This window comes from Anopheles coustani, chromosome 2 (genome assembly GCF_943734705.1).
Source record: "Anopheles coustani chromosome 2, idAnoCousDA_361_x.2, whole genome shotgun sequence".
NCBI classification, from domain to species: Eukaryota; Metazoa; Arthropoda; class Insecta; order Diptera; family Culicidae; genus Anopheles; species Anopheles coustani.
In genome coordinates, this window is record NC_071289.1 from 39,604,198 (window position 1) to 39,740,213 (window position 136,016).

General features: G+C 42.5%; 21 protein-coding genes across 24 annotated transcripts in view; 11 read left to right on the forward strand and 10 right to left on the reverse strand.

Annotated features, from left to right (window-relative positions):
• Nucleotides 1-1,315: 1,315 nt before the first annotated feature.
• On the reverse strand, nt 1,316-3,928 carry LOC131261915 (GATA zinc finger domain-containing protein 10-like). Its single transcript, XM_058263772.1, has one exon. The coding sequence runs from the start codon at nt 3,716-3,718 to the stop codon at nt 2,045-2,047; it is 1,674 nt and encodes a 557-aa protein (XP_058119755.1). The 5' UTR covers nt 3,719-3,928; the 3' UTR covers nt 1,316-2,044.
• A 634-nt stretch (nt 3,929-4,562) lies between these two features.
• On the forward strand, nt 4,563-5,413 carry LOC131267138 (DNA-directed RNA polymerases I, II, and III subunit RPABC1). Its single transcript, XM_058269915.1, has 2 exons — nt 4,563-4,800; nt 4,867-5,413. Exons 1-2 carry the CDS (start codon nt 4,655-4,657, stop codon nt 5,351-5,353), a joined length of 633 nt encoding a protein of 210 aa, XP_058125898.1. The 5' UTR covers nt 4,563-4,654; the 3' UTR covers nt 5,354-5,413.
• A 9-nt stretch (nt 5,414-5,422) lies between these two features.
• On the reverse strand, nt 5,423-6,588 carry LOC131267139 (large ribosomal subunit protein uL11). Its single transcript, XM_058269916.1, has 4 exons — nt 6,433-6,588; nt 6,119-6,192; nt 5,848-6,028; nt 5,423-5,733 (listed from the first exon to the last, which is right to left on the reverse strand). Exons 1-4 carry the CDS (start codon nt 6,467-6,469, stop codon nt 5,528-5,530), a joined length of 498 nt encoding a protein of 165 aa, XP_058125899.1. The 5' UTR covers nt 6,470-6,588; the 3' UTR covers nt 5,423-5,527.
• Nucleotides 6,589-6,949: 361 nt separating this feature from the next.
• On the forward strand, nt 6,950-17,130 carry LOC131267244 (protein-L-isoaspartate(D-aspartate) O-methyltransferase-like). Its single transcript, XM_058270064.1, has 7 exons — nt 6,950-7,113; nt 7,235-7,310; nt 16,091-16,181; nt 16,258-16,400; nt 16,472-16,709; nt 16,772-16,857; nt 16,933-17,130. Exons 2-7 carry the CDS (start codon nt 7,260-7,262, stop codon nt 17,092-17,094), a joined length of 771 nt encoding a protein of 256 aa, XP_058126047.1. The 5' UTR covers nt 6,950-7,113; nt 7,235-7,259; the 3' UTR covers nt 17,095-17,130.
• Nucleotides 17,131-28,373: 11,243 nt separating this feature from the next.
• Nucleotides 28,374-29,040, forward strand: LOC131262692 (iron-sulfur cluster assembly 2 homolog, mitochondrial). The gene is made up of 2 exons (XM_058264751.1): nt 28,374-28,514; nt 28,580-29,040. The coding sequence occupies exons 1-2, from the start codon at nt 28,489-28,491 to the stop codon at nt 28,980-28,982; spliced, it is 429 nt and encodes a 142-aa protein (XP_058120734.1). The 5' UTR covers nt 28,374-28,488; the 3' UTR covers nt 28,983-29,040.
• Nucleotides 29,017-30,614, reverse strand: LOC131262691 (4'-phosphopantetheine phosphatase). Its single transcript, XM_058264750.1, has 5 exons — nt 30,235-30,614; nt 29,965-30,170; nt 29,748-29,890; nt 29,387-29,678; nt 29,017-29,315 (listed from the first exon to the last, which is right to left on the reverse strand). Exons 1-5 carry the CDS (start codon nt 30,498-30,500, stop codon nt 29,125-29,127), a joined length of 1,098 nt encoding a protein of 365 aa, XP_058120733.1. The 5' UTR covers nt 30,501-30,614; the 3' UTR covers nt 29,017-29,124.
• Nucleotides 30,615-31,167: 553 nt separating this feature from the next.
• Nucleotides 31,168-32,555, reverse strand: LOC131263556 (peroxisomal membrane protein PEX13). The gene is made up of 4 exons (XM_058265769.1): nt 32,127-32,555; nt 31,817-32,047; nt 31,542-31,750; nt 31,168-31,476 (listed from the first exon to the last, which is right to left on the reverse strand). The coding sequence occupies exons 1-4, from the start codon at nt 32,444-32,446 to the stop codon at nt 31,226-31,228; spliced, it is 1,011 nt and encodes a 336-aa protein (XP_058121752.1). The 5' UTR covers nt 32,447-32,555; the 3' UTR covers nt 31,168-31,225.
• A 15,635-nt stretch (nt 32,556-48,190) lies between these two features.
• On the forward strand, nt 48,191-50,807 carry LOC131262699 (U4/U6.U5 small nuclear ribonucleoprotein 27 kDa protein). The gene is made up of 4 exons (XM_058264757.1): nt 48,191-48,280; nt 48,370-48,480; nt 48,912-49,013; nt 49,200-50,807. Exons 2-4 carry the CDS (start codon nt 48,386-48,388, stop codon nt 49,474-49,476), a joined length of 474 nt encoding a protein of 157 aa, XP_058120740.1. The 5' UTR covers nt 48,191-48,280; nt 48,370-48,385; the 3' UTR covers nt 49,477-50,807.
• A 1,645-nt stretch (nt 50,808-52,452) lies between these two features.
• Nucleotides 52,453-56,691, reverse strand: LOC131263351 (homer protein homolog 2). Its single transcript, XM_058265537.1, has 8 exons — nt 56,578-56,691; nt 56,203-56,359; nt 55,946-56,077; nt 55,679-55,870; nt 55,433-55,611; nt 54,914-54,992; nt 54,554-54,838; nt 52,453-54,468 (listed from the first exon to the last, which is right to left on the reverse strand). The coding sequence occupies exons 1-8, from the start codon at nt 56,580-56,582 to the stop codon at nt 54,358-54,360; spliced, it is 1,140 nt and encodes a 379-aa protein (XP_058121520.1). The 5' UTR covers nt 56,583-56,691; the 3' UTR covers nt 52,453-54,357.
• A 5,298-nt stretch (nt 56,692-61,989) lies between these two features.
• Nucleotides 61,990-66,677, forward strand: LOC131263087 (neural proliferation differentiation and control protein 1). Its single transcript, XM_058265235.1, has 6 exons — nt 61,990-62,083; nt 63,575-63,622; nt 63,701-64,379; nt 64,445-64,718; nt 65,339-65,497; nt 65,567-66,677. Exons 1-6 carry the CDS (start codon nt 61,990-61,992, stop codon nt 65,573-65,575), a joined length of 1,263 nt encoding a protein of 420 aa, XP_058121218.1. The 3' UTR covers nt 65,576-66,677.
• Nucleotides 66,678-70,514: 3,837 nt separating this feature from the next.
• On the forward strand, nt 70,515-72,545 carry LOC131261937 (probable cytochrome P450 303a1). The gene is made up of 3 exons (XM_058263809.1): nt 70,515-71,581; nt 72,034-72,151; nt 72,228-72,545. Exons 1-3 carry the CDS (start codon nt 70,515-70,517, stop codon nt 72,543-72,545), a joined length of 1,503 nt encoding a protein of 500 aa, XP_058119792.1.
• Nucleotides 72,546-72,908: 363 nt separating this feature from the next.
• On the reverse strand, nt 72,909-75,356 carry LOC131263106 (polypeptide N-acetylgalactosaminyltransferase 2). Of its 2 annotated transcripts, XM_058265259.1 has the most exons (2): nt 75,200-75,356; nt 72,909-75,103 (listed from the first exon to the last, which is right to left on the reverse strand). In XM_058265259.1, exons 1-2 carry the CDS (start codon nt 75,334-75,336, stop codon nt 73,489-73,491), a joined length of 1,752 nt encoding a protein of 583 aa, XP_058121242.1. In that variant the 5' UTR covers nt 75,337-75,356; the 3' UTR covers nt 72,909-73,488. The 2 variants fall into 2 exon arrangements, with proteins under 2 accessions (XP_058121242.1, XP_058121241.1); XM_058265258.1 differs by having other exon boundaries at nt 72,909-75,356.
• Nucleotides 75,357-80,449: 5,093 nt separating this feature from the next.
• Nucleotides 80,450-83,353, forward strand: LOC131262749 (ubiquitin carboxyl-terminal hydrolase 35). Its single transcript, XM_058264814.1, has 4 exons — nt 80,450-81,161; nt 81,234-81,371; nt 81,431-81,588; nt 81,670-83,353. The coding sequence occupies exons 1-4, from the start codon at nt 80,625-80,627 to the stop codon at nt 82,943-82,945; spliced, it is 2,109 nt and encodes a 702-aa protein (XP_058120797.1). The 5' UTR covers nt 80,450-80,624; the 3' UTR covers nt 82,946-83,353.
• Nucleotides 83,354-83,635: 282 nt separating this feature from the next.
• On the forward strand, nt 83,636-85,093 carry LOC131263613 (polyhomeotic-like protein 3). The gene is made up of 3 exons (XM_058265843.1): nt 83,636-84,054; nt 84,139-84,828; nt 84,889-85,093. The coding sequence occupies exons 1-3, from the start codon at nt 83,974-83,976 to the stop codon at nt 85,042-85,044; spliced, it is 927 nt and encodes a 308-aa protein (XP_058121826.1). The 5' UTR covers nt 83,636-83,973; the 3' UTR covers nt 85,045-85,093.
• A 2,703-nt stretch (nt 85,094-87,796) lies between these two features.
• Nucleotides 87,797-89,512, forward strand: LOC131263833 (uncharacterized). Of its 2 annotated transcripts, none has more exons than XM_058266094.1 (3): nt 87,797-88,129; nt 88,202-88,299; nt 88,379-89,512. In XM_058266094.1, exons 2-3 carry the CDS (start codon nt 88,236-88,238, stop codon nt 88,525-88,527), a joined length of 213 nt encoding a protein of 70 aa, XP_058122077.1. In that variant the 5' UTR covers nt 87,797-88,129; nt 88,202-88,235; the 3' UTR covers nt 88,528-89,512. The 2 variants fall into 2 exon arrangements, with proteins under 2 accessions (XP_058122077.1, XP_058122078.1); XM_058266095.1 differs by having other exon boundaries at nt 87,797-88,119; nt 88,198-88,299.
• A 774-nt stretch (nt 89,513-90,286) lies between these two features.
• On the reverse strand, nt 90,287-92,459 carry LOC131264380 (cytokine receptor-like). Its single transcript, XM_058266683.1, has 4 exons — nt 92,414-92,459; nt 92,174-92,331; nt 91,174-92,081; nt 90,287-91,067 (listed from the first exon to the last, which is right to left on the reverse strand). The coding sequence occupies exons 1-4, from the start codon at nt 92,457-92,459 to the stop codon at nt 90,287-90,289; spliced, it is 1,893 nt and encodes a 630-aa protein (XP_058122666.1).
• Nucleotides 92,460-96,476: 4,017 nt separating this feature from the next.
• Nucleotides 96,477-107,648, reverse strand: LOC131263521 (cytokine receptor-like). Its single transcript, XM_058265729.1, has 9 exons — nt 107,170-107,648; nt 102,457-102,538; nt 102,217-102,374; nt 101,217-102,124; nt 100,365-101,110; nt 98,349-99,520; nt 98,038-98,277; nt 97,840-97,969; nt 96,477-97,758 (listed from the first exon to the last, which is right to left on the reverse strand). The coding sequence occupies exons 2-9, from the start codon at nt 102,527-102,529 to the stop codon at nt 97,709-97,711; spliced, it is 3,477 nt and encodes a 1,158-aa protein (XP_058121712.1). The 5' UTR covers nt 102,530-102,538; nt 107,170-107,648; the 3' UTR covers nt 96,477-97,708.
• A 511-nt stretch (nt 107,649-108,159) lies between these two features.
• Nucleotides 108,160-109,088, reverse strand: LOC131265512 (uncharacterized). The gene is made up of 3 exons (XM_058267786.1): nt 108,948-109,088; nt 108,825-108,869; nt 108,160-108,759 (listed from the first exon to the last, which is right to left on the reverse strand). The coding sequence occupies exons 1-3, from the start codon at nt 108,958-108,960 to the stop codon at nt 108,614-108,616; spliced, it is 204 nt and encodes a 67-aa protein (XP_058123769.1). The 5' UTR covers nt 108,961-109,088; the 3' UTR covers nt 108,160-108,613.
• Nucleotides 109,089-109,362: 274 nt separating this feature from the next.
• Nucleotides 109,363-111,475, reverse strand: LOC131263213 (probable arginine--tRNA ligase, mitochondrial). Its single transcript, XM_058265379.1, has 3 exons — nt 111,367-111,475; nt 109,764-111,280; nt 109,363-109,703 (listed from the first exon to the last, which is right to left on the reverse strand). Exons 1-3 carry the CDS (start codon nt 111,406-111,408, stop codon nt 109,550-109,552), a joined length of 1,713 nt encoding a protein of 570 aa, XP_058121362.1. The 5' UTR covers nt 111,409-111,475; the 3' UTR covers nt 109,363-109,549.
• A 393-nt stretch (nt 111,476-111,868) lies between these two features.
• On the forward strand, nt 111,869-118,294 carry LOC131267717 (phosphatidylinositol-binding clathrin assembly protein LAP). The gene is made up of 14 exons (XM_058270658.1): nt 111,869-112,643; nt 113,389-113,531; nt 113,604-113,679; nt 113,972-113,992; nt 114,420-114,644; nt 114,765-114,958; nt 115,025-115,161; nt 115,261-115,429; nt 115,504-115,780; nt 115,845-115,973; nt 116,046-116,163; nt 116,233-116,335; nt 117,270-117,359; nt 117,915-118,294. The coding sequence occupies exons 1-14, from the start codon at nt 112,514-112,516 to the stop codon at nt 118,137-118,139; spliced, it is 2,037 nt and encodes a 678-aa protein (XP_058126641.1). The 5' UTR covers nt 111,869-112,513; the 3' UTR covers nt 118,140-118,294.
• A 3,311-nt stretch (nt 118,295-121,605) lies between these two features.
• Nucleotides 121,606-136,016, forward strand: part of LOC131267670 (probable ubiquitin carboxyl-terminal hydrolase FAF) — a 16,905-nt gene continuing 2,494 nt past the window's right edge. The window contains exons 1-16 of one of the 2 annotated variants that reach the window (XM_058270601.1): nt 121,606-121,641; nt 123,793-123,998; nt 124,087-124,256; nt 124,336-129,656; nt 130,537-130,965; nt 131,048-131,187; nt 131,272-131,587; nt 131,673-131,826; nt 131,925-132,072; nt 132,160-132,534; nt 132,618-132,741; nt 133,550-133,656; nt 133,735-134,086; nt 134,168-134,430; nt 134,512-134,741; nt 134,825-135,174. In XM_058270601.1, the coding sequence (XP_058126584.1) occupies nt 123,874-123,998; nt 124,087-124,256; nt 124,336-129,656; nt 130,537-130,965; nt 131,048-131,187; nt 131,272-131,587; nt 131,673-131,826; nt 131,925-132,072; nt 132,160-132,534; nt 132,618-132,741; nt 133,550-133,656; nt 133,735-134,086; nt 134,168-134,430; nt 134,512-134,741; nt 134,825-135,174 (8,604 nt within the window). In that variant the 5' untranslated portion in view covers nt 121,606-121,641; nt 123,793-123,873. Of the gene's footprint in view, nt 121,642-122,573; nt 122,754-123,792; nt 123,999-124,086; nt 124,257-124,335; nt 129,657-130,536; nt 130,966-131,047; nt 131,188-131,271; nt 131,588-131,672; nt 131,827-131,924; nt 132,073-132,159; nt 132,535-132,617; nt 132,742-133,549; nt 133,657-133,734; nt 134,087-134,167; nt 134,431-134,511; nt 134,742-134,824; nt 135,175-136,016 lie in introns of those variants that run through there. The other variant, XM_058270600.1, reaches the window with a different exon arrangement.

The following is a 136,016-nucleotide window of genomic DNA, read 5'->3' on the forward strand; positions in this document are numbered from 1 at the left end:
AATGTTTTCTTCGATATCATTTATCCTCACTATCGTAAGCGTATCGTTTTGTTCCCGTTTTCCACCTTCTTGAGCAAACGGGGTGCGTCTTTCCCTACCATGAACATGTTTCGCCAAAAACATTGCAATCTCTTTGATGTACGGTTCGAGTATGTCGAATGCTTCGGCAGTGTTTAGCTTAAAGGCGTACAGTGTAGATACCATTTTGCTTGATGTGAGCCAACTATCAGCTTTTTCACGCACATGCTCGAGAGAAGTACACTGCTCGTCCGTGAGGCACTGCTGGAAAATTTCATGCGCCAAAGTTCCGATGTGCATCTACGACGGTGAAGAATTCAAAATGATGTATGCTTCTTTAACACACCGTTTCCACAAAAACTGACCAGCTGATTAGCCTCATCAACTGCACGAAACATTTCCTGCAGGACCCCACGACGCCGGCAAAACATCGCTCCTAGTACTGTTGTTCCTGATATGAGCTGGTCTGGATTGGTGACGAAAAACCCATCGGTGCTGTTGACGATAAAATGACCGGAATTAGATTCGTCCTTAACGGTCTGCACGGAAACGGTAAGATCCGGCGTAATGTGTTCTAGCGTGTTCCTGAAGCAAAGATAACTCCGGTTTCAGTCGTAGTCTTCAGTCAAATCATTTGTTGCAATGTACAGTTGGAACAATGTGAACTTACCATGGAGAAGCAAGAAAACATTTCGCCTTTTCCTTTGATCTTTTATGCTCCAAAAGTACTAGCAATTTGTGATTTGCGCACCGTTCTACGGTCAACACTTTGCACCGTTGCCATTTAGTTAGGTCTAATGTGTATTGCTGACATTCCTAAAACGTAAGCCACTCAATACTAGTTAGATATCCGTTTCACGGGCGTCCTTTTGCTTACTCACGTCCTCAAACTGGTCGCAGAAATTGGGCCACTCATCAAAATCAGATATCAAATCGGCGTCTACAGCGTTTTCGATTGACATGGTTAGCGCGGAATCCTGGTCAATATTTTTACTGGCCTCACATACACCCTGCCTGGATGTTTTGCTGCAGTTTTAGTCGAGTCATCCATCGTAAATAACAAATGGTTTTTAAGTTAACACATAACTAGAATTGAACGTACTACGTTAACTATAATTCAAGCCCGCCAAAAGCATCCGTCAAATACAACATATTTTCATTTTTTTCATAAACATTGAATATTTTTTTTTTGGGGGTCGTTATACACAGAAAAATACGATTGCAGGAAAAAGGAAAAGGTTTTCTCCAATTCACGACATAACAAAGAAATGTAGCATGATTAGAACTGTTTATCACGAACACACATTTTTAATCTTCAGTTTATTCAACTATAGTATTTGTATAATATTCGCAGGAAACAATCTGGTTTAAAACTATTTTCTTACTCAAGTGCTAAATGTTCGTGAGATATTACTGCAATCTTTCGTCTATACAATTATTCAATTTATTTTTCTTTTATGTGACAAACGCAATCGCTTGTAAATATCTTATGGCTAACTTTTCCGTTTGTTAAAATTATGTTGGGTTTCAAAAACATACTCATGGGAGTTGCTGAACTGAACGAGACGTTCTACAAGGGTTCTTTTTTTGTGTATACATTTCAATGTACTTTAGTGTTCAGTTACAAAATTTTGAGAATTATAAATCTTTTACAGTCGCATATGTAAGGATGGTGTAGCGTTTTTTTTTAGCGTCGTGCACTAGCTTTACTGTACCTTGGTATGATCTACCTCTGTCTTCCCTAACAAAATATAATTTTATTTTTTTATGCTAATGCGAAAATTACCTAATTCTAAGACATTGTTGTTTGTTTTTCGTCACATACTCAGGCGTAAAAATAAAAACACAATACATAAACACCCAAGAGACTACAGTAAACGCGCGGAATAAACGTTTCAGTTGCGAATTTTAAATTGCGTTTGAATTCATTGAATTCAAAAATGTATAATGATAACGTGACCATGTTGCCGTTGAAGATTTGCTCTTACGCGGCGTCCTGATGTTGCGTTGCCGAAAGCAGCACACCTCAACCATGCTTCAACTTCATGTGCCGCTTAAGGTTGGCCGTGCGCGACAGTACCGCACCGCAGATATTACACTTGGTGCGGCCACTGTGGATGTGACGGTGCATGGCCAACGATTTCCAGGTAGCAAAGCTCTTTTCGCACTGTTTGCACTTGTACTTTTTCACCACGTCCTTCATGGCCCGCGCGCTGCTTTCGAGAATTTCCGCCTTCGAGTCCTGCTGCTGCTGCTGCTGCTGCTGCTGCTGCGGCTGTTGCTGCTGCTCATTGGTATCTTCCGGAAACATGCCATTCACGTCCATATCGACAATCTCCATCTCGAAGCTGTTCTGTCCCATATGCTCGTCAGTGTCCTGTCGGTCGGATATGTTTTCGTCGACCAGCTCAAACCCTTCCTGTTGCGTGTAGGTGCCGCTATCACCGCTGGTCGGATTGATCGGTTCCCCTACGTTGATGTACTCTGTCATTTGCAGTTTCACGTCGTTGTTCTCCGCGTTGACCGAATCCCCGTAAACCGCTACCTGCTCGTGTTCCTGCTGCGTCTGCCCGTACAGTCCCATACCGTTGTCCGACTGAACGGAAGTGTTGGCCGAGTTCAGGGTGGTGTAGTTTGTGGTCGATTTGTCACTGGTGCTGCTACCTTCCTCCGATGGCTGCTTGGTTGGCGTTTTGGTTATCTTTACGATGCGCTTCGGTTTTGGCTTAGGACGGGCTGCTGAGACGACACTTTCCACCAGTTCCTGCAACGCATTAGCCGACTGGTTCGCTTGATTCGCAGTGGTCTGACTCTGCACGGTTCGCTGGACTATGGTTCCCGCTACAGGTTGCACAGGTTTTATCATGATCTTTTGCGAATGCACAACTTGCTGCTGCTGTTGCTGCTGTTGTTGTTGCTGTTGCTGTTGCTGTTGTTGTTGCTGTTGTTGTTGCTGTTGCTGCTGTTGCTGTTGCTGTTGCGTTTGCTGCACTTGCACATGCTGTACCTGTTGAACTTGCTGCACCTGCTGTAGCTGCTGCCCTTGTAGCGTTTGCTGCCCGAGCGGTACGGAAAGGGCACTGGCCAGATCAGCGGGTTTCAGGGTAATTTTGTTGATGAACTTGAAATCTTGTGGTCCTGACTGAATAGTGGTACCGGGCTGCTGTGATTCCACCTTTATCTGCGGCACGATAGACGAGTTGGAGGGAAGAGTAAAGTACACCGGTTCTGTCGTGATCGTAGCAGTTGGGGCCAATGTTTGCGCCTGCGTTTGCAGTATCTGCTGCGCTAGCGAGGACGTCGGTTGATCCGGAATGGCGGTATGCTGCTGGTCGTTGTTAGTATCGGCTAGGCCACGTATGGACAGCAACTCTGCCGTGTGCAGAAACGAAGGTAAAGCTTCCTGCGATACGCTTACCTCGCCCTGGTACATGAACTCCACCAGCGAAAGCAGGTCGGCATACTTTACATTCTTAAATATGATAACGGGATGTTGACAAGGGTTTTCCTTGAAGATGTCCTTAAAGTAGGAACTGCAGGCAGAAAGCAGCACCTTGTGGGCGCGTATTTTGCGCCCCTCACAAAACAGTGTCACATCTACAAGATCTTCCTCGTAGCGCAGCGCATCGAACGCACCCGTAATGTATGTGGTATAATCGTTCCATCTTAGCGAATATTGCTGTTGGCTCGACATCTTCATTTGTCTCCACTAAGAGCACATACAGCTAAGGACGCACTTCGCGGCAAGTGCGCGATTTACTTCGGTAATAATTATGTTCCCAGGACGAATGTAATGCCTCAGCGCACGGCAGACGCGGATCTGTTTGCTGCGAGCTATTAAAATGAAAATACCACAGGTACCGTCCGTCGAAGGCGCGAATTTGTTCACTTTCAATCAGCAAACCATCAAAAACAAACAGCGTTTCGAAGGACTGAAGAATCAAGCTGAAAGGTGCAGGGCTGACAAGTAATGGAAAAAAATTGACAACTTCTTCGGTATGGACTATTGTACAACCCTACGCTATGCTTATTATTTATTTCGGCTGAACCAGGACGTTGAACACGTTTATATTGACAAACCGGAATTATTGAATCTGTAAAGAAACAAAAATCAGTATTATTATGTTAAAATGGGTATGCATCTACAACAACAATAATATTAAAAATCATGTGATTTAAAAAATCTTTCCTGGCAACACTGCCTGTCTAGGGTCGACTTAATTTTACACTAGTGGTGGGAAAACCAAATCCCTGAGGGATTGGAATATTTCGATTCAAATCCGTTCTGAGTTTCCGATCTCCGAATCCGAATCCCGCACGGTCATATCACACGTGTACTTCGTATTAAGCTGATTTTGGCGAAGTCAAAATCGAATTGAATCTAGTCCTAAACGAACCAAATCTGATTCATGTCCCATTCCGATCTTATCCCATTCCGAATAAACGAAATACAATTGATTAGAATCCGTCATCGGTCGACCCTTCCGAATCTACCGAATCGCAATTCTGCCAACACTGTTTTACACGTTCTGTCAATACAACAAAGCGCTTTATTATTTTGGAAGCCGCTGAGAAGACAAACGTGACTGAATTAATTTAAAAGTTTTGTAAAGAAATACTTATAGAATTCCTAAACATGGATGATGATGCGGAAACCTACAAACTTTGGCGCATTCGCAAGACCGTGATGCAGCTTAGTCACGACCGGGGCTACCTCGTAACGCAAGATGAACTGGATCAAACGTTGGAACAGTTTAAGGAACAATTTGGTGATAAACCTAGGTAGGTTCTCCACAATAAAAGAATGTTGGATCTGGGTTTGAGTTTTAAACGCACTTTTACTTGCAGCGAAAAGCGACCAGCACGCTCTGACCTTATCGTCCTGGTGGCACACAACGATGATCCTACGGATCAGATGTTCGTGTTCTTTCCGGATGAACCGAAGATTGGAATCAAAACAATCAAAACATACTGTACCCGCATGCAAGAGGAAAACATTCACCGGGCCATCGTAGTGGTACAGGCCGGCATGACACCGTCGGCAAAGCAATCTTTAGTGGACATGGCTCCGAAGTATATTTTGGAACAATTCCTCGAGTCTGAGCTGCTCATCAACATTACCGAGCACGAACTTGTGCCGGAGCATGTGGTTATGACACCGGAAGAGAAACAGGAACTACTTGCAAGATACAAACTGAAGGAGAACATGTTGATGAGGATACAGGCTGGCGATCCGGTGGCACGCTACTTCGGATTGAAACGTGGACAGGTGGTAAAAATCATTCGACCCTCGGAAACTGCTGGACGATACATCTCCTACCGGCTTGTGTGTTGATAAATCAAGTGTATCATTCTAATAAAACGGGCAACATTATGCCAAACCACGAAAACAACGGACACCGTGTGTTATTAGCGTTCTTTACAGCAATGTTTATTTAATACGTTCGCCTTTAGATGTAACGAGGAAACGAACATTGCTCGGCACCGCAGCCGATGGGGTTGTTCTGGCTTATTCCGACGGGACTTCAATGGCTCCGCTCGAGATATCTTCGATGACCTCGTGGGGTGCTCGTCCATCAATGGTGCATCCGACGCTGTGCGCCGTACCAAGCACCTCCTTGCAGGTTCCAGCCAGCTCGCGGGCCATGGATCGGGGTCGCATAACACGCGCAATGCTGATCACTTCGTCGAAGGTGATGTTACCATTGTGCTTAACTGTAGCAAAAACGATGGATAAACAGACACACACAGTACACAGTGAGTTAATAACATTCATCACTCTCGGATACACCCTGCTGCTGCGGTTGCTTGCTGCAACTAATCACTTACTGTTCTTCACCTTCTTGCGGTCTCGTGGCGGTTCCTTGAGGGCTTTCACGATCAGGGATGCTGCTGACGGTACAACCGAGATAGTGGCCTGTCGGTTCTGGATCGTCAGGCAGACAGTGATCTTCAGGCCCTTCCAGTCGCCGGTAGCCTTGGCAATATCATCACCAACCTTCTTCGGAGACTGTAAATGATGGAGAGAGTAATGAAATCAATGCTGGTTCCTTTTGTTTACATGCCCATTGCACAAATGAGCATTCGTATGCGCACTTACCAGACCGAGGGGACCGATCTTCGGGGCGAGGGAAGAGGTAGCACCGACTTCACCACCGACGCATCGCAGGTACACTGCAAACAAACAGAAACGGAATAACATTAATGTAAAACTAACTGCATAGCACATGTTCACATGTTTCAACGTCGATCTTTTTCATAAATTCCCATAAATGCATGATAAACGGACATGCCCGGGACGGAATCTACAAATACGTGGAACTGCACTGAAGGGCCAACAGTGGTGCAAAACACGACTTTGAACGGCCCGTGTGGATTGTTTTACGCCACAAATTTTCACTCCAGGAAACCTACCCTGCTTAACCTCGTTCGGGTCGAACTTTGGCGGCATTTTGGAAAGTTCTAAGACGCGTCGGAATCAAAATTATTGAACACTATCAAAAGTGTGTTCACACTCGGGCGTAAAGATGCCGGAAAGAGAGAGCAGAAGACAGAAGCATTGACAGTTGCCGGAAATGATGGAGGGTAGTGTTGGACGTTGCTATGTGCACCCAATGGGTTCGGGAGTTAACGCTGATTCCCAGTGGCGTTCTTATCGAATCCAGGGCAAAAGCTACAGATACACGTTACATTGTTTCCTCTTCACTTATTATAATTACATTAAAAGATAAAAATTTAACAACATATCTCATTGAACGATTTTTAAGATTTACTCCATCTAATTTAATTTTAATGGCCTTGAGTACGGCTCCAATGCCAGTTCCTCGTAAAATAGTTCCGCAAAATCGGATCCAATCGCACCCCTAGCCAAATTGACAGTTCGGACGATACTTCCGGCAGAATTGTAGGTGGCTCATTCGGTTGAACGGTTAAATCTGTTTGTTTTATTACATTTGTGATAAAAAGTAAGAAAAACTATTAGTATTATATACTAAAACTGATGAACTACAGTCCGAAAAGAAAAAAGTATCGTTTTTGGTACAATTACTACGGATTCAACATCGAACTACAAGTTCCATGAAATGAAACTCTCTGGTATGTTTGTTTTTTATTTTGTTGTTTGTGTCTTTTGCTGCCTAAAGCTGTTCACGTAACATTATTTTACTAGTATTCCACGTTCCAAATCTTTTTGCTCTTTCTGTTTCATGTAGGCTAGAAATATTGTCCAAAGTAAGCTGCACATGCTGACGAATGGAACACGGTTCTTTTCGGGTACTACAGAAAAGTTGAAGGTTTGTATCAAGGGCCAAATACAAAGCGCCACCTGTTACAAGAAATAACAATACGATATTTGTTATAATTTCGTACAAATGACTTTGCATCTCATGAACAAATGCCATATATAGTAGTATATGTGGAAGGTCTTATTTGGAATTTCTGTTTACGAAATCAAAACTTCAGCTTACCTTGTAAGTCGGAAGGAATTTTACTTGGACTTCGTTCAATGACTCTTTAACGGTTTTTGATTCTAATAAACTCATGCTAAAGTAAAATGCCGTCATTGCCATCGGTGTATAGCTAATTTGCTCCGTCAAGGCCTGCGAGTTTAAATGTAGAAACAAATTGAGCTACGCGTATCAGTTGGAGTTCCTATGGATTGAATCGAAAATTACCTTCGCAATGGCTGATCGCAAATCTTGTCTTGGCCACATGATGGAGGCAACGCGAATCCAACAATATAGCGAAGGTGCAACTATGAATCCACCGTAAACGAGGAATCTGCAACATTTTTTCCAGTCGATTTCGTCTGTACAGTTTAAACATAACGGAAACATGTGAATAAATGATTTAAAAAACCGGAGTCACTTTGAACTCACTCATCTTTTTGCCGGCAAGTTTCTGCTGTATGAAACATCCCGTCGGCCATAGAAGACTATACGTAATCATGCCCCTTACAACGGGATATCGTTTTATCCATTGCAGTGAACGAGATATCATTTGAACTTTAATTTGAACCGCACTGGAAGACTATCTACTTCCGCTTACTGTACGCAACACAGAGACTTCGTTCTCGCTTTCTTTCTGTGATTCAAACTATCAGATAAAACGTCCTGGTATTCTTCCCGCGCGTGTCCAAATGCAACAAACGACAGACGAAACCGTACTACACGAGCAGCAAAATCGCTATGTTCTTGAACGTAGACATTGAAAATTACGTTTTTGGCACGACATCGATCATGCGAGCGAAGAACCACTAACAGGATCTCCCACCACACACAGGTGCAAAAGTAAAAACACTGGTGAAGTCGTTTCGTTGTAGCGGTAAGGTTTTTCACAAAACATCCCAAGAAAGCGTTGCCTACCCGACTGCTACGATTGATAATTTCATTGATGCGGCAAATGAACGCATTTCACATTGATTAGCTTTGCACAGGTCGTCGTCTGCACGAACGGATGTTGGTTTTGTATGAATGAATTCGTCCTCGACCCCTGCTAGGCGAAATCGATGACGTCGACGACGGAAACACATGCGAGTTAAAAATAAGCGTTAACATAAGCTCGTGTGACTCGTGTGAAAACGGTGTACCGTGTTTTCCACGCGCGCATCTTTTTCACAGCTGATCGCAAACACGCCGTACAGTGCCGGAACAATTTCAGCGCCTCACTGTATTTAACATGAAGCCGAAGCAAATCTCAATTTTAATATTTTCATTACATTACATTCAAAAAAATGTAATTTCGACTCTTGAACCAGAATATTTTCATTTGAATATGTAGAATCGCATTAAATATAAAATTTAGTTTGAACATACAACATGCACACTAGTAAATGTTAGTATTATACATCAGGGACAAAAATAGAAAAGCAGGATTAATTGTATACTAAAGATTGTTTTTAAATCGAATGTCGAATGGTCAGTCTGAGTTACAAAATGTTATAATGTACCTCAGTTTCAGTTTTCAAAAGACTAACAGATCTGAAGGGAAACGGTTTGTTGTAGGATCAGAAACGAATCAGCAAAAAGCGTATTTTTTTTTAATTGAAAAGCAATATATGTACAAAATTGGGGCATGAGCGCCGGGGCTCGCCACCTCGACGACGTGGGTTCGAATCCCAACCAAGACCGGACCCTCCCCTGTATGAGAGGACTGACTATCCACTTACACACAGAGTAAAAGTCTCGTAAGCCCTTATTGGGGCAGGCCTGACCAACAAGGTCGTTACGCCAAGGAGAAGAAGAAGAAGAACCTTCTAATGACGCAGTGTTCTTTTCATTTGACTTTCAATTCATTCAAATCAACGAACCCTGTTTGAAAAAAATAATAAGAATATGTGACACGATAGCATTTTCCAGGTGATTTTTTTTATTATTCTCAACAAGTTTAAAGCAGTAGTAGGATGTCATAATTGTAATAGTCTAAATTTTCTGTTTTAACTTAGAAAACTTGGAGTCAAGAAGAAACTTCCTAGTTCTTTACACACATGAATATATACAAATACAACAATTTATACACGTATATATTCATGTGCGTATAAATATTCTTTGATAGATAAATACTCTAGCTTGATTTTGCTGGTACTTAAATAAACTTCTGTTTGATTTGATCACTCTACTGAACTTAACTTAGCATTAACTTCCTGCTTCGGGCACATGACGCCCGATGGAGTACAGTTAAACGACTGTGTTTTTCTGATTTATTCATTTCGTAGAAAATAAATCCTAAACCTATTAAAAATGATAGTTTCCATCGATTGAGTGCTTGGGGTAGGCGGTCTTGAAAGGACATAAAGTCATTTTCCTGTTGATTTATTTTTTACTTTTTATTGTTTGTGATAATAACCTTTTCCAAATAGCGTGTGTATGTGTATTTCACAGCAGCAGATTCTTACCATTGGTCAACTGGAAGTATGCATGCTTACACATGCCACCATTACAAGATATTTCCTAATAATAAAAGTATTTTCCCTTAAGCAGCCTGCATTACTTCTTCGTTCATTAAATTCCAGCTTCTCATTCTAAAACATATTCTTGATGGACGTCAAACGTAGTTTTCAAAGCACCGAAGGGAACAAAAGAAATAAAACAATTAAAACTTCTTGCTGTTAGCAATAATGTTTGCTATGAAAATTGATTCGCTTTTCGTTATCATTTGGTTTGAATCTTGGTGTGCATAAACATTATTTTACGATGTACAAGCAAGTTTGTAGTGTTTCTTTTTTGTTTCTTTATCACAATTGTTAAATGTTTTATTATTACGCATTTGCATAGATTTAAACCCTCTTACATCAGAGAATGGTTATAAAATTTGAAATGGCATGTAACTAGATGCTTCACTTAGTTTGGTTTTAATTTTGTTAGTGATTTCTTTTAAATATTATTGGTATTATTATTTCACTTTCTAGCAGTAACTTATGTTTCCTCTCACTTTTACTCCCATTACATGAAAATGAGCTTTCCTCGCTCCGCTATCGTGTTTATTTTTTTGTTCCACTGTACGCGAAGACAGGCCAGTAGCTGCTAACGAAAATATATCCTAATGATGATTCACGCAATATTTGCCTTGCCCTATCTCCTAACTGAGTGTAGCGTGAGTAAATAAAACCTATGCTATCTAGAGACAAGCTAACTATCCTTCAGCCGCACATACTCAAAACATTAGTAAATTAGTTTAAAATGTTCTGATTTTCCGTAAAGCCTTTCGCTGAAAGAGCTTTCTAAAGATATTTTTTCTGCTTTTAGCGCTGTTCAGTTACAATACATTTGGTTTCAGTATTTCTTTATTTCGCTCTATCAATTTTCATTTTTGGTTTCTCAAACGTGTTCGAACACTTCGAATTGCTACGATTGGTGTCGTTAGTTTTGTTTTGCTTATTTGCCTCTACTGCTAATATGTTTGCTAATTTTTATGTTTTCTAGCGTTTGCTTCCGTGCTCGCTAGCGTCCCGAATTAGGATTGTGATTTTTTTTTTGCAGCAGTATATATATCTTATATGTTTTGCATCCACCGTATCGCAAACTGGCCTTCCGGTTGCCTTACCCCTAATGCCTCCTTTAACTTAAAAGGACACGGATGTCTTGTGGTTCTTATTATATTTGAGTTTTGACGATTGAACTTTGAAAACGATAACAAATTGCAAGTCGCAATCGTGGTTTAGCTTGATTTGAGTATTATTTGCTTTCTTCTTGAAATTACCAAATACTAGTGAATCATTCATAAGAGAGATGAATTTTCATCGTTTATTGTTTACTTGTTTGTTTTCATACGCCGCTAGTCCGCCATACGTCTGTGTAAATGTGTGCTGCTTAAGGTATCTACTAGAGTATTTCTTTTTTCTTTTTTTTTGTTTGTTTTTGGTTTCATTTGTAAGTACGAGCATTTTTTGTTTTTTGTTCTGCTATGCAACATTGCTTCGATTTTGTAGGTTCGGTACTAAGAACGTTCGCTTCTACCGCGTCTTCGTTCACAATGCAATATGTTCCTTTGGTTTGATTTGATTTATATTTATTCTAAAAGATGCACTTTTGGCAGAGCAGAAGATAGTAAATTATTGTTTGTTTGCTTAAATGTTGTTTCCATGTGTATATGTTACCCAGCTGAATGCGGCTTTGTCGTGTCGCAGCAGACGAGCGTTTGCTGGTTTACGAAATATCGAAGACGAGGGAAAACTTGAAACTTAACCGTACTACATTGCTGTAAGATTGATATTGCTAAATTATCTACATGCCCGCCGAAGGCGCCCTTCGATTCGTACAATACATTTGTTTGTCACGCTCAACGTACGAGATTGTAGTATTTTTTCGCTTTTCTCTTTCTAGTAGTTTAAACGTTTTTAGAGACGGCAAATGCTACGTTGGTAGCTGTGAGCGTTTTGCTTCTTTAATGTTGTTTTTGAGTTTTTCGTTTGTTGTTGTTGTTGTTGTTTTTTTGTGGTTGTACTTGAGTACTTTGCTTCCGTTACGTTAAGGTGTGATGCCGCCGTGCCGACGTTTCCATTAAATGTCTACATGAATTATTCAAATATAATAAAAATTTCAGGTGCACTTTCTATGAACAGTGAAGAGATTGCATCCGCGGGGCGCTACCGTGGACCCGCCGATTTGAACGAGCAAAATGCTCGCTGAGGATGGAATAGTTTTTCAATTTTATGTTTCAAGTTAACGAATGCTTTTTCTTTTTTTGCTTATTCATTTGCCTGCACTTTCGTGCACATCCATTCAAGAGCGTTCGTTTTCTTCGTTGCAGGTTGCAGGAAAGATTCTGAAAATAGGCTTGCTCGAAAATAGTTGAAATGCAGCCATTTTTCACCGCCCTGCTCCAGTTGCAACCTGGCTTCGACTCCAACTGTGGTCCACATCCGTGCCTTACGAACGGGGCGTTAGCACGTTTGCGCCCCTTTTTGGCGTACACCGTTTTACCTTTCTACCATTACAAAGTGTTCCACGTCAATCGGCGCTTCAAGGTGGCCAAAATATGTTTTACTTTTATTCCACTCTCACTTTAACCCTTTGTGCTCTACGTGTCCAATTCCTTCCGACAAAAATAAGTGTCTTAACAATAATGGCAATGATTGCAACGGGTAACGTTCGCGAAGAAGAGAACGTTCAAGAGAACTAAGTAAGACGATCAAAATTAGTAAATCAACGCAACGATTAGTATCACCAGCATGTTTCATTTCCTAGCGCCTTACCCCTTAAATGTCCATCGTTACCTAACTAATCGGTAATATATCTATATATATATATATGTATGTATATATATGTAGGTTAGCTTGATGCTGGTAAAAATCACTTGAGGCTGCTCGGCTAATCCGATTGGCAAAACGGTTTCGATTTCGTTTAATGTTTGATTCTGTGTTTCTATTAGCTGTTATCACCGCCAGTTGCTGGTAAGTGTGCTTACCCGTTATAAACGTTTAAATCTTTTTTTTTCGTTTTTCGATTTTTTGCTTCAAGTTTCCGCAAGCATAGTGTAGAGTTATAGAGATTAGCGATCCATGAGCTTAACTTGAGTTGTGTTACTTCTCCTGCCCGTAGGTACACAACAATATCATCGCGTGCCATTGTTTGCTTGTTTGTAGGGGTCGAGTGAGTTATGTTTTATCCACACCCACACGCACACACATTCACCCCACTGGCATGTGGGTCGCTGCACGCCATCGATAAGTTTGTGTTCCTTAAAGTCTCCTCTCAATTCAACCCCGATCCGCTTATGATCTCCTTGCGAACAATCGAGTTGTGAAACTCAACCACTAACGGTTCTAAAGAAGTAAATAAACTATGCAAATATAGTTTCCAATAAATTGCTATGATAAAAACGTCTTCGCTGACGAACGGGAAGCCGGGGGGGCCCGAACCCAGACCGTTTCCATCCCCGTTGCCATCTCCACCTAGCTATTGATGATATGCTGCGCACTTTAAATTGCTTTGAATAGTTTTACTAGTTGAAAAATAGAAAGTTTATACGCCATTCTCTTCACCGCCCCGATCGCGATCTGAGTGATTGTGGTTAGTGTATTGGCTAGACTTTAAACCTAGGTATTTTATTTTTAATACGCATCTTTATTGGTTTGGTTTTTTGTGGTGCTCTTGAAATCCCGAAAGAGAAAGAGAGCTGCCGAAGAGCGCCTGTGTTTTATTTGTTTCTTGCTTGTTTCACCATAGTTATGCTTTAATTGTGTAGTTTTAATATACATACATTTTTTTTGTTATCAATCACGAGCCTTTCGTAGCAGAACCAGAAGCGAAGTAGAGTAGCGGTACGTCGAGTGTTTTTTTTTTTGTTCTGTGAGATAGTTACCGCTTTGCACCGAGTATAATTGTTGCTTAAGAGTTACGTAGAAACTTGTTTTTTTTTTGTTTGGAAAGGTGTCTCTGTTCATAAAAATTATGACTGTATATTGCGTGTTCGCTACTTGATTTGCGCTACCGGTTGCGTTTGTATAAACGGTCTCTCTTGGCCAATACAAGAAACTCTTCCCTTCCCGATGGGAGGACGGCAAAACTAACATAAGATTGATACTTGTTGCTACTGTAAGACCGCTATAAATGCCAATCGTTTCACTGTGAAGCATTTGACGCTGACGGTTTGGTGATAACGTTGGTCAGAGCTTTTGAAGCAGAAAAGTGGCAGAACAGATGCAAAACGGAATTATTTCTAACGGAAACGGTTCGTTCTGTTCCGCAACAGGGTTTTGCTACGTTTCCCATTGCTTTCAAGGATTGAGCCAGTCACATCGGGGGTGGAGATTACCTTGTGACAGTTGGATTCACGCATCGACCACTTCCACGGCACTCTGATTCGCCGCCAACGGCACGCTGTCCCCGCTGTCGTTCATCAGCGGCTTCCGGTTCAGCAGCATGCGGAAGCCATGGTGGGGCTTCTGCTCTTGAACTTCCTGATTCTGCTGCTGTTTCTGCTGCTGCGACTGCGGCTGCTGCTGCGGCTGCTGACCAGCGGAGCTCGGTTTAGCAGAGCTCGCCACGGTCAGCGGTTTGGCCGGTGCCACACCGTTGGTCGTTCCTTTGCCGCGCAGAAAGTTAAACAGCGACTTGCAGTTGCTGTCGAACGCCCGGAAACTGCAGGAAATCCTATATCTAAACTTCTTCTCGCCCAACAGCGTGGTGTCAATTGACTTCAGACAGTTCACTAATTGCTGTGCCTGGATCTCGCCACCGGTGCCGGGTTGGGGAGGGTTCGCCAGCCCGCTGGTGGTGCTGACTGTGCTGCTCGTCGACTGGAGCGTACCGGTTGCCGTGGCGGAATTGTTAAATTTGCTATCTAAAGCTGCCTGCTCGAACAGCAGACTTTCCAAGCTGACGCTCAGCGACTTGAGATGCAGCAGGTTCGGTTGCAACATGCCTCGACGCGATTGCTTCTGCTGCTTGCACGGCTTAGAGTGTGCATTCTTCAGCTTCACCAGCTGCTTGTGCTGCTGCTGCTGCTGCTGTTGCTGCTGCTGTTGGGGCTGAGCCTGACCAGCTGGATACGACGGTTGCTGTTTCTGCTGTCTCTGCTGCTGATGCTGCTGCTGCTGTTGCTTGTGCTGCTTCTGATGCTGCGACGGCGTTTGCAAGCAGCCGTGCAGCGCTAGTGCTGAGCCACGTTCCGTAACACTAGTGGCGACGTTTACAAATTGGTTACTGGTTACTAAATTCTCGTTTTGTCACTGAATTTCGCAGAAGCTAATCTTTTGCGATTCTTTCTGCTCCTCACCCATGCTGATGTCTTCCTCCTTGGGTGATTCTGCCCCACAAGGCACTCCGCTTTCGCTAAGAGGCCCCGGAGGGCAGGCTGATTGTCACCGTAGGGCAAGTGTGGATATCGGCGGTGGACGCACTGGTTTGTTTTCGAGGATACGCTCTATTTCCAGCATCACACCGGTCGATAACCGTGGCAGTAGCTGGAAGAACATGAACCAAAAAACGGACGTGAATATCTAAACTTACTTACACATGAAAAAGATAAATTTTACAGATTTATCGAAAGCCATTTTTCAACCACAAATATTTTCACTCTTAACGAGTGAATAAAGTACAAACAAATTCTTAAATTATATCTTATTCGCACAAAACCCAAGACTCGCAAACAGTAATATTTTAAGAGGATGAAAACAATTGACTGGAAAGAATATTTGATGACCCAAGAGTCCCAGAAGCGAAGTTTTTAAACGAGCTCTTAAATAAGATATTCAAGTACTACTTTCTAAAACGCTTTAAGCGTACTAAGATTACTTTAGAAGTTATAGGTAAAAAAGCATGTATAATAAGTTTTGTTTGCTTAAGTTTTACCCAGACCAGAAAAAAACAGGTAAACTGGGTGATTATATCATGAAACCCGAATTTATTTGCCTTTGGAGCCAAACTTCTCCAAAACAACATTTCTCAAAAACAAATATTTTCCGAACTAATAAGTCTAGCAGACTAAAGACAATTTATGTCCCAAATACTAGAATTGTTTGCATTTCTGCAAGTTTTAAATTTTAATAATTACAAAGTAGCCATGGCTTGTTTAACAGAAAAGCAAGCTTAGAGTGTCTAACGTTTTGAAACTTATATTGTGCAATCTATAGTGTGCTAACCATCGGATCCTTCAATTATATGGAAACATGGCTTGGAGATCGCAAGGAGTGAATAACGCTGACCTCATTAGACAACTTCAAGGTACATTGGTTTTCTTCTACACAGGAGATTTTCGATTTCTGAATTTTAATTTACAGGGCACTCTTTACGTTAATAGAAAATAGGTTTATCAGATCCAAGTTGGTGGCTCAAGCAATGAAGAAAACTGATCGCAAATATTACGTTCCGGAGCGCTCGAAGGCGTATCTGGATTCGCCACAACTCATTGGCTATGGCGCTACTATTAGTGCACCGCACATGGTATGTGAAAGTGTAGAAAATCTGCGTTCTTTTCAATCGTTTCACTATATGTTTCCCAATATCGCCCAAAGCATGCCTATGCAATGGAACTTCTCCGACTGAATTTGACCCCGAATAGTAAAGTATTGGATGTGGGCTCCGGGTCCGGTTACCTCACCGCTTGCATGGCACGATACATTCATCAAAAGCCAGCCGCTACTGGATTCGTGGTCGGTATCGAACACCATCCACGTTTGGTGGAGCTGGGACGCAAGAATATTGGAAAAGATGATCAATCGTTGATCGAAACCGGGAAGGTGATTCTCGTCGGTAGGTCGGGCGATAATAGTCGATTTTGCTTGTTTACTAAATTTGTGTGTTCTCCTGCGCAGAAGGCGACGGTCGTCAGGGATACCAACAGCACGCACCGTACGACTGCATCCACGTTGGAGCGGCTGCACCCGAAACACCACAAGAGGTCAGTAAGGCTGCAGTTTAACATCAATTGGTATCTTCAGTACGGGCAAGTCCTTTTCTTCTGGGTAATTTTCAGCTTATCAATCAGCTGAAACCAGGCGGAAGACTTATTGTCCCGGTTTGTGTCGATGACGGAAAGCAACAGTTGATGCAGTACGATAAGGGATCGGATGGAACTATATTCCAAACTAAACTGATGGATGTCAACTACATCCCCTTGACGGATCTTCAACATTGAAACGAACGACATGAGTTGTCCTCCATTATAAGCTTCCGTAACAATATACTCGTTTTTCATCATAATATCGTTAATCTCGTCGTAGAGTTCTTTTTCAAAATTTCCGAGTTTTAATATTAGTCAATGTCTACTATTTTCCTACATGGGACACATACCTGCAGCGCCTGCAAGCTTTGATGCAGCTGTTCTGGAGACGTTGCACCGAGCAGCAGACACTGGACTGGTTCATGCTTGAGGGACCATGCAATAGACAGCTGGATCGTGTTGCAGCCTAACTTTTCCGCCAGATTGCTAATGTCCCGTGCTTTGTCATACAACCGACGCACTTCATCCTGCGGAGTAATAATGTTCCAGTAGTAGAGTGAAGGGAATTAATATATACGGCACAGCTGCAACGCAATCGCGCATCTACTGGACTCACCTCTCGGGTTACTTCATCCTCGATCCAGGAGTAGGACTGACTTTTACTCTTCAGCGAACCCTTCGGAATCCAGAGCTTGTCGCCGCCTTGCGCATCGCCCAGGCACATCGACAATGGTCCCCAAGCCATGAAGCCGACGCCGATTTTGTTGTACATCTCCGGCAGATACAGCTCGGCCTTCTCGCGGCAGAACATATGGTACTCCGACTGCTCCACGATCGGTGTGACGCAGTTGAACTGGCGACAGTTGGTGTAGGCCTCCATAATCTGGCTCAGGGCCAATAAAACGAGCGTCCATGGTTAGTTGAAATAGTGGAGCATTGAGTAAAACAGACAACTCACCTCAACTGGCGACCACCTGGCTGTTCCCCAATACATCGACCATCCTTGCGATATGACGTAGTTCATTGCTCGGACAATTTCTGCAAGTAAGATGAGAAGCGTTCTTGTAGTGTGATAAATACTTTCGTTGGGGAGGGATATTTTCCAAACTGAAACAATTGTGGAAGACATCAGATTGGAATGTCATATTATAGTTGACTTTAATTTCGTATTTATCCCACAATAAATACCTTGTCGTCAAAATTACCACAATTAAAAATAATTTTAATAAACCAATGCTTTTGAACCTCTCAAACATTTATGGTTAAGGCTTATAAACCCGGCAACAACACATGCTTTGTAATCGCAGATCAATTGTTGCATAAGAAAAATGTGTAACATATTGATGTTGAACAGCTTACCTTCCATCGGACACATCGAGTCCGCCTTGTGTACCAGTATGACGTCGATGTACGGCAGCTGCAACCGCTGAAGGCTCGCTTGGACACTTTCGATGATGTGTTTTCTCGATAATCCGCGCTCCTCGGACCTGGCGGCAAGAGTGTAACGGGTGGCGAAAAACATTAAAAATAGATCTCCATGCACGCAACCATCTGCAGCGCGGTATTCGCGGCCCCACGGTTGCACGGTTCGCTTACTTGGTGCTCCAATATATTTTTGTTGTTATGACGAAGCTGGTTCGCTTCCATCCGGCCTTCTGAATGATCTTCCCCAGCTCGATTTCCGCCCGCGTGCCTGCAACGAATGGATGGGGAATGGAGGTAGAAAGGCGGTTAGCTCGTGTCTGGTTTTTGTCTCTGCCCCAGGGCCCAACTCACGGCACCTACCTGAATGCGCTTCGGAGAGATCAAACAGGTTGATGCCGCTGTCCACCGCTAACCGGAGGATCGCCTCAGCCTGCTCCTCCGAAACGCCCGGCGAGAAGATGGGCCATGTGCCAAGGCCAACGTTGGACACACGTAGCCCACTCTTGCCGAGGTTCTTGTAACGCAGCCCGGGCGTCGTGGTGGCATGGGTGCGTATCTGAATGCCTGGATTCGACCCGAGGCTCGTGGAGCGACCTGAAACCGGATGAGCAAGCAACATATTCATTCTCGGTGTATCGGTAAAACAATCGACAGATCCGAAGGAAGTAGAGTAATTTAGTTCCCACCTGATGGTAGAACAAAGGTCAAACTTTTCTTTAAATTCCGATACAATTTTGTTACATAATCATATTTACACCAACGTGGTTCCAAAAAAAAAACACTCACGCCGTCCAAGTGCTTACGAAACTTCCATCAACCCCAGGGAGGTGGTAGGAGAGTTTTTCGGGTCAGACTACTTACCGAAATCAAGTTGAGCGGTCGTACCACTGAATTCCTCCATGCAATCCAGAGAAGCTATGGGAGCACGGCACCTTGGGAATAAGAGCGGGCGGCAAAGAGGAATCCAATTAATTACTGCCACTGGTCATATAATTAAGTGAGGTACGGTGAGAGCACACCAAGATCGTAATAAAAGTGCGAATGGATGGAAAAAGCCCAGTGCCAACTGGCGGCAAACATCTACAGACTGCGCTGGCCAGCGGCTGACCTACAAATGTAGTCCAGATTGGACACGCCGATCGATTTTTGATTATGAAAACACTAAATCATGCTGTTCCCGTTTGCAAGTGGCGGATGTGTTTGTTCGCAAGCCTTCAGGAGATCGTGCGCGAGGTGCATCGAACACACAGAGGAAAATCAAAGCCAGCGTTGTGTAACGTTTTTTGTTTTTTTTTTAAACATCATGAACGACTTTGTCAAGTGGATTTCTATCAGTGAATTTAATATCGTTTACACATGCAAAAATTTATGATTTTTTCCCACTTCAACACATTCTTTTTGAAGAGCTCATAAAGTTTTTAAACTTGCTGCGCAAGTGCCGTTACACTTTCAAAAATAAAATATCCTGGCAGAAATAAACAATAAGAATGGCACTAGCTTTCCTGGCCCTTTCAAACTTTATCGTTTCAATGTTAGCTCCATCTTCAAGAAATACCTCAAACTCGGGTGGTCAGTATCGATTGAAACATCGACGCTTCTGGTTCACCAACGAACAACAATGTTGCCAACCAATGTGCGGTTCGTTCGAAGCATTGAAAAACGGAAAGAAACCCAACGGCTTCTTGCACCGGCTAATATTAACCATACCGATGCCATTCGCGTGCGGTGCCGTGCCGTGCCGGGCTAGGAAGGTCTAATTATAACACCGAAGGTAGCACAAATGATGAGCATTCAACCCCAAAAACTGTTTGTCAACGCGGAGAATTGTCGTCAACGAACACACAACAATCGTGCTTGATGAGAAAAAAAAGAATTCTAACCTAAATGGATCCCAAATAGAAGGAGAATATCATGGCTCTTTAATTTTGGGCTTATTTCAAACACTTCAATTTATTTTATTTATTTCGTTTGTTTCTGAAGAAATTACGAGTGACGTATTTTTCCCATCAGAGCCTATTGATGAATTTGCACTTGACCCACACTATCTATTTCCGTCTGAAATAAACGCGATATGTAAAACGTGGCATTGCTGGAAGAGTTGGTTCCCGCAGCACCACATCGGACATCCATTCCGTCGGAGTTTGTACCTGTAGATCGTAACCGGATTGGAATCTTCACTAATATTGTCATTGTTAACGTTATTGTCGTTATTAGTTTTTGAAGCAACATTACATAACACGATCGACATACCGGAAACGTCCTTTTTATGGGCTACTCAATTCCTGTTTCACCACTTCTTTTCGTTATTTTTTTTTTGTTAGCACTATCCGGAGGTGTTCACTAGGAAGAGGAAAATGTATAAATATCTATGACTACAGTGTCGTTGTTGTTGTTGTGATAAAAGTGTAGTTTTTCGAGCACCCGTCGCCTTTAAGGAAATATTCAAACTGTCCACTTATCCACTGTGCTCAATTAGAATAAAAAAAAAATAACAAAACACCTTTAATCACATGAACACATACACATGTGTGTGAAACCGAGCACTCTGACGCGGGCACTGATCTATCGGATCTGCTCGCATGCTGGATAGGAGTAGTTCCCAGGAGCAGGAGCATCACTGCAGGACCGCCGGGGTGGAGACCCGAAATGTCGCATACGAGTAAAACTGCACTACTTTCCGAACCGCGGCAAACGGTTCCGCTTGGAACCGAGAACCGATCCCAGACCGCATGCTTGCTGTATAGTTGTTGGACCGCGCTATAGGAGCAAGAGTGTGACACACTTAGTGCACTACACTACACTGCGTGCACGGACGTGAGACGATGCTGAGAGAGAGAGAGCGAATACAATTCGGACAAACAAGTCAAAAATTAAAAAAAATGGACGCTGCTGTGCGGAGAGAATTGTGCGAGTTGTGAATGCGATGAAAGGTTGAAGAGAAAAGTATAACAACAAACACAAGAGGAAAAGGAAAAAGGAGTTGGCAGAGGAAATAGATCAAAGAGAGTCAAACAGTATCGTGAGAGATAATAACACTGACATAATGGAGGAATACAAGGAATGGAAACGAGATAAAGGAGTTGAAAAACGGAAGACGAAGGAAGCGAAAGGGATGCAGATAAGTGGGAGCGAGTAGTAAAAGGCACGTTTTAGTGTATCTTGACAGGACAGCACACTGGTGGATAAAGTGAGACAAAGAGTGGGCCAGGTGTGAAACGTGGTATGCTTTTGTGATAAGTACATTATTCCGTTGTCATTCAGAAATATTTTCTTTTTCATCGTTTTCCCTTCCCTCGATTCTGCGGCAATATTGGACACAAGATTTTTGTTCTTTTGCATTTCTTACGGCAGCTACACTAGAAAAGAGCTGCAAACACTTTAGACAATATTTCCGATCTACTTAGCCATGACACGAGGGTTTTTTTGTGTTGTATTGTGTTATTATCCAATGTGCCACACTTTTTTCAAACGGTTGAACATTTTCTTGTGCACTTTATTTTATTGGCCTAATGATAGTACGAACCACGAGCGTTCACTGCGCAAACGACACTCTGGAAAAAAAGTTTGTTTTTTCTCTTGTTAATTTCGCACTGCGCCAGTGACAAAGGAAGTCTGAACTTTTTTAAACTAGTCCCGGGAAGTGCGAAAACCACCGCATCGTATCACGCAGCCCACACCGTACCGATTCCCACGCGTAGGTGTCTCACTCTGGCGATGATTAATGAATAATAACTCGATGTAATTATGCTTATGTAACAACAAAGGATAATAGCTGGCGGAGGTGTTCGATATTCCTTTCGATCGCTAGCATTCCCGTTTTACATCACACCGTACGCCAATGTATTGGCCACATTTTCCTTTTCTGCCTCTCGGTACATGCCACTACATTATCACATAGACATTTCGAGATACACACGCTTGCACTACACCAGAACAAGGACGTATCCAGGACGATGTTATTTTCTTATTCTTCCGCACACACTTGACTCGATCGGGAACCGTGCTTCTTGTACCGGGGCCAGAAACACCGTGTTCGCACGTGTACAGCACTGTTCGCACGATTTAATTGACGACTAGACACCAAACCGGAACGGAACAAATGATAAATTAAAGCTTTACATAACACACTGTGAAGACGGAAGCGAACACGCGAAAGTTGCGGCAGTACGGACGGCTGCAAACGCATTGACTTTTTAGCGGCTCCATCATGTTTATTCCACCCTCGGTATTTTTCGCTCCCGCTCTCTAGCTCTCGCCATGGTCGGGTGTCCTGCGGGTAGCGTCCAGTGCCACTGGAGACCTTCTGGAGAGCGCCGGAAAAGTGCTGCCGTTTTGCCGAAAGCAAACAAAGAGCAAGAACCGATCCGAGGACATCGCTCGGGCGAGCGCCGAGAATGTAGCGAGTTTTCCACTGAAAATCACAACTAATGCACGGTTCCAAAACGTCAGTTTGCGTTGGAGCTTTTCTGGCGAGAGAAAATGTCCCGAAACTCCGGTAAAACAATAAAGAGAGATAGAGAGAAAGAGATAGGAAAGCGGGAAAGGAAAACGTGTCGTTGATGTGCAAGAAAGCAAGGAAGAATTGATTGAAATGAACACCTTAAGGCGCACAGCAGGGAAATTATTAAATTTAAAGCTGTTAAATTAAAACAAACAAAACACATACAAAAATTCCGCACTGAGAAGAACATTTAAATTGAACCATGAACATTCAGACGCCAATTTAGCCAAAAGAATTCTTTTAGCAATATTTCCTTAATCACAAAGATCTTGGGGCTTAGTTTTCAAATGAACCTCCCAAGATCCAATACTTGGTTTTGATAATCGTGGCTCATACTTTCCATTCGACACTTTTAAACCCGATTAATACGATATTGAAAATGTTCACCGGTGCAAAATGTATGTAAAACTTTGAACCTACAGCATTTTATGGCAGGCGTCCGACTGGGACTGGGAGTATATTGTCGATATTTCGCTTTCCGTTGAGTCTTGTCGTCCCTTGGGAAATTCTTGCAACCGTGTCGCTTCTTGAAAGCCTTTTTCCTGCTGCACTTTATGCAATGCAGCTGCCGCCAAGCAAGCGATACGTTGCTCTTCCTGAAAGAACACAAAAAAAGGTACAAAATTGAAGGTAGTTTTTTCGGCTCTGAGGATTAGATGGGTGAAATGCCCAGATTGGCGGTTCAATCCAATAATTTAGCTAGGATGATTGTTCTGAGTATAATGTTGTAGTTATGATACAGTTTAGTTTTCTCATTTCTACTATTCTTTGCCTTAAGCTACACCTTCCATTGTATTAGCTTTGTTTTTAGATTTTTACCTGAAGATGCTGGATAGAAATTCTACACACACTTCATTCGTTCAAAACTTTAAAATTAAACTATAGATATTTAACATATAATAATATTATTTGCACTTATAGCTTAAAATCCCTCGTTTTGATACTAATGTTCCGTTTCTTGGTGCACTGTCCACCTTCAACTATTTGTATCACCTGTTTGCGTACAACATCTTTATGCCCAACTCCTATGTCTCATCCCACTTCCCAATAGAGCGCGGGATGCGATTTGTTTGTCCTTCTGTTGTTAATTATGACATAAGTTAATATAAAATAAATGTGTACTGCAATGCACAATGAAAAGTAAAACCTTTCGATAAAATTTTTAGTAAAATAGTAGCAGTAGTTTGCTGGGTGTCAGTGTTCGTATATGTTAACCAATAATTCAAACAGTTTTCTATATTTTATATGTAAACTCCGACTGTATTGTTATTTAGTTTATACAAACAAATGGTAGTTTTTAGATCGAAGCGTTTGCTTCATGACCAAAAATGAATTGTTCCCCTAGACACAAAAGCTGCCTGATGGAGGCGCCTGGTGCCTCTCATGGAAACCTCTAAAATACCATTATTTTTCCTTAAACGAATTCAAATCGTATACTTTTTAGTAACTGTGCATTTCAAATTTACCAAGACACTTTGTTTTTTGTATCTGAACCTTGTATATTAAATACTTCAAATTGGCAGCTGTAACTTAAATTCATAAGCATACTGAAAAGCTTACAAGATTTTTTTAAAGTTAAAACTAACAGGATTTGGCTGCATTTCAAGTATAAAAAGTATTTACAAATAACGGAAAAGTTATGCAATGATTGTGTTCAAAGCATTAAACATTTTCCGATTAATTTTGATGATAAAAAATTAGACTAGTATGCAGATATGGGAAGGTATTTAAAATAAAAAGGAACGTATGAAAATAAAACAAACATTGTTTTATTTTAGTGTTTGTCAAGAGGTCCTTTGCTAATGTAAATCGATAGCAAAACATGAAGCCGTACCAACCGTACGATACATAAGTGCTTAACAAAACCTCTAGTACAACTCTTGCTTTCACTTTGCTGTGCGCCATCCGAAACGCCACCACTGGAATCCATAATTGAGCATCGGTCTGGCAGGCTGCCCACTTTAAGCAAACATGCGGTCTACTCCATCAACATGCAGTACACTCATTCACAATGGATAGCGTGGACTAAAACAGCTCCTCACCAGCCGACTGGCTGCGTACTGTATGCCCACCAGGACACTCGACTGCCGGAATGTGTCGTGAGTAGGCAATGGAACAGGTTAGTCAAGGTGTAATTTATACAAACGACGGTCAGACAATCGATTCCAAGTGTGTTCCTGCAAAGTATGGTATGCAGAACTGGCATTCAGCATACCAGGGGTGAAACTCCGCGGTCAGAACTTCCGTACAGGACGACCTTGCAACCCGTATACCAACAGGTGTGCATGTGCACCTGTAGGAGCGCAGCGATATTTACGACACGGCGTCCCCCATCATTTACCTCCTTCGGTGTAACCGCCGTGCTGCAGTGTAAGTTTTCCGTCAGCGTCAGCGTCTGCCCACCGAACACCGTCTCCTCTAGTAGCGGCGACTTGCCACCGATGACCAGCGGTGATTTTTCCTCCGTACTGCTTGTGCTCGGTGGCATCCGCCCTGGGATCGTTACGGTGCTGCCATCGGAGTAGTAAGAATCGCCAGTTTGTCGCAACGTCCGTTCACTCGAGCTGCTTGAGGGCGGTGGTGAGGTGGCTAGGACCGTCACGGCGGACGTTGTAGCCGCTAGGGCGGCGGCCTGTCGTTCCGACCCGAGCTGGGCCTGACGTTCCCTCTCCTGGGCCCGCCGCTGGTTCAGCAGCTCGTTATCAAGCTGCCTTATTTCCCTTGCTTCACGCTGCAGGGAGAACGAGAAAGAAAGAGGGCAACAGGAGAACGAGGAAAAGCGGTCAAAAATGGTAGACCAAGGCAGCACCTTGCTACCGTTGCAAACCTTGCAATTGGCGGCGTCGAGCTTCTGTTGCTTGTGGTGTTGCTCTCGATCGGAGGACTCATTTTTCGCCCGTTCTTTCTGCTTCTCCTCATCGGCTTGCCCTGCTTGCAAAGTGTCCCAAAATGGTACACATGAGGGAGAAAATGTTGTTTCAGAAGAAAAACAAATGTAGCCAGTTAGTTTCTATCTTGGGTTTTTCACGTGTTTCATTCGACGGGAAAGTTGCCGTGCTAGATTTGTTGCAAATCCGGCCAAAACCGGGTAGGCTGCGAAAGAACTTACTTGAAGAACTTCCACCAGCAGCCCCTGGTGGCGGAAAGGAGAACCAAAACTGATGCGCCAGCTTGATATCTTTGCTGTAACGATACGAGAAAAGTGGGCTTGTTATGTTTTTTCTGCATCGTATTTTAGTTTTCCAAACACAGAATTTCATTAACGAAACGATTCGCAAGCGAAACCAAACGACACATTTGTGCACTTTATGCAAAATATCACGGTTATCAGTCGCACGAAAAATAATGGATTTTGGCGATGAATCAGAGTGTCAGAACTGATACTAACACCGTACCAACCGTGCAGAGGAAACGCACAAAAGTGAGAGACTTTGTGAAATGTCAAAAGACTGTTGATATGGTGGGGGTTTTATCACGTTTCAGCCCGTGTTGCAGCATTAATTATTTGCATCTGGCACACTCGCACCTGCAACAGTTGAAAATATATGCAACAAGGCGTTCCAGCGTCAACCGATCGCATTTTGCCGAGCCCTGATGGCCAGCACACTCGAACGACGGACAGAGAGAGGAAGAGACGTAGAAGAAGGAGCGGCAAAAAAAAACACCAATTACCAGCAGCAAACAATGATCAACGGGGACCAGCCTTTTCCGATGGTGACTCTGCACCCGCGGGTACGGTGAACGACGGTCCAATCTGGGGCTGAAGGCAGCCCCGAAACATGTACCAGATCAACAACTGTCCGCCACCAAACGCGGCCAATGTCAACGAATTTACCTACGGCAGCGCAACAGTTTACGGTATGGGTGGGTTTTTTTAGCGGACAAAACTTACATAACTTTGTTACTGGTCAAAATAAACGAGCGAAATTTTCTAACAATCCCGAACCACCGACCGACCACCGGAATGTCTCTAGTGACCTAAGTTTACGGAGGGACTCGGGATCGGTGCGCATGCGTCACCAAACCGTTACTTTATAAATATAACTGCTATGTACAAGGGCCGGATCGGTGTCGTTTTTTTGGATGTGGAAGAACATTTAAGGCAGTTTTGATCGGCTTGTCGTACCAGCACTGATTGCCGCCTACCGCGGGCGGCTAGTAACGGACCAATTGATTTTGCCGTTATTTCACATTAGTTGTCCTAAAATTACACATTTTTTGCATCGTAGCTATCCTTGCCACCAAAATAATTATTGATCACAGTGATCTCATGTATTACCTTACCATTGCACATTTCAAGCATTTTAAATAATCGTTTATCATCCATATAAAAATTACACTGACTAAGGACGGCGATGAGTATTGATGGAGACGCCAGGTGCCTTTTAAATGTAACGCCTCAGGAAACCTAACGTTTTTTTTAGGAAGTAACAGATCTAACGTATCGCACTTTTATTGATTATCAACTTCAAAAGGTATTTCAATCCAAAGCAATAATTAATTTTTCTAACTCTCTACAGCAGGGATCGGCATACATTTCTTAAAAAGGGACAGATGATTAATACAAAACCGATACCACGGGCCGGCTACCTTAAACAATGACTTAATGTTTTTAAAGTAGTACCCTTGTTTATGGAGTATCATCTTTCTAAATAGTAAAGTTACATAAAAAGTGGTAAGATAACATATTTGAAATTTTATCATTAAACTTTTTTAAACATTTTCATTCTTATTTTCGTTGCATTTTGATGTGTTTTCAACATATAACAGGACCACCTCGTTGAAAAATATCAATCTTCATTTTTTGGAAAACAAACCTGACATCGTGGACAAATCTTATAAAATTTTTAGATTATTAGGTTAGAGTTTTTGAATGAAACACTAAAATTTTATTACGGACCGGACTTTACCTACCCCTGCTCTATTGTAAGCACTTTTTGTTCGACTTCGTAAAGATTTGGCAGGTTGATAACATATTAAGATTTTTGTAAAAAAGAACTGGAATTTTTGATTATACGAAACACCAGGTATGCGTGTTTTCGTTTTCGTTAACATTTTTTAATAAAATTATTGCACTTATCCGACAGTGTATTGCATAGAAACAGCTAATTCGCGGAGAAGAATGGTGCATTATTTTACTTCCTACTGCTACACCATTGCTGATGTTAAGCAGATGGTAGGTTTTGATAAAGAAGGAACCAACTCCTTCTGTAAACAAAAAAATTGAATTGCAATACAAATTGGCTTGCAGTCGACAAGGCATGAAAATTTGTACTGGAGGCTGCTTAAGCGCGCTGCACGGTTCCCATGGTATGCTTTATTTGCTTGTTTGTGTTCAATTGGGTCAGCTCTATTCCAAGTTTTCTATTATATTACAAACCATTTGCATGTTTTTCACAATCCAATTATTCTAATATAACGGAAATGAAAAAAATGATGAAAGAACCGGCTGTGAACAATAAATCTAAGGTTTGACAATCGACTTCGACAACAAGTTATAACCAAGCCTTATGTTAACAGACCTTGACTTCTGTCATAACACAATTGCGGCGTAGTAAACAATAATCGGTGCACTTGCCGAATTGGCCAACTTATGCAATTTTGCCATGATATGATCTAAAATTGTTAGTTTTATCCCGTGATCATTGTCGAATAGTCGAAGCATGATGAACGCTCTAGCACAGCGGTGGTATGTACAGAAATGACAACAAACGCTACGGCAATAGCAACAGAATAACTTTTTCTTTTCTCTAGCCTAGGTACATTTGTCGCGAGGCAAGGCTTTCGGCGAATGTTTTCAAGTAAAGCCGCTGAAGCTGCAGCCATAGCCAATCAAATACAGCTTAGCAACACCTGCATCAGCCGTTTAAAGGAAATCTGCAAAAATGATGCGTTTCTGCGGGTGTCGGTCGAAGGAGGCGGATGTTCGGGATTTCAATACAAATTCTCAATTGATAAGCAACTTACCGAAGACGACACCGTTCTACGGCGGGATGGGGTACAGGTGGCTATCGATAACGCATCGATCGATTTTCTGAGCGGTGCAACGATCGATTATCATACGGAGCTCATACGTTCCGGATTTCGGGTGATCAATAATCCAAAGGCAGAACAAGGCTGTTCTTGTGGTGCTTCGTTTGCAGTTAAGTTGGACTAGACCTGTTTGAAAATGTAGCTTTAAAATATGCAAGTTAAAATATAAACAACGTGTCTAATATTTATTTATAGTTTGTTCTGAATTTCTTATGTTACAGCGTAGCTATTCTGTTATCTATTTAGTTTACTTCGGGGAACCGTTATTACCTTTCGTATTTACAAACAACTGAAAATGTTTCTCCACCCAATCGTTTGGCCAACCATTCGTTTTTCACAACGGCTAATTTCAATGCCTCACACGTAAACTTTGCGTAGAGATTGGTATGCAGCGCACGGGCCATCCCAACAATGATCAAAAGGTCTACGTTATTCTGCTGTATTGCGTCGTACAAATCTAGAATTATAAAATGAATCAAGTTTTACTTTCCACTCAAAACCGATTTTTAGCCCATGTATTTGGCTCACCTCTCGAGAGCATCCGGAAGTCCAAGCACGGTCCAATCTGGTCGTTACCAAGTAGTAACAACCGCTGTTCCACATGGTAAGCCTTTCGCAGAATATCACACTGCTTACAGCAGTCCTCGATAGCGGTGAATAATTCGGCGTAGGTGATATCGTTTATTGCAGGATTAACTGTGGCACACAGCAGCACTTTAGTGTTTCTCTTCAAAAGCTCCCGAACCAGTGGCACAATGCCTAGCACAAAGTCTATACCAGCGTTATCGGTAAAAATGATAGCACACTGATGTGGCGCATTCTAAAATGGTAAAACAAGATAAACATTGAACATAGGCTTCACTTTTAAAATGCAAAATCGACTACACACTTCTATTCTTTTTAGCCACAAGTCCAAATCATCTATAAGCCACGGTCTTTTCTGTATTCGTTCCAGTGCCTGCTGTAGTCCAAAGCCATTGTTCGTTTCTAAAATCTTTGTCACAGCCTGGGCACCCCAATCGAACATATTTCCTGGAAATAAATGCGAAAAGTATGGTAAAATACATTAAGTTTACATCATAGCTCAGAAAAATTTATCGATTTACCAGCTAGAACTCCTCGGACGACCTCAATCCATTTTTCCCGATCGTTGGATATGGTATCTAGCTGCAATAGTCGTTGCTTTAGCAAACCAACCGATGCCTTGTTCTCAATCGTCTTTTGCTCTTTCCACGGATCATCGAATCCATACCTTCGCAAAGAGCTTTCCATCACTTCCAAAAGATTTCTGATTCCTAACGAGGTGGACCCACTGAAAACGAAGTATGATTTCTTCATTGATTGGATTTGCCGTAGGATAGGAGACTTGTTATCACCTTTGGTTATTTTGCAGTTGGTGAAATTCATCGATGCAACTTTCCCGGAAAGCCTGTGCACGCTCTTTAGCGGTGTTATCCTTGGGTTGGCTAGCCAATGCTTGTCGTTCAAACTTCATTACCATGTTGGTGAAACACCCGAACCAGTAGTGCTTTGCTTCAAGATCCTGATTAAGATCCAGCGTATCCGGATGGTACTTGTCGGCACTTGCTAGCAGTGAACACAGTGTAAAGCCTTCGGCCGTTGCATTAGTTTGCATGGACATCTTCTAGTTCACCGTACGATTAGCGATTCCGTTTTCAATCCCCGTGTCACTTTTCTCTGATAAGTTGAGTAGTTTTACAAAAAAATCATTAAAATAACGCGTTAACCATCCTAGCAATCTCTGCCTTACGGAACGGTAAATATATAATAACATTGATAAAATAGTGCCGTCTCTGTTTAGCTTGCACTCTATACGAATAAACTTTCTCTCTCTCTCGCTTTACCAGCGGTTACTGTCACATTTGTCGACTTTTTTTTGCGAACCAGTGTTGCCAAAAGTACCAAATTATTCTAGCAACGATAAACACAAAAATGTCCCAAATAAAGCCTTTGCAACTTTTGAGAAGAAAATGTTCGACGAAGATTTAAAAACAACTCACGTGCCCGTGCCTTTTACTGGCTTTAGGAAACAATTTGTTTAATTAAGATAAAACTACACTTCCACTCGACAAACTTTGCAAATGACAATGACGACTGTGTCTAATAAATTTATCCTGTATCTGATAAGCGCGTCTGATGTTGGGTTTGCAGATAACACGCTGGATCGGTAATTAAGTCAATTTTTAACCATCCCTTGAGGATAGCTCTGAATGTAGATAAAGCGGAATGATTCCATCAGAATTGTTTAACCTAACAAATTCATCAAATTTACAAGAAGGATATGTAGATTACTTTTGTCGTTTATTTTTACCCATAAAATTATACCGAACCAACAGGATATGGAGGTTATTGTGTTTCTAAAGGTTGTTTTATAGCCTGCACATAGTTTAGTGGAATGATTCCGGATGTTTTTCGATCCATCGTTGCCGCCAACACCCAGCCGGTATTCAGAAGTTGCTTATCTGTCTGTATTTGCTTAGGTGCCAGGAGGACCATTTGTCCAGCTCGGATCGACAATTCCTGTGCATTGGACGCTTCGAAGTTGTGTAGCACCTGCACCTCCAGTGGGTTACTCCACAAGCTGGCGTTTGCTAATTCTAATGAAAGAGAAAGAACCTATAGCAAAGGGATTTCAATGTTGGCCTACGCCATCGTGTCTTACCTTTGTCTTCTTTCAATTTAGGAGCGAAAAGCTTGATTAACATATAAGGAACTGATAGCATGAAACCCATGAAAAGTGCAGCTACCAGCGATGATGAACGTTTTCCACTAGAAATGGCTGCAGGATCATTACTGCTTGATAGGTGGAAAGCCTCCTTGAAAGCTTCCATTGTTGGGTCTGTTTTAGTTATCCGTAATTTATACAGCAATCTATAAAAAAATGTGGTAGCTTATAAACATCCAAAAGAAAAAATAAACATATTTCGTTATACTTACTTTTTGTACAACCACACAGCTGCTCGTACAATTGCCAGAGAAGACCAGAATTGTGCAAATGTGCCTTTCAGGTGCGCCAAGTTAGCTGCAACGCTCAAAATAGCACGGAACGAGCTGGTTACGGCAAAGAACGTTGAATCTAGCATCGTGGCTACATTTCCAACTGCACCAACCAACGACTCGAGAATTTGGAATGCTGGTCGAGAACTTTCTTCAGCTAGTTGAATAAATCTGCAAAAGCAATTATGGATTGGTTTTCAAAAACGAAAAACATCAAACACTTTTTTTCAAACATAAACATCGTGCATACCTCTGCTCGGGATACGGAAACCCTCCCGGATTTCCGTAGCCACCATAGCCCTGTCCCATGTATCCTCCGTAGCCTCTGTGCCCATAATAGTCCATAGAAGAATATCCACCGTAGGGACTGTATCCCTGATATCCGGATGTTCCAGCGAAGCCGTACCGATTGCCAAACATGGTATCACCCCCACCACCGAGGAACTGTGGTCTAGGTGGTAAGGGTGGTGGATGGCTCGTCGGAATCATACCTGATGGTGTACTTATCATATTGGGATTGCCAAATATCCTTTCCTCGTTGAGTGTTGGGTTGCGGAAATTGGAAACCATGGTCACGGCTTTCCCAAGATCTGGGTTGTCTAAAAAGTCACACAAATCCCTCAATTTCCTACGATGTTTTGCTGCACAATTATTGAACCCCTATATTTTCACTTGAACTTTGTACGCTAGATACGCTTTGACAAATCACGACATTACCCAAGATTCATATAGGAGTAGTGTGCAAACAAACACAATAACTAACAACCTTGAACTTGGTTGTCATAGACTTTTCAAAATTACAAAATCATTACATTAATGAAAAAGGGAATTGAAAGAAGTGTAGAAAAAGCGCAAGGTGTATAAATATAGAAGGTGACTTTATGTCGCTTTAGAAGGGGTGCCATATTTGAGAAGAGTTATGTCAAAAGCCCAATCCTTTTCCGATACCCCCCTCAAAATCCATATGAATACCCCAGAAGTGTTATGTCAAGTCATGAAATGTCATTTTACACTGGACGACTTCACCTTCTAATTTATACACCTTGGAAAAAGCGTATAAAAAGAATTATTTATCGGAGGTATAGTTATTTATCAACAGTTCAACTTCACTTCTGAAGTTTAGTTAACTGTCAATATCTAACGTCAGCTGGAAAAAATGAATCCGCCTGGATAACTGTCATAAAGTTTGAATTAGTGATGGAAAAACTGAATCCCTGTGGGATTCGAATCTTTCGATTCAAATCCATTCTGAGATCCGGATCTTCGAATCCGAGTCCCAATCCATCATATCATGCGTGCCTACCAATTTTACCGATTTTTCATATGATGTGTTACTTTAACAATTGTACAATCAATGGTTGAATTGATCCAAAGGCTAAATCGAGCTTGTGAATGGTCCCCAGGACCATCTGGATCGCTATCACTATCCGCTCCCAGGGGGAGCTGTTTCATTTCAGTTCCGAAGAAACTACTCACCACTATGCGCACAATTTGAGAGAGAAAAGAGCATTGAAAATGCTCTCGCAACATCGCCAAATCTCTCTTTCGAAGAGAGAGATTGCGCATCGGGACCTTTCGAACTCTGTTTTCCTGGGATTGCAAACTTGTTGGTCTGCAAAAGACCTTTCGTTTGAGGGGTCTGTCGTAAAAATCGGTCAACAGAATCAAAAGTTATTGGCACATTGGCTGTTTTCGGCCATTTTCCCATACAAAATCATTTCGCAAAAACTAAGTAGTCTGGAAAATCTAACTATCGTTAAAGTTGTGTGTCTTGAGCAGACCTTTCATTTGAGGGGTCAATCGTGAAAACCGGTACAAAGAATCAAAAGTTATTAACAATTTGGCAATTTTTTGCCTAAATGACTATTCGAAGTATTGAGTACCTTGTTCCACCGGAACCGATAGATTTCCGAAGCTTTTCGAAAAATAAATATTCTCAAAAACTAGAAAATATAGAGTGATCTATTGTTACACAAAGTTGCGTGTCTTGAGCAGACCTTTCTTTTAAGGGGTCACATGTACAAATCGGTTCAGCAGTTGTAAAGTTATTAACAAATTTGTTATTTCAGCAGAAAATACGAACCAAGGTATCTAGGTACCTTCGTCCCATTCAAAAGTTTATTTCAAAAACCTCGTTTCTTCAAAGGTGGAATCTTTGTTGATACAAGATGTTTGTCTTTGCAAGACCTTTCATTTGAGGGGTCAATTGTTAAAATCGGTTCAAAAACTAGCAAGTTATGCGAGAATTTGCAATTATGGACAGTGCCACAAGGCGGAAACATTTTGTTGCGTGGCAATGACAAATTTCGAAATATTTCAGCTTTCTTCAACGAATTTTCAGTTTCCACGCACACACTCTCACCGAGTATGAAACTTTCCTCCACCGACTTTTTTTTCAAACAAATGCTTGCATTATTACACCGAAACGGTGTTTCCGGTATACATTTGTTGCTGTTTGATAGAACAACAATTTGTTGAAAAACGATTGCGTCACCGTGCCTTTTTAAGTTTAAAGTTAAAGTTAATTGGATCAATCCCGGTTGGTGTCCTTTTGCGTAGCACCTTCACGGAGGAGTGAGAGTTTACTTATTGTGTTTATTATTGTTTTTAGATAATGTCCCGAGAAAAAATTAAAAAGTTCACTATCCAGTCGGAGGCAGAGGGGATTCATACGGTAAGCAGTTTGCTTGTGGCAGCTCCCGAGGAGCAATCCCTGGGACCCGAGGTCCTTTTGCCCGTGATGATGGCAAGCGTGATGAGTTTGTGAAATTTCGTTCGTTCGTTTGTGAATGAAAGTACAGTGAGTCCACATAGTATCCCTGTAGAGGAAAATTTATTTTGCATGGAATTGACCTAATTTGCCGTACCGGTGGGTTGTATTCTGTTCCATTCTTCTTGCATTGCGTGTTTTAATTCATCCTTGTTAGAGATTGTCCGTTTACGAATAGAATCATCTCCGCAAATCGAGTTGTGAATCTTTCTTCAAGTACGAAATTCTTAGAGCCTTTTTTGCCATTGTCTTTCAAAATTTGAATGTAATGAAGTGCAACTGCCCCAATGCTGCTGCACTCATGCACCTCCACACCAAATCAGAACCATCACCATATTTCATCGCTGGAGCCAAGTTCTTTGTTTGCATTACAGTTTTACAATTTTTATATGGTTAAAGTTCGTGGCCGACTTTTTCGTTACTTATTGTCGAATGTTTTTGATCGATCAATTGTCGATTGAGCTTTAAAACGAGGTCTGGTCACAAGTTTTGCTATCTCATTGGTAGACTTGCATACATCATGCAATCGAACGATTCGTTTTTCTCTTCAAAGGTTGTCTCTAACGCCTTTCGATCTATGATGTGAACTAACTGGACATTCCGAGTTAACACATTAAGCGCTCCGTTCATTTTCACTACTTTCCGTTAAGTCGTTAATTCGTCATAGACCATCGACGGTAGATAGTGAGCAGTGCTTGCATGTTCAAACATTCCTTGTTTCCGTTTTCCAGAACAATGCAAAAAAGTGGTAAAATAATGCCTTTTTTTGTCAATTTTTTGTTCATGTCCCGACGCCTCCTTAACAAAAGTACTGTCGGTCCCATTGGGACCTGGTTTCCCAACAAAAACGGCTCTGTCGGTTCCGCTATTTCCCGTGGGCCGTGGTATACTAGATTTCATTCAAATTGAAATATGTCACATGTGCAATCTGCCATCAATTAGATTCAGAAAAGTCCAAAGGAAGGCGGTAAATTTAGATGAATACTTTTGTGCTAGTAAAATATCAACTTATTAGTTTTTAATTTGTTTTATTATTAAGTTTTTCTATTTTTTTATTTTTATCGAACACTTTTATTCGGCACTTTCCAACAAATACTCGTCTATGAAGAATATTAAAATTGCGAGAGTAGTCCAACTTATCTGCATTGAATAAATTGAATTGATGAAGATTGATGCACTAACTTGAATTTATGAGGAAATTGATTCTCTTGGAAAGGTATTGATGGTTTCGCATGCAATAAGGCTTTGAAAATCGCGCATTAAGGAAAATTGTAGTTTAATTTAAGTTTGATTTCTCATTGAAAATGGTGGTTTACATTAAGTTTAATTTGTTTTTCTTTTTTTATCAGGAACAGCATCAACAAACACAACAGCAGCAACAAAAGCAACAGAAGCAACTGCAATGACATCAATTGCATAAGCAGCAACTCGAACAACAACCGCAGACCTAGCGCAGTCCGCTCGCTGCGCTCGATGCGGGCGCGCCGCCGTTTCAAACTCATTTTTGCGGCCAAACTCATTGGTTCATGCTGCCCATCCTGTGTAGTATAATTTACAAGGTACCTTAATATATAACATTATATTAACCAGCATTAAATATCTACTGTATGATTATATTATTGTTATATTTTGCAATGAAAAGCATGCTGTGATTAATGACATTTTATAAATTTAAGTCAAAAGTTTTAACATTTTCTTTCTATCATCAAAGGACAGATTCTATATAATATTTAAATGGTTTCTTAGCCCGGTGTAATGTTAGAGATTTTACATTATCACAAATGACATAGAATGTATTAATTACAAATTCCTAATTGATAGAAAATTTGTGTTCGTCTCGCTTACGCACACGATTTTTTTCTGAAATAACTGAACTATAAGATGAATCATTAGCTGTTACTCCTACATTTGCAAAATCTGCGGGAAAACTCTGGATGAACACTGATCCTTGCAATAGCTCACATTCAACTGTTTGAGGCGTCTTGCTTGTAGCATTTATTTTCTGAAGCAGCGTGTTCCAAATTACGGCCATTAAAACAACCTCATATTTATTCATTTGATGGAGAAGCGTGTTTGTTTCATCTATTGTTATTGCTTTTTCATCTTTAGCGTTACAAATTTTAAGCAATGCATTTTTGATTTCTCCAAACCCGGGTTTTAAAGCTAAGACCGCGTCGACTCTAGTTGACCACCGACGAGACAAATCGTGGAAGTCGTTTGTAAGTACTAAACCGAGAAACGAATTAGTTAAATTCGTATACTAAAGAGTTTTTCTGTGGTAAATAAGGTTCTCCGTTTGTTTTTTTTTCATTTTTAACATTTTAGGGCCGATTTGCACCAACTAAAGTGTGAAAAACCTTTTTAAGTTTTATGGTGATGTCAGGTTCCTTATTCTGTATCGGATCAATAACCATATTTGGTCAATTTATAAAGGTTTTATCACAGCTTTTAATAAGAATGTTTACTCTTAAAATTATACTAAGTGATTCGGCATCTTTAGAACCATGATAAAACATAAAAATTACTTGGGTACATAATATTTTTAAATTCATTCTTTGGGTAGTATGAGGGAAAAATGGAATGAAAACCCCTCGAGATGAATAATTTAGTGAAATGAGCTATAAGCCTACGTTAGTGTTGTTAAAAACTTCTACACACTCATTAACACTTACTGACTATTAATCTGGATGTGGTAATGCTTCCTTAATTTTTTTCATAAATCTGTTAAGCCCCCGAGGTTGCTTCATCTTAAAATTTATCTTGTTAAATTTACGTTTTGACACTTTGCGGATTTCTGATGATGTTTTTTACTTTTCAGAAAATATGTCTCCACAAATTCCCAATGTACAGCAGAAGCGAGTGCCCACTTCGGCCGCACAAGGGGCTTCGCCTACTAAAAAGCAGCAGCTTCACTGCCTCACTAAAGAAGAACAGCAGTAGAAACAAATAAAAATGATAGAGAAACAACTTTCTGAAAAGGAGAAACAAATGGAAATACTGCAGCAGAAACTTTTGGAAGAGCAAAAGGCTCATCGGCTGACAAAACAAGAGCTGCTGCAACAAGTTGCTCAAAAACAACACCAAATTGAACAACTACTCCAAGAACGCAGCATCCAGTAGAAGGCTCATACGCTACTATGGCAGCAGATTCAGCAACAACAGCAGCAAATAGAAGAGCAAACCCAGCGACTGTTGCAAGCACACCAGGAGCAACAAGAGCAGGACCAACAACCGTTGCAGGCACAGCAGGTATGTTCTTCGTGGGTGTCATGATATCCACGGATTATTTCTCTATATATGATTATGTGGAGTTCGTTTGGTTGGAACCATTGCTTTATTAATCCAACTTAAAGCTACTTCAATATATAATCCATAAGTAATTATAGCCAGTGTTTAAAATGTGCTCCTTATAAGAAATCATAAGTCGTTCACAGCTAAAACAAACCGTTCTTTTTATGTGGAGCTTTTTGACCAGTAGCTATTTTTAGCTGAGAATATCTCCTTACTCTAGGTCCCACCGGGGAGTTAGAAGGTATTGTTAAATTATTTTTTGTTGATTGTTCAATTGTTTGAAATGCAATTGCACATACGTTTACAACTATTCCAAAGGATCTACAATCTTCCGCTAGGGAGGAGTTTGGAGACGCGATACTGAACTTTTCGGTCATAAGTTTATCGCATTTGACCCAGTCTATCTTTTATGTTAGGCCGAGAGTCATTAGTGTCGGATTGGTTGGATGGGAAGCCTTCGGCATTGCAATCTTAAATGACCTCCAAATTCGCTGCCGAATTGGTCTTGGAGACCTTCAATTGAGTGTCCAGGGCATACGGATATACCTAGGGCACTACCTGGAACCGTGGGTGATGTTGTTCTCGTATGTTCCCCGGTTTTGAGCATGGATAGTCTGAACTTATCACACAGGTCATGATGATTGAGACGTTTAAATCGCCTAAGATATAAAAGGGTGTTTGTAGTCTAGTACAAAGATTTTCGAGGTCGTTTTTGATCTTTGCAGTATCAAAGTTAGGTCTCGGAGAGATATATATTATGATTTATGAACGAGGAATTCAATTAAAAACAAAAGATAATAATCTTTATTTCTTACTTGACTACGTCCTATCTCAGGAGTTGCTTAAACTGAACTACTTATTCCCTAACTGGCCCTGGCAACCCGTGGTGCGCGTCCCGGTGGTTCCGCTGAGTCGGCGTCTTCTATCTGCGCGTGGTGCCTGCCGGTGGTACACGTGGCGTCTGATGGTGTCATATGGCATGTGTGCAGAGGCGGATTCAGTGTTCTAGAGGCCTCAAGCAGCTACAAGTTGAAGGCCCCACAAGCAAACATTGCATTCACCATTCAACATTATATTTCAACTACATTACAAACTAACATTTTCCTCAATATTATCCCATGTTTTAAATGCTAAAAGCCTTGTTTTCAAAATCATATTTCACGCCAAACCATATTTGCGAACTATCCAAGAGAATCATTTTTCACAAATAGTATTTTCTATTAACAAAATTGATGAATAATTTAATGTGTTACATTTTAATCTAATTAGTTATTGAGTCTTTTGAATACCGAATATTTTTATCAAAAAATTCGTAAAATAACAGCTTAGTGCAATGCAAAGTATTATAACTATGTTTGGGGCAGGGCATTACTTTTGCTAGCCCATGTGCATTATCTGCAAACTATTTTGAGGATTATCCTCTTTTGCAAAATGATCTTTACACTGTTCGCTTTTATATATGTTAGTTCATCAGTATTTTTTATCTTCTTCGACAGGGGAGGGTCCGGTCTCGGTTGGGATTCGAACCCACGCCGTCGAGGTGGTGAGCCTCGGCGCTCATGGGCCGATTTTCTAACCGGCGCTACCGCTCGGCTGTCGCGGACCCCCCGTATTTTTTATGTTAACTTTAAAAAACTCAAAAATGCGACGTTTGATCACCTTTTCGTAATCAAAGCCCAATTCATTCGCAAATTCATCACACATTTGATAAGACATGCAACTTTTTTTGAAAAATAATAAAATTATTTCAACATTAAAATTTAAGAAAAATAAGGTGGGTAAATGATGGGGCCCTCGATAACTCGGGGCCCTAAGCAGCTGCTTAGTTTGCTTACCCTATGATCCGCCTCTGCATGTGTGCCTCACGTAATTATATATTTAACGTGTTCTTCAAAGTTAAAATTCAACATTATTTCTCTCGATTTGAGGTGACGCACATTTATGTAAATCGTGCAGTGCTGTACGAAATTGTAAGGCTGGAACATATACTTCTTCTTTTTCTTCTGTTTTGCGCTTTCGGGGTATATCCTCTTACGTTGATTCGAACACTATGTTCACTTTCACGTATTCAGAGGCGTATCGACTCTGTCCGAACTCCTATATAGAGGTTCGTCCTTTGGGAGATATATAGTAGTAGTTAGTTGGTCTGTTTTGATGGTAGTAGAGTGACAGTAGTAGTTAGTTTGTCGGTTTTGGATTAGAAATAAGGTTGGTATGTGTTTCCATACATAATTTTTCTAGTGATAGGAAGGTGTTATATGTGAGGGGGCAACAGTATTATTTTCCAGAGTTTTTTACCCGGTAGAATGCTCAAGTGGTAACCTGGCGACACTCGTTTTTGCAGAAGCTGCATTTGAATGCTGGAGTTAATTGGTGAGATAATTTTCTTTGCATTTGGAGCATTTGGCAGATTTGGCTTGGTTTAGATTGTAGCTACACCTATTCTGCAACGAAAGGTATACAATGCAATCTAAAGGTATACAATGGGTGATATAAATACCGTTATGTGAATTGTTCGTATTAGGTGTCGTGTCAAACTTTTATCGATGAAAGAATAAATGAGACCCCTGCCTTCGTTTTCTTGTGCGATGATATACCTAAATTTATGCAATTGGTGATATATTAGTTCGGCAACGCAATCAACCTAGTGGTGCGGTATGAGGGGACCCCCCAACGGAGGGGGGCCCCTCCGTTTCAAACTCATTTTTGCGGCCAAACTCATTGGTTCATGCTGCCCATCCTGTGTAGTATAATTTACAAGGTACCTTAATATATAACATTATGTTAACCAGCATTAAATATCTACTGTATGATTATATTATTGTTATATTTTGCAATGAAAAGCATGCTGTGATTAATGACATTTTATAAATTTAAGTCAAAAGTTTTAACATTTTCTTTCTGTCATCAAAGGACAGATTCTATATAATATTTAAATGGTTTCTTAGCCCGGTGTAATGTTAGAGATTTTACATTATCACAAATGACATAGAATGTATTAATTACAAATTCCTAATTGATAGAAAATTTGTGTTTGTCTCGCTTACGCACACGATTTTTTTCTGAAATAACTGAACTATAAGATGAATCATTAGCTGTTACTCCTACATTTGCAAAATCTGCGGGAAAACTCTGGATGAACACTGATCCTTGCAATAGCTCACATTCAACTGTTTGAGGCGTCTTGCTTGTAGCATTTATTTTCTGAAGCAGCGTGTTCCAAATTACGGCCATTAAAACAACCTCATATTTATTCATTTGATGGAGAAGCGTGTTTGTTTCATCTATTGTTATTGCTTTTTCATCTTTAGCGTTACAAATTTTAAGCAATGCATTTTTGATTTCTCCAAACCCGGGTTTTAAAGCTAAGACCGCGTCGACTCTAGTTGACCACCGAGTCATTGAATGATTGTTTTCCTTTTTCATTTTTTTTTGTTACAATTTTCCAAGGATGGGTTGAAGAGGTAAAAATGCGTTTTAGCTGAAAAAATTGCACTGCTGCCTTATAATTTGTAGCTGTAAAATTAAAAATTGAATTTTATGAGTGATTTGCACATGGTATATTCCACTCATAGTACCTGCACTGTTCCGCTTAATGCTTGCGCGAAGGCTCAAGTATTTAGCAGACATATTGCAACGTCAAATGACTGTGCTCTACAGTTTGCAATATCCATAATTATTGTGTTTTTACTTCTTGTTTCCAGTTTTTTATAAGATCTTAGTACTTCTCTCCAATAATTGTGTTTCTTTCCTCTTTCATTTATTAACTTTGTGTCTTTAGTTTGGGTTACCGTTTTTTATCGAATATAGTGTGCATTTTTTCTCAAATAAAATCAAATACTATCTGCGCACTATATTCGGAAGTTACCCATTAGCAAGTAACCAAGATGAACTTCTCAATACTTTTGTTTTAGTTTAGGTGCGCACTATACTCGTCTGCGCACCATACTCGATAAAATACGGTATACTAAACCTTTAGTACAAGTTACAAATAGATGTGATGTGTTCTTTTGATCCATGGGTAATAATTAACACCTTTGGTAGTTTCCGAAAATAACAACCAAGTGCTTTCTTCTGATGCTCCGTTGGTTTTTTCGTCAAAAATGTTCTATATTGAACTTTCTGCAGTAAACGTCATCCCCATCTTTACAAAGAGGTTTTAGAACTCTCGATATTGCCATAATCTGCAGGTTTTTTTCATTACGTGGTCAATGAAAACATCGGAAAAGATTAGTTTTCATGTTGCAACAGTTTCCAAATCAAAATTTGAAATTGAAACAATTATTTCAGTTTTATGTTGGTTTTAAGACATGGTAGTTGTTTCTGGCTCCAGGATCTCCGGTGCTCCTAGAGACGGTTGAGGAGTCTGCATTTTCATTGTCAAACAAGTTCGAACCATTTTAATTCTTATAAATTGACCCAAACCATTTTCTTGAAAATGAATAAATTCTTCTTCTTTTTTAATTTTCAACGGTTTACTGCTCCACTTTCAACAATTAACCACTATAAAATTACGCAAAACAAGTCGCTTGTTTTGCGTAATTTTATAGTGGTTAATTAACTTGTATGTCGCTAATAATTACCAAACTGTACGTAGTAATATGGTAATTTCTAGTAAGAATTGCAAGAATTCTTCACTTCTATCGGTCGTTTGCACACACGATCTTGGTTAACTCTCAATTATGTAGTATGTTTAAAGGGGTTCTCTGACCGGCGAGGCCCCTAGCGGCCGCCAACTCCACCCATAGGATAATCTGCCACTGCGAATGATTTATTGTAGAAATTTGCGCACGATGCGCTCCCAGGTGGCACTTCCATCGACGTAGGAGCTAAGAGGTGAGTTGTCGCTTGTAGATTACTAACTTTATTTTTCGTTCGATACGCTTTTTTACAAAATATAAACCTGTAACTAGGTTACTTTCTTGTTTATCGGTGTTTGCCCGGGTAACTGCTTCGCTTCGTCGGCGGCTTTTTTCGATCCCTACTGACCGACCTACTGGCGCTGCGCCTCGTCTACGGCTTCGCTTCCTTCGACGACAATTATCATACTTAAAATTGTTCATGGCTTAACGCTTGGTTGACGGGCGCTTTCCGTTAAAAACAACGTTACGCCAAGCTACCCCGAGAGTGCACGGGCCCCGTCACCAAAATGTTAAGGCCTATAACTTGGCTTACGTTGTTTTTAACATTATAATATCGTTTGTGTCCCTCAGGTTAATGGACAATCGTCGGTAATTCAACATCGGCCGCATCTGTCCCACATGCGGTTCGTGGAGCTGGCGGCTCGTCTTTATCCGAAAACATTTTTAAGCTATCTGAAGATGTCGCCATCTGTGTTCGCCTTGCTGTGCAATCTTTGCGCGCCTTATATTCCACGAAAAACATCAGGTGGAATACAGTTATCCACACAGGAACAATACGCAGCTACTTTGCGTTATCTAATAACCGGGCGAACGGTACCGGACTTGGTGACAAACGGCCCTTATGAACAAATTTCTGCGCGTAAGTGCTAATTTCGAGTCTGTTGTATTGCATGCCAAATTTATTAAGGTACACATTTTTCAGTTCCCCCAAACCCAACATGAATGGGACACAATTGCAGCGAAGTTTCCCAACATGAATGGGACACAATTACAGCGAAGTTTGAAGAAAAGTGGGACATTCCATGCTGCGTGGGAGCCATTGATGGAATACACGTACCAGTGGCTGCCCGGAAAGGAAAAGAGAAGATGCTGGAGAATTATAAACATTTTCGTAGTATTGTTTGGCTGGCATTAGTGAATGCAGACTGTGAAGTTGTGTTTTCAAATGTCGGTGCTCCAGGTCGGATGGCGGACGGTCGGGTCTATCGATCCAGTAGTTTTTAAACTGCTGTGAAACGAATGCCACCTGTAAACGTGCCAGGACCAGAGGGAATTTCTGAGTATGTTCTTGTTGGAGACAAAGCATTCCAAGGATCAGAACAAATGCTGGTCCCATTTAAAGTTGAGGACACACCAGAACGGCGTATGTTTAACAAGAGGTTTTCTCGGGCGCGGCAAGTGCTGGAGCGTACGTTCGGCCAAATCACCAACCGATTCCGAATTATAAAAATGAGCAACAAAAATTTAACAGCAGAAAAAAAATTCCCATTGTAACAACTTGTGTTGTTTTACATAACTTTTTGATTGCGGCCGGAAAATGCAATTTCCGCGCAGACCGGTTAACAGAATTTATCCATAATATTTCAACTCTAGAAGACGTTAATTTTCCCGCCCTCCCCTGGTGTCTTTACTTCCATCAGTTGATGAACATTCGCTGCTCTGGTGTCTTTCTTCCTTTAATCAGTTGCCAATATTTCTGTAAGAGTGTCTTTTCTTGCAAAAAACATATTGAGATATTCAGTCCTGGCACGTTCAATAGTATTCGTGGCTACAGTGGTGACTGTCTGTTAGATGACCTGTTGATGTATCCTTTGAGAATATGGCTTCTTTATGTCTGCATAATTTAATGCCCCAAACAACACTATGAAATGTTTATAGTTGAGCCCATCTTCGAAGCGTCCCACGGCTGAAACACGGTTGGTACTCCTTCCTCGTGCAATCCTATACTATATTTTACAATTGCATTAACTCAGTATCTATTTCAGCCTAGCCAGGAGACACTACATAAGATGACTTCGTAGGGACGTTTGCAGTACCAGCCAGCCAGCCAGCCAACGTCCGTGTGTCATTATAGGGCAGCGATCAGCATACATTTCTTAAAAAGGGCCAGATGATTAATAGAAAACCGAAACTACGGGCCGGATACCTTAAACAATGACTTACACAAATGGTAAGATAAAATATTTGAATTTTTATCATTAAACAATTTTTAAACATTTTAATTCTTATTTTCGTTGTATTTTGATGGTTTTTTCAACATACAACAGGAACACCTCGTTGAACAATATCTTCATTTTTGGGAAGAAAACAAACCTGACATCGTGGACAAATCTTATAAAAAATGGGTTGAAGTTTTTGTATGAAACACTAAAATTTTATTACGGGCCGGATAAAATTGGTTGGTGGGCCGGACTTTGCCGACCCCTGTTATAGGGCATAGTAAGTCAGGGATGCGGCACAAGATAAAGTGTAGATGTGATTATGGCTACTTAAGCAGGGATAGTGTACCATGTATTTCGTTAGGGTTAGGTTAGTTAGGACTCGTTTCAAACAAATAACTGATAGGGTAGAGTTTGTCAGAGTACCATGTATTTCGTTAGGGTTAGGTTAGTTAGGACTCGTTTCAATCAAATTACTGATAGGGCATAGTTAGCCAGGGATGCGACACAAGATGAAGTGTAGGAGATGCGTGATTATGGTTACTTAGGCAGGGATAAGGCTTGGTTCATTTAGAAATGGGGCACTTTGTATTGCGTGTATCTTTTATACCATTAATCCAATTGAAAAACTTTGTTTGAATGAATCGTAGGTTTTGATTTAATATATTTAAAAAAAAATATTTAAAAAAATACGTTCTGGTTTTACGAATAAATTCTCGTACTTTTTTGTTGAAACCGCCCATCAACCAGCGCACAACAGTTTTAGTCACTGTTTTGGCCAGTAAATTAAACCAATTCTTTATTTGTATTATGTCCTTAGTTACTTCTCCCTTCTTCTTTAATTTTTGTTTCATTATTGCCCAATATCGCTTTATTGGGCGAATCTGGAGGCAATTCGGTTGATTTAGCGTTTTTGATAAGAATTTCTCATCATTAACGTTGTACCATTGTAGCACGTCCTTGCTATAATGGCAGCTTGCTAGATCATGCCAAAACATGACTGGACCATCAAGAGACCTAAGAAATGGAAAAACTCGTTTCTTAAGGCCCTCCTTCTTATACAAGTCCGAATTCATATTCTTATTCGTCATAAACACGGCGGTCTTTTTGCCACATGAGCAGATTCCTTGCCAAATCATAATTTTTTTGTCAAATCAACTAATGTATGTACTTTTGTCACCAAAGGGTGTAAAAATTGTCCATTTTTGTCTACGGGGGGCTCCGCTATCATTCAAACAAACTGCCCCATTTCTAAATGAACCAAGCCTTAGTGTACCATGTATTTCGTTAGGGATAGGTTAGTTAGGAGATTCGATCATTTTCAAGCTGTTTTTATTACTTTCAAGAGTTTCACATACTAGGTGATACTATTTGGGTATACCACCATTTTTTCCTTGGTAAGGTGGATAAAACATACGGAGATAGGCATAGTAAAAGAGTACCACCACCTCCTTTTCATGGTTAGGGACAGGCGACTCAAAATTATGATTAGGGTATATTTCGCCAAGGTTAGTATCAGGATCTATTAAGACAACTATCTTCAACAGAATCACCAGTAGCTGTTGCGTGGCTAATAGCTTAGTTGGGACAGGTTACATGCGAGGTTGGTGGTGTAAGAGACAGCTTTTTGTCGAGTTTTTTAGGGAGTAGTTAGGGATGCTCTTTTGGGCCCTTCGAGTCTGTTCTTAGGAACCGCCCGCCTTTTTGGGCGCCCACGGAGTGCGTAAAATGCATTTTTCTTGGCTTTAACAAAAAAAATCAAATTAGCTGTCGTAGAGTACACGCTACAATCGTGTTTGCTAACTAGTTCGGGTACCGGGAAAAAAAACAAACTATCCTAACACCATGTTCATGATTGAATTGTACCCAAAATAGATGGATCCTCTTGCCCCTAAAAGTTTACCAGTTACTGCCGCATGCTACCCGCGAAGTCCTTCCCGCCTACACGCTCCTCATAGTCGTACTCTGTTTTTCAACTGCCATCGCTGCCATGCCGGTAAGTATGATACAGAAACTAGAAACAGAGCAGAAATATCCTCTTACACTCCGGAAAGTGGTGCCTCGTTAACCTTGGGGGACTCGGCGATTTACCTTTCGAGGTGATTGCTCGGGGCCGTTGTATGGAAGGAACGAGATCAGGTCCCGTAAGTAGCACTGGTGGGTTTCACCACCGTGGTGCGAAAATATCTGCCCTACTCCGGAGAGTGGTCTCCTTTTGCTAGTTATGAAATCTAAGATGTACCTCCTTGTGCAATCGATGGCGACCGTTGTATGAATGGAGCAGAGTTGGATACGATTGTTCTGGAGAGTAATGCCCCAATGCCCCCTCTCGTGTGGTGATTTATATTTAATATCGTAAGCAAAGACAATTAACAGACAGGTCGGGTCAAAGCTGTTTTTTACTCCGCCATTGTTGTGACAGTTGGTTAAAAAAGTGTTTACAAAAATTTCCAGCATACTTATGGGAGATCTCCGGTAAAATCTTCGCGAAATAGGTAGTTGGTAATTCTAGATCACAGTATCCATGGTCCTGCGGATAGAAACTGCTCTTCTGTGTGAAATCATGTGATATAGATCCTTTTGCTCGCTGTGATTGCCGAAATGAAGTGTGTTGGTCTGCCTTATACCCAGTCTTCCTCCAGAACATATTTCGAACGCCTCAACTCTTTGTTCTGTTGATGGAACATACCAAATTTGCAGTTTTACCCCACTTTCTTCGCTGTTCGTGAGAAGTAACCAAAATTTTAACCAACTGTCAACAATTTTCCCACGGTTTTCGGCTCGTTACATGGTATGCTGCGACCTGTCTGTTAATTGTCTTTGATCGTAAGATACTTTCGTCCCTCTCAAACCAATGTAGGGGTAAGCGGTGGGACTTATCATCATCATCATCATCGTCATGTAAACAAATCAATGTCGGTCTGGAAATTGTTTATCCTAATCTGAATCCCCAGAATCCGATTCAGAATTCGGTAAAAATGGTCTGGTCCTGATGAAATGGGTTTGGTTGGGTAAAACAACTCGGATAATGGACATTCTACTGTATTTCTTTGTAAAAAAATAGGTTCCAGGAATTTTTTTACAGCCAAACTTGCAAATCGCGCAAAAACTCAATCTATGTCCATTGGACATTCTACCCAGCGAACGATTTGAGTAAACTTAAATCAATTATATTGTCTCTAGATCGACTCGTTATGTGACTAATTCGACTCAAATCGTTGTGAGTCGATTCAAACAGTTTAGGATCAAGTCAGAATCGCAACAAATCGAGTCCCAAACCAATCAAATCTGATTCGAATCCTAATCGAATCAAATCTTTAGAATCTGTCAGATGGGGTTCGAATCTTTGGAATCCGTCAAATGGGATTCGAATCTTTAGAATCCGTCTAGGGATCGAATCTTCGAATCTTCCGAGTCCCGATTCTGCCAACACTAGTTTGAATCACTTAACTCTAGACGACCGACCAAGTACAAAACGAAGCCGGCGGCAAACACATTGTTGCGGTTTGTTGCTAGGTTCCTTTCTCGATGTTTTAGCACGGTAAGTAGAGAAAATCCGCATTACACGTTGGAGCAGAGTGTTCATGAAGATGGTCTCACGTGCTATTGTTTCGTTTTGCTATCTCGTAGCACCATTCCCGCAAAGATGCCTTCGTCTCCCAAGCGCAGGAAAGAACGCGAACGGCCCAGGCGCCGGAAGCGCTCTCGGGACCGTAGTGAAAGAGACCGTTCCGTAGGTCGGTAAGTAAACACATCCATCGCGGAAATAGCCTCACAGCATCGTTCCATGCGCCTGCGTATGCACCACCGTGAAGCAACCCTTTCGTAAAACGCCGCTGCACAGGGAAGGCCTATAACAATGACCACCCTCCGTTACCGATCCAATGGTCATCTGCCACTTTCTTTTGATGTCGGGGATGGAGGCAGTCTTTTCGCTATGCAATGATGATTTTTTTCCAATTATCGTTCTTCGTAGGGGATGATACGGCATTACATCATCTCGACCCCTTCATAATTATCCTTCTATTCCCACCGTACGATTGTCGTTCTGGCCGCTAGCTAACGCTCACCTGTTTGTATCGTCCCAAGCGTGCGGAACAGTTTCATAATGAGTGTTTGAAATCGTGATGCTAAAGTGTTCGCAAACGTCTTCCTTATTTTCTTCTTTGCAGCGACCGAAAACGTTCATCCGAGCGGGAAAGGGATCGTGATCGTGACCGCGATCGTAGCAGAAGAAAGTCTAGATCCAGATCAAGATCGCGTTCGAGATCGAGGTGAAAATTAGAAGTGTAGTGTATGAGTTGCATATATCTGAGTAGGTTGCAAAGCAAATCTAACAGGTGGTGTTTGTCCAATCCTGTATTCAATTCGTGTTTGCAACCCCACTAGTGTACATTTATCGCACAAAGTGTAATAACAATGGTTCTGTTTCCATTTTTCGTAACGTTTTTCCCCCGCAGGTCGTACGAGCGCAATCTAGACAAACCGATGCCATCGACATCGTCACGGCGTGCGGCACAATTGAAACCGATGGTACCGGAGTCCGAGCTTGAAGGTAAAACACCCGAAGAGCAGGAGATGCTGAAAACCATGGGCTTCTGTGGATTCGACTCGACCAAAGGCAAAAAGGTGGAAGGGAACGATGTCGGCGAGGTTCACGTCATATTGAAGCGCAAGTATCGCCAGTACATGAACCGTAAGGGTGGTTTCAATCGACCATTGGACTTCGTTGCGTAACCATGGGGCGGTTATCCTTGCTACTCCGGATGCTAAGCGACAACAGGAAGTCATCAAAAGTGTGCCCGGTGCGCGAGCGGATGAATACTACACTGCCACGTTATAACCCTACATATCAGGGTCGAGAAGTGCTAAACATTTGCAGCTTAGCTTATCCTCTCAGGGGTAACCACTGTGTAGGGAAAAAGGCCCACCACCGACTCTACCCTATTGGTGGGGGTGGTGTTTTTTTTTTCGTTCCATTTCTGTTTCCCAATCGTACAACCTCATCATGTTTTAACAATCGCATCTAATTTGCCATCTTGCTAGGGAACTAGCGCACATTCATATTTTTCATCCTTCATATAGTAAGCGCTCTTCTTCTGTCTCATTCTTATTTCACACTTTACGTTCGTATCCACAATGATGGTATATTTAAATGTTCAACCTCACCGACATTCCTTTTCCCACTGCAAACAGCCTTGCGTGCCTGCCTACCTGCCTGCGACATATCGCGACGGTTTTGGGCACGTGTCACCACAACCATAGCCATACAATAGTCATGCAACCGATCACCTCACCACATAAACACAAACTGCAACACGGGTTCCATATTACAACAATAGTTATTTTTCATATACACCATATACAAAATTTACCACACACAACCACCACACAATGCAATAGCCAAAACACTACGCACGACGGGTCCAGGCCGTTGGGAGCGCTGCACGGCCAACCGTCTGCCCGCGCACCGTACTGCTCTACGCCGACGGTGCGCCATACAGATGTACGGCAGCAACTTGCAACGCGCTCAACCGGTATGCCGGTTCCATCATACCGAAAGTTCCACAGCTATCTCGAAAATGCATTCGGGAGTCCGCCAACGGTTCGATTCGCATCTACCGCTTTTGTCCTGTTAAGTTTCTCCCGTACATCGCCCTCACGTGCCTCACTCACCACGTGGTCGTGTACTGCTCCCATCTGTGCGGGCCGGTGCGTAGTGTCCAATATATACCTCAACCACGCAGTAAAGTAACACATTAACAGAAACACTCCAAAATGAAATACCATACAAGAACAATAGATACAATATCAACAAATTTAAATATACCTCATATTTTTAGCGACTTAAGCATTATACATAGAATTACTGTGCTGTATCCATCCTCCAGACAGCTTATCGTATGAAAGCGTTTCACCTGTTTCCGTTTCTCTGTAACGTATTATCACCGTTTCTCTGTTCTTGAATTAAATAAGAAATTAGACACAACTGTAATATGTTCGAACTCAAGCGAATGATGTGTTAAGAAGAAATAAATAAAAAAAGTTTTGTTGTTTTTTTACATGCACAGTTTTGGGCCTTGTGTTTTGAAGGTGAACAATGAAAGAAATCAATGTTGATTTATACGTAAAACACTTCGGAAGGGTTAGGAAACACATCTCTTTAAAAGGTGAGCTATTTACATTTTATCATTTAATAATTTGTGAGTAGAAAACTTAATTGAGTAATTTCAATAACAAAATAAACATTTGTTTTTTTTCTTTTTGCTAATTTTTTCCCTTACCTGCTTAGTTTGTTGAGTTAATAAAGAAGCGAGAACCAGGTTATTGTTTTAACCTCCTGTCTATCATAGTGAGGAAACCTTACTACAATTATATGTAATGCGTTCAGATGCTTACCAAATGATTATAAGTGAAACATTTTTTTAAATAAATAAACGTACTCATTGTACCATAATGTGAAAAGCAATGTGAACATGATACAATAGATGTTAAATTATTCATAATAAAAATGCGATCTGACCTACCTAAACATATTTGTAAGTTGTACAATTCCACCTAGGAGAAAAGAAGAATAAGGTCCAATAACCGCAATAGGACGAATTGAATTTAACCGATGAATAAGAAACGTAATTTTGATTGGTTAAGAAATGGCAACGGAAGCTTTAGAACGAAAATGGACGTATCTACTAGTACCGTCCTTCGTGTTCGGATATCCATGATTGTTTGCTTCCTTCTGCACGCTGCTTTTTCTTCACATACTGTAGACAAACAGGTTTTCAATTTATTGTAAAAAGGAGTATTTGCGCATTGTCAATAACATAGTTTCGTCGCTTGTGGTTTTTGTTAATACCAGAACACCCTAGATTCCCTTTAATATTATTTTCATCCTTCTAGTTAGGGTCTTGGTTCGTGTGTCCCAAGGGAAAAGAGATTGTATATGTATATATATATATTTGTTTTGTTTATATGGATGTTATGTATTTAAATATTTTCTTGGCTTCCGCGCGCGGCTTTTATCTACGACACTTTCGTGTTTTTCTTCTTCTCTTGAACATGCATATTTAAATGTGTAGATTTCCATGCGCTTAGGGGCCACCTTCAACTGCCGCTTCCCACAGCTAAGAAGAGGATGGCGAGTGTGCGAGGTGGGGTTCACACGTACGCACAGATTCGCGAAAGAGATACAGATAACGTATCGAATGATAACAAGGGGGAGTAGTAATAATGCTCAATTTGTTCTATTTCTTTGTGCGCTATACTTCTGTGTGGCCATCCAGCCGGACATCCATTGCAAACCTGTTCATGCCTGCGCATAAACCGCATGCCAAACCATTTGCGCTGACCCCCGCCATCGCGTTCAATCTGCAAAACTGGTCTTGCGAACCGATTACAACCTACAACCAGAACCTCAGATCTGGTTGTGCCGCCCCGCTGTGGGCGAGAAATAAATGCAGGACTGGAACATTTGCGGTAGTAGTTTGACCGATACGGACAGGTTGTTTTTAATACGTTGCTATTCCAAGTCCCAGCACGGCACTCCAGAGAATGCACCGCCCGGTACAGTGCGCTTGCAACAGTCACCGAATCTGGCTAATACTTCCCCTAAAGTTGAGAGAACGTTTCTTATTCGCATAAGCTAGAGAACTCGCATAACTCTGCTGCTTGGCTCGATGCTTTAGAAAGTAAAATATAAAAACAAGCAACAAGCGGTTTCTGGAGCTGCCTTCGAGATGAGTCATTATTAAAACGATAAACGATGTACCACAGTAGTACTATAGTCTTCAATTATTTAGGCTTACTTACGCAAAAAGGGTGGAGAGTATATCGGGGGATTTTTTTTCAACAATTGCTATAGCTTCCCTTCTCCACATCATACCTCCTTCTTCCAACTACATACGCTCTCTATCTCTATATGCAAATACTTTTCTATTACCTTCTCTAATGGCTCACATATCTCGTCCTTCCCTTCAACTCTAACCAATTTGTTTGCAACGGTTAATTCGTACTCTTTTTGTTTACATTTTGATCATCGTTTCACTAGAATACCATTTTAATCGCTTACTTGGATAAAATGGATCTGTCACCTATGCGTTTGTGTTTATTCTGATTATATCCTTCGCCGCGTTGGGATGAGATTGGAATGGTGTCCACTATGTTCGACGTTCGAATTGAAGCGCATTTTTCACTATTCCACTAAAGCTAACTTAAAATACGATACAGGCGCCCACACTTCGGTAAGGGTAAATGTTGTTTATGCATTGTGGTTTAAAATAAAACAGAAGCTCTCCCTCTTTGTCATTAGCTTAGACCCCTAAGTTGAGTTTCATGGTATTGTAGAATTTCTTAACATAAACATAATCTTTGGTGTTTCTTAATCGTACCTGTTCACTGCGGTTTTTGTGCTTTGTTGTGTTACGCAGCTTTAAGAATTACGAGGGTTCTAGAATGTTCGTGTAAAGAAATTTTAAAACAAAAACAGAAATACTGGTACAATAAACTTTGCGGGTAGATATTCTTTCTTGTCTAGGGAAGCTCCCAGGGGCACACGAACAAATACTGGCAACCATCATGGCATTTTGTGGAATGTAAAAATTAAAAATAAAAATCTTTTCCTTTTCGTGCTCAAAAAAGAGTAAAAGAAAGTCAATAAACTATAAAAGACAATACTTAAAATCTGTACACTCGCAAGTGAAACAGGAAAAGGTTGAGTCGATTGGCAATACTATTGGGTTTAGATAGATCAGTGTTTTACCAACATCGCACAACCGTGCATAAGAGATTCCTGCGTAGAGGGTCAAAGGGTTTGTGGTTGGCGCTTTTCCAAAAGCACATGTGGTTTTTCGAGTGGGCCATACCGGGCGAGACGTGCGCTGTAGCCAGCGGGGGTAAGTTTGGTAAGATTAGAGTCGCTGAGATTTTTATGCCTGTTTGTCATTCATGAACATGTATGTGGGTGTGCGGGGGTGTGTGTGTGTCTGTGTGTCGATGTATGCGTGGAGTTTCGATATAATTTGGCTACTTTTTTGATTTCTTCAACATCAAAGGTAGTCCGGTTTTGGTCTTGTGCTTCGACACCAGTATGGTGGCCGTTTTGCTGGTTTGCTGAGTTGCGGCCACCCCACCCTCGTCCTCACATGCCGCAGACGTTTCCGATGCCACCGGAAGATGACGGTGATCGTCAACGAGCCGCGGCATGTTGTAGAGGGTTCCGGTTGTCTTAATCAGCGCCCCTTGTTGTGTAGCGACGGCAGGGTTACTTATTTTAGTGCTAATTAAAACGATGGTCGAACCTGACCGAACTCCAACGGGTGCCGCCTTTGCTCTTTCGTTAGCCATTTGCTTGTTGGCTGGTGCCGATTGTTTAGTTGACACATCGATTCCTTCCTGTTTGGCTGGTGGTATCTTATGTTGTTGGGTAGGGTAGTTGAAAATACTGCTGGTAGCTGCTATTTCTGAAACTGGCGATGTAATCAGCCGTGTAATACCACCACTGTCGAGCATGGTCTTTGTGGGCATGGCATAGGATGTTGGTTTATCCTCGACCGTACTGGCTTTTCCCCCGGTGGCGGTGGCGCTGGCGGTGGTGGTGGTTGTTGCTGTTGGCACTTTCGTATCTCAAGTAGATTTATGCTGTGCGTGAATAAGCTTCTCCATTTCTTTGTGAATGCCACTAAGTTCAGCTATCTGAGCATTGAACTGATTACACAATGTATTCATCTGCTTCAGCTGCAAAAACACACGCATAGATGTAAGCATTTGGAAATAAAGACACTATCGAATCGAAACGATCGATGGCGAACGCATTACTCACCATTGGATCGTTTTGCTTATCCTTCAGCGATTTATTTGCGGCCTTCAACTCCACCTCTTGGTTCATCAGTTCGGCTTCGAGTCCCTCGATGCGCGTTTTCAGCGAAACGATCTCGCGCCGCAGTTCCTCCGTGATCTCGCTGCTGGCACCAGCAGCCGCAGCGGCATTGCCCGGGGGAGCACCCTTACCAGCCTCTAGATCCTGATAACGTAGTTTTAATCGTTGATTTTCCTCCTTGTACGAGTGTAGCTGGCGTTTCCATTCGTCGACATTTGCCGTTGACTCCTTGAGAAGAGAGAAGTAAGATGAGAATGTTAGAAAGAGCCTGCTCGTACATTACTAACTAGTATGTATTTGTACCTGCAAAGCACTGGTGAGTCGTAGATTGTTGCTCTTCAAAGTGGCTAACTCTATTTCCCATTTTTTAGCGTTAGCAGAACTGCGAAAAAAATAGATGCGTCTCATTAAGGTAAACTTCTGGTGCGCAGAATGGAGAACTTTTACTTGCTTTACGAAAGTATACAAAATAATGTGTACAAGTGATGAATATTCGTGATTGAAACAAGAAAATAATGCGAATTTTTTACATAAAAATGTGGGAAATCCCTCCAATCTTGGATTGCTTTCAATGATTCACATTTTTTTTTTTTTTGTTTACGTTCAAGCTATGAATTGTACAAGGGAACACAACGGGAAATTGACGTATTTCTACAGAAATATAACACATCCGGGCATTTGGTGGTAATAATATAAAAGTAATGTAAAGTAATTTATCCTATCACGAAATGAGCAATTCAAAGCATTCGATGGAGGAACACTGCCATACGTAAGGTACTACTCTTGTTCGCCCTTCTCGTCTTCCTAAAGAATCCTGCTTACCTTTGTGCCAGGGCCAGCTTTAATCTTTCATTTTCGTATTTCAGTTGTTGCTCCGATGACGAAGTGACCGTACCATCGCTAGACGACGAGTTATTAATTGACAGCTGCTTTAGTTCGTTATTTAGGTTGTTGGCATTTGTTTCACTGATGTTGTGCGATGGACTGTCGGTTTTGCAACTCTGTCAATCGAGAAAGAAATATATTTTTTATGTTCACCATTCGATGTTCCCCTGGCCCGAGACTTACCGTCGTGGTGTTGTTTGCCGGTGCAAGCGGTGGTTCCAAATTTCCAGTTTCAAAAATATCCCCACTGTTGACCGACGCACGTGCCGTTATCGGCGATGCGTTAGCCGAAGCAGCAGCCGAGTTACCGTTGGCAGACGCCTTGTTAAGGGCATCTTTGGTGGCTTCTTTAACCTCTTGAAATTTAACTATAAACTGTTGAAATGAAGGTTAATCGTTTGGTAGATTCTATTTCAAGTTTTCTTTTTCATCTTTGTTCGAATCACTTACCTTACCAAGCTCAGCTTCCGATGCAAAACCAAGCCCGTACACTGTATTGGCACGCACATCGCTCCATTGGCCAAACTTTTGAGAAGTTTGGGTGAATGTCATATTCGGGGTAATTGTCGAATTAATAACAGCCTGTGGCGAAATAAAGTAGCAGCAGTTTAAGTACACTTTCCGATTATTTCAAAGACAGCTTCAGTGTGGGTTGTTTTGATGGTAAAATATTTTGTTGTTGAATCGATTAGTTGACTCTTACAGACCTTGCTTCCTTCCACACTGATGATACGATACAGGTTACGGGAGGAATCATAGAAGAAACTAACGGCAATCGCCTTCGAGCTTGCAGTTATCCAGGTCCGCTTGGTCTTGGGATCTATGTGGAACACATGAGCGTTGCAAGTGAAAATTGGTTGCTCCCTGCAGCATCCGGATGAAGGCGAGAAACACGGAAAGCATCATTAACCAATTGTACACTACACCGCTCCCAAACCCTCCCACAATGTCTTTTCACTTCCAACAGCACGAACTTGTGGGTGGTGTAAAAGTTCTTCCAACCCAGATCGAGCTGCTCAGTTAAACATCTTTTCTGCTCTGCTGAGGCAGGTTTCATGAATTAAAGTGAGCCTTACACTTACCCCATTTTGCACAGCGAGTTTCTATAGGACTTTTAACATGAAGAGAACTATTTTACAACACTCTGAAGGCAACGCCGTCGATATAGAAAAGCAGCTTTTCGACTTCTTTCGCTGTCAAACGGGCGACATGCCCTAAGGTCTATGAAAGGGAGGCCAGGTATGTACACGGCTATTTTGTGCACCACCATCAATTTGACAGCAATGATAATAAACCATTCGTAAAGGAACTGTTCATTGAATTCTATCCGTAAGCCCCCTTTTATTTATTTGAATCGAAAACTGTGCAAATCCTTTTCCTTAACAAGCGCGTTTTCGAATTTGAAATGAATTAATTGAATGATTATGAATAAACCGTGCTCTTGCATAAACTTTGGTATATACTATTGGTATTGTAACAGTGTGTGTGACCAAACAAGATACACACTAGTGTTGGCAGAATCGAGATTCGGAAGATTCGAAGATTCGATCCCTAGACGGATTCTAAAGATTCGAATCCCATCTGTCACCGTCCGTCCACACGGCGCTGCGACAATTCTGCGACCGGGGTTTCTGCGACCGATTTGTGCTCACCGGAAGTGTCAAAGTAATCAAAAGTAGCCCAAGTCGGCCATCTTGCATGTCAAAAGTGTCGCAGAAACTCCCGCCGGCACTGGGTCGCAGCGTTGGACAATCTGGCCAACGTTTTTGTCGCAACTTTCTGCGACATTACAAAAAGACCGTTATTCGTATGTAAAAATGGTCATTTTCGTGGTTTGCTCGACGAGAAGGAGTTTTGATATAGTAAATAAATATACTGGCGTGCTAATTCATGTTTTTAATGCGTTTTTTAAATTTAACTATTGTGTTAAAATGAAAGAATGTAAATAATAATTTTAATGTAAATGCATATAGCATATTTTTATTGTACAGAGTGTGTTGTGAAGACCATCAACCATCAAAAAACCTCAATCGTTTCATCAGTAAATGACTCAAAACAAAATAGCACAACACTGTTTGTTTTGTTTTTGTTTTGCACTCCACCCTACCAGCACAACCAACGTTTAAGTCGATAGAAGTGCTTTTGATCATCGACTTGTGCATCGTTTTTATTACGTCTGTTTTTATGTTATTTGTGAACAAAAACATAAACTCCAGAATAAAACTCTTTCTAGTCGAGCTAAAAAGGATACGGATAACGGACATATCAAAAAGTTTGAACAATACTTAAGCGCTTCCAAAACTACGCTTTTAACGTTTACTTGTTTTTACATTGATGTTTTTGACTTTCTAAAATGCTTACCCATGTAATGATTCCCCAAAATATGTTATAGGGCGCATTTACATTGAAGTTATTATTGACGTTCATACATTTTAATTCAAAACATGAATTAATACGTCAGTATATTTATTTACTATATTAAAACTTCTTCTCGTTGAACAAACCGGCGTTACTTGTTTTTACTTTAATGCTGTTGACTTTCTAGAATAATAAAAATATGCTATATGCATTTACATTAAAATTATTATTTACATTCTTTCATTTTAACACAATAGTTAAATAAAAAAACGCATTAAAAACATGAATTAGCACGCCAGTATATTTATTTACTATATCAAAACTCCTTCTCGTCGAGCAAACCACGACAATGACCATTTTTACATACGAATAACGGTCTTTTTGTAATGTCGCAGAAAGTTGCGACAAAAACGTTGGCCAGATTGTCCAACGCTGCGACCCAGTGCCGGCGGGAGTTTCTGCGACACTTTTGACATGCAAGATGGCCGACTTGGGCTACTTTTGATTACTTTGACACTTCCGGTGAGCACAAATCGGTCGCAGAAACCCCGGTCGCAGAATTGTCGCAGCGCCGTGTGGACGGACGGTCAGATTCTAAACACGCTTTCCAGACTGCACCGTCGCGTAACGCGACGTCGCCTGACAGGCGCTGAATTCCATACTCGGGGCCACACTACAGCGCGACGTCCCGTTTCAAAAGTAGCCCAGTTTCGGCAGAATAATCGCGCAAGCCAAGCGTGACAGAGGTAGGGGAGTATGTGGAAATATGTATCACATTGGGGCGCAAACTCGGCTAAAATTTTTTGTTGAACTTTGAGGTAGTAATGCATGATATTTGTTTAACTACGTATTTTATGCACCCTGAGTGAGTTTGGCGCTTCTACATTTGAAATTCACTGAGAAAACCATCTAAAACAAATCGATGATATTTTGCCCCGTCGTAGGAGGTATATATTTCTCCGTTATCTCCTACTTGTTGAAGAGCAGTTTGTTTACGTTTCGGCTCCCGAAAAAACTTGGTAAAAATATTAATTAAAACTGAGTTCCATAACTGAATTACATTTGTGAAGCCTAAAAATAAGTAGCACAATGAAAAATCCGATGTTTCGTGGATAATATTGCTCGTTTTGTGTTTTGGCTTGTATACGTTTTGTCTAGCTGTCGGTTTGTTTACGTTTCGAATTGACATTTGAAAAGAGCTAGCGCGTCGTCGCATTTTTCGCTGTTTCTACACTAGGCATCGTCTAGCGCGATTTGTGCGACATTTTTTTTATATGGAGCTGCTGTAGTGTGGACCCCGAGTGACACGGGGATTTTAATTGATATTTTATCCATAAATTTTTCGGGTGCCGAAACGTAAACAAACTGCTCTTCAACAAGTAGGAGAAGATGGAGAAATATATACCTTCTACGGTGGGCAAAATATCGTCGTTGTCTGTTTAAGTTTGTTTTCTCAGTGAATTTCAAATGTAGAAGCGCCAAACTCACTCAGGGTGCATAAAATACGTAGCTAAACAAATATCATGCATTACTACCTCAAAGTTCAACAAAAAAATTTAGCCGAGTTTGCGCCCCAATGTGATACATATTTCCACATACTCCCCTACCTCTGTCGTGCTTGGCTTGCGCGATTATTCTGCCGAAACTGGACTACTTTTGAAACGGGACGTCGCGCTGCAGTGTGGACCCCGAGTGAGGCAAAATATCGTCGTTGTCTGTTTAAGTTTGTTTTCTCAGTGAATTTCAAATGTAGAAACGCCAAACTCACTCAGGGTGCATAAAATACGTAGTTAAACAAATATCATGTATTACTACGTTAAAATTCAACAAAAAATTTTAGCCGATTTTGCGCCCCAATGTGATACATATTTCCACATACTCCCCTACCTCTGTCGCGCTTGGCTTGCGCGATTGTTCTGCCGAAACTGGGCTACTTTTGAAACGAGACGTCGCGCTGTAGTGTGGACCCCGAGTGAAGGATTTAGATCGATGTCGATTATCCGAGTTGTTCTATCCAACCCAACCTATTTAGCCCGACCTATTTAGAACGAACAGATTGAAACTGGTTTAAAGTTTAGTACAAAATAAAAAACGGTTGGGGTAATGGTACCAATAGTAGTTTAGTCATGTAACTAACAAAATGATGTAATTTATACTTGTCAAGAACACAATATTTTACGTATTTATACAAATTCTGATCGAAACACCATTATTCTTCTGAAAATCATATTTTTTCATATGGAATCATTTATACATTGTTAACACGTTGACTGCCATGTCACCCAAAAGTGGTTACAGTTCTAAAAAGTTCTAAAAAGTTTTTTATCCAAAAACAAACAAAAATGTAACATAAAAATTATAGTATTATTTTTTGTTATAATTCTTTGAGTAGCAAAATTTTTGCTTAGCCTTTAAAAATCGTTGGTTTAATAAATGTTTTAAGCAAATTTTATTAAAAAAGATTGTTCTAAAAAAGTGTGCTAAAAACACTTGGCAGTCAATGTGTTAAGGAACTCAGCATACATTTTAGTACAACCGTTTGGCAAATATTATTTTTGCAGCCTCTATAAAACGGAGGGGGAAGATTTATCTTTTGAACACTCCATGGAGGATCAAAGAACATTTCATTCTTGGACAAGTAACGCTACAGTGTTTAGTTCTTCGTAGAGCTAGGATTTTATTAGCACCTCTTACCATCATGGGGCCACTTACCCTAACAATTCGAACATCAACAAAATGCACAGATTTAAAAATACTGATCGATTAAGAAGAAAACATCAATCTTTAAGCACTATTTAAATCTGCGTCTATTATAAATCTGCTAAATAAAACTGTTGCTTTCAATCAGTGTATGCAAACGTAGATTCCATTCAAATTACAGATCATTCTTCCATAAGTGACCCTTGGTATCATGCAACGCAACTGAACTCTGCTGAACTGCACATCACTGTACGTTCCAATAGACTTTTGTCCAATAGACTTATGTCCATCATTGCACAAGACGACGATAGACTAAGCTTTTTAATTTGATGTCTTGATCTGATTGGTCGGCCCCATGAGCGCTCACTCACCAACTTGACTTCGTGGGTTCGAATCCCAACCGGACCCCCTTTCCTGTACGAGAGGACTGACTATCCATGTCCTCAAAGGGAAAAAGTCTAGTAAGCCCTTAACGGGACAGGCATGACCAACACGGTCGTTACACCAAGAAGAAGAAGAAGATCTGATTAGCGTGCCGATGCGGGTGTATCGACGTTGGCCAACGATGCTATAAATACTGAATTGAATATTTTATTTAGTTCTTTTATCTTCAAGGAACTAGTGGATACACTTGCAGTTATGCGCAGCACTGTTGTGCCGTTTTTCTCCGCATAAAACGCCAATAGTTGTGCCCGCTGTAAAATGAAAAAGACAAAAACAGATATCCACCGCCGGGTATGAATGAAATTAATTTATCGTATTTGACGTCGTCTCCTGGATAAGGGCGCGTGCGCAGATTCATGTGTCATCTGGTACATGGGAGGCTTGTGTGCAGAAATCTATCAATAGAATTCCAGAGGTGATAGGTGATGAACGGCACGGGAGCATACGGAAAAGAAAGAAAATTTGCTTGCATATTTTCCACCAAGCGGGAACCGATGCCAGTTGCTGCAGTCGATTTGTGCACAAACTTGTGACCACCGAAACCGTCGCAGTCCAGACCGTGTTTCGATGCGATGTGTTCGTGAAAAGTAAGAACCAGTAAAATAATGTTTTACATTCACGGCAACCTTCCGGACTGAGCGCTAGGTGAAAATTGATAAAGAACGACAAGCAAAAAAAACTAAAAAGGGCTCCAACCAACAGCAAACGGGTCGATATACAGGCAGCTCCAACCCCCACGTTGCAACAGAGGGTTCGCGCCACACCACCCCGCGGCCGTGAGTGTGAGAGTGGAGCAAAGGGACAGTATTAGTTGGTGGACGGTGCGTTTCCAGTTCGGTTAATATAGTTTGCACGCCGTCGACGCTTTTAAGCCCTTTTTTCGGCACTCGAAAAAGGTACGCTTGCGAGTGGAACATGAATCTTTGAAACTTCCGTAGCGCCATCTCAGCTATCATTGTTTCGCCAAAGCCGTACCGTGGCCCAGTGTGAAAATGACCTTTCGCAGCATTTGTTTGTCCTATCTCGCAATATGGAACATTTTCCTGGTGCTCCCGATCGTTACATCGGACAATGATTACATCTCAGGTAAGTGTGGAGAAATTCTGGCGAGTGTTAATGCATACAACAAAGCAGAAACGACCCCTCAAATTGTTTACACTACACGGTTGACTTGGGCGCCGCCACATTCGTTGGGTCGATATGGTTTAAATGTGCACCAAACAAAGCACTTCCATCATGCCTCCGCATTGTGGGTGGTTTGTGTGGGTGTGTTTTTTTCTCTTTGGGTTTGCATGCCCTGAATTCAACGATTACTTTGATATCCTATTCATATGGACTTGTTGCTTCGTGTACGAATCGTACCAACATGTTTAACATAGTTTCATGTGCATGAATATGCAAATAATGTGCATGAATGATCCTACCACAAACATAAGGGCCTTATTGTGTGGAAACCCGTGTAATACGCGACATATGTTTACTAGCTTTCATCTCCGGAAAGTATCGATGAGAATAGCGAAAACAGCAATGCTGATCGAATATTCTGTAATGGGGAAGCTTTTCTTTTCTGTTAACACTTGTATGTGAAATATTTGAGGTTCATCTTCCAATTTACTATGAGTTTCAGTTAAATCGGATCATTATTGTGCTTGGGAAATTGAGCAAAGAAGAAAAAAGAATGTAGATAGGAGTTTACACTATACAAAAAAGTTTACAGTATAGAAAATATACAAAAACAAACATGAATTCATTTAAACAACTTAGCTTTCAAATGTTTAAATCGATGCATTTTGGTTAATTTTTGATATATTTTCCATATAGTTTTTTTCATCTTAACATATAAATAACTAAGTTTATATTTTTCTTCTTCTTTGGCGTAACGATCGTCTTCGGTCATGCCCTATTATGGACTTACTAGACATTTTCCCTTTCTGTACGTGCATAGCCAGCCTCCTCACTCAGGGGAGGGGATCCGGTCGCGGTTGAGATTTGAACCCACGCATAGAGTTGATGTTATTTAAAAAATAAAATTATGTTCAAACATTTCAAGACGAGAACCAGAGTGTATCACAAGAGGCCGGCCAAAGTGTTCATATTTCTTCAAATGCAATGTAAAATTTTTGTTTATAAAATAACTGAATGGAAAAGTAACAGAAAATGACATACGATATAATTGAATAAATTCTCACAAGTTAATAATAAAACAAAACAAACTATAACATGATAATATAGTTTTAAGGAGAATTCTTTGAAATTATTAGCTAATCATTTTCCAGATCTTATCACGAGGAAACACCACGCCACAGGTGTGGGATCGAAAACTCTCTTCGGAGAGAGGCCTTGTCCCACTTGGGGATGTCGTGCCACAAAAAAAAACCTTATATTATACTACTTGTATTTTACTACCACTGGGTTTCTACCACTGGTTTTGATAGATCAATAATTTCAATCCTGCACTTTCCAGTTTCGGATTCTTTTCACTACTTTTCAGTGGTAGTTCAATTCTGTAGACGATTCATCAGTTTAATTTTAATAATTTGTTAAATTAAACGTTAGCTACCCCTTTTCTACCGGCAGGATATCGACGAAGATTACATCCAATGACGCCGATGTCCTGGACAAAGGGTAAGTTTAGAGAATCTTGGCGACCCGTTGAAAGAATTCGGGTCTCAATTCACGCATTCACTTCTGTGGATTTCTCAGATGGCGATACGGCGGAAAATATGGTGAAAACGATCAACATTTGGATCGAAGAGCAGGCGCGGCGTCGCTTTTTGAAGCACCTACAGAGTATGCAGGCGGCCAGTAGCAAACCCGCTCCGATACCATCGTTTGCCGACCCTGGCGTGACCTACACCTACCAGCTGCCCCTGAGTAATCAGATCAATTCGGTCGAACCGATTAACTTTGCGGTCGGACCAAGTGATCCACGGTTCTACGATCAGGCCAGCGGTGTTGCCCGGGAACCGGACCTGGAGGACGACGAGACCGACGTTGACGATGGCTTTCCGTACCGCTCGGGACCGGAACCAGATGCCGAAAGGCCGAAGGATCATCGGCGCGAGTCGGAATTGACCAACGACGCGGAGCCGATAATGGACCAGGACTTGGTGTACGGTTACCGTCATCCGCCACCACCGCCCCCGATCCGACCCAAGCTGGGCAAGGGCACGCACATGCGCAATCAGGCCAATGCCAAAAACACCCTCACCACACCGGCGCCCGGCGGCTCGCAGCTTGTGGACCGACGCAACTCGAACGGAGTGGTGCAGCAACCCATCGAGCTCGGCACCGGCCTGGGCATGTATCTGATCGCGCTGATCGCGGGTATCAGTGCGGCCATAACGGTGGCTCTGATTTCGATCGGGTTCGGATGGTACACGTAAGTGAAAACAGTCAACTTACGGAAAACAGGTCGACAATACTTTTATTGCTCTCCACCCACAGGCTGCACAAACGGACCAAAGCAGCGGCCGATGTGGAGTATCCGGCGTACGGAGTGACCGGACCGAATCGAGACTCGACGGCGGGCTCCACCGCTGCTGCCGCCGGCGATCGCAAACTGGCCCAGAACGCCCAGATGTACCACTACCAGCACCAGAAGCAACAGATCATCGCGATGGAAAACACCACGCGCAGCGCCAACCACTCCGAGCAACCCAGCGAGGACGAGAACGAGGAAGGCGACTACACGGTCTACGAGTGCCCTGGTCTGGCACCGGTAAGATATGAACATATACAAGAGTAATCAAGACCACCGTGACCATGGCCACGTGAAACGCGCCACGTGTTTCAAATTCAAATAACAACTAATTACCGAAGAGGTCAAAGTCTCTAAAATTTAAAAAAAATAACAACAAATTTAAAAAAACCGTTGAGTTAATTTCCATTAATAGAAAATTTCTTAATTGAAAACCTTTTTGCTAGTGCAATTCCGACACCAATCTACTCTCCAGTAATTTCCCAAGCTAGAGGGAAGAACCTACACCCCGTTTGAGTTCATGCTATCTAAAGATAAACAATGTTTTTAAGAACAACGACACACATTATAAAAAATAAGCTTTCGAACATATCACCTATGCTGCTCGAGTTTCGAATAAATTTTGAACTATGTTGTTTAAATTGATGCGATGAAGACAAGCTTGATCATACGAAACCAATAATAAAATCCGTTTACACACCACGCCACAGGTGTGGGATCGAATCTCGAGTCTGGCAAGCCCCTTCTTTAAGAATTATCTTTACAGTGAAATAGTTCCCACATGTATCTGCCAGTTTGCGGCGTTTCTTGAATGTCACTTGATTCTTACAACATTTTTGTTTTGTTCTTTCTCTTCCAAGACTGGTGAAATGGAAGTGAAGAACCCGCTTTTCCTTGAAGAAGGACCAGTGAATGGAGTCTCCCTGCAACCATCGATCAGTGGTGAAGGTCCAGCCCTGGGGGTGGTCTATTTGGAAAAACCCGTGCAACCGCAGGCCCACAACAATAACAAAAAATCGGTAAGATGCCCGGATGGTTAACGTGATGATGGAAAGCAGGTTGATAACCATTTTTTCCTTTTTTTTTAGGGTACATAAGCTGTACGTCAGAAACATGGAAACATATTTCCTTTTTGTCGCCAAGGTTTGAATTTTCATTTCACGCTACTTCGAATGCATTGTCTTGCTCAGAGTAAATAGAAATTTGAAGGCCTAAGCTTTTTATTTTGAAATTGTTCCTGAAATCGGTTTGCCTTCGGTGGATTTGTATTTATTAATTCAAGATAAACAAGATAATTTATTTGAGATAAACGTAAAGTTTCCACCTGTTAAAAATGGTATATATGGATTAATGCACGTGCAATAATGTACTGCGCACCATAAGAAGCCTAAACAAACTTCCTCTGATAACAACCACGTCCAGTTACATTCTGTACCAAATCCTAAACCAAATCTATTTAATATCAACCGGTTTGTATCGCTAGTCGGGCGATTGAAAGAAATTATATCATCTTGCAGTAGAAATAGAACGCTGCGAAGGCAGCAAAAAATGATAAATATATTCATTGACATATAAATTCAGAGAATAACACACACACATACACACCAACACACAGAAAAACGTATATAAATATACATATATATATATATAAATGTTGAAATATGTATCAAAAATAGATTTTATTCTTGCTTGCATTGGGCAACTATATGAAAAAACGGGAAAATTTGAGCTGAAATTACGTTGCAATCGAAGAGGGTATAGTCAAATGATGAGTCGAATAAATGGAGTGCACGCAGCGAAAGTATCTATCTTTTTGGTGGTTAAAATGCGATAGAGATGCAAAATCAGAATGGTTTACTTCGCCTTGATTGTGCGACAAACAATAACGAATGTGTTACAATTGATGATGCAAATGTTGCAAAAACAAACAAAAACAAAAAATGCAACGGTATTGGAGGCTAAATCAAACACGAGATAGAGGAAATTCCGTAGGGTGTGGGAACAGTTGTGATTGGAATGGAAGTAGTGACAAACCTTGTCGTAGCCAATAGTATTTGTAATAACCGTCTAATAACTGCTCATCTGATGAGTAAGGCAGCTAGTTTACGTACTGTACATTTCCCAACAACAAAAAAAAACAAACAAACAAACTCAACCCGATGACTTACTTTTCTTGCTACATCCGGGCTGAGCAAGCATGTTTGGCCGGTGGACAAACAAATAAACAATCAAACTTTGGCTCTGATCCAATTTTTTAATCGTGCAACTTACCGATCAGCAAATACAGGTACGATGGTAGTCGATAAACTTGTGTAACTTTTATGGAAACTGTGTGGAAGCAACCAATAAATAGCATCAAATGTGTCGGTTATCTGTGTATAGAGTTATTCATAATTTTATGTCTTGTACTATTTCTTCCACTATGCTCTGAGGAAACAAATAAAACAAATTCCAAATGTATACTTATTCCTGTTTTAATCATGCACGAACACACTGATTAGTTTTTTTTTAATGTTTAAGAAATCTTTTTCCTCGCGCTATACTAGGGTATACATTTTAAGTTTAAATTTCCTTACGTTACTCGTAACGTGTTTTTATTTAGAGCCACTTAGTTTCAAACATATAACTATGAGTAATCCAGCCTAGATGGGTCCACCAAAGCCGAGTGGACAAATTTTCATCGGCGTTAGGAAAAATGTACACAATATTTGAATGAAATACATTTTATATATAACTCAGCGGCCAGTCAGAAGGTTTAGCCGAAACGATTGATGTTGGCGCTTCACGATCAACTGTTCTCCATTGTGCTCTAGTTAGAGAGCTTTAGAACACTAGCTCCGAGCCGTCCTTTCTTAGACCCTGGCATCCATCGGCACTTCCACATATTTCTATATTTTTCTTTGCTATTTGACAAGATGACCAGCCATATAACAGATTCCGCCACTTTGATATCTACCGTTTGCTTCAACTTCTATTGCACTTTGAGTTTCTTTAGCAAAGTCAAATCATGCTTCAAATTAGAGCTCTCAAGGTTTTAAAGTGAGTTCTTAAGAATAAAGAGAATACTGAAAAAATCCCCAAAGCGAACCCGACATGTCTTACAACATCCAAATTGTACTGGATTCAATTTGAATGATATAATTTGTTCTCACCACAAAAGAAATGCTATTCTTGATGATGTTGTTTTCCAAAGAAAGTTGCTGGGATTATTAGTTTTTAACTGCGAAATCGTTGAAATTTGTTCACTTTTTTCAATACATTCGTGAGTACGGAAGGGTTTACTGGAATGAAATCCTTATTCGCCGATCATTTACAGACAAACGCTTCTCGATTTCGATGCTATGCGTCGAAGTTCGAAAGCCTTTTGTCGTAAAGCAAAAATATATAAAAAATATGTGAATTCACTTTTAATCACTTCACCTGGCGAGTTTCGTAGTATAAAAAAGTGTCGTTAGGAATAGAATCTTAAATCTAAACCGAAGCGATGCGTTTATATTTTAACAGCAGCTTGACTGGACAACAAAATGAGCGTGACTGTCTGCACAACATACAGAAATGCCTTATCGAATCTTGCCGTACCCCGACCGAAGGTGGGGCGACGTGCGCGTTGTTGGTGGCCGAAGACGGTGTGGCGCGTCAGTCGGGTTGGCCAGTTTGAAAAGCGTTAGGAAAAGTGGGGAAAACGCTATATTACCCGCCGACTAGCAGTCCTGGCGAACTAGTGCACTTCTATCCGTCCACGGTGTTAACATACTGAGGGATCTAACTCCTCCGATTGAGGCAGGGATACTCGGACAAAATAGTTGCAGGTGCATAGCGTTAGATTATTCAGTTTGGTTTTTTGCGTACACACAACTATATAAAAAAAATATATCACTTTGTGAATTGTGCTTTTGGCAGGTCGCTAGGTGTAGGATGTGACTTCCAGCGTGAATGCAGAGTGAAATTAACGTGCTTGGATAGTTCCTCCATCAGTTAAACTTTGTGAGGTGAGCGAAATCACTGCTCAAACATGTTGTCCCAAACCACCCAGTGTAAAGGAGAAAAATATTTTACAGTTATATGTTACGGTATTTGTATGTTTTCAGTGGGGTGATTGAATAATAACTAAATTTAGTAGATGGTTAACTCTTGATAATTTCTTTCGTGTTCTTTTAAATTTTCGTATAATATTAAAAACAGACCTAAGCCGATGTGTTACAACTAATGGAAAGCAAAATAATAAAAAATAATAATAATAAAAAACAAAAAGTATCAAAACACCCAGTGCCAATGTGCCAGTGATAGACTCGGATTTTACCGGACTGTTCCCAATGCCACAAGCCGCAGGCACCGGCAAAGTCGCTGCATCCAGCCAGGAGTTTAGCTCCACCGAGAACCCGTTTTCACTGCATCTCTTCATTACATAAAAGGTTCGCCAAAGTGATGTAACGAAGAAAACTGCACGCGTTGTACGCGGTGACAACTTCGTTCGGCACTTGTTTGGCCTGTTGCCTGATTCTTCCCGCTGCCGTTAATGCGGTCAGTATCATGGCACAGAGATTCGCCCACTGATATAAATTCATATTTCGAGTGTCCTAAAGCTATACGGTGACATAGGACATAATACGTGGATGGTGTCCCAGTGGGTTACATTTTCTCATGGGGATCATATGATCATCAGGGAGGGATTTTATTACGGGAGGGAGTTGAGATGAGTAAGTAGAAAGGCAGTTAGTCTCTGTTAGGTTAGGACCTCCACCAACCAAAGCCGGACCGTTGCCTACTTCTAGCATTGCGATCAACTTGCGTAATGTTTGAACGAGGTAAACCGTACAGCGTGGTGTCTAAATGTGCATGTGCTCAATTATGTAAGTCTGCATTGGGTTCGCAATCCTACGGCTTGGGCAGATTGTTGTTGCATACCGGCAAATGCACTTTTTCGACTCCCCGAACGCCTCCACCGTCGAGGTTGGTTTTGTTTCTGCAATTACTCTTAATCCACGGTAGCTGCATGCATTCTCTTGATTTTTTTTGTTTGTTTCTGCTATGTCTTGCTATTGCCCATAAGCATTTAGCTCATCGTCGTTTGATGGCTTTATTGGTGCAATTTTGCATGGCATTGTTTTTTGCTATTGTTACTAAAGAATCGGAAAGAAAGTTCTAGTATCCGTACTTACTTCACTGCAAGTAGGTAAATGGAAGACTGGAAATTGACAATTTCATACCAACAATGCAACACTGTTTCAGTTTAAGTTGCATTAAAGTTAACACATACATTTAAAATTGATTAGTCCTACTTTTTTCAAATTTAACAACAAATTCCAAAAGCTATTTCAATTTTTTTGATCGCAAATTACATTGTATGATGCAATATTGTTGTTCTCGTAATCTGAATCAGTTTTAGGATCAGTAGGCATTTTCATTCCAATTCTTTCCAAAACATTATAGCTTCGAAAAGATGCCTAGAATTACCATCAACGGGACATTATCTTGATCTTAGTAGACATCTTTAGAACTATTATGGAATCGGGTCAAATTTCCAGCATCTTTCGAAAAAAAAACTGGTTGAAATGATACCTTGGCACTTGGCAGGCAAGTGGCATTGATTATTGAGTATGGCACATCATCAATACTCATCATGTACGGATACTTTTTTGTCATCGATTTTGAACCTTTTTTTGGGTTTCGTTAGAACAAAGTGACCTACAAGTAACTTTTTCGAAATGTTAAGTACTCATTGGATAGATTAGAAGTTTATCTACGATATGTCGTTTAAATGGTTGTCCTAGGTCACGTAGTCGCTGAGATAACTAGGCTTAAAGTTGAAATTGGTAAATGTACGGATACTTTATTGTCAGACTGTATGTTTGAACTCAACAAATTCTTCTATGTTTGAGCATAACAATTTCTTTATGTACTGGCGGGTTTGAGATATGCATAGGCTGCGCATCATACAACCATTGTTGAATTAAGGCTTAATCTCGTTGTGGTACCTTGTTTGCAGAACATAAATCGCGCTGAAACCCGTACGAAAGTAGCAAAAGTATACGAACCATGTGGTACTTTGTCGCATGCTGCATAGTGCTGCTATTGTTATGGCTCCACCTCGACAACCTGAGACCGGCTAACTTCCCGCCCGGTCCGAAATGGTACCCGATAGTCGGCAGCGCGCTCTCGCTCATGTCCGCCCGCAACAAAACAGGAATGCTGTGCAAGGCGGTCGAGCGCATTGCCTTCGATTACCCCGAGCATCGAGGGGTCATTGGCTTCAAGATCGGCAAAGACATGGCGGTGATGGCGGTTACGGCCGAATCGCTCAAGGAGATGATGAACAACGAAGACTTTGACGGACGGCCAACGGGCATCTTCTACGAAACGCGCACCTGGGGTCTCCGGCGCGGAGTTCTGCTCACTGACGAGCAGTTCTGGCAAGAGCAGCGACGCTTCATCGTCCGCCATCTGAAGGAATTCGGCTTTGCCCGGCGCGGAATGACGGAGATCATCCAGAACGAGGCGGCCTTCATCCGCAAGGACTTCGAGGAGCTGATAGCGCAGAGCGGCGACGGATGCGCCGTGGTGCAGATGCAGGGCGCCTTCTCCGTGTACGTCCTCAATACGCTGTGGCTCATGATGGCCGGTGTGCGGTACGGGAAGGACAACAGCGACCTGAAGTACCTGCAGTCGCTGCTGCACGAACTGTTCGTCAACATCGACATGATGGGTGCGCTGTTCAGCCACTTCCCGTTCCTGAGGTTCGTAGCTCCGCGACTCTCCGGCTACCAGCAGTTCGTGGAGATCCACGAGTGCATGCACCGGTTCATAGGGGCCGAGGTGGAGCGCCATCAGCGCAACTTCAATCCCGACGACGAACCACGTGACCTGATGGACGTGTACCTGCGGACGCTGGAGAACAACAACGCACCGTCGGACAGCTTCTCCCGCGAACAGCTGCTCGCCGTTTGCCTGGACATGTTCATCGCCGGCTCGGAGACGACCACCAAAACTCTCGACTTCGCCTTCCTGTACATCGTGCGCAATCCACCGGTCATGCGCCGGATACAGCAAGAAATCGACGAGGTTGTCGGCCGCAGCCGGCTACCAACACTGGAGGATCGTCCAAAGTAAGTGAACTTTCAATTTCCAACCAGCTTTTGCTTAGCGAACAGAATGTTTAAATCATGTCAGCACACTTTCACTCAACTTTTACCCAAGAGCTACAAGGAGTGCTTTTTCTTGATTGCAGATTGAACTTTTTTAAAAAAATCAGTAACGAGAAAATTTGTTTATAAAATTCTATTCCAATCAAGTTGTTAAAACTTTAAGATAGAAAGTGTTTTTACTTAAGACACTTCGGAAAAATTGGGTTACAAAAAATCGAAGCTTAATTTATTGTTCTGAATCAGGTTTGTTATTAATGGGTTAGAATCATCCAATTCAACTTCAACTTAAAGTTAGTAAAAAGCAAGCTTTTCATTTCAAGCCGATGAATTCTGTCCCATTTTTTTTTTTGTACGATAGAAAGCTAAGCTTGCTGCGGGACTTTACTTTACTTGATTTTACTTTTAACACCCAGCATGCCATACTGTGAAGCAGCGACCCTGGAAGGATTGCGTTTGTTCATGTCGAATACATTCGGTATTCCACATCGAGCACTAAAGGACACCAAACTCTGCGGTTACGACATTCCCAAGGTATGTTCCATACATAATCTTTCGATCCGAGCGTCAACTGCTCATTACTGTCCGGTTCTTGCTTTCCCCAACCTAGGACACCATGCTGATAGGCATGTTCCGCGGGATGATGCTGGACGAGAATCTTTGGGAAAATCCGACCCACTACGTGCCGGAGCGATTCTTAAAGGACGGCAAAATACACATCCCGGCGCAGTACCATCCCTTCGGTGTGGGAAAGCACCGGTGCATGGGTGAGCTGATGGCCAAAAGTAACCTGTTCCTGTTCCTGACGACCACACTGCAGTCGTTCGATCTGCTGCTGCCCAAGGGAGAGCCCTTTCCGTCGGATGTACCGCTTGACGGAGCGACACCGAGCGTCCGGAAGTACCACGTTGCCATCCGTCCCCGCTGAGCCATTAAATGGTTGTGTTGTGTGAGAAAGCGCGAATGGGCAGGGCCATCATATCGTGTCGATAGATGGTCGCCTAAAGGAAGCTCGGAGCAAACAACAGTAACAAGTTTATTATAATATTTCACGCCCTTTCTACCACAAACAACGTGAATGGATCTACGTGTAGATCTTGAAACAAGTGGAATATCACAATAAAATAATAAGCAAAACATATTTCGGACTTACCATAGGCAGTAACTCCATTGAAATGGCATTCCTCCAGAAAGGTGTCCGTGTTCGCCGTAGCTGCTTACCAGTGCCTTCCATTTGTCATCAGCGCCGTAATCACAAAAAACAAGATCAAATCACACCAACGTAACGAGTGGCATACAGGACAAAACGTTTCCTGAATGTTTACTGTTCACTTCTTAGGCTTTTCTTGTTTTATAACAAAAAAGGGAGAAATACAATACAAATGTTGCACTTTTTCGTTTTCTTTTCGTTACAGCGAGATTAAATTGTTGTCTTTCTTAAATTGATTTGCATTGGTGTGTAATTAATGTTTATGTGTGAATGGTTGGGCCGTGTGTGTGTGTGTTGCTATTGGTTGTTGCTACACTGCTTACTGCGATTACGGAATCGAAATCGTGTCACAGCTTTTCTACATGCTCATTGCCCATCCATAGTGGTCAATACCATATTTCATACTATCTAATAGATCCTTCGACGGTTGAATTTCTGCGGGTTTGGAATAGAATGTATGTATATAACAACAGAGAACACAGAACACATCTGAGTGCTACCGAACCGACTGTCCACGGCGTCTTGTCGGCGGTAATAAACGGACCAGATGTAACGACTACGTAAGAACAAATCCTTTCCCAGGTCCGTAATTCCTATGTAATCCTTCCCATTCCAAGAACACTAGCTTGCGCTCTCTTTACCATTTTCCCTTCTAGGCTTCTCACTGTGTCTCGGTCACGACTTTCCAATGTTGAGTGTCGAGCGCGGAGTTGCAGCGTTCCGCCGTAATACCTCGTTCCTTCATATGGCGCGAGTCGAGACAGACATTGATCTTCCGGTGCTGTATCAATCCGCCATCCTTCAGCCGCCACTGTTGGTTCTCCGAATCGTCACAGTATTTCATCAGCACACTGTTGTACTTTGCACTGATCGTGAACTTGACCAGCGTCAGACAGAGATCATGATGTTTCAGTTCGCCCTTTCTATTGAGCACCCAGTTCTGGTTACCACCGTTGCCATGGCAGCTATACAAACCCACGACGGCCCCAGCAACATTACCAAGACTGTCTATACAGTACGCACCCTGCCGTATGCTTCCGTTGTTCCGCCGATCCGGTATACTAAGCTGAGGGTACACATTTTCCAGGTACCAGCGGAACGGTTTGCACTGTAACTCCCTCCGCAGCTGCAACCGATCGTCGATGTCTCCGAAGGGAATATTCGTAGCCAGCGGAACGGCCGCGTAATAGTACTTCTTGAACTCATCCATCCACACTTCGGCAGCGCGGCGCGTATTTTTGGCAAATATGTTCCCACTGCCACCACCCGGGAACGTGTACGGATGGCGCTTGCGGAACACGTGGCCGACACGGCTGCACGGGATGATCTCCAGCGAGCCGCCACATTGCCACACGCGAAAACTAATCTCCAGATTTTCGCCACCCCAAATGTCCATCTGCGTGTCGTAGGTGCCCAGCCGCTGGAAGTACGCTTTGTCGATCACGAACAGCCCGCCAGCGATCATCGGCGTGCGTATCGGTGCGGTCGGGTCGCGCTGCCGTGCCTTCCGCTCGGCATTGCTCAAGTACTCCCACTTGAACACCAAGTTCCAGTCGAACCCACCGCGCAGATCGGCCGACGCACCGATGTACTGAAACGTGTCCATGCTGATCACATCGATCACCGGACAGACGACGCGCGTCGGATCTTCGGCCACGCGTGCAAGCAGCGGCTCGAGCCAGTTCACATTGCATTCGCAGTGACTGTCCAGGAAGGTGAGCACCTTGGCGGTCGCCGCAGCCGCGCCGGTTACCCGAGACCGTACCAGACCTTCGCGTTTGGCGTTTCTGATCAGTCGCACCTTCTGGATCTTGGCCAGCTCCTGACCATCTTCGGGAAAGTCGGAATAGTCGTCCACCAGGATGATTTCATGGATTAGACGCTCTGGCGAACGATTCAGCACGCTGACCACCGTCCGCAGCAACGTACTGCGGGCTTCGTTATGGAACGTAATAATGACGCTGGTGGCGGGCAGATGCGCAATGCTGGATGGCTCGGACCAGCTGGACCGGCGGCACATCGCATTGCGCGTGTCCGGCAGCTCACGGTTGCTCTTCAATCCATCGCTCGCCTGCTGATTGAAGCGATTCCTTAAGTACGGATCCTCACCGCGCTGTAGACCACCCTTCTGAATGTAGCTCGTTTCGTCAAAGTAGTCCCACGTCATGGGCGGCGAGTTGTAACTAAATATACTATTGCTATTGCTATTGCTATTGCTACTGCTACTCAAGAGGTTGTGGCCATTCGTGCTGCTGCTGCTGAGCAACAAGCTGCTACTTTCCCCGTCCTTCGACTGGCTCAGGTGTTCATTGTCGCGATGCGTAAGCTCGTCGTGAGTACCGCCGTGGAAGCTGCGATCCGAGGACGCTGACGCGTGATGTGCCTTGCTGCTGCGCAAACGAAGCGCTCGATTGCCATCGTTATGATAGTAGTCTCCTTGGAAGTAGTAGATGACCACCAAAATCCACGTGATGGAGATGAGGCCGAACACTTTCACATTCCGTCTCATAGCGATCGCTTAGTGTGGCTGTTGTCGCGTTGCTCGTTCCAATGCAGAATAGGCGATTTCATCGATTTGCACAAGAAATGTCGCGCCCGAAAGGACTGCTGATCGCCTTGGACGTTGGGTCGGAATGACCAGCCGAGTGTTATACTGGACGCTGTTGATCCAGCAATGGTGGTTACTTTTAGTAACGTTGCACGGTGTGGATAATACTTTTACGTTCCATTCTTCCAACCCAGCGTTCCATTGGCTTGACCGCAGCGGGAAGAATTCAAAGCATTTGGTGTAAATTACTCGTTTCCCATCGATTTATCTGCAAAAAAGAGAAAAATAAGTATTAAAATTTGAATCAAAACATCCAGCTTTTCAGAGGTAAACTAAATAACCGTAAACAGTATGTGTTGCAATGGATTATCCATCCAGCTAAGATTTCATTCTTCAAACATTCCTTAATTTTTAAAGATACACTCTAGGTTAAATAATTTTAAAATAATCTAGACAGCAAATTTGATAAAAATAGAAAAAAGTCTCGAAATAAGTAACATAACTGTGAATTTGTTGATAATTTATTCTGCCAAGAGAAGGTTTAAAATTGAAAACAATTGATTGATTTTAGCTATTTTTAATTTGTCAACAAACGAACGAATATATACAATTTGGTTACGTTCTTGGACGTTTGCATTTGATAATTAATCGGACATCTCTGTCCGATCTCAGGAACAAAAAAACAAAAGAGCTAGTAATGTATAGAATAGTATTGCAATAGAAGCAATTTTACATGGCTCAAACACTCAAATGAAAAATGAACTACAAATCCATGCCCCAACACGTTCGAATGAGAGCACCAACGCCTGCTAATTGTTTCGTACATCAGAGCATGAAATTGTGCGGTGGTCGTTGAAACGCGAGCTCGCGGTTGAAAGCATAGATTCGCTGTTTTTTTTCTACTTTGTTTCCTCAGAGCATAAGCGGTACTTAACACCCTATCCCATTTATGCACCCCAGGAGACCCCATCGATTGGCTGACGTCCGGGGGAAACGAAGTGGCCCGGGCGGAAACCGGCGCGCTGCTTAGCCATCACGAGATCGGCACGGTTGAGAAACAGATCGTTACGTGCCCAGATTCCGCTCACTTCGCGATCGGTAGAAATCCGCGCCGAAAGCGTCAGGCCTTTATGGAGCCACAAATTGCTTTTGCCGTTCACATATGAATGATTTGCAGGGGTTTTCTGCAGACGAAAGGTGCAGAGAGATGCATGAAGGCGCTCCATCTGGCGGAGCTGCAGCATCCGTGTTCCGTTCGTAAGATGCCTTGCGGCGTTTGTGGTATATTTTTGGAGAAGCTATTCTTTCCGACCTTGACCTTCGAGCGCGTATATGGCACCGATACACATATGGTTTTAATGTGGAACGGCGAAGACGCAACGGGTTTTTGGAAGTAAAATCTACCCGCATACGGATATATCAAGTTTTTCGAAAGTGCATGAAGGTACTGATTGATTTTTACAGCTGTTCACTTATAGGCTGCTCAACTGACTCAGCAACAGCAAGGCGCTTAAGTTAATATATAAGTAATGTATTATGCGGATAAAAAGACTTTGAAATGATTCAGAAAGGTATTCCCATAAATACTTCCCAAGAAGTATCTCTTGGGCTGGTCTGTACTCAATAACACTAAAAAGAGATTCTGTAAAGTCTTGTGAAAAGTAGCTAAACAAATTTTTTAAAGTATAATTTCTAAACTATAACTTTGTTTTTTTTTTATTATGTGGATGATTCTCCCCAATTGATTTTTACAGCATCCGACCGAGAGAGTAAAGTACACTTTAATCGATTATGTTGTATGATATAATTCATCAACTCGCTTGGTGAGCGTGTTGCAACTAAGTAGAGCCTCCCATACGAACGCAAACTAACCCGAGCATTTTGATTAGGCTTTCATTTTTAGTTTTTTTTTTACCTCAAGAGCTTGTGAGCGCTTTCCGGGTGCAGAAGCAAAATCATCTGCTGGCTTTCAATTGAATACCAGCCAGACTAACCAACGAGCCACTTGCGAGCATCCAATGCACGGTTCCTTTCTCCCTGTGGTTTTCCCAACAGCTTAGTACCGAAACACTACACCATAAGCATTACCTAACTAAAAGTGCAAAGACCGGTCGAAAATCGTGAGAATCCGGAAAGCAGGCAGATTGCTAGTTTGTACATTCCTGCATATTTTATTTTCCATTTTTTCTTTGGTTTTTTTAGTGAAAGTGTATGTATGTTCACAGTGAAAGTTTATTTTCTTCAAGTTAAAATAATATGTATATTTTTGATTTTTTTTGCCAAGCCTAATCGATGAGGAGGATGTGCAAAAATTAAAAGATGCTTCAGCCTTTTAAGCGTTCCGAACCAATATTGGAATTGTTCGTTTTCAACATGAATCACAAATACGATTGGCTGCAGATTTGCGTATTTTCACTGGCAAAACCCTTTCGTTTAGCACAACGTACAGTTTGTTGAATTCATAATTACTTTCACAAATTTACATATTACCTTGAACACATTTGGACTATAACGGATGCTGCATGGACTATTCAGAAAATCTCAAAATAGAGTTTGAACACTGGTAGTTTTCCAGCACGTGATGTTGAATTGAAGGCTGATTTTTCGCAATGCTAGTTTTACCCCTTTTGGCAAGGGTTGTCTTTTCAACTTTTCTTTATTTCTAATGACACTTTTGTCGAACAACAAAACAAAGAAGCTCACAGAATCGGCACACACGGGATCACTGCAGTGGAGAACATTCAGGCAAACACAACGCGGAAGCAAGTTAGACGAAGGCTCACGAGGAATTGAACTAAGGAAGCGACTGTTACAACACGGCGAGCCTACTAATGTTGCGAAGGAGTTATTTGTCTGCTCGTGGCCTGCTGCGTTCGATACTGCAACGATGGTATCTTCTGGATACGGAATTGAATCTCCGCACAACATCATTCGCGCAATCCCGTTCACTCTCGCTTGTTCTCCTTCTCCTTCTGACGCTGCTGCTCTTTCTCTTTTACATGCAACTCTCTTTTATTCACAACAGTGGAAAACCCTATCACCCGTGACCACAACAGTCATCCGCGCCTTGTGGCGCCCGTGCGCTCTCGTTGGCCCCCCCACATGTCTATTGTTTTACGTTTCACCGGGCTTTGATGAAATTTGAAAAAAAAAGAAAACCAACCAAACCAACAACGAAATGACGGGAACCAGACTGGTTACGGTAATAGAGGGGGGAAGGGATGTGGCCAATGGAACCGTTTTCTCACTTCCACTTGAGGAGAGGGAAAATTTAATAAATAAATAACCACCTAACCGACCGACAATAGCCGACCATTTTCTCCCAAGAATCAACGGTGGGTGCAGCGAAGACGTCTAGAGCATTTGCCGACACGCAACCTTTCGTCGCGCGCGCATTTTGCTCATCGCACGAAGACGGCCGTCTCGGAGCCAATCCGACCCCACCACTTACCTACATTTTTCTTCCTCTGGCTTGGCGCGGATCACCACAACACAGCGCGAAATGTGTGGCCGTGTGTGCAAATCTATATGCGATTCGCATCTCGTCTTGGCACACGGTCCTGTGCTGTGCAGAGATGCGGAATGATGCACTACAGCGCGCGCACGACCATGCAATGCGAGTAAGCGCACTGAGGAACGGTTGAGAAAAATAATAATAAATAGCACCGTGCGGTTCCGTTGACTTCGATTGTTGGCGAACGCAGATCGCGCGAATGGTGGAAAAACGAAATGGTAGCGTGCCCTAAGTAGGTGGCCCTCCTTTGTGGCTTAACGGGGCGGCACTGATGCTCAATCGCTAGGTAGGCAAATTTTCTGCTAGTCCGAGAGATGAACGTGAATAGAATGGTGAGGGGAGGGGGTGCATGAAAGGAAGCGGGACGATTCCACCCTTCTCCAACGGGGGATGCTTGGCTGAATGTAGTAACATGCACGGTTTCCACTCCAAAAAGCAATTCATATTTAGGAGGAGAGTGTCGACGGTTACTAACACCACCGGGGCTAAGCCACTACCTTCTATTTTGCCAGTTATGCTGCAGTTTATTCCGTGGATGTGGTTGCTGCAAAACTGCAATCTCCAGCGACCGGGTTCCAGCCAGAAAACGAACTACATACGTTGGAAAATCACTAGCCAACTTTACCCCACCGGGGGTAACGAATTTTCGTCCTACTACGCGTGCGTTCGAAAGAATCGATAACGTATATTCTCCGCTGCTCTCACTTTATGTTACATCTTGTTTGGCACGAGCATTTTCCGTTGTTTTGTTTTTTGTTACCCACCCGCGCCCCCGTCACATTGTAAATAATCGGTTATTTAATTCTACCTTATTGTATCAGCACTTACCATTTTAAATAATTCACTTTGCCGTTGCTCTGAAAGCAGCTGGCACGATAAAATCTGTACATTTTTCCACGATCATTGTCAAACTGCCCTGAACACCGGACGATCCACATCCGGGGTGTACCACGGCGTACAAAACAGTATTATTGGGCAACATGGTAATGAGCCGTTCTTTTTGGCTCTCTCTGTTTTGCTCTTCGATTTTACTTTCACTTTTCTCCTGCTTCTTGCGCGAGTCGAGGACACGGCAAATTTTTTTGTACACAAACTCCAATCAAGGTAGCTTTGGAATTTCAGGTAGCATGTCGCAGATTGATTGGACGTTTCGATACGACCAAGGTATGTGTATCACATCCCGGTATTCTGTGAGCTGGGCAAGGTTGTTTTTATCACCTATGTTTCTACAGGTTGGTTTCTATAGCATTTGACAGCGAACACACAGTGGATTTGGAAATAGTACGGAACAAGGTTACTCTGTCTTGAACAAGCCTCTGTTGGTTGAAGCAAGTACATATTATGATTCTTTAATTGTTTGATTGTTTGTTTGATTACTTTTACTTGTTTTTGTATTCCAATATTGTCCATCTTGATCACCAAAGAAAAGACGAAAAACGATTGTAGTACACCTTGATAATATGTCAAATTGTGAACTGCCAATTCGCCATACGGAAAGCTACCTATAAATGTAAGTAACTTGATATCAAAGGCAGAAAAAATCTCCTAAAAAGACCTACATTTGTCAGAATACACAACAGTGAATTGTAATAAGCATACAAAGACGAAGGTCGCGAAAGAGGATAAATTGATTAGTTTTGTTTGGCTGTAAAAGGGAGCGGATTTCATCACCGATTTCCCGAAACCCACCTTGTGACCGTAATCCTGCTGTTCTAAGGAAAAGTAAAACAATCGGATGGCGATCAATCAAAACACCACCGAATCGTCGTTTCAAAGTAGTGGCAATGGAGGAAGTGAATCAGCGTCCAAACTGCGAAAACTACTGGAGGGGCTGCTGAGCGTAGAAAATTCGGACGGTTTGACCGAGGCAGAGTATCGTCAGATATGCGAGTATATCTGTTCCCTACTGCTGGCCGATCAGATCGACAAGAGTGCGATGCCAAACATACGCAACATGCAATCGCTTGCGGAAATCATCACGAAGCAGTTCCAGCAACTGGTCGAGATAAACGCCTATCGCGATCTGGTGCAGCATTGCCTGGAGAAGCTGTACACCGACGATGCATTTGCAGAGAAAAAGATCCCCTCCCCGTATGTCACAATCATGCTGGCCCTAATGGAACCGAAGCAGGGCGTCGCATGGATTCTGTCCAAAAACCTGATCGATGAAGCTATCGTTAAAATTCTTACCGTTTTCATCGACTGGCTGTGTATGATCAATTTTGCGCCAAATCTCAATGTTTGGATTATGCTACTGATCGAAGGACTTCGGGTAAGATTTTTGTGTATGATGTACATATATGAAATCGTTTGAATCAAACACATTTTTTTTAATACTTTGCAGGCCAAAGGAAAAACTAACTGTATTTCGAAAGTTAGAAAGGATAGACTGAAACAATGTATGGATCGCATGCATCTTCCCCATTTTCAAAAACAAGTCGGCCCAGTTATTACGTGTTTGGAAGCTGGAGAGTTACGATCGGTAATATTAACAGCACCAAATGGCAGATTCAGCGATACATTGATGTTTCTCTTCTGCAGGATATTGGTCGGCTGAGCTACGCCTACTCAGAACCGTTCGACAATGTTGTAATTGGTGACAATAGTTTGACCCGTTCAAATGCACGGGTTGGATTGGTCAATTTGGGTAACACATGCTATATGAACAGCGTGGTGCAAGCGTTGGCCATGACTAAGCAGTGAGTACTGTTCAAACATTATTTGCGATTGTATATCGAAAGAAAAACGTTCCTAACCTAAAAACTATCTCCTCTTGGAAGGTTTTGCACGGAAGTGTTGCTCAAGCAGATCGATGCACCGCCTTTTTCCGAGGTGCAACAGCTACTAGCTCTTCTGATTCATTCGCGACGACCAGAACTGACGCCGCGAGCAGTGCTTGCTTCAACCAGGCCACCAGGCTTCGCACCGGGGTATCAGCAGGATTCATCCGAGTTTCTCAGCTATCTTCTTGATCGGTTGCACGAGCAGGAGAAAAAGCTGCTCCATCAAGCGAGTATCCATCAGCAGCACCAAGATACCGGTTTGCCACTAGTTGCTAGCACCCACAGTGGCGGCGCCAGTAATCAGCCTAAAACTCTCGTTCAGAAAACCTTCGAAGGGCAGCTTTCGGTAGGATGCTTGTGTGCAGTTTGCAACAGTACGAACCATACGATCGAAACTTTCCGATCGCTGGATCTGTCCTTTCCCGATGACAACGAGCTGGGAGTGTCAGCAGACGGTACACATTCTGTCCAGAAACTGCTCGATTATTTCTGCTCCTCGGAGAAACTTACCGGCGAGAATCAGTACTTCTGTGATCGCTGTCAGCAGTTGCGTGATTGTGATCGCTCCGTAACGGTCACCGTGCCGCCACAAAACTTGATACTTACCATCAAACATTTCCGTTACGACCAGAGTCGCAATCTGCGTGCAAAACTGATGAACAAAATACTGCACAATGAAAACATTTCGCTCGCCGTAACGGACGCAGATGGGCACCGTCGGCAGTTGCACTACCGAAACTATGCGGTAGTCGTTCACTACGGTACGAACATGGACTCCGGACACTACTACACTTACGCACAGGACGGTTCGGGATCGTGGTTTAAATTTAACGACAACTACGTTACCGAATGTTCGACCAGCGATCTACAGAACATCCCGAGCCCGAACACACCGTACATTCTTTTCTATCAGCTCGTCATGGATAACGTTGTGGGTTCGCCGACCGGGGGGACAACAATTTCCGCGGCAGCAAACAATCCCAGCTCCATAAGTTCCGCGTCGGTCTACGGTGCGCCGAGTGGCGGTGGTGTATACGAAAACTTTCCAGCTCTAAACGAGCTGCCCAGTCGGTTGCAGGAATTCGTACGCGATGATAATCTACTGTATCACCGAGAGGTTCAAGAGCAGCGCGACAAAAAAGCCTCCAAGATGCCTTTCCTTTCCTTGGGAGGTTCCGGAGGGAATCGCCGCCAGTCGGATGACTACGACGATCCGCCACCAAGTTCCTGCAACAGCAAGTGGATTACACCGTCAAACAATTTCATCTTTTAAACCACGGCCCATGTCGACTAGGTTCGCTTTCCAGTGCGGATAGGCTTTTTCCGTTTTCATTTCCCTTCCATCATCCCCTATTTTACGACAAAAACCAGGGATAAACATTATAAGTTGTTGAAATTATTTAAAAAAAAAGGTGAGAAATGATATATAAATCTTTTTTCGATGAGTTTTATTGCAATCGTATCGTAGCAGAATACCCGTTAGATTGCTGTACCGAAATTAGAAAATTCGTTGAATTCAGTGGTTTCATTTTCATTCATTCTTTTCCAATAGATTGAAAAATTCTGCTTATCGCACAATTTTTCCTAATGAAAGAGTTTTTGTTACTTTTGATTGCTCGGTAGGAAAGAATCATATCCTTCTCAATGTGTATTTTTAATAAACTAAATTTGTTAAACAAGCCTGAGTGTTCTTTATAAACTTAATTTGATATCTCATGATGTATCCGAATATGACGACTTAAATTTAGTAAAATTAGTAAAACGAGGCTTGATTTAAAGCATGGCCAGTATGAGCTCGCAATAAAGTGTGCATGTAAGAAGCTGGCCTTGTTGAGATCGTAAGTTATTTATGATTTGCAGTATGGATCAAGCGAGGCCAGAATGCCAGAACAGGCTTCTCCTCGCCAGTGTTCAATTTCTTCGTCCAACAACTGTCACTCAGTTTACCTCGGCCACTGGGAAAGGACAGAGGCAAACAATAAAGAAAAGTTTTACTCGAGAAGATCTTGGTATTGCTGCAAGCTGTCAAAGTGCGTTCATTCATTTGAAATTGGAATATTGCTCGCAAAGCATCGATTACAAACAAATCTTTTCTGTGGGTTTCTCGGTGGGCTTGTAAAGTGTTGCTAGAACTGGACAGTTTTTGTGATAGCAGGAATTTTGTTGTTTGTTTTGTTGGGTCGTAATTGAGTAAACGTGACGTAGGTGCACGTTGAATCGTATCGCGTCGTATCGAATATTTTATCGTGTGGCAACTTGAACGCGTGAAATAGGTAAAAAAAATATCGTCAACAGTTTACCATGGGAAAATCGACGCAGAATCCGATCGATCAGGATGGTAGTAGCGATCGCATCACTGCCCGCGTTGGATCTCGCACAAAGGTAAAAATAATACATTAACGTAATATGTGGGCTAATTTTTTTATAACTTACCTTATCACTTTTCGTTTCTATGGCAACACCCAGAAAGCTAAAATCGTGTTCGATCCGTCCGACCATCATGTGCCACGGAAACGAAATCGGAGGAGTGAAAATGATTTTCCAGCTGTAACGACCCCAAAGTCCGAACCGAACCGAACAGCGACACCTTCGTCGTCCTCGTCAACTGATGGAGGAAGCAACAACGTGTCCACATCTCCTGGAGGGCATCAAGGAGCGACACCGAGTGGATCATATCGCTTTTGTATGGTATGCGGGAAAAACGGCCCTGGCCGGATGCCGCGCAAAACGGCTATTGCTCCATGGACTTGTCCCGGATGCTTGTGGGACAAGGAAGCGGAAAACCCGAACAAATCCCACGACAAGCATCAAGAACAAAGCTCTATGCAGCCGACCAGCAGTGACCGAGGGTTCGAAGAGGAAGACACCAAACAACAGCAGGATTTTGCCGGTTTTAGTGAAACAGAACTGAGTGGACATGGAAACGATGACGCACCAGAAAACGAATGTTTGTCCGCAAAAATTAAAGAGGAAGAACCAGACTCAGAGCGAGTGGACGACTATCGGCGTTCAAGCGAAAGGATCGTTTGTAAGCAGGAAAAATCTGATCGAACCATTGCTAAGGAAGAAAAGGAAATTCGTTTCTGGTCGTGCGACGATGTTTGCCGTTATTTTAGTCGACACTGTCAAGACTGGGGAGATTTATTTCAGGAACAGGTACCTAAACCTTGTTCGGTTTTTGTGAATGCTTACTCATTACACTCTAAAACCCCACAGGAAATCGATGGCCCATCGTTGCTTCTCATGCAAAAAGGAGACGTACTTTCAAGATTCGGTCTTAAATTGGGGCCCGCTATGGAACTGTATCAGCGGATAGTAGCCCTACAAAATGGAGATCGTGAAATCGTTGATGTTCGCTTGACTTGGATATGAATATAAAAATAAAAGATCATTACATTTTATATTTTATTTTAACAAATAACATTTTGTTTACATTACCTTTTAGGGCAGTATTTTCCCTTGAATTTCTAAAACTGCAAATAGTAATGCGTATGCGTACTAAAATTGCTAAAAGGGACAGCGTGAACGGCGTCGTTAAGGTAAGTGATGCTTGTAAATACCGCTTTCAGGAAAGAAAGTATATTTAACTTGCCATCGCTTCATATAATAAATATAGAAATAAATGGATGCTAGAGTAAAGCGACGAGTACTGCATTAAAATTATCCAGGAAATTAAGAATTTCCTACAATATGGAAATTGTTTATATGTATTCTCAACCGTAGCGCATCATGCTGACATGCACAAAGATGGTTGCGGTGCGTACGGCAAATGTCCCAGGTAACCAAATCAAATTCTGTCGATTGAGTGAACCAAATGAAATGAACTTGTTATTAGAGATTCATGTGGTTTACCATGATCATTTGTCTGATCACCCCGTTTAGAACATTTTGACAAAACGTCAAAAGAAAAACCAAAGAAATTTATGACAGTCCAGTTATTGTTGCTTACTTTTACTACGGTCGTTGCACACTCAATTGTAACACGCTTTCTAGACTGCGCTGACAGGCGCTGAACTCCATGCAAAAAAAATCTAGCGCGATTCGCGCGACATCGCGCAAGGTTTTTTTATATGGAGTTCAGCTGCTGTCACTCGGGGTCCACACTACAGCGCGACGTCGCCTGACAGGAGCTGAACTTCATATAAAAAAAAACCTTGCGCGATTCGCGCGACATCGCTGCCTCGTCCGTACCGTATTCGTCCATCCTTCACGCGCAAACCATTTTAAAGTGTACTTGTCTAAACGTTAATTTATAGATAATAGAGTACTTTTTAAGTGTATCATAAGACACAACATTTTTAGACAGTTATTGCTCTGTACGTAAGATGGCATTGGCATACTACACACAGACAAGAGAGCCTGAAAAATTCAGAGATCCTCGAGTTCCATAAATTCAAAAGTCCGTGACACTCCGAGGGTTTCACTAAAATAGATACATCATGTTTTTTTCATGATCAATCTCCAAGCATTCCCAACGAAAAATTTTGGCGTTATTTTGGGGTAAAAGAATTCTCTTCAGAACTGCCCGCTCTTCTTTTCAGAATTCTTTTACCCCTTCTTTTGCAGCAGATTTCCTATGCAATCTAAGCGTAAACTGACTTCTGAAAAGAAGTGTAAAACAATTCTCTTTATACTTGCGGGACGCCTCAAAAGAGAACGCTTTTGACGTGACAGTGCGTTTATAATATCTATTTCTGACTATACGTGGGAAAAAACGTATACTCATTCGTAGTAGATTATATTAGCTGGGTTCAGGATATCTTTTCTTTCCCAAAATAATTATTTTCTTGCAGGAAAATATTTTTGTTTGTTTTATTGTTTTGATATATCGATAATAATAATATATTATCGTCCGGTTCGGAAGGCAATCAGGCGAAACATCCAGAAATGGTCCGACCCCTCCTCTGGTTCGTGCTGGCAAACAGCGACCACGGATCGTAGCAGGCTCCTTCGATGAATGATGTGCAGCACCACTCTGTCATGGTCAGTGAAAACACGTAGAACGCGTTGATGTTCACTTGAAGCCGCTCCTTGAAAAGAATGGAGATTTCTTGATGAAAGGCGCGGACAAATCATTATCAGTAAGAACTCTGCTGTGGGTTCTTACACACGTACTTACTGTCTGGTGCGAGTTAACCCGGCCCCGATTAATCACCCCGAGTCGGTCGATCCAAGCGCTGCTATCGGACACTGGCCACCGATGCTATGTTACACCCGGTAACAACCGATGATCGCCACGATGTCCAACCGCCACCGACCAACTATTAACGCTGTGTTGCAGTTTCGGCGCCTGTCTCTAAGGGTCATCGTCTCTTCCTGTTATCTTTCCTGCCCTTTTCCTACCATGTTCCATGATGTTGTTTAAACACTTGTCTATAAACTTCACTCCGATTCAGACACCCAAACCCGCGAAAGCGTTATTATTAACTCGCGCTTCCGAGCAAGTTGCTTCGATTTCATTAAAAAGAAAACAAATTTTGGCAATCGAAGTCTCATGACGTTTCGTTTGACGATTGTGCCGAATACGCTTTGGTAGGTTATGAGGTGTAAATGTCAAAAAAGCCTACCAAAAATACACTTAGCAAGGTTCTTTTTGGTAGGCATGTATACCTTTTGTAGGAAAGTGCAGCAAGGTTCTCCTTGGGTTTTTATTTCAGGTTCACAAACGAAAACGAAAATGACAGCAGCAATGCATGGCGTTCATTCATGAACCAACCGGGAAGCATCAATGTTTTCAATTCATTCGATTCGAATTGTATCGTGTTCGACTCGGGCGATAGACTCCATGAATCCACATGTTCAGAAAAAAGCATGGAAGTTGGATGCTGCGCCGTAATGGACGTTGCTAAAATTACGAGTGCAAGAAAGTAACTATGTTTTATTCACATTAAAACTTGACAATATTGTCTTATGAATAATATTATCCAGAAATATTAACCATTCCATTAGAAAATATATGGTCTCTTGAAACATTTCATCTCCCCATGCTGCTCTCTGCTAACGTTCATATTTTATTACCAATTTCATTCCCACGCTACATGCTTTCTGCGCAGGAACGTCTCTACACTTGGCAACGATAGTAAACCCTTTGAAGAAAAAAAATCAGTTAAACCACGACCAGCAGGACGATAAGATTGTCACATACACTGTACGAGAATATCCTGTAAGGTTCTCATTTCTTTCTGCTTCTGCAGCTATTGAATGTAATACGAAATTATCCTTAGCAGTTGAACGAAGGTGTGATTTCATAAAATGTGCAAGTATGTTATTGCGGAGTTCTTAAATCTCGTGTCCGATCCTGGGACATTAGCTAATTAAATAGTGGATATTTCCAAGTCAGCAGTGTTTAGTAGTGCCGTGACTTCTATCTGCAAACATCTCCGCTCGAATCAGTGAACAATATTGCAAGTTTGCATGCTCCTCTTTTCCCTCTACGCATAGAACCACGTACTGGCAAGTTTATCGCATTCGTTTACTGCAAAGTTTGGCGCAAATATCGAACTGATCCTGACCGTTCTGTTGCAGCTAGAGAAGGGAACTTGCTTCAAAAGTAAACAATCAAAATGGCAGTCGGAAGAGTTGCAGGCACTGGAAACATTGGTTATTCTTCCAACTATAGGACCGGAGGTTAGTGGTCATATAAGCTTAATTCACAGAAAGGTAGATATCCATCTGTAACTAAATTTGCTTCTACTAAATTTTTCAGGCCGATCCTATCATGGAGGAATAAATGAAGAAATAATATGGATTAGTATTGGGATGGCTGTGACCATCGCAATACTAATCACACTGGCGCTGATTTACCTGGCATATGAAAAATGTCAAAAACGGCGGCAACGGTACATACAGGCGTGAAAAGAAGTTAAACATGCGAATCACGCCATTATGATCCGCGCATCAGGGTAAAAAGCAAGCTCTTCATGCCCCAAATACGGCCAAAAGATAGTAAGCATTTAAAAATAAAATGCACAAATAGCAATTCTCTACCACCACTAAAGGACCAAGATAAATAAAATAATGCCTCTTGAAGGATGCACTAAAAAAATCAAGGATTAATGTAAGGAGATGAACTTAAACGAAATGTAGCCTAGAATAAACCCGAGAGGAATAATTAAATCAGACAAAAGCTAATACCAAATACTTTTTAAAAGCTATATATATATATTTATATATATACATATATAAATTTATATATGATGTATCATTATATCAGCGACCCCAAGGATACGATATATTCAGTTAATCTAAGCTCAAATTGTGACAACTTTCGTTATAAATTATTGCAGTCTGAAAAACAACTTGCCCAAATGTAGTTGGTGGTGTAAAAACACAAATTTGAACTGTATTGTTACATATGGATATTTATATGCAATTTTAACGTGAAGTGAAGGAAACTAGCAGCAGATAATTCAAGCAAATTCAAACGGTTGAGTTTGAATGTAGAATGTTATAGCATAGCAGGAACAGACAAGGAAAAGCATGGAAAAATACAATGTATTTGCTCTGAGCCAAAATCTGTAACCATTGTTAACAGGTGTATCCCACCCCCACCTTTTTGTATTCAAAAACTGTCTTTCTGTCCAGTCTCTCTCGTCCATAAACCATGTTGAAACGCATCCCTATTGGCATGATGAACAATCCTAAATTATGCAATGGAAACGTACCCGTATCTCAGCACGGTTGGAACATTAGTAAGATCTCTAAATGCTAGTAGACGCACTATATTGACTTGAAATCTTAATTTTAACTTTCTGAGTAAGTACCCCCCTCATACTTCCATTAAATCATAAATTGAACCCGAAATTTGTCGTTTTAATAATGCTAAAATCCAATTATTGTTAAGAACACAAAAGAGAATAAATATAAACAAATGGACACAAAGAATAAATTTGTAAGCTTGTTTTTTGCCAACTTCGAAACATTCCATATACATATGCGAATTCTATTTTTACAATCTGGATCCAATGTTGCTACTAGCCACACCTTTGTTCAAACACCAAGCCTGCAGGTACCGTCAATTTAACTATGATTTTAGCAAGAATTTTATTCCAGACAACCTTATTATTATATTGACAATTTTGTTTATCATTTAACTTTCTGTGTCAATTCTGCACCCGTACAACATTCCATAAAACACAGTAATGCTTTGTATTAACACTGTAACACTGTGTTGAGGTGGAAGATTTAAATATCTACAACGTTAAATGCCTATAACTCCCAGAATCGTAAATAATCGCCGCTAATTTTTTCAGCATATCTTCTTAAGGTTTTATATGTATGCCCTTAAAATAAGATAGCCAACAAATTTTCCTTTTCAACAACGTACAACAAGTGTGAGAAAATATTTTATAAATAATCTAAATTAAATATGCAAAACGAGGTGAATATTTGAAAGAAAACGTGATTTTTTCAACTTTGCGCAACTTTCACGGGCGATATCTCTTGCTATTGTGCTTTAAAATTAGTAATATTCTGGAAATTTCTAATCAAACTATTCTTTTTCATGTAGCAGCATTTTTTGAGAATTGGTTTCCTCAAATGTAAAACCAAAAGACTGTACTCTGAACTTCTGTGCAACGTGGTGAACAAACAGCTCGTGCAGTTATAATTTTTGCTATTGCGGTTTTGCTACAAACTTCTGCAACTCACCCGATTCTCTGGTAGTACTGAAGGCTGGTTCACTCCTTGGGCCGATGTGTGTTTCCGAGTACATAGCAATTTCGATTTTGTACGTTGCGTATGATTTCAAATTTTCTAACAAATAAGAATGCTGATTTTTGTTGGTCACGTTTATCGACAGCTCTGGCTCCTTGCAGTCTTGCATGCGTGGCTCATTGATATTACAGTAGAAGATCATGTATCCTGTGTGCACGACATCACCGCACTCCGTGTTCCACTGCAGATGTATCGAAGACGAAGCTGTTTCTGTTATCAAGATCGGTTTCAGCTTACCGATGTCGGTCTTGTGCGTTGCCGTACAGGCGGCCCAGATCATGCCGGACGAGTGTTGGTCGGCATTGGCTGAAACGGCAAAGTTCAACGCCACACCGCCGTTGCACAAAACGAAGGTCGTCTGATTCGAGGGCACGGTAGTAAAGTTGATCGATCCCTTGCAATCGTTCGGGGAGTTACTGTTCGTTTTGCACCAGAACACAGTGTAGCTAGTGATGGACGATGCGTCCCGTGAAGGTGGCTTCCACGAGAGAGTGAATTCGCCAGAATCGGATAGCAGCTTCTCAATTGTCGGTTTGGCGAGACGATGGCGTTGGCTCGGCACAAACACGACACTGCTATTTTCTGACGTGCCTTCTGTATTGGCGCTTCGAATGCGGAAGGAATAGTCCATATCGGGTGACAGTTCTTCGGCGATCATACCAATGGTTTCGTTCCATGTTCTAGGAGAGATATTAAAGATTTATGTTTAAAATCAAGAAATGAAATCTCATATTTTTACTAATTACTAACACACAAACTCTGAAGGCAACATAACAGTAAACTTACTTAATTGTACCGTCCTGACGATGCATTTGCACCTCGTAGTAGAATCCGCTGGCCGCGTTATACTGCCATTTGTCTAACTCTCGCCAATACACAAACAGGCGTTTTTCATTGGAGTGTTCAAAACTGCCCACGGCCACATTAGGCGGCATGTCCGGCCTCCGGGGCAACGTGGTGAACAGACAGCTCGTGTAATTAGACCACATATCGTCTCCCTGCTCGGATGAGTTTGTGCGCATCCGAATTCGCACATCGTAGCGGGTTGCTGCGTACTTTAGGTCGCGCAGCGGCAACACATATTCCATGTTGTGAAGTTCCAAGCCTTCATTGTTCACATTCTGCCAAACGTTGTCATCATAGATGGAAAGTAACTTTACCTCGCTGATGAAATCCCGGTTCAAAAAAGCGTATTTGTACCACTTCTTCCATTTCAAAACGGCACTGTCCGAAGAGATAGCATCCACGTTGCAATTTTCCTCTATGTATGGAATAACCACATCGAAATGGTTGATCACGAAGCTTTGACTCAGCGCACCCAGTTCGTTCTTCGCGGTCAGAGTAAAATAGTAGTACTCGTCCTCGAGCCTGTAGCCCTTTTCGATCACACATTTCTTCATATTCGTCTTTCTTTTGTGCTTCAGCATGCAAGTTAAGCTTTGTGTTGTGGGATGAAAATCAAACTGCAGAGTATAATTCACCGTCACCGGATTTACTTCGGGCGTGAACATGCACACCATTTTGTCCTTCCAGCGCGGTGCGCGACACTTGAAGTCCTTCACTTCCTGTGGTTTGTGCCCGACGTAGACGGTTCGGATCGCGATGCCCCAGGTGTCATTCAGCTTGCAAGTGTACGCATTGGCGCTTGGTTGCGCGTGATCCACCGTAAATTCAATGGTAGTGGAGTTTATGATCTGCAACGGTTTGGAGACAAGTACCGTAAATAAATTTTAAATATTTTGTGCGGATTTGTCTAACAAATGTTCGCGCAGGGTTAACTACTTACCTTCACTTGTTCCCGTGGAACCGGGTTGTCCGATTGGTTATAAAAAATTAGATAACTGCTGTTCAATCCTCGTGCTTTGAGGGAATGCATATTGAGAGTGCATTGTAATCGAATTGTGTCGTTCACCTCGAGGTAAACTGCCTTTTGTGGGAAAATCCCTGATGTAATGAGATGGGAGTACAGATAGGAGAAATAACAAATTGTCTTGAATGAGGGAAGGCCTGTAATTAAAATACTTACATCCCTGTGCAGAAACTTCGCTAACGCAGTATAGCGAACACAGCATAGCAAGAAAAACTAGTCGGGGCATCATTTTGAAATGCTAAAAAAAAATCGATGGTACAAGATTGATTTTCGATCAATGGTTTGCTTGTGCATATATTAACACTGCTTTTCTTTTGCCCAAACGATGTTTTGTCTATTTGTTGATAGTTTAGTTAACATGAGAACTATTTGCTCTATGATAAGGGGGTAGAAAGCAGAGCAGAATTTCACACATTACTTCCTGGTTGTTCTGAAACAATATGAACATTTGACCATCATTTCAACTTCTGCGAAAACCTCATGCAATCGCACTTCCGTCTATGAACTTTTCTACGGGACTTATAGAAACACTTGCCATTACGACATGTGGAAAATCCGTGATTTAAACCAAGCTGTTCATTGGTTGGTAAATGGTTTGGGACCTGGTGCAACTTGAGGCCCCATATACCGGTCTTTGATAGTGATCATTCACCCCCAAACAACTCCTACGCGACCTCGTAGTGATACCACAACCGGTACACGAGTAACGTTTGTGAAGATCAGGTAACCAACCCTGGTGGGAGCTTGGGTCGTATTCAACTACGCGCTCATCAATGTACACTTCCTTGATGAAGGAAGGCACGATAATGAGAAGGATGCCTTTTATGCGCTGCTGGAGAAGGCATATGATAGCTACACGAGGCGTGACATGAAGCTTGTCATTGGAGATATTAATGCGCAGGTTGACATGGAAGAGTGTTTTAAAGCAACCATCGCGACTGACAGCCTGCATACTTGCTCTAATAACAATGGCCTTCGCTGCATTAACTTAGCAACATCTCACGGAATGGTGGTCGGAAGCACATCCTTTCCTCTCAAAGACATCCACAAGGCTACCTGGAGATTACCGGACCTACATACCTGCAACCAAATCGGCCACGTGCTTATTGAAGGCCACTTTTTCTCCGACTTCATAAACATTCGCAGTTATCGGCAGCCTAATGGGAGTTCTGTCCACTATCTGCTCGGTGTTTACATGCGGCCAAAGCTATCGATGATTTGGGAGAAGGAAGAACTGCCCCAGGACTGCTGTCGTTGTACCAGTTTTCAAGAAAGGTGTCACGCTGAACTGCGAGAACTACTGTGGCATTACCATACCAAATGCCAGCTACAAAATCTTCTTCCATCTTTTGCAACAACGGTTGCTCCCCCTGATCAAAAACTTTGTAGGAGTATCAAACTGGTTTCCAGGACACCTCACATCTTCGCTGACTTGAAGACGACCTACGATAGCATGAGCCTGCATCAGCTGTGGATGCTGAGGAAGGAGTTTGAGTTTCCGGACAAACTGATAAGTCTGTAGGGCGACTATGAGCAATGCGATGTACTCCGTAAGGGGGTCGCATCCTCTCTATTCATTTCTCACAGAAGACTGAGGCAAGGTCTTTCATGTTTCCTTGTGAATGTGGCTTTGGAAGGTGTGATAAGGCGAGAAGTCATCGACACGAGACATACCATCTTCTGGCGCTTCATTCCACTCCTGGGCTACGCAGACGATGTTGACAAGATTGCAACACGTCAAAGACAAAGTACATGCAGGGAATACGGTCCAGGGATAATAACCCAAATACCTTACGGTGTGTGACGAAGACACCCTGGAGGACGTGGGTTACTTCGTACACCTCGGATCTCACATGTAACTGTGAGTCTGACGCGGCCTTGGAAATTCGGAGGCGCATCTTCTATGGAAATCGTACCTTCTATAGTCTACCCAAGGTCGAGTCTCCCGGTGGTTTTGATCGCAAGGTTCGGGGGAGTTTGGGACGCAGAAGGCGCTTGGAGAAAAAGATGGAATGACGAGCTGCTAGGTGATCCCCCGATTGGAATCCTGTTAGCTACCCAGCCAGGGAGGTTATCGAAAGGGACCCAACAAGCACGCGGAGGAGAGGAGCGCAACAAGTACGGTGGTTTAACCAGATCGAGGCGGACTTACGGATGATCGGCTTCCCCAATTGGAGATCAGCAGCACAGGGTGTTATAACGCAATGCTTTGTTCACGACACTAGTCGCGTTACAGCTCTAGTCCGTTTATATATATATACGTTCATTCGGTTTCTTTAGAAAATTGTCGATTTTTCAGTTCGGATCGGCTGTCGCTGCAGTAGATGGGCGCGGTAGGGAGAAATGCCTGGCGTTCTTTCTGCGTTGGTGTAAAAGAGGCAAGGCTATCACCATCTCGCTCTTTCCCATCGAAATCCTATCTCAAACGGAAGCTGATGTTGGTAGGGTAAGTTCTTATCACAAGGAAAATCAGTGATAGAAAACTATCGTCAGTTATATTTTTTCTCTGAATTGATTAATAAATTCTTTGTATCAAAACAAACGAGAGTCAGCCCGCTACTGAGTTTAGAACTGCACGTTTCAGCAATATTTACTACTACTAACAATCAATCTGATAGTGCGGAGGGTACATAATTGTTTATTTAATTTTTGTACTTGGTGTTGAGATCATCAATTCATCATTCATAATCATGTGCGAACATGTTACTTTAACATAACTCGCAATACCAATGATATGTATAAAGAGATCGAAAGTCAAAGTGATTTTCACGGTAGCGATTCTATTGTTAATATTTAATATAAAAAAAACTGAGCAAAATAAAAATCAATCAAAGATCAATAAGCTGCCAAAATCATCATATGTAAAATATTTAGCAAAATGTTGTTTAAATTTCTTTGAAATTTTAATTTTAATCGTCTGAGTAAATAGGGGTGGCTGGGGTAATACGCACCCCTGAGGCAATACGCACCCTTTCCCATTTCCCTTGAAAAACGGGATTTCAACGCGTAAAAAGTAGTCACCCTGCAAGATCAAACTGAAATATGGTCACCCTGTGAGTTTGATAGCTCTACATCAACAGAAACGCGAAATAAACGCAAAACAAAATCATTCTCAGCTCAGACAGTTTTTGTTATAATGTGACATACCATTCCGCTAAGGAATATTAAGTGCAAAAACCGATATTTACCAACGAGGAATACGAAATTTAGTGAATTGAGAATCAGTGCTTGAGACTGTTCATGAAAATTTCGGAAAGTATGCAGATTTACTCATATTTTAGATGAATATGTGTTCAACCATGAATGGGGGCAATACGCACCCAGTATGTCGGGGTAAAATGCACCAGTTTGTAAACAAACTATCTTTATTTGACAGTGGATGTTGCCTCTTTGTTGTGGTGCGTATTGCCTCTTTGTTATGGTGCGTATTGCCCCTTTGTTGTGGTACGTATTGCCTCTTTGTTGTGGTGCGTATTACCCCTAGCAAAGGTGCGTTTTGATCAAATCGAGTTTTGATCGATCGATCAAAAATTGAACTTTTTCAAAACTGAAAAAAATACGTTTTTCTAAGCAAAAAAAGCAAACATTCCTGAACTGGTAACTAGTTTGAACCTTCATGAATCCTATTCAGTGATAAAATCAACAATCAAGATCCAAGTTGTTAGAAAATTTTATAGTTTTCCTTAAGGGGTGCGTATTACCCCATCCACCCCTACCACCCTCACACTTTCATTAAATCATAAATTAAACCTGAAATTTCTCGTTTTTCATAATGCTAAAAACCAATTGTTTGTAAGAACACAAAAGAGAATAAATGTAAACAAATGGACACAAAGAATAAACTTATAAGCTTGTTTTTTGCCAACTTCGAATATATTCTAATGAAAAATTAAACCAAATGCCATCACTGTACTCGATACATACAACAGTTTCAGTTTTCCTCAAAGAGAGTAATTTCATCGTTGTTACAAAGAAGATGAAAACGGTTAATCTAAAGATGAAAAAGCGAATGTGTATGTATGTGTATATGGTTAATGAAACGGGATTTTCTTATAACTTTTAACTTATAACGCCGCTGCTGAGGCTGCAGAAGTATATATTTTTTCTTTTAGCCAAGATATACTAGATGATACCGAAAATACGTGAGAGTATAAAACATAGACTATTCAACTGTACTTAAGAAGTAGATGGTTCTAAATCATATAAATCGTATTTCTTTCGATTGGTTAAGGGTTGTGAAGGTGTGGGGGCTTCATTGCCGATTTTCTTTATTTCATTCACTCTAGATTTTTCTTTACACATAATAAGTAATTTATAAATGAAAAACGATTTAAAGGTAAGAGTAGCTGAGGGTGTACTGGAGCTTGTGAGATAAAGGGGAGCGTGTAACATCTTATCTCTTTTAATTTACACACATACACACTCATATATATATATATGTTTAATATATACATGTATGTATATATATGCACCTGACAACAAGAAAATTGATCAAACGCCATCACCCTGTTGCTTGTGGGTTCATTATTGTTTTAATAACTCTACACTATTATATCAAGCTCGGCATACATCATTCATAGAACACATACAGGTACACATAGGATATTCTCCTCCGTTTGCGGGGGTTTCTGGCTCTATCAATAAAATTGGGACATCGCATTAAACTACGAAAATCATTACCGCACCAATTATTGAAAGCAAGTTTTCATTCACTACATGCGATCAAGCCATCATTCCACCCTGCTGTATGAGCAAAAACATGCCACTTTTTCAACAAAAACAGTACGAAGAAGTACAACGATTTTTAGGTCCACACTGGTTATCACACAACATGGATACCCATTTAAAATAAATAGATGAATGGGTCTTTTGATATATGTTGATAACGGACTTTTGTATGTTGAATGTTCAATTTTCGGTTTCCTAAAATTTGGTTCATGTTTTCAGCAAATGCTTACGTCGTTTCATTCGGACGGACAAAGAGAATAATACAAAAAATTGGGCTGAAGTATTGGACGTAAACGTGACAATGTGAAAACTCGTTAGCCATACAACAGAAAGCTCTAAAATACGTCAAAAATTAAAACCTTGCATCCGTTTGCAGATTCGATGTAGTCCAGGTGATTCATAATACGACATCAACAATGGATTTCTTATCATAGTTGCAGGATTGATTGTATATGTGTATGTGTGTGTGTGTATCTGTGTGTTTAAAAAGTGTGCAGTCTTACGTTGCCTCGGTAAGCCCCACCTCTCTCCGATTCTTCACACTATTAGTTCATTTTTTAAAATCCTCCCGAACTGCTCCATCCGACACAGTCGATTCCACGCAGTGGATAAAGACAGGAAAATAGAGAACACCATGCATGGAGTGTGTTTTGGTGTAGAATGCTACATCATCATAGTTGTCAGGAGTTGGACGCACCATCCGGTTCCTACCACGGTAGGTTTCTACTGCAAATGTTGCCCATAATCTGACAGTTGCTTATGTGTAACATATCCTGGACAAAAACAACACGCATAAAGAATTATTAAGAGCTGCACGCTGCATACTGTGTGAGAAACAATCGTTTCGTTCGTACCTGATATTGGAGTCGCCGACATTTTGGCGTTGAATGTTTTCTGCATCGAATCTGAAGGCGCCATCATGGCAACGTTTGCAAGTGCACCTATTTGCAGGTAGCCGGAGGAATTGATTGGCTGTTTTATGGGCTATAAAAAAATCGTAAAAAGAATCAATCACCAATACATATTCTCTGGCACAACATTCATCCACGTACATTGACCGCAGGGGCAGGAACGTAACCGGATGTGACCGGCATTGGTGTCGGATTGCTTTGTGTACCACCAGCACCCTCCATCATCATCAGCAAAGCTGGTGGTGTCCCTGAAGTACATCCTTTGTTCACATTGCCAAACGAACGGTCCATCATTGCTCCTCCATTCGGCGACGAGTGACTCTGAGATTGCAGTTCATCCAAATGGTTGCTGTCGATCGTGTCCGATGCATCGTCGCCGAACTGGTTAAGATATTTTGAGACGGAAAAAATGGGCGTTAATTATAAACATTATTGCAATAGAAATAACGTACCCGGTGGTCCAGATCTTCATCCTGTCGCTCTGCTTCCTGATCGTAAAAGCTTGTATTATCCTCTTCGCAACATGCACTATTGCTACAAAAATCGGGTGATGAGCGCTCCCGACTCAGATCGCCAATGCTTCCCCCGGAGGATGAGGATGACTGCAGCAGACATTGATTTTGCTCTTTTGCGTAGCCATCGTCCTTCGTGCAGTTGCTGATAGTGCCGTGCTCGGCAAAAATTAGTCCTCCGGCACTGACGACGTTGAAGCTCGGTTTCGAAGGCCCCGTTAGATCGTTCAGCCCATCGGGAATGATCACTTGCACTTTTAGCACGTGCTTCACCTTTACGACCGAGTAGCTCATAAGAACGAAAACTAAAATAAAGCTTCCTAAAATCACTAACGGCAGAACCATTCCGCTCTTTCCTGAAACGTTACACCAATGTGCCAACGGCACCGACCAGGCACCGTAAAGTAGCCGAACATCGTGTGGAGGCATGTCGCCTTCAGCGAAGCCATTGCCGTGGTGATAGGTGCCTGAAGCATCAGTCCCGCATTCATCATATGCGACGTAGTGCTTCAGTGCCGGCCAGCGCATCTGTATAACTTCCCACCGCGCCTCGCAGGAAAGGTTCGTAAACGCTACCCCCTCCTCACCGACAATGTCCACGTTTACGGCTCGAACGGAAAACTCGTACTTGAAGCTGTCCTGTGTTTGGCAAATTGCCTGTCGCAGTTGGCATCCAGGCCGGCGTTGCTGGTAGGTAACGTAGCCCTTGCTAGTGATCCTCAGCTCGTAGAATTCCGTACAACCGGCTGGTTTAGAGGGTGGATTCCATCCGATCGTAAGTTGCGAACTACTGGTGCTGTTTGTGCTAGGCTGATCAATGGTTTGCGGTTCACCAAGAAGCGTACGCACATGCACTACATTGCTGACGGGCGAATCGGCCACCGTGTGAGCCCGAACGGTTATATTGTAATCCGTAAATGGTTCCAAATTATCCAACGTTTTCTCCACCTCTCTATTATACGGGCCTTCCAGGTTGTGTTTGTGCGATTGTCCGTTGTACAAAATTTCATAACTCATCGTGCCTCCGTTAATCTGCAGCGGAGGTTGCCAGTGCAGGGTAACACTATTCTTCGTTATATTTTGTACCGTCAGGTTCCGAGGTTGCGAAGGAGCTGTATCGTAGAGATCACAAAGATAAGAGCAAGTATTACACATAATGCCGAATAGTAAACGGAATTTTGATTTCAACTTCTCGTGTTTCTACCATGATGAAAGAATTGAAGAAAAACACCATACTATTCTTCTTCTTCTTGGCGTAACGACCTCTTGGTCATGCCCGTTAAGCGCTTACGAGACTTGTTTCCCTGTTGTACGTGTATAGTCAGTCCTCTCGTACAGGGGAGGGTCCGGTCTCGGTTGGGACCATACTATTATTTTTCTATTTAAAATGAGTCAATTCGTCAATTTACTTCACGTCACTATCCAGCTGTAGCAAGCTCATGTTGTGATTCGGTTATTAAGACAATTATTTACACGATCCGCTTCTAACTCTTTGCAGATTGTTCGCGGATGGTATACAGACAGTAGCAAATATTTCTTTAGTACAGATTACCAGATATATAATTATCCGGGAGTCCGCGATAGCCGAGCGGTAGCGCCGGGGCTCTCTGCCTCAACGGCGTGGGTTGGAGATTTCCAACCGAGACCGTACCCTCTCCTGTACTAGAGGACTGACTATCCACGTACTTAAAGGAAAAAAGTCTTGTAAGCCCTTAACGGTCAGGCATGACTAAAATGACGGTCGTCACGCCAAGAAGAAGAGAAAAAATGCAATACTTAAAGTACAACAATTTCAATCGGTGCATAATTGGGCGCACTCCGAATCATTGCTCCTAGCTGTTCAATGGCTCACCCTCCTGAAGTTCAAAAGTTGTAATTTTTTGGGCCGCGATATCCCCGGAACTAATCGGATCTTTTCATACACAGGCAGTTTTGTTACAATCTTCTGCAACTCACCCGATTCTCTGGTAGTATTGAAAGCTGGTTCACTCCTTGGGCCGATGTGTGTTTCCGAGTACATAGCAATTTCGATTTTGTACGTTGCGTATGATTTCAAATTTTCTAACAAATAAGAATGCTGATTTTTGTTGGTCACGTTTATCGACAGCTCTGGCTCCTTGCAGTCTTGCATGCGTGGCTCATTGATATTACAGTAGAAGATCATGTATCCTGTGTGCACGACATCACCGCACTCCGTGTTCCACTGCAGATGTATCGAAGACGAAGCTGTTTCTGTTATCAAGATCGGTTTCAGCTTACCGATGTCGGTCTTGTGCGTTGCCGTACAGGCGGCCCAGACCATGCCGGACGAGTGTTGGTCGGCATTGGCTGAAACGGCAAAGTTCAACGCCACACCGCCGTTGCCCAAAACGAAGGTCGTCTGATTCGAGGGCACGGTAGTAAAGTTGATCGATCCCTTGCAATCGTTCGGGGAGTTACTGTTCGTTTTGCACCAGAACACAGTGTAGCTAGTGATGGACGATGCGTCCCGTGAAGGTGGCTTCCACGAGAGAGTGAATTCGCCAGAATCGGATAGCAGCTTCTCAATTGTCGGTTTAGCGAGACGATGGCGTTGGCTCGGCACAAACACGACACTGCTATTTTCTGACGTGCCTTCTGTATTGGCGCTTCGAATGCGGAAGGAATAGTCCATATCGGGTGACAGTTCTTCGGCGATCATACCAATGGTTTCGTTCCATGTTCTAGGAGAGATATTAAAGATTTATGTTTAAAATCAAGAAATGAAATCTCATATTTTTACTAATTACTAACACACAAACTCTGAAGGCAACATAACAGTAAACTTACCTAATTGTGCCGTCCTGACGATGCATTTGCACCTCGTAGTAGAATCCGCTGGCCGCGTTATACTGCCATTTGTCTAACTCTCGCCAATACACAAACAGGCGTTTTTCATTGGAGTGTTCAAAACTGCCCACGGCCACATCAGGCGGCATGTCCGGCCTCCGGGGCAACGTGGTGAACAGACAGCTCGTGTAATTAGACCACATATCGTCTCCCTGCTCGGATGAGTTTGTGCGCATCCGGATTCGCACGTCGTAGCGGGTTGCCGCGTACTTTAGGTCGCGCAGCGGCAACACATATTCCATGTTGTGAAGTTCCAAGCCTTCATTGTTCACATTCTGCCAAACGTTGTCATCATAGATGGAAAGTAACTTTACCTCGCTGATGAAATCCCGATTGAAAAGAGTGTATTTGTACCACTTCTTCCATTTTAAAACAGCACTGTTCGAAGAGATAGCCTCCACGGAGCAATTATCATCCATGTATGGAATAACCACATCGAAATGATTAATGGCGAAGTCCTGGCTTAGCGAGCCTAGTTCGTTCTTGGCAGTCAGAGTAAAATAGTAGTACTCGTTCATGAGCCTGTAGCCATTTTCGATCACACATTCCTTCATATTCGTCTCTTCTTTGTCCTTCAGCGCGCAAGCTAAGCTTTGTGTTGCGGGATAAAAATGAAACTCCAGAGTATAATTCACCGTCACCGGATTTACTTCGCGTGTGAACGTGCACACCATTTGGTCCTTCCAGCGCGGTGCGCGACACTTGAAGTCCTTCACTTCCTGTGGTTTGTGCCCGACGTAGACGGTACGGATCGCGATGCCCCAGGTGTCATTCAGTTTGCAAGTGTACGCATTGGCGCTTGGTTGCGCGTGATCCACCGTAAATTCAATGGTAGTGGAGTTTATGATCTGCAACGGTTTGGAGACAAGTACCGTAAATAAATTTTAAATATTTTGTGCGGATTTGTCTAACAAATGTTCGCGCAGGGTTAACTACTTACCTTCACTTGTTCCCGTGGAACCGGGATGTCCGATTGGGTATAAAACATTAGATAACTGCTGTTCATTCCTCGTGCTTTGAGGGAATGCATATTGAGAGTGCATTGTAATCGAATCGTGTCGTTCACCTCGAGGTAAACTGCCTTTTGTGGGAAAATCCCTGATGTAATGAGATGAGAGTACAGATAGGAGAAATAACAAATTGTCTTGAATGAGGGAAGGCCTGTAATTAAAATACTTACATCCCTGTGCAGAAACTTCGCTAACGCAGTATAGCGAACACAGCATAGCAAGAAAAACTACTCGGGGCATCATTTTGAAATGCTAAAAAAAATCGATGGTACAAGATTGATTTTCGATCAATGGTTTGCTTGTGCATATATTTACACTGCTTTTCTTATGCCCAAACGATGTTTTGTCTATTTGTCGATAGTCTAGACTCTAGAGTCTAGAGGATGGACGTGAAAGTTGCGTCTCTAGAAGTCTAAACATTGGCCTTGTTCTTTGCTGCTACGTAAACAAGTTTTAATGTCCGCTTAGTGCGTACTCCGTAACATGAGAACTATTTGCTCTATGATAAGGAGGTAGGAAGCCGAGTAGGATCTTATCTACATTAAAATGTGGAAGGAGGCAATTCCAAGAAATAATTTCACACAAACAGGGGATGATCTGTGGGCGCTTTGTGAGCGTCTGTCATGCCAGATTCATGGAGGATCCGAACCAACAAGTATTACGACTGAACAAACAACGCAAAATAATGTGCCGGGAGAATTGGATGGTAGACTGCTCACTAGCTCTGGGGAGGTGGTTGGAAGGTGGAGGTAGCACTTCGAAGAGCACCCTAAAATGGGGACATTATGAATAGGAGCATGGACGCGGAACTTGGGGTACCACTTGGGGCATATGGGTACGATGACGTTTACCCGGTCCCATCCTTGCATGAGGTCTTTCATGCAAGTGGAAACTTAACACCTTGCCGTCTAAAGATCCCATACGGGGTCCGTCCAAAAGCCGTATCGGTTTTCATCCGATCACATCATTTAGGTGTGCTGTCAAAACTGTCAAATGACAGCCGCCACATTACATTGGATGTAAAAAACATAAAACGGAATGTAATAAACTTCGCGAGCGTTTTGCTGTACCAGTTCCAGTTCGGCAGTGCATCAGAGCGGATTGTTAGCAATGCACGGGGTTCCTGAAATAGTTAGCGGAAAGTAAGGTTACCTTACGGCACGACCGCGTGGTGACGCCGAGCTGGAGCTCAAGTCAGACAAATCCTAGCTGGTTGAGTCAATCAAGCGGATCACGAGTTTTTGGGTCCTGACAAACGGAAGGAATTATCCCTCCCGTGGACGGCGGGTGGACATATGGCTACTATAGCCAGCGGTTCGGGAAGAGTCGGTACGCCTCTGATTACGAGTAAGGGAACAAATTGTTCGACTTAGCGTAGGAGGATATACTCCGACTCGCATACCGAAAGAAGTAGTTTTGCTGTACGTACGAATATTATAAAGCTGAGGATAGACGGATGCAATATTTCAATGCAATGAAGTAAAATTTGACATTTCTACCCAAAATGACAGTCATTGCAATATTTCTATGCGTATTTCTTTGCAACATTGCAAAGATCCAAACGGGGAGGTTAAGCATCGAAATATTGCATTCACTGTCATTTTTGGTAGAAATTGCTGGCAAGGTGATAGGCAAAGTTTGGGAGCAGGAAGAACTTTCCCAAAAAACTGAATGACTGGTGTCGTTGCACCAGTTTCCAAAAAAGGTGACAGGCTGGACTGCCAGAACTACCGTGGTATTACCATTCCAACTGCCAACTACAATTTTTTCCAACGGTTGCTGCTGCACCAGACCGAAAAACAGCCGGGTTCAAGGAGAGACGATCGACCACGGCAGGACACAACACATCTTTATTGACTTTAAGACGACCTACGACAGCATTGACCGGCAACAGCTGTGGATGCTGTTGAAGGAGTTTCAGTTTCCATGTAAGCTGATAAGACTGTGTAGGGCGACTATGCGCAATGTGATGTGCTCCTCCGTAAAGGTGCACAAATAGATGACACCAACTTTCATTCATCAGAAACTTTCATTTCAGAGGACTGAAAGTTTCCGAACTCATCACTCGTTTACACCACTCACATCAAATTAACGCTAACTGTCAACCAGCAATGATGAGCCGGTGAACAAACTATGCAGAATTGGAAATGAGCTATATAATTTCATCTGTAAAATTAATAATCATACTCATTTAGCGTAGTGTTTAGTTTAATGCGAGTGAAGTTGCATCGCATAAAATGTTTAACGATCATTTTAAATAGTTTTATACTGTCAGCTCCTTCCCTAGTAGAGCAAAAATCAAACAAATTCCATTGCTTTGAAATAAATTTGTAGCCATTGCTACGTTAAGTGAAATTTTTGTTGCACAACCAAACTTGCTTGTTTTTTTCGCATTTAGACAAGTTTAATTGAGTTTCACATGAGTGAAATGAGTGTTAGACAATTGTTATTAAGTGAAAGTTGCAATCGTTTATAACACGTTTAAGGGTCGGGGTGGTGTCGCGTTCTTTCTATTAGTCTCCCGGAGAGGACTGAGGCAAGGGAAAAACCTTTAATGTTTCCTTTTCAACGTGACTTTGGAAGGTGTAATGAGGCGAGTAGGCATCGATACGAGAGATAATGGGCTACGCAGACGATATTGACATTATTGCGGTCAGCAAGAGGACCATCGCGGGAAAGTATGCTGAACTTAAGTCAGAGGCTCATCGGATTGTACTCCAGATCACGTCAAAATCTAAGTACATGCAGGGAATAGGTTCTAGGGATAATAACCCCAGATACCTTTTCCTGTATCACAATGGCCGAAGACACCCTGGAGGACGTCGGTTCCTTCTTATAGCTCGGATCTCAAGTCACATGTGACTCGGACAAAGCCTTGGTAGTCTACGCAAGTGGCTGCGATCCAGTCGAGTTTGCCGGTGAACCAAACTGACGCTCTACCAGACCCTTATACAATAATATGTAAGGCCCGTTGTGCTCTACGGACATGAGACATGGACCTTACTGGAAAGAGATCCACGAGCACTTGGTTTTTTTTTAACGTAAGCTGATACGGTCGATCTTCGGAGGAATAGGGGATGCGGATGGCGCTTGAAGAAGTAGATGGAACGACGAGCTGTTCGAGCTGCTGGGTCATCCCCCAATTGGAAAGCTGGTGAAAATCGAAGGACTTAGAATGATGGAGCATATTGTAAGGAGGCTTGTTAGCATAAGCTACCCAGCCAGGGAGGTTATCGAAAGGGACTCAACGCTTATCGTCAGTTATATTTTTTCTCTGATTTTTTTAATCGTTCTCTTAGTAGAAAAACAAATGAGAGTCAGCCCGCTGCTGTATTTAGAACTGCGTTTCAGTAATAATTGCTTTTTGCTTTCGATGTGGTAGTGTGGAGAGTGCATAATTGTTTATTTAACATTTCAACTTGCTTGTTAAGATCATCCACGTAAAACTCAACACAAATAACAGAACACGATTTCATACGCTCTAATGCACATAATCGATTTCTCGAAAATTACCATTTATTTGTATGACCTTTCAGTATCTTTTCCGAAAGGAAATTATGTTACTTTTACATCATTCCCAATACCAACGATATGTACAAAGAGATTGAAAGTCAGAGGTTTTTCACGGCAGCGATTCTATTGTAATATTTCATATCCAAAATTATGCCAAATAAAAATTAACCAAAGATCCATGTTTTTGTTTTTATATATTTTGTTTAACTTTCATTAATTCAATGTAGTTCTTTGATTCGTTGCATATACAATAAAAGCAGCGACGAAGTGCACGTGGATGCTAGGGTCCATAACAAAAATTTAGACGAACCGAGTGGCAATGAAAGGCAAACGTTTCTACGAAATGTCAATTATCGTCACGCAATCTCCAGTTGCGACGGGAGGAAAAAAATACAAATTATCGCAAGCTGTGTATGAAGCTATTTATCTAACCAAAATGTGTGGAACCTCTGGTATAATAAAGTGGTTAAAATGTTAAAACTGTAGCTCAAGTATTCACACACATTCTCTAAGCATTTTTTAAGTTCTTAACACGATAGACGGTTGAACAGGGTGCGGAAATGAAGATCCATTTCTTACAAAAAGAGACCGGCATAGAAAACGTAGATTATCAAATTACAAGCGGGTGGAACTTGTACTGCCTTGGCCGAGCCTGGCTTGGGCCTGGGGTTTATAATTTTTTTCACACTACTCAATGCAATTGAACCAAATTTTTGCTTACTACTGCCAAATTATTGCTGATTACAATCACAAATAAAATGTATGGTAAAACAAAAACTCTGTATAGTTACTTGCAAACTGATTGCAAACTCAGGAATGCAGTTGATCGTACGTAAATCTTTATTCATACAGTGCATACACATGGTTGAACTAATAGTAGTGGTAATAGTAATAGTAGTAATGGTTTATCGATCACTTTTTTGTCACTTTTGTAGCGAGTTGTTGAAGCCGTCTAAGAAAGAAGACACAGTTCCATCGTAAGGATGTGCATGTGTTCCCGTTTGAAAAAAAACGCTAATTCTCCACGCCTGCTTTCCAGGCAACTGAGAAAATGTAAGTCCTATGGATCCTTGTGTACTGGTTAACATAAAAAAGAATCATCTGCTCGACATATGTTCCAGTTGTCCCGGATGGAAGCTTTTGGAAAGTCCACACAGCATGCAATACAAGCCAAACCAGCCAGGAGTCACGAAGCGAGGGTGTATAAGAGAATGAAAAAAGGGACAAAATCGGTGTTTGCCACCGAATACACGGAGAGGAGATGTTTTCTTCGAAATCAAAACAAAATCGACCCGGTCAGTTACCACCACACGCCAGTACGCGCTGGTGTTTGTGAAAAGCCTAGCTATTTCTGTCAAACTGGGGCTTACCTGTGTTGGTGTAATGCTTTTCGTTACTTTTTTTCTATTTGTGGGCAGATGTAAACCGCGCACACACTATCCTCGCCGCGGCATCACACGCCCCTCACCGAGACCAGACGATTCCGAGAAATTGTTTTATATCGCTTCCAGGAAAAATAGTTAGGAATTTCGACGAAACCGCGTTCCGAGAAGCTAGCGCTCCAATTCTGTGGTTATTTTTAACGTTTTGGTTCACTACGTAATTTCACGATATTATAAGTCTTGTAGGATATAATTCACCAATAATCTACCGAGAAAGAACTAATACGGTACGCAACAAGTGTATGAAAAAGTGCAATTGCTACTGCATTATTCACTCAGTGCATTACTTCCCAATTCGTTTACCAGCACTTTTTTGTACGTTATAGCTCAATCGCTATATTCACAGTGGCGCTTAGAACAGTCTACAAGCCACACTATATATTTTAGAAAGAACCTGTGTTCTGGAAACGCCTTACGCGTTGGCTGTTTCCAAGAAATAAAACGATTGAAAGAGGACAGCGACACTGCGAGACTCCTCTTGGCTAGCGATCCGACCTCACTGACGTACGCTACTCTACTGCTGTCAAAATTTACATCACACGAACTTGGCGATGCTTTTCTGCCTCTCGGTCCGCTTTGATAGTGTGCGTCAATCGGAGGCGGCACAACAATTTTAAACAACGAAAAAATACATTAGCTGTTTTTCTTTAAAAACGTGTTGACGGTAAAAGTTTTACAAAATAGGTGATATTATGATAAAATTTCTAAGAAATACGATTGAAACTTGTTGCTTAATCGATCTTTCTCCCTCTCTTGATTGATATGTTTCTGCTTCGAAGGGCTTCGTTCGTATTATAAAAAAAACGCTTATCTCAACACGTTGCAAGTGCATAACCCTCAAAAAAACACAATATTTCTAGATTTTACCTAGATAAAAATTACATCGTTCCCACCAAGCGTAATCAATGAACCTGTTTATTTAAGTTTTACATTTACATTTTTCATACATTTATTACATTCATTTGCAGCAACGTGTCTACAGGTTGGCAGGAACAGGGTCCTTGTATTCATGCTTCAGCTTCAGTCCTTCTCATTAATTTTACTCATATTTTAACAATTTATTATATTCCATATGATTCCCCTACTTTGAGTTGTATAAATTGTAATAACATTGTACCGCTGAAACTATCCAGCACCGTTTTAACTGTGTATAATTTATAAAAAGGAACCAATACGTATTTCGTAATTATTGTTTTGCAATAAACAGACTTTTCCGTTATCATCAGTAAGCTTGGGGAAATACCAATGTTCCTATGGCGCCAACCCGACGTAGTATGTTTTGACACACTTTAGTAAATAGCAAAGCATTTAATAAACCCAAAGTTAGCTGTTAAACAACACATTCATCCGATTCTACCGAATGGTCACATTTCTAAGCAGTAATATAGTATTCCCGTTTGTTTTTGCAATTTTCCCGAGCTATGTAGCATAATGCAATGCAAATCAGAATGGCAATAATAATTCCCATTCCTATGCTCACGTACATTATCTCTTCGTTGATGCCCGCGTACGAACGTCCTGAAATGCCACAACATGTAATGTAATGTTTTGCAAGTTTACTTGTAAATCCGTTTTCTCTTTACCATCGGAGTATCCATTGCCATACCCGAGACGACCCGTAACACGCCCTAAACAGATGAAACCCGAGAAATACTTTGTCAACATGTGATACTGTATTGGGCTGAAATTATATCAAACTTTCTTACCGCCGACTGCCATGTTCTGTATAATACGATTTCCGCGCAAATGCACAATTTTGAAGCTTGAAATCGTCCAAAAAGTTAAAAAGAGTAGATTTTAGTTCAACGCACTACATAACAAAACCACTTCAGCTGCTCGTCGTAATGATCATAGCAAAATGATGCTCGCACACAGCATCCTGACAAGAAGTATCTGGTATTGTATAGTTTGGAGTTTTTGATTTTGCGCACTCTTGTTACAGTGTTGTACGCTAAATCATACAGTTAACTTCTATTTATCCCTTTTGCCATGTTATTGAATATACTGACCTGACTAACTAAATAAAATGATCAGTATTGAATCAAAAGTTAAATTAATCCTAATTAATTAAAATTGTAATTACAAATGTTACTCAATCAAAAATGCTAAACGTAGGTGGGCGCTCAAGAAATAGCTTTTATTGATTAGGGCTTTGATTTTTATTATATTTTATTTCAGTTCTTTCATTTAATTTCATGACTACAGCTTTGTCATCGAATCACAATTTCCCCCCCAAGGTTCTGTTGGCGATAGGTATTTTAGTATTTACTCAATCTACCTCCCAAAACACTAAACTATGTAAGTTTTTTCACATTTCCTCGAGTGGTGTTAATCCCAATAACTCCATGCCTGTGCAAAGAACTTTTTGAACGTTATTAAAGAGGAGTATTCGCTGGAGCCGCTTTTGTATATCGGGTTCATGTTTGATGTGCAACACTTTCAGTGCAAGGTTTGTCGATTTACTAAAAATAAAATTAAGTATATAATTTGGATTTACTTATTTCATACAGTAGCATACTTACCATAATCGAAATAGATAAGCCACAAGAATACACGCCTCGGCTGCTTCTTGAGCTTGATGACAGACTGGTTCAAAATTGGCTAGCTGGCAAATTATTTCGCTAGCCTCAGCTTCCGGTAAATACTGAACTGCACAATTAATGGAGTTTACATCCACATCCGATGCTTGGGCACGTATAAGACTAACCAGTCTACAATGAGTATACTGTAGCTTGATACCGGAGTCTCCGTCCATTTGTAGAATTTTTGACCATTCGAATTGGTAATCCTTCATACGTCGTTGTTTCAAATCATTAATAATAACTGCACTTGCTCCCAGTATATCGCAAACATCTGAATTGTGAATCGCGTTCGCTCTAGTGTTTGGAGATTCCTTCTGTTTCTCCAGTACTAATTCTTGGGCCTCATGTAGAATATCTTTTAAAAATACCACCTGCCCTCGTCGCGTACTCATACCGTGAATTCGTCCAAATTTTATGTGTTCAATATCGTTTGCGTAAGGAAGTTCGAACGCATGTGCTATTCCGCTTAATGATACAAAATGATCGTTTTGTCCATTTTCGACTACGTACAAACATTTTTCGAAGCTATATCGAACGTGACGATCCATGAGTGCAGCAACATCCCTTAAAATGTACATTCCTGTTCCATCGCTTTTCACCAATGGCACGGTACGATTTTTAAGCTGAATCACCAGGCGTCCATCGAGTTGCTCGTGCAGGATGCCTCGGTCTTTCATCGCATTTAAAACGTGCGATATCTTATTCATACTATACGACGATTCCCACTCATAGCTGCTGAAACGAACTCCTAGCCTTCGATATAGATCTTCAAGCTCTTTTACGGTATATGCGCGATACTCTTGCCAGTTCTGCATCTCTTCTGTTGTTCCGTGTTCCATGCTAGCAAATATATCCATGGCAGCGGTGTGCATTTTTGGGTCATCACGGGCTACATTATACGCATGAACGTAAGCGTCGTATAGGCACTTGATAGGATTTTTGTTGATTTCGTTCAATGAAAGAGCCTTTAAGTGAACTCCCAGAGCTAAATATCCAAACTGTGTGCCCCAATCTCCAAGGTAGTTCAGGCGAACTACACGATTTCCGAGATGTTCGTTAATGTTTGATATAAAATTCCCAATTATAGTTGAACGTAGATGACCAGCGTGGAATGGTTTAGCTATGTTCGGAGAACTGAATTCCACCACGATCGTGTTACTAGGCGGGTTTTCTTTGGAGCACGGGCTATTTGTTAGAGCTTGCGAAATAAATGTGTCTTTGTTGAGCACACATTTCAGCCATCGTTTTCCCGCCGTGGTTTGAATCGTTGCCTCATCACAGTTTTCGTCTTGTTTTAAAATTTTACAAAACTCTCGTGTATTGGATGAATCTTGTTGAAATGCTTCACCTAAATGATGGAGTGGTACGTGCAGCTCTGGAGTTTGGGTTGTCTTTTGGAAAGTAAACTTGAGTGCCGACACCGGCAAAGGAACATTCAGGTCACGTAATCGGCCTGCCTTGAATAGAGTCAAAGAACGAGTTTGAAGTAAGTCTCATTAGCCCGGTGAAAAGGGTTGAATCGCGCAACATTTTTAATACTCACCTTTTCTGTAAGCAGCTTTCTGTAAAAATAAGCCATAGCCATTAAAGCCTCTCGTTGAGCTTGAGAGCGGGCCGTAACGCCGAAAACATACCAAATGTAAACATTCCGATGAATAACTGTTATACTCACAGTTGTCATCTGATCAGCTGGTTGCATTAGCCCAAGGTTTGTAGAAACGATTAATATTGTTGTGGTCACACAAAAACCACATTTTTGCTCATATTCCTGTACAAATAGGCTAATTTCTTAGAGATTTTCATGCATGGTTATGTTGATGCTCCCATAAAATCCATTGAAATATAGGCAAAATAATATATTTCATATCTTTCGGACCTGTTCTACAGCTTGACAACCGCAACGCAAGTGCAACGTTGTCCTTTCTACTCATTTGTGGCAAGAAGTCGACCCATCCTCATAACCGTACTTGTCGTTTTCGTTTTTTATCTTTAAAATAAAGAATGAAAAGAACAAATTAGATTGAAAAATACTGAGTACACGACGGGCGGCGCTAGTACGTATGCGTGCGTGCATTGCTTTGCGGGTAACTAGTGGACAAAATTTCTACTCCGTCGGATTCTCGTGGCAACACTTATCTTGCACCCTGCGGAATTCTTGCATCTTCGCCCGAGTGAGCTGAGAAACCGTGTTCACATTTTATTGCATTGGCATTTCGTTCGCAAACCGAATCGAATCCAACGAGAAGAAGAATATAGAACAGATTGTTGATTCGCTTTTACCGTGAACATTACGAAACTAATACGCCAGCCACGCCAGTACGTCCTACGGCCGCGTTACAATAAATTCATGATAAGTTGTAATTGAAATGTTTTGGAAGAAGAAAGCAAATTGACGAGAATTTTTTTGCCTAAAAATTCCGTGGCAGTGCAGGTGTGCGCTTGTGCTAGTGTGTGTATGTATGTGTGAGTCATTACGTGTGTCATAATTTCGGGTGCGTGAACATCGAGAGCAGTAGTGTCGCTGAACTATCAAAGTTTGGAAAAAGGGCACAGTGTAAGGTGAATTGTTCTTTAACAGGAGAAAAGCACGAAAGTGAAAAAAACATCCAGTTCTAGAAAAGTGCTTATTGAAGGGGACAGCGACTGGGCGTTGATTCAGCGGGGAAGCTAAAAAGGATATCGTAGTCAACATGGCTGGCCAAACGATCAATGACAGGTTGTTGGCTGCACGGCACAGTCTTGCTGGACAAGGGCTGGCCAAATCCGTGTGCAAAGCGACCACAGAGGAAATGATTGGCCCCAAGAAAAAGCATCTCGATTGTAAGTGTTGACATCGTGATCTAGAGTAATGACGAATCTTGTATCTGCTGGCAATCAGACGATAGCGAACGGTCAGTGAGAGCAGTTTCTGGGGGCTGGGGAGTGGGGATACCCTTGGCCTCGATGAATTTGGATTTGTCTTATTGACATTTGGTGCCCCCAAATTTTATGTTCGCTTTTCGCACTACGCGGTCGAATATCATTGACAAACTCGGAACGATGCTCCAGCATGGACGTCCTGCCCGTGGCTGACAAGTCCTTGCGTAAGGGGCACGCTGTACGCCAGCGCAACATCAAGTGCAAGAATATAAAATAATCTTTTTTCTTTTGCCTCGCTAGAGACTTTGATTGTAAATACGTTTTGTGATACTTATGTAAAAAGCCACTGCTCGCTAGCGATTGTTGGAAGAACACAATCATGAAAAGAAATGAGAAACAGAATACAAAAAGATAGTGAGTTATTGCTAGTAACGAGCCTGGCACTGGTATCCTCCCTCTGAACGATAACGATACATGGAAACCACATGCATATGTTGACTGCCCACTCTTAATGTCCCAAACGACAAGAACATTTCTTTTGCTTTATCGCCGCATGCTGCTTTAACTCTCTTGATAGTGCTTCTTTCCAATGATTGCTACCATGGGCAATGTCAGATACAGGATTCGTCGCCCACATCCATTTAGTTAGAACCAAACAACTGGCTGACAAAGCATCTCATAAACTTTCGTATGTATTTTTTTAAAGATTTGGTACATTGCACCAACGAACCGAACGTTTCGATTCCGCACCTGGCCACGTTACTAATCGAACGGTCGCAGAATGCCAACTGGGTCGTGGTATACAAGGCACTTATCACAACCCATCATATGCTGGCCTATGGCAATGAGGTAAAATACTATCGAAAATTTGCGTCGAACATTCGTAGTAATTTAGTTTTAACTTGCATCTTCTGATTTTAGCGATTTATACAATATCTGGCGTCTAGTAACTCGTCATTCCAGCTGAACAATTTCCTCGACAAGGGTGGCGTGCAAGGTAGATATCATTGTAGAGGACCCGTCAGAGCGTACATAAAACATTCCGCAGACCAGACAAATTACCCAACAACATTATACTAAAATCAATTACTTACACAAATTCTAACCGAAACTGACCTTTACCGATCAGAATACAATATGGAACACTTTTCGTGAGGTCCCATTCTCGCTGCTTATGTAGAGCAACATTAGCAACGTCGAACTAACAAATGCCTTAAACCATTTCTTTTTTTTTCTCTACCGACTAACCATCTCTCTACCTTCAAATTGTCATTCGCGAAAAATTGTAGGTGTCGTTGGCGCTCGAATGGGTAAGTAGTTGTTCCTCTTTCATATTTTTTCGTCGTTTGATAGTCATGGCTACTAAATAAAATGTGTGCTAAAGACGATTTGTCTTTTTAAATGAAGAATAGGCACCATTGTTTAACAACTTTCCCCAATATCTCTTTTCATTCTTATTCTAAATAACATTAAACTAACATTCGGTGATGTATATAAGACGGATGTTGTGAGTAGCCTTTTTATGATTTGATTATCTTTAAGCTAAATTTTGTGTATCATTAGGAATGGGAAGTAATGTACACAGCTTGAAATGTTAAGCTTGCAATGTGTTTATTGAATTCAATTGTTCAAAGTTTTTCTATTGGTATTTTGTTTTTTTTTTCTCGATTGTTTAGCCTTCATACATCGATGTGATTTATTTGGCAGAAATCATTCCAAACTCGTTAATTTTTTCAGGCTACGATATGTCTCCGTTCATACGACGGTACGCTAAATATTTGAACGAAAAGGCGCTGTCGTACCGTACCGTGGCGTTCGATTTTTGCAAAATGAAACGTGGCAAGGAAGAGGGCTCGCTGCGCATGATGCACGCCGAAAAACTACTGAAGACCTTACCCATACTGCAGGCTCAGCTGGATTCGTTGCTCGAGTTTGACTGTACAGCAAACGATCTCACGAACGGTAAGAAGCAGCGTTGGAGGATGACAAGAAAGATGCACCTAAAATTGGAGGCTCACTATCGGTTTCCGTTGTTTTGTTCAATTTTTCCTTTTCTTTATTTTAATAACCGGCTAACGATAGGAGTTATCAACATGTGCTTCTTGTTGCTATTCCGCGATTTGATACGGCTGTTTGCTTGCTACAACGATGGCATTATTAATCTGTTGGAAAAGTATTTCGACATGAACAAAAAGCAATGCCGCGATGCACTGGATCTGTACAAAAAGTTTCTAACTCGTATGGATCGCGTCGGAGAGTTCCTTAAGGTGGCGGAGGTGAGTTTTGGTTCCTCGAACTTGGTTGACTCTCTCATCAATGTATTGACACGGCAATCTTTACAGAATGTGGGCATTGATAAGGGCGATTTGCCCGACTTGACCAAAGCCCCAAGTTCGTTGCTGGACGCACTTGAGCAACATTTGCTAGCGCTGGAGGGCAAAAAGGGATCCGCAGCAAATACCCCAACTCAAACGGCAAGGTAAACGTGGCGGAATGTTTAGCATTCTACATGATGCTTCTCTCTGCGTATAGCAGATAGCTAAATAACTAGCCACATTTGCTTGTCTCTTTCGTACAGCAATCAAAAGAATGTCAAAAGTGGCGTTAATGCTCTCGCTTCCACCAGTTCCTCGTTTGGAACGGTTGCAGAATCGAGTAAATTTGATAGCCCTACCAACGGCATGATCGACGAAAGCTTAAAGGCACAAGCCCTTGCCGAGGAAGAAGCTGCGATGAATCAGTACAAGGTAAGATTGTGGAACGCTCTCAAACTGCTCTCATGCTCTAAAACCTCTGATCTTGTATTAAAAACTAATTCCAGTCGAAAGTTTCTTCGCCGACCACGGCGACAGCAATAACCAATCCGTTCCTGTCGTCGCCCACCGCTAGTCAAAATAATATCGTCGACTTGTTCGAAGCTCCGAAGCCAGCACTGGATCCACAAGCAGTAGCTGGTGCGTCCCGCGCTTCCGATGATCTGCTACAGCTGGGCAATCCATTTGCGGATGTTTTTGCCACACCGGCACCAACCGTGACTAGCGCGGTCCCGGTCGGATCGGTCAATGCGTTTGGTGCCAACAATTGGATGGGCAATGGAGGTAAACTGATGTTTTATATTTCAAAAAGGGCAGCGCTTACAAGTAAATGTCGCTTTTATCAAAGGATTCAATGGAGCTATGGCTGGTGCACCAGCTGCTGGAATGACGTCTGCTGGGCAAGCAGTTACAGCAGGTGACACATTCGTGTCGGATAACAATTTTACGTCCGTTTTCGGGGGATTGGAACAAAATGGTAAGTTATATTGCATTGAGGGTGGTGGGTACACACGCAAATCGACCTGTTACATTTCGTCTCTCACCGTAGGAGCCAGTGCGCCACCTGCGGCAACCACCCAGCCTGGAAAAGTATTGACCGGAGACTTGGATAGCTCACTCGCATCGTTAGCTGAAAGTTTGACTATAAACAAGTCAAACTGTGGAAAGTGAGTTTTCTAGATCGTATACATCCTTCGAAAGAAGATCGCTTATTCTATGTTCCCATCCTTTTCAAGGAACATACAATGGAGCTCCCCGAAAACATCGGCCAAAACTGGCTCCGCTGGATGGTCCCCACAGCCACAACCGGCTACCAATCAGACCGGCTACAAACCAATGGTAAACAAATAACGTAGTCCAACAGCTGACCGTACTAGCTTATCTAACCTCTTGTAACATGATTTTCCACTATCATTAACTCAGACTGACAATTGAAAGTTGGTTAGTAATCTGCTAGTCATTAATAATATCTCCCCGTACGTTTTACATTACCCAAGCATACTTGTAAATTACGTAATTTGTGAAAGAGAAGAAAATCCCCTTAGTTTCGATTTTTAATTTTCTAACTCAAGTGTATTTACATTCACGGCGTGCGAACACTGCATCTTTTTCCCCGACAAATAGTACGACAAATCAATGACATGAAGCCTTTGGATTTTTTTCTATTTGAGACAGATGTAAATAAGACAAATAAAGCATAAGTTAGTCAACATTCCCATACAGTAGCGTATGATAGGAAACGTTTGCTTCTACAACTGCATTTTCTTCAGAATTCTTGCTATTTAATCTGTAGGATGTTGTAGCTTTTCCATAGACTTTGCTAAATGGTGTCTTGATCAATTGTGCTAACTTACGAACGCATGCTTTTCACGGACCTATGTTAAAACAATAAGTTGTTTGTTTGACAATGTAAATACTTTGTCCATAGATATTGTATCATTTGTTTCCTTTTAATCAATTTGTAACTTATTTAATTCTGTTTTTATTTCATTCTTGTTTTTTTTTCTTCTTTTTTCGGTGGATTTGTGTTCCTCTTTCCTGTTCCTTTTTTAAAACTTCTTTATTTGTTTGATACATGACATGTGCTTCACCCACGGCAAACCCTTTTGGCCGCTAAATGTGCGATTTGTGTGTATTCGGATGTATGTACGCACACTTCTCTTGCGATATATCAAATTCGTAAACCTTATTTTTTGATATATGGTTTGCTTGCATTTGGGTTGTATGTTTTGTCCTATTTACATTCGGGTGAAAATTGGGTTCGCTGTGGCAGGCACAAGGTATGGCCGTTTTTCCAGTTCCTAGCACAATACATCCCAGCACGCACACTCCCCTTCCTGTAGTGCCAGCATATTTTATTCAGGTAAGCCTCTTTCAATGTTTTTTTTCTTAATTCAACCATTTTCGTATAGTTGTTTGATGTGTGTTTTACCCAAATAGAAGCTAATAAATTGAATGTATTAAATTCGTTCACTTGAAAATGTGACTCTGTTCCAACGGTATATTCATGCTTGCTTGTTGAGATATCATAGTAGAATATTGCTAAAATTAATGCGTTGACCGATATTACTTTCAATCAGGCAACAAATCATGTTAAAGCTATGTGTATTCCGCTTCTAAATCAATGTTTACTTTCAACATCTATCAGTCAACAAGTGATGATTTTTTGCTTTCTTCCGATGTCCTGCTTAACTGGCACATTTTATAATAGAATCAAAATTTGCTTAAAAATTCCAGCCAAGGACAGCCGTAGCTAGAAAAATCTTTTCAAATGAACGTGTGATTGTTGAAATGAAATGATTCCATTCTTATTGTGTGTACAATTTGAGTCGAGTTTGTGGGACTGTGGGACCAGACCTAAAAAAGAGGCCTTAACATCAAAGATTTCTGATTTGCTATTCCTTTTGTCCATTCGCAGCAAGGAATGACCCAGATTAGGCCAATGATGGGTGCTACAATGGCAGGCGCCCCGCCGGTGATTGCTCCCGGAATGATACCTACCGGCATTCCGCCTCAGCAATCGGCCCTACCTAGTCAACAGGGGATGCATATGCAACCGGCGATGCAACAATCAGTTCCAGTAATACCTGGCAGTATGACAGGAGCCGGAAACGTTCAGCTGGATCCTTTCGGGGCGCTCTAAATATACACCTACTCACGATAAACGCTCATCCAATTTCCCCAGAACCACGCGGAGGGGTTCATATGAAGAAAAAAAACACCTTAAAATGCCAGAGCTAATAAGGACACTGTTACGAAAGTTTACTATGAAGTGTAATGAAAAAATAAGTAGTATATCATACAAATAATACACTGTTGCAATAAGAGAGGAGGTACGCGAACGCTAGAGAATTTAAAGCACGTTTGTTTTACATAATTCTTATCTAGAAGTTCGTGTGTAAAAAAAACCCTTCAAAAACACTTTGTCGTTTGTGCAGTTTCTGTGTATAAAGTAATTATCATTGTACAATGTCGAAGCGGAATGGGTTTAAAAAACGTAAGAAAACACGAAACAAAAACAAACAAACATGAAACTGCACAGCCTTGCTGAACGACACATTCAGATGCTTGTACACCAAACGTTAAACTAAAACGTTTTGGAGCAGAAAAGAGCCTAATGCTGACAACAATTTTTGGTGCGTTTTCCTTGTTTCGACATTTTGCAATTAATAGCTTAGTTTACAACCATTTGGTTATTCGTGGAGACGTTGCAAAATGAACATGCATTCCAAATTGCCGTCTATGAATATGTATGGAGAAATTAATCGTCTGTTTGTTCTTCATTGTGAAAAATTAGTTATACATTGTACCCTATGCTGGCATAAAAAGTATCCGCCTGCGCTTCTATAGCTTCTAACCATTCCAGTACTGGATGTACTTTATTACGTTTTGTGGCCTCTATTGACATGTGATCAATCAGGAAATGTGACGGATGCGCGCAAATTTTGTATGAAAATATGTTAAAACCTTGCCTTCCCCCGTAAATTGATGAAAGGAAAAAAGATAATGTTGTTTATGTTTGGTAAATAAGCGTCTGCTCTGCATGTTACAATAGAAAACAAAATTACTCAATAACGATAACAATAACGAATGTAAATGATGTTAGAAAAAATCGATTATAAGAATGAAGGGTACATAAACAGGCAAATCTTTCTGTAGTAGGTAGCCTTGCTTAGCAGTGCAGTACATGTATTGGCAGTTGTCGCTTTTGTTGCAGTATTAGCTGCTCTTTCCTTCAACTCTATATATCAACACATAACGGCACCTGTAGCACTTTGTTATTCAGATGATATGAATATAGTGATGTTTTGAAATCAGGCGCTAGCACTAAGAGTGGCAGGACGTTCGTTCCATTTGCTTCAATCGTTCCGTACTACTACACTGCAAAACACTGTGCAACACGTCTCTTACCTAACTGTCTGTTAAAACCCCTAAATATGTCTTGTGTATCCGCAAATTCAAAGAAGTGCAAATATCGTAGTAGAAAATAACATAGGAATGGAGTAGGAAATCTTACATTAGAAGTGGCAACGCTGAAAGGACTATCATGAGGCAAGAGCTCCGCATTCATGTATTTATAAATAAAAATTGTAGTAATATTATTCATATTGTACACATAACTGTATTTCCTGCTGCACCTTGTGCAGGCGAGGACCGCAAGCTAAGCTAAACGTTGAGCAAATACATACATAAAGAAGGAATCATACTTCAAACTACTGTGAAGAAAAGCTTAATAAGTCCTAAATACTTAGAACATAGCGTGTTGTGTTTTCTCCCTTGTAATGCCGATGCTGCTTCAAGGACGATTATTTTATGAGAAAGAGAGCATACAGAGAATGGCGAATTTGAATGGAAAAAAGAAAAAAGGTGAAATCAAATTGCGTGTACTTATCCTGGACGATAGTATCGTGAATTGGAAGAAAAATCGTTTTCCAAAAACATTGTGTTATTAACAGCTGATCCGTTTTGTTTAAGTTAGAAAAAAGGCTCACTGACACGAACTTTGTGTACGATAACGGCATACAGAAAATGATAAGTACGCGAGTTGAATTATTAAATTAACGTCAGCAAAAATCCACCGTTGAGTTGGACGGACATGTGCTCTTCCTTTGAGATTTTTCACTTCAAACTATGGTACGTACGTCTATCTGATGATTCTTATAAGTAATTTGATTATGTTCACTGATTGTGTTGTTAAAACAAATCGAATAGAATGCCCATCCGACCAGGAAAAGAAACGAAAAAATATCGTAAGAATGAGATTTATGTCAAATATTTTGTTTTACATACGATTTTCAACATTACATTGGTTGGTGAGGATAATGAAAAAAAGCAAAAACTACAAATCCTCACAAAAAAGTGAATATACACAAAATGATTATAAAAACTATATATTATATATATATATACAGATACATATATACATAAAGAGTTGTTCATGATTAAAATAGATGATTCGAACAATAAACTCTAACACGGTATAATAGAGCAATATTTGGGATCAATGTTTTATTTCTGCGGGTGCAGGTTTTTCTTTTTCTGGTTTATATTTTTATGCAACGGTTTTAAAAGGTAACATGGAATCAATCGGTTATATAGATTTGGCATATACTAACCATTTTTACTTTTGTCCCGAAATTAATTGATTTCATGCTCCGTGTGGGAGAAAAAGTGGATCAATCTCGGTAAATATTGTATTCTTTTGTGTTCTCGAATTTCTTCCTTCGGTAAGCATGGACCCTGTACAAATAGTAGATCTATGGGAAGACCAGTCTTGGTCGAGATTTAAACTAACGCCACAATGTTCTACCCTAAGGCTCGTAGGTCATGATCAGTTCGGCGAATTTAACAACGTGTGGTTAATTTGAGAATAGATTCCAAAACTTATGTTTAAATTCGTCTCTGAATTCCATTCGATGAAGATTAGGGTCTTTTGAGGTGTTCTTGATGTTGATGTACGTTAGACTAAACGTTATCACATATTATAATCACACCCGCCCGCGGAGAAACCCGTCGGATACAAACAGAATATTATGTAAGCTGCATAATTTAATACGATTTATATTTCCCTTTGATGGTTTTACAAAAGACTTTGAGCGTTAACGCAAATTATCGCTTTCAGATTAAAAAATAAAATAAATAAAGATGGCCAACACACTAATTTTGTTTACAGTAAAAGTCTATTGCTTCACATTAATTCAATAGTCGTGTAGAACGTATAATTTTTTTCAATGCTTTGCAACTTAATCAATTATTGAACAAGAAAATGAAGCGTCGATAAAATTGTTCATGTGTCATTGCTCCTCCTTATGATTATACAAACTTTGGTTGTTATTTTTTTCATTAAATTGTTTTGACCGATCATTACAAAAAAAAAATACACACACACACAAAACTCACTGCTGTCAGCAATAGTCCTGGAAATAGTTTGAAGAAAAGATTTCACTGTTATCATGGTGTGCATAATAACAATGTTATACTCACATATGTTGTGAATCTTAACAAGTAATTCCCGTCCATAAACATAAAATTGCAAATTGCTTACATCAGAGTTCCTATTATCATTGTTTGCGCATCCGTACTGATGAGTGATCGTACGAAAATTTGCAGCTCATAACAGCCTAAATCTGATAACAGGCTTAAAGGTGAGTTAGGTCGTGTTGAGGATTCAGTGGTTTGTAATAACAGTCCCATTGGTGTATTAGCTTTTCCCTACACGGTATTTCGTTTGTTTGCATCTATCCGTGCCATCAAGGCAATGAAAAACATATTTTCTGCAATAAGTGCCAGTACGCAATGTTCAGGGGGGTGTTCAGGGATTTATGATTTTATCTGAAATAGAGAGCAACAAATAGCCAGCAACTAATAGGACCAATTGGATTTGGCTTTTTGTAATTTGTTCACTTGACCATTAAACAGCAGATCACAACACTAGCGTACACCTAGGGATATGTTGAAAGTAATGTTCGCCGAGTATCATATGTTTGACCGGCCCTCAACAAGACAGGATCCTGTGCGGATCAATGGACAATCAGAAGAAAGCTGTCATTTTTCTAGTGTTGGTTTCGCATGGTACACATAATCTACACTCAACTGACTCGCCCATGTGAGTTAAGGTGCAATTAAACGAGTGCATCAACAGTAGATCACGCAACAATGCCGAGAAAACATGTTTCAAACCAAACTACTGTAGAAAAAGTAGTGACTGTACTGTACTAACGAAAGTAGCTGAATATGTGAAGTGTGCGAATGAGGCGTGTTAACGACAATATATTTCAACGAAAAACATCTTTCTTGTGGTCAGATATCTCGCCTGCTTAGCTTCGAATGTTCGGTTCCTTTTTAAAAGTTTCAATAATAACTGGAACAGTAAACTACGATCGTAAATCTTTTGAGAAACATAAAAAATGGTATATTACTAATGGAACGAATGTTACATCCGTGTAACAGCACCTTTAGGCTTCCATAACTGACACATGCAAAAGTTTGACAGCTTTTCCGTGTCCGATGTGTTGTTCCCTCTACCCGCACACTATTAAGCAGCCACGAACTGAAAAGGTGTAGTGCAAGGAAAAAGCAGACGGACGACAGTTTGCCAATTCGTCGCGAAGCTAAATGTACGTTCTGGATTTTGCTTCATGGACCGTGGTCTATTGATGGGCCGCAGCTGTGAGCACTAGAAAACTGAGTCAGCTTTGTTCTGCAGTTAGTTGGATTACCCTTCCAATGGTCGGTGACTCCGGTTAGAAAACGTAGAGTAAGTACGAGACGCAGTGTGTTTTCCAGGCTAGTTTTGGCTGTCTGCTCGAAGGTGCCATTTTTATTTATAAACTGCCCCCTGTCTGCCGTCATCGTCGTTGTCGTCGTCGTCGTCGTCGTCATCGAATGGTATTGTGATTCAGTCCGGCTCCAGGGCTAAAGTGGAGGAAAAATCACCAATTTTCTGTCGGCCATTTTGGCCGGTATCGGTTTTTCGGTTCGGAAGTTGCATGCACAGCGTAAGCGGCAGGAGCAGCATGACGGCGGCAGGAGTGGAAAGTGAAAAGAAAGAGAGAAATTGTGTCTACCAGTGTGGTGCGTAAACGGGTGTGTGCGAAAAGAGCAGAACTTGTCGTGAGAAGGTGGTGTCTGGTGGTAGGAAAAGTGACTAGGTAGGCCGTGACCAATTTCGAGTCGACTGCACCGGGAACAACCGCCCAGTGCATTGAGGCTCAAATTGCATCCAGAGGCCAATGGGCGATCCTCTCTGGGGATCGTTGATTGCTAAATGGTGCGGAAGTGCGTTTATCGGACGGAGTCGCCAGGATTGCGGCTGGTACTGAACGACGGTGCTGGTTGTATCCTTGCATTGCAGCAAGCACTGGTGTATCGATTTTTGTGTGTTTCTTTGTTATCTACCACACCGGACGTCGGTCAATTTGGCAATGAAGAAAAATTTGCCCTAGTTCATAACTTGATGCAACTATTTGTGCATGGTAGTGAAGAAAAATATGGGTGTAGTTTGTTCTAGAGCGTTTAAAAATGAATCAGTGATATGGTGACAAATAATTGACATAATAGTTTTTTTGAAGAAAATCGCCGTTCTCATCGTCTAAATACAGTTCAGTAGTTCGTCTACGCATTTTATGCGTAGACAGGCAGTCGCCATAAAATGATTAGACAAGTTTTCGCCCTAAAAGGCTACAATGTATACCGTTCTACTTACGACAGTCACATTCTTCCCGGGTGGAACTTCAGTTTCAGCACTAGAAGAGAATGATTGCTTAAACACTCATTTACTTTTTTCTTTTCGACAGCATACAAGTGCATCTTCATCGGAATAGAATAACCTTGTGAGGAAGCGATTGAAACGCGGTCCAGTCGCCACGGTTGTTGCTATGACATTCGATACCGTCAGTCAGTCCATGGAACGAACCAATGGCAAAGCAATGGAACAACGGGAAGATGGTCAAACAACGACAGTGAGCGAGCATCAGAACAGCAACAACACAGCTGATAATGCGTAAGTTATCGCAGCTGATAATTGTGGCGATATTTTTAAAACGCAATCTTTACAATCTAATGACACCGTTGGGTTTCCTCCGTTGTAGACATAACAGTAATAGCAACAACACGACTGCGGCGCTCATTAGCAGTTTCCCCGTGGAAAAGCTTGCTTCGTTGAATGCCAAAATTTCCAACTCGCGCTGGGTCGTCCCGGTGTTACCGTCGCAGGAGCTCGATTGTTTGCTGGATGCGGCCATACAACTATCGATCGCGGGTATGTTCTGAAGCTCCCACAACTGTGCCACGGCTGTTTATATTAAACTCGGGTGTTCGCTGGTTTTTTTTTCTTTCAGGGGTAGATGGAGACTGTGAACCATGCGTTCGATTCTATCAGAATGAGCTGGCGACCTCGTTCATCAACATACTCACGGATGAAGCTGTCATGTCGTGGAAGAACAACATCCACGTATGCATCTTCAAGTCGTGCTGCAAATTTCTACGCTTGGCATCGCTGCACATGGAGCGCGACAATCAGTCACTGTTGGAGCTGCTGGCGATCGTGTTCGATCCGGAGAACAAGTTTCACGTGCACAACATTGCTCGCCAGCCGGAAAACATGGTTACACCGCCTCCACCGCCACCGCCGCCTGCAGTGCAGTCCACGTTGGCCAACCCAACCGCCACCTCCTCGTCGTCATCCTCATCGTCGTCTTCGTCGTCCTTGCCGGACAGCACCGAAAGTAGCAGTACCACCACTAGCAGCAGCAATGCGCCCGCATTATCCACGGCAAAGCAACCACAGCAGCAGCAGCAACTGCAGGACATCGCAGCAGCCATTGTGTGCTTCGCAAAGCCACCGCTAGAGACGAAAAACCCGCGCGGTTGGCTACTCAATTTTATCAATCAGTTTGGTGTCCATCAGGGCTTTGATAACTTCCTCAAACGGATGACAATGGCCATCGAGCAGCATCAGCAGCATCATTGCGAGCAGGACCTACAATCCGGCGGTGGTGGTGGGCCGGGCGAAAAACAGAAGCCCAAAGGGAAGATGTCCCTACACCTGCTGTTCGCACTGCTGCGTCCGTTCGGGCTGTGTGCAGAGTATCTAACCGTCGAAACGATCGAGCGGTATCTGCTGCCCGGATGCCGGTTCGTGCTGACCGTACTCGAGAGCCTCACGGACGCCGAGCTCAAGCGGGAGGTAGTGTTCGAGGGGAAGAACGACTTTATGACCGGAATCGTGAAGTTTGCCCGTGCCTTGCTGACGCGCGTCCCTGGGCAAGAGAGTTTGCTGAACGAGCTGGAGATGGCGCGGTTGAAAATCATCCTGCACGTGCTGCAGATATCGAGCTTTAATGGCAAAATGAACGCACTGAACGAGATCAACCGGGTGCTGAGCTATGTGTCCATCTACCCACACCGCGGGTTGATCGCCGAGGAGGACGGCGATTTTCTGAGCGCCAACAAGATGGCCCTGTGGATTCGCAGCAATCGGGTGCTCGGGATCGTGCTGCGCGACTCCCTCCACCAGTCGCAGTACGTGGAAAAGCTGGAGAAGATATTGCGGTTTCTGATCAAGGAGCGGGCGCTTACGTTCGACGACCTGGACGCGGTGTGGAACGCGCAGGAGGGCAAGCACGAAGCGATCGCGAAAAATGTGCACGACCTGCTTGCCAAGCTGGCCTGGGACTTCAGTGCCGACCAGCTGGACTACCTGTTTCGGTGCTTTCAGACCAGCATGCAGAAGTCTGGCAGTCGGAAGCAGCGCGAGAGGCTGCTGGAGCTGAACCGGCGCCTGGCCGAGGATGACAAAAACGGCATGATGGCGCAGAAGGTGTTGAACATGTTCTGGAACCTGGCGCACAGTGCCGATACGCCGCTGGAGGTGCTGGAGCAGGCGCTGCAGTCTCACGTCAAGATTCTGGACTACAGCTGCTCGCAGGAACGCGATGCACAGAAAGGCATTTGGCTGGTGAAGTGCGTCGAGGAACTCAAGGGTCGGGATGAGTGGGTGTTGCCCGCGCTGCGGCTCATACGGGACATCTGCTCGCTGTACGACACGACGCCAAACCATACGCCGCGCATGCACCACTCGATGAACCGGCAGAAAATCATCGATCAGCTGCAGAACGAGCACAAGCTGGTAATTCTCGTAACGAACAGCCTCACCTGCTACATGAATCGCGTGCGGGCGCTGGTTGCGGCCGATCCCTCGCTGAAACCGGCCAAGCTTAGGCTGGACAATCGTTACCCCCATCCGCAGCAGATACAAGAGAGGCTAGATTTCCTCAAGTTCCTGCTCAAGGATGGCCATCTGTGGCTGTGTGCGGACCAGGCGAAGCAGATCTGGAACTCGCTAGCCGTGAATGCCGCCTTCGAGAGCGATCGAGAGGAGTGCTTTCGCTGGTTCAGCAAGCTCATGGGCGAAAACCCGGATCTCGACCCCGGCATCAATCGGGACTTCTTCGAGAACAACCTGCTGAAGCTGGACCCGCTGCTGCTGACCGAGAACGGTATCAAGTGCTTCGATCGGTTCTTTCGGGCGGTCAACACGAAGGAGGAACGGATTGTGTCGGCGAAGCACCACCACCACCACCACCATCACCACCATCGAAGCACCTCGTACGTTCTGTACAACAACGGCGAGGAGCTGATTGGTAAGGACTATCTGTGGCGCGTGATTACGTCCGCTCCGGAGCCGATCGCAAGCCGTGCGATTGCCATACTGAACGAGATGATGACGGTCGGTCCCCGGCAGCTGGCGGACGTGGAAGCGTACCACGAAAGCTTCATCGAGGAGTGCTGCGAGAAGCTGCGTGCCACCTTTCAGAGCATGGAACTGCTGCTGCGAGAGTTTCCTTCTTCGCCAAAGGCGACAGAACCGGAGACTGCCGCTAGCGAGTCGCCGAAAACCGCCACGACGGGCTGTGGAACCACGGGAGAAGGAGAAGGAGGTGGACTGCACAGTGATATCGAACGGAAGAAGCTGCTCCTCGTGGACCAGATGTGTCGGATGGTGCGAACACTGCAGGAGTACATTCGCGAGTGCGATCGGAAGTTCGTCGGCGATCGGCTAGCGCTGCCTCTGTGCCATGCCGTTCGTGGACGACACATCGAGCTGATAATCAAATTTCAAACGCCCGGTCGCCAGCTGGACGACGTCGAGATGATCAGCCACAGCAACGAAACGATGCACTCATTCAAGCGCAGTCTGCTGCGGCGCATCAAGGCACTGAAGGCGAACGAGATCCGCGTCGATTTATACGATAACGCGACGGGTGAGCTGATCGTAGCGCCCGACGAACTGCAGACGCTCGCGTTCTATGGCGTGCGGGACAAGATGTCGCTCAGTGCAAAGCTGACACCGATTTCGTCCGGTTTAATGGCGACCGGTTCACCGGACAGCTCGAGCGAAAGTAGCTCTGGCTCGCCACCGCGCGCCAACTACGTCGACCCGATCAAGCAACACTACCATCACCATCAGCAGTCGCAGCCGCAGCAGCACCATCAATTCCAGGCACAGCAGCAGTCAATGATGCACCAGCATCCGGGTTTCATGCACGGCCAGCAACAACAGCAACAGCAGCAACAACAGCAGCAGCAGCAGCAGCAGCAGCATTTGGCACAGGGTGGTGGCATGCTTGGCCAGGGCTACCATTCGCGTCTCTTTTTGCATCAGACCGCGGAATCGGAGGACACGCTGCCCGGCGCGGTGATTGCGCGTCGGCCGCAGTATACCAAATTCTTCCTGCAGGTCTATCAACTCGCAAACGCGCTCGAGCACGAACGGTTACGCGACAGTGTGCGCTCCCTGCTACACCTGCTGCCGCTCGATCGTCTGACGGTGAGCAATCTGTACGAGTTGTTTCGCACGTCGCAGGCGGCGATGGACGACGCGCGGAAAGCGCTGCTCGTGGAAGGAAGGGTGGAGGCGACACCACCGGGAGTGACAGTTCCGCCTCCAGCATCGTCCTTGCCGGAAGAGGCGAGTACCACCAAGGCTGTGATGTTTGCTACCATCGCCAGTACGTGGGAAGCTTTCAAGTCGCTCTTCCTCGACCCACCACCCGTTCGCGTACTCTACAATCTGGAGGTGCTGGAGGCGATGTTGCTGCCGGCGAGTGTCGGCCCTCCGCCTACTCCCATTCACCCGATGGCGAACGTCGCGGTGCCGCCAACGGTTACCGCCGGAAATGGTGGCAGTATAAAGGGAGATGGTTTGATGCTGGGGCATGACGCTGCTGGTGACCACAGTGCGACATTGTTAGGTACCGTGCTCGAGTTCCAATACGCCTGGTACAGCTGTGGGGCGGCCGATTTCATGCTGGCGCTGCTGTCGGAGAAATGCGCCCTGGCGAGCGCTCCCGGCGCCGATCGGCACACGAAGCGGGCCACCTTCCGGTGCGCCATGCGGTTGGCAAAGTTTTTCTTCCTCACCGTCGGCTACCTGGTGCCGCCGCCCACCTTCTACGATCAGATGCTGCAGTTCGATCAGTTTCAGGCCCAACTGCGCCGGTTCACTCCACTGCACAACGTCCTGCGGGGTGGGCTGCGCTGCGAGCATACGCTGCACGGGTTCGCGAAGCGACTGGCCGCGTACATCCTTGAGGTGGAGAACCGGCCCGGTGCCATTGAGACGGACTTTGTAACCCAGCTTTACCGGGGCGAGTGGACCTACCCGTCGCAGGGGACCGTAAAGGCGATCATGGAGGTGGCGCTCAGGGCATCGGTAAGCTGGGAACCGGTATCGTGGGACGCCCTGCGGGAACGTATCTTCATTGCGCGTGATGGCGCCGGTGAGCAACAACCGGCCTCGGCCACGCTCACTTCCAAATCAGCGGAGATGGGCGGCAAGGATGTGTCAGCGGACACTACCACGGCGGAGGAGGTCAGTGATGGAAGCAAGCGCCGAAATAGCACCAGCAGCGTCGCAAGCAACAGTAGCAGTAGCAGCAGCACCGATGGCGACACTAGCACCAGCGGCAATAGCTGCTGTAACAGCAGTAGCAGCAATTCGGCCGGTCCGGCGGGAACTTCCGATGCGCAACAGCAGCTCCACCAACAGCAGCACCACCAGCAGCAACAGCAGCAACAGCAGCATCACCACCAGCAACAGCAGCAGCAGCAGCTTGTGGCCGTCGTAGATCGCAGCGTAGACTACGAGGTGCTGCAGGTGGCGCTGGAAGTTCTCACACTTGCGTTCGCGCTGCACCCAGACGTTGTGAAGGCGCTGCAAAACGAAGACTGTCTCTGGGACAGCTTTCTGGGCTCGCTGTTGGTGGGGAATCCGTCGGCCAAGATGCGCATGATCGCACGCGAGCAGCTGCTGGCCATGCTAACGGTCGAGGTGTCCGAGGATCTGCTGCAGGCGGTCGTGCGGGTGCTGTATCGCATCTGGCGCGACGTTAACCATCGCACCGAGACGTGCTCGGACTATTTGCAGCTATTTGCGCAGCTGCTGCAGTACAAAGGCCGCCACGATGCGCTCGTGCTCAACACCGAGGAGCTGCTGAGCAAGGAAATCAAGTGGCTTTACTGGGTGCGGGACAATGTGGCCGAGCATGGCAAAACGCTGGTGCACGAGGACATCCTGGAAGGGCACCTGTGTCTCACCCGGGCTCTGGTGTACCATATGAAGCCGGACGATAAGCGTTGTCTGAATACGCTTTTGGTGGTGAGTCACATTAAACATGCGCAATTAATTACCGATCTATTGTATTATTTTTTTTTTATAGCAGTCTACACTTTTACCTCTTAAGTAAGCTGATACTATTCCAGTTATTTGTTTTGTTAAATCGAACCTTTTTTCATTACTTACGGGTGAATCAGAGCAGAATATTAAGTAGTTTGTACATTTTGCGAAGGTGGACTCTCCTTCTTCAGGATATGATTGAGATTTCGGTGTGTAACGATGGACATTCACAAGAAGTCTCTGATCTCACATCTTTTATAGCTGTTTTGGTTCTCGTATCTTGGACTTGAAATTTTGCTCTCAACAAACTTTTGAAGCCCATGAGCCCTTTCACAGTAGCAAAGCCAGAGGGGCGTTCTGGACCGTCTAAATTTTTCACACAGTTTTCGGTTGTTTCTGATGAATTAATACCAATATTTATACTTTTACATTTTAGATTTTTCAATACAGTTTCATGTTTCCAATCTGATTTCTAGTTTACTACTAGCTACTACTTTTTGTGAGCACCAAACCTGCAGCTACAGTCAACTAAACTGTGATTTTATAAAGAATTTTGCTGCAGACGTCCTTATTTCAGTCAGAAATTTATCATTTATCATTTATTCATTTAACCCCGGACTCTGAACCACTGTGCCTCCTCTGATCGAGAATATTGACAATCCATGTGCGCAAAGGTAAAAACTCTAGTAAGCTATGGCCGAAGACGGTAGTTACGCCAAGAAGAAGAAGAAGGAAAAGAAGAAGAAGAATCTATAAGCTATTATATTTACATTTTTATGGATATCGGTTTATTTTCACGCGTTGCTGTAGTTCATATATTTGAATTTAAAAATAATTATTTCTTTAAATCACAATTTTTCAGGATTTAGTCCAGGAGTTCGTGTTCAACGCGTCGTTCCAGTACATCCATTATCGATGCCGGAAAGAGATAAACTTTCCCCTGCCACCACCAGTGTGCCGTACGCCGCGCACCATTTCAGCTGCGCTCGATCTGCTGGTGGCACTGTGCCACAATTCCATCGAGCTCATGTCCACCATTGCGATGCTGCTGAACGATATGTTTTTCGAGGATATTGAACCGGTGCGCGACTGGGAGTATCTGCCACCCGACTCACCCCGCGCACCGCATGGGTTCTGTGGCTTAAAAAATGCCGGCGCCACGTGCTACATGAACTCTGTCCTGCAGCAGCTCTACATGGTCCCAGCGCTGCGGAACGGTATCGTGCGTATTCACCAGGCGGTGACCGATCAGAGGGAAGATTTCAACGAAGACCCAGATGGACATTCTTTGGTAGGATGATGGTGACGGGGGAGCAATGAGCGATGCGTTGTAAATGTGACTAATTGTACCTTTTTTGGTGGACGTGGTTTAGCCCGCCGTGCAGAAGGATGGAGACGATGGAGGAAAGAACTATCACATCGGCATACTGAAGTATGTGATGGTAATCTTTTGCTATCTTGGTCATAGCGCATTACAGTATTATGTACCTCGTGGTCTCTGGAGACATTTCAAGTAAGTACCTCGCAAAATGGTCTCGAAACCCCTAAGGTGTTAAGATCTGTTTTCGTTCTTGTTCTTGGCTCGTCTTCGTCGTAGGTTACAAGGGGAGCCAGTGAATCTACGCGAGCAGCAGGATGCGGTGGAATTTTTTATGTCACTTTTTGAAAGCATTGACGAAGGCCTGAAAGCCCTGAACTGCGAGCAGCTGATGTCTGCGACGTTGGGTGGATGTTTTAGCGATCAGAAAATATGCCAAGACTGCCCGCACCGGTACAGCAAGGATGAACCATTTAGTGTACTTAGTGTCGATATAAGAAACCATAGCTCGCTGACGGACTCGCTGGAGCAGTACGTTCGGGGCGAAATACTGGAAGGTGCCGATGCGTACCACTGTGATAAATGTGATGAAAAGGTGCGTAGGATTGAGAGGAGGAGGCTTTGTGTCGTTCGGTCATTAAACACAATTTCCAACACTTTGCACTCTGTTCTTTCGCCAGGTCGTGACAGTGAAACGGCTGTGTGTAAGCAAACTGCCGCCCGTTCTAGCAATACAATTGAAGCGTTTCGAATATGATTACGAACGGGTGTGTGCTATCAAGTATAATGACTATTTCGAGTTCCCGAGGGTGTTAGATATGGAGCCATACACGGGTAGGTTAAAAGCTGTTTCTCGTGTATTGTGGCTTATTCTTACTTTTTTTTCCAACAAACATTATTTTTCTTCGCTGTTTTTTTTATCCACGTCCAAGTTTCTGGTCTTGCGAAGCTGGAGGGTGAAGTCATCAACGTGGCGCCCAACCAGGAGGATCAAGGTTCGACACGCTACCAGCTGACCGGCATCGTCGTGCACAGTGGGCAAGCATCCGGTGGCCATTACTATAGCTATATCCTTCACAAGTAAGAAGTGGCATGCACAAAGAAGCGCGCACATTCTTTTTATCATTCCATATTAAACACCGCATGTATTTCCCTTTCGCCCCTCAGAAACTATGCCACCGGCCAGAAGAAGTGGTACAAGTTTGACGACGGTGAGGTGACGGAGTGCAAGATGGACGACGATGAGGAGATGAAGGCGCAGTGCTTCGGCGGTGACTACATGGGCGAGGTGTACGACAACAATCTGAAGCGGGTACAGTATCGCCGGCAGAAGCGCTGGTGGAACGCGTACATGCTGTTCTACACGCGCAACGACGTCTACTACGCGAAGCCGCCGAAAAATGCATTCTGGTGGCGTCTGGATTACTTCTCACTGCCACCACATATCAGGGCCCAGGTGAAGCCGGACATCGAGAGCCTTTCGTTGGCACAGAGCGATAATTACTACTTCCTCATGGAGCCGATCGTGGAGCGGTGCATACGGTTCGTTCTGTGCATCCTGCTCTGTTTTGTTTCAGCACGGGTTCGAATAACTTATGTTTTGTTTGATTTTATCTATTTTCTAGAATACAAAACATACGATTCCTTCACTCACGGATGCTTTTCTCGGTAGAGTTTTTCAACTTTATGAAAAAACTGACAGAGTTTCCAATCAAACCAAAGAATAAGATTCCAGTCTGGCTGCTCGTGGTAAGTTTGTTTTTTTTTTGTCGTTGTTTATTTGTTAGAAAAAACTCAACGAATATACAAAGTCCCGATGAGTAACTGTGGCTAATGCATGCAAAAAACGTGCATAACTTATAAATCTTATGTACAATTTGGTTCCATTTTTAATTGCTTAAATGTATTAGGGGTATCACAACTATTAAAAGCAAAGTAAGCTCTATTAAACATACTGCTCATAGTAGCCATTCGAGCAAACTGGCCATAAACGTACTGCCTATAGGGTGCCCATAAGTTCACTTTGGCGTAACGACCGCCTTCGGTCATGCCTACCCCATTAAGGGCTTTCTAGTCAGGATAGTCAGTCCTCTCGTACAGGGGAGGATCCGGTCTCGGTTGGGATTCAAACCCACGCCGTCGAGGTGGTTTCTAAACGGCGCTACCGCTCGGCTGTGGCGGATCCCAGATAAGCTTATTGTCCGGGGTTTAGGCATCACGTATCGAATTGCATCTGCGCAATGTTTGGGTTTTCAATTGGTAACTACAGATAAGAAGTGTAAAAGAAGAAAAGGAGATTGCTGATAGAATCCTTTAGAATTTAGATTTACATCATAAGAATGATCATATAAGTAGGAACGAAGCCACTGAATAAAGTCGGAGGCAATGTCAGTGGGTTAAGGCTACTGCAGATAAAGATGTGATTCCATGATAATTTTCCATCCGATGTTGGTCTCAATTTTTTGTAAATGGGTTTTGTTTCATGATGATTTCCACGAAGTGCGCCGACATTTTAAAGATCAGACTCATCATCATTTATGTTTATTTCCCGATTCAGAAAGGACAAGAGGAGGTGTGTCTGCTGAAGGTCCGATTGGCCGCAAAGTTTCTGTTTCATTCGGGCTTTAAGACGAAGAAAACGATTCGCGGTCAGGTGATGGATTGGTGAGTATTAACAAAGCTTCGGTGGTTGCTAATTTTTATCAGCTACTAATCTTGTGTGTTTTTGTTTTTCTGCAACAGGTATGAAATATTCCGCGTGCCGCTCGAGGGATCTGCCGTCATACGGGAATGGTTCGCACGGAACGTGCTGCTGGACCCGCCGGGCCGGCTGAGCGAGTATCTGTTAGCCGCCCCTTTGCCCGAGATTCGATCGTGCTTCGCGAAGCTGGTCGTCTCCTTTTGTCACTACGCGGCCGAGGACGAGCCTGTGGCTGGCTTCGAGGGAAGCAGCTTGTGCGAACAGGTGCTGGTCGCCGTGCTCGCCTTGCTGAAATCGGACGTGCCCGAGCACGGCAAACACTTGCCGCACTATTTCAGTCTGTTCTCGATGTACGCCGGATTTGGCTACCGCGAGGAGTGTCAGCTCATCAAGGTACTTCGGACGGGAGGGGGGGGGAGTGTTTGGTGTGGTTTTAAGCTGACCGGCAATACTAATTGTGTTTTGCTTTTGCAGCTGAACGTACCGGTGCTGTTCATGAAGGTCGCAATGGACGATGGTACGGGGCCAACGATCAAGTATCAGTATCCGGATCTGAGCAAGCTGCATCACGTCGTGTCGCACCTGGTCCGATCGATGGACGTGTCGTCGCGCTGCCGAAGCGCCATCAATGGGTCGCCGGTGCTGCCAAACAAGTACATAAATGAGCACATAACTCGCAAGAACGCGCTCATACCAGTGCCCGAAGAGTGCATCGAATATCTTTACAACCGTAGCGGGTAGGTGTCGTTACCGAAGACCGTCACAAACAGTTCTTTCGTTATCTAGGTACTAATATTTGCATATACTGTCATTTGCAGCTACATCAAGCGCCTGCTGGAGGATGTGAACATAGGCGAGGACGGGTTTAAACTGCTGCAGTACTGCTGCTGGGAGAATCCGCAGTTCTCCAGCAACATACTGATGGAACTGCTGTTCCAGTGCGATTACGTGTACTGGCACGATATGAAGCACTACACGGACCTGCTGCTGCACATACTGCTGATCGAAGACTCTTGGCAAGGCATTCGCATAATGAATGCACTGTTGGGTGAGTGGCGTGATGATGATATGTGCTGCTGCTCCCTTTCTGGTACCTAACGAGGTTCTCTTTTTGTGCGGGCGTGTTCACAGGCGTCGGTCACGACCGGGACGGACTGTTGGAGATTATTCGGCGGAGTAAGTTGAACTACCAGAAACGTGCCTACCAGTGCATCAAATGTATGGTGCACCTGTTCTCGAAGAGCACCGTGGCGCTAAACAAACTACACACCGACGTGGCGCTGGCGAAACAGTGGACGCTGGCCATCGAGTGGCTGCAGGAGGAGCTGGAGAAACATCGCACCACGGGCAACAGCCAGTACAACTACAACTCGTGGTCCCCGCCGGCCCAAAGTAACGACAATACCAATGGGTTCCTGCTGGAAAAGTCACAGTCTGTACGAGAGATTCTCCAGATGGCGTTTGATTTGTGTCCCGAGGAGGTACGTACATACTGAAACATAAGTACAGCTTCGGTCATATGAATTAAACCACTATCTGATGTCACCTTTATTGCTCAATGGAACGTAGGGGGTTTAAGCATCTGTATCAAAGCAACAAATACTAATTTTTGGCATAGCCTATAAAACTAAAAAAATGTCAATCGAAATGTCCTACTATTAGTTGTATGTTTTATGTTACAGCAGAATCCCGAATTATCGTGAGTTTTTTTTTACTGTCGCTAGCTCGTTGGGTGGTTGGCTCTGTTATAAAGAAAGTAATAAGGGGAAAACTAGGTATTGCAGAAATAATGGACAAATTGTACCGAATACTGAATTAGCTGCTATAAGGCTGTGTAGGTCATAATGCTCAGAACCCCTTTTCTCAAAACCCTTATACTTCTAATTGCAACTTCAGTTTCGCAATAAAACCATTTTTTAAATTAATCCCTTCATAGTTTTGCCCAATCCTGACTCGGGTAAGCCGATGGAAGTTGTACAGCTTTGCCCTGGCTCGGGCAGTTTTTTGTAACACGCGTTTTGTTTCTACTTTTGTTGCGCGTCCTTTATTTCGAGTGCACCTGCTTCGATAACACGTTCTTACACTAAAAGGCATCGTTTGTACTTCCCGAACACCCATTTATCGTTTTCGCTCAAACCGATGTGACTGTCAGCAACGGCTAATAAGCTGCAGTTTTCTCTCTTCGCAATTTAGCGAAAACGTTAAATGGGTGTTCGCGTACGTCAAACGATGCCTTTTAGTGTATTTGTTTGTATACTTGTATTCATATATTTGACACTAATCAATGTAATTGAACCAAATTTGTGCGTATTATCAGCAATAC

Excerpts from the sequence above, each read along its gene's own strand:
- LOC131261915 (XM_058263772.1), bottom strand. The coding sequence starts at position 3,718 with ATGAAGATGTCGAGCCAACAGCAATATTCGCTAAGATGGAACGATTAT.
- LOC131267138 (XM_058269915.1), top strand. The coding sequence starts at position 4,655 with ATGGATGATGATGCGGAAACCTACAAACTTTGGCGCATTCGCAAGACC. Across the intron at positions 4,801-4,866 it reads CAATTTGGTGATAAACCTAG|CGAAAAGCGACCAGCACGCT; the intron begins GTAGGTTCTCCA and ends TTTTACTTGCAG.
- LOC131267139 (XM_058269916.1), bottom strand. The coding sequence starts at position 6,469 with ATGCCGCCAAAGTTCGACCCGAACGAGGTTAAGCAGG. Across the intron at positions 6,193-6,432 it reads CCCGAACGAGGTTAAGCAGG|TGTACCTGCGATGCGTCGGT; the intron begins GTAGGTTTCCTG and ends GTTTGTTTGCAG. Across the intron at positions 5,734-5,847 it reads CCGCAAGAAGGTGAAGAACA|TTAAGCACAATGGTAACATC; the intron begins GTAAGTGATTAG and ends TTTTTGCTACAG.
- LOC131267244 (XM_058270064.1), top strand. The coding sequence starts at position 7,260 with ATGCTGACGAATGGAACACGGTTCTTTTCGGGTACTACAGAAAAGTTG. Across the intron at positions 16,401-16,471 it reads CTATTAGTGCACCGCACATG|CATGCCTATGCAATGGAACT; the intron begins GTATGTGAAAGT and ends TATCGCCCAAAG. Across the intron at positions 16,710-16,771 it reads CGGGAAGGTGATTCTCGTCG|AAGGCGACGGTCGTCAGGGA; the intron begins GTAGGTCGGGCG and ends TCTCCTGCGCAG.
- LOC131262692 (XM_058264751.1), top strand. The coding sequence starts at position 28,489 with ATGATGAACGCTCTAGCACAGCGGTG. Across the intron at positions 28,515-28,579 it reads AACGCTCTAGCACAGCGGTG|CCTAGGTACATTTGTCGCGA; the intron begins GTATGTACAGAA and ends TCTTTTCTCTAG.
- LOC131262691 (XM_058264750.1), bottom strand. The coding sequence starts at position 30,500 with ATGTCCATGCAAACTAATGCAACGGCCGAAGGCTTTACACTGTGTTCA. Across the intron at positions 29,679-29,747 it reads TGTGGCTAAAAAGAATAGAA|AATGCGCCACATCAGTGTGC; the intron begins GTGTGTAGTCGA and ends TTACCATTTTAG. Across the intron at positions 29,316-29,386 it reads CTTCCGGATGCTCTCGAGAG|ATTTGTACGACGCAATACAG; the intron begins GTGAGCCAAATA and ends TTATAATTCTAG.
- LOC131263556 (XM_058265769.1), bottom strand. The coding sequence starts at position 32,446 with ATGGTTTCCAATTTCCGCAACCCAACACTCAACGAGGAAAGGATATTT. Across the intron at positions 32,048-32,126 it reads TTTCCGTATCCCGAGCAGAG|ATTTATTCAACTAGCTGAAG; the intron begins GTATGCACGATG and ends TTGCTTTTGCAG. Across the intron at positions 31,751-31,816 it reads GCTGTGTGGTTGTACAAAAA|ATTGCTGTATAAATTACGGA; the intron begins GTAAGTATAACG and ends ATTTTTTTATAG.
- LOC131262699 (XM_058264757.1), top strand. The coding sequence starts at position 48,386 with ATGCCTTCGTCTCCCAAGCGCAGGAAAGAACGCGAACGGCCCAGGCGC. Across the intron at positions 48,481-48,911 it reads AGAGACCGTTCCGTAGGTCG|CGACCGAAAACGTTCATCCG; the intron begins GTAAGTAAACAC and ends TCTTCTTTGCAG. Across the intron at positions 49,014-49,199 it reads AGATCGCGTTCGAGATCGAG|GTCGTACGAGCGCAATCTAG; the intron begins GTGAAAATTAGA and ends TTTCCCCCGCAG.
- LOC131263351 (XM_058265537.1), bottom strand. Across the intron at positions 56,078-56,202 it reads TCAGTGTGGAAGGAAGCAAG|GCTGTTATTAATTCGACAAT; the intron begins GTCTGTAAGAGT and ends ATTTCGCCACAG. Across the intron at positions 54,839-54,913 it reads GACTCACCAGTGCTTTGCAG|GAGTCAACGGCAAATGTCGA; the intron begins GTACAAATACAT and ends TCTCTTCTCAAG.
- LOC131263087 (XM_058265235.1), top strand. The coding sequence starts at position 61,990 with ATGACCTTTCGCAGCATTTGTTTGTCCTATCTCGCAATATGGAACATT. Across the intron at positions 62,084-63,574 it reads GGACAATGATTACATCTCAG|GATATCGACGAAGATTACAT; the intron begins GTAAGTGTGGAG and ends TTCTACCGGCAG. Across the intron at positions 63,623-63,700 it reads GCCGATGTCCTGGACAAAGG|ATGGCGATACGGCGGAAAAT; the intron begins GTAAGTTTAGAG and ends TGGATTTCTCAG.
- LOC131261937 (XM_058263809.1), top strand. The coding sequence starts at position 70,515 with ATGTGGTACTTTGTCGCATGCTGCATAGTGCTGCTATTGTTATGGCTC. Across the intron at positions 71,582-72,033 it reads ACACTGGAGGATCGTCCAAA|CATGCCATACTGTGAAGCAG; the intron begins GTAAGTGAACTT and ends TTTAACACCCAG. Across the intron at positions 72,152-72,227 it reads GCGGTTACGACATTCCCAAG|GACACCATGCTGATAGGCAT; the intron begins GTATGTTCCATA and ends TCCCCAACCTAG.
- LOC131263106 (XM_058265258.1), bottom strand. The coding sequence starts at position 75,336 with ATGAGACGGAATGTGAAAGTGTTCGGCCTCATCTCCATCACGTGGATT.
- LOC131262749 (XM_058264814.1), top strand. The coding sequence starts at position 80,625 with ATGGCGATCAATCAAAACACCACCGAATCGTCGTTTCAAAGTAGTGGC. Across the intron at positions 81,162-81,233 it reads TACTGATCGAAGGACTTCGG|GCCAAAGGAAAAACTAACTG; the intron begins GTAAGATTTTTG and ends AATACTTTGCAG. Across the intron at positions 81,372-81,430 it reads AAGCTGGAGAGTTACGATCG|GATATTGGTCGGCTGAGCTA; the intron begins GTAATATTAACA and ends TCTCTTCTGCAG.
- LOC131263613 (XM_058265843.1), top strand. The coding sequence starts at position 83,974 with ATGGGAAAATCGACGCAGAATCCGATCGATCAGGATGGTAGTAGCGAT. Across the intron at positions 84,055-84,138 it reads GCGTTGGATCTCGCACAAAG|AAAGCTAAAATCGTGTTCGA; the intron begins GTAAAAATAATA and ends GGCAACACCCAG. Across the intron at positions 84,829-84,888 it reads GAGATTTATTTCAGGAACAG|GAAATCGATGGCCCATCGTT; the intron begins GTACCTAAACCT and ends AAAACCCCACAG.
- LOC131263833 (XM_058266094.1), top strand. The coding sequence starts at position 88,236 with ATGGCAGTCGGAAGAGTTGCAGGCACTGGAAACATTGGTTATTCTTCC. Across the intron at positions 88,300-88,378 it reads TTCCAACTATAGGACCGGAG|GCCGATCCTATCATGGAGGA; the intron begins GTTAGTGGTCAT and ends TAAATTTTTCAG.
- LOC131264380 (XM_058266683.1), bottom strand. The coding sequence starts at position 92,459 with ATGCTGTGTTCGCTATACTGCGTTAGCGAAGTTTCTGCACAGGGAT. Across the intron at positions 92,082-92,173 it reads TTCCACGGGAACAAGTGAAG|ATCATAAACTCCACTACCAT; the intron begins GTAAGTAGTTAA and ends AAACCGTTGCAG. Across the intron at positions 91,068-91,173 it reads CGTCAGGACGGTACAATTAA|AACATGGAACGAAACCATTG; the intron begins GTAAGTTTACTG and ends TATCTCTCCTAG.
- LOC131263521 (XM_058265729.1), bottom strand. The coding sequence starts at position 102,529 with ATGATGCCCCGAGTAGTTTTTCTTGCTATGCTGTGTTCGCTATACTGC. Across the intron at positions 102,375-102,456 it reads CGAAGTTTCTGCACAGGGAT|GGATTTTCCCACAAAAGGCA; the intron begins GTAAGTATTTTA and ends TCATTACATCAG. Across the intron at positions 97,759-97,839 it reads GTCGGCGACTCCAATATCAG|GATATGTTACACATAAGCAA; the intron begins GTACGAACGAAA and ends GTTTTTGTCCAG.
- LOC131265512 (XM_058267786.1), bottom strand. Across the intron at positions 108,760-108,824 it reads TGGCAATGGATACTCCGATG|GACGTTCGTACGCGGGCATC; the intron begins GTAAAGAGAAAA and ends GTGGCATTTCAG.
- LOC131263213 (XM_058265379.1), bottom strand. The coding sequence starts at position 111,408 with ATGGCTATGGCTTATTTTTACAGAAAGCTGCTTACAGAAAAG. Across the intron at positions 111,281-111,366 it reads GAAAGCTGCTTACAGAAAAG|GCAGGCCGATTACGTGACCT; the intron begins GTGAGTATTAAA and ends ACTCTATTCAAG. Across the intron at positions 109,704-109,763 it reads GCTTATCTATTTCGATTATG|TAAATCGACAAACCTTGCAC; the intron begins GTAAGTATGCTA and ends TTTTATTTTTAG.
- LOC131267717 (XM_058270658.1), top strand. The coding sequence starts at position 112,514 with ATGGCTGGCCAAACGATCAATGACAGGTTGTTGGCTGCACGGCACAGT. Across the intron at positions 112,644-113,388 it reads CAAGAAAAAGCATCTCGATT|ATTTGGTACATTGCACCAAC; the intron begins GTAAGTGTTGAC and ends ATTTTTTTAAAG. Across the intron at positions 115,430-115,503 it reads CTGCGATGAATCAGTACAAG|TCGAAAGTTTCTTCGCCGAC; the intron begins GTAAGATTGTGG and ends AACTAATTCCAG.